Source organism: Phocoena phocoena, chromosome 2 (genome assembly GCF_963924675.1).
Source record: "Phocoena phocoena chromosome 2, mPhoPho1.1, whole genome shotgun sequence".
Lineage (NCBI taxonomy): Eukaryota > Metazoa > Chordata > Mammalia > Artiodactyla > Phocoenidae > Phocoena > Phocoena phocoena.
This window is the reverse complement of record NC_089220.1, coordinates 112,971,734-113,115,912: the sequence shown is the minus strand read 5'-3', so window position 1 is coordinate 113,115,912 and position 144,179 is coordinate 112,971,734. Positions and strand designations below refer to the sequence as shown.

Below are 144,179 nucleotides of genomic sequence, written 5' to 3'. Positions count from 1 at the left end.
CCACGGAGCGGCTGGGCCCGTGAGCCATGGCCGCTGAGCCTGCGTGTCCGGAGCCTGTGCTCCGCAACGGAAGAGGCCACAGCAGTGAGAGGCCCGCGTACCGCAAAAAAAAAAAAAAAAAAAGAAAAGAAAAGAAAACGGACCTCTTTATTTTTCAAATACCCGTGGACTAAGAGTTGGTGCACACACACACCCCTCCCAATGACAAACATTAATTCACAGAATAGCATAGAGTAACTTTAGACCCATAAGGAGAAAAGAAAAACTTGTTTTCCCCTAACTTCCTGTACTTTGCAAGGCTGCCCCCTTGAAATTTTACTTTACATTCTTTTGGGGACCGGCATATGCTTCTATGCTCAACTCTTCCCCCACCCATTCTTCTTTCAAATTGTACTCCCTTAGTCTGGCCCAGAATAAGGAAAGGGGCCTATTGGTCATATACCTTTTAATAGTAGCTTGTGGAGCTTCTCAAAGATCCCCCCTAGAAACTTGGGAAATATTCCTTGTAATATGAGAGGCAGATGAAACTCTTAGATGATGGGGCCCTGCTGCTCCCAATTCCTCTCTGAGTTGGGGGCAAGTGAGGAAGGCATGTGTATATAAGGGAGAAATTCTCCCAGTTATAATAGCAATAAAAAGGGTGATGCCTGACCCGTGCTTACCAATTTTTATAGCATCTCTCAATCCTGACTGCACATTAGAATCACCTGGAGAGCTTTAAAAATACCAATGCCTCACCCATGAACTATTAAATCAGAATCTCTGGGAATGAGGTCTGGGCATCACTGTTTGTCAAAGCCTGTAGGTGATTCTGATGTGCAGCAGGGCTGAGAACCACTGATGTGTAGGGATGGGAAATTATCCCAGCTGGAAAAGGTCACGTTTTGTTGTGCCTGAAATGAATTCTGCAGCCCCAGGCAGCCTTGTTCCATCAGGCTCCTTTCGGCATCCAAGATTCTCGGTGAAATTTTAAATAGAGTGGAGAGTGAGGTATCGGGTTCCTACGATGCAGCTGTTACGGAGGGTCTGGAATGACTGTTATCATCCACCCCAGTGGAAGTTTCCCACCACATACGCAGACTCTTAATGTAAAGAGATGACTGCAGTTACCATACAGCGCCTCATAGAGAGTGGACTCTCAACAAATACAGTACTTGTTGTAATAACTCGTTATTTCAACAGAGCATAAATGGGCAGTTACCCTCTTCTACCACGAGATGGCGACCTACGAAAGATCACTGTAGAACAATGTTTCAACTCTGCCAAAACAGAAAGGGATGAATAGCAGAACCTAGAGATAAAAAACGGAGCATAGGTGTGGGCATATGGGTGTGTGTGTGGGGGCGGGGGGGGGGGGGGCGGAGGGGCGGAGGCTTTTGTTTTTGGTTCTTTATCCTTTTAGATAAGCAGATCAACAAAATTCAAGGTGGTTTAAAAAAAGTGAGAACACAATGGATTCACAGGACTCATCTCCTAAGAGGCTGAGCTCCTTGGTTGACATCTATGTGCTTCGTGGCATCTCGGGAAGGTAGGCCAGGGCTGAGCACTAAGCTACTTTACGTATAAGGTCAGTAAGTGGCCCCAGTTCGGTTGCTCTGCCAATACATCCTCTTCCAGGAAACACGTTTCCCAGTCACCCTGGTCCCTAGATCTCCTCATCCACCCACCTGGGGAGTTTCAGGGAAACAACTAATCTGCGGAAACAGATACAATCAGTTATACATCAATTAATACAACCTCTGGACAAGCACCTTTTAATCAAGCTGGCCTTGGCATCAGGGAAGGTTGGTGGGATTTCTTGTCTACATGCTGGTCCTCGGAGAGGCAGTGGAGTGGCATCTCATGAGCAGTGTTTGATTGATAGGCTGAGATCTAGGTCCTAGTGTCTAAAGAGCATGTATACTCCAGGCGATGGGAGGCTCCACCCTGCCTTGGCTGCGTGCTGCCTCCTGGGACACTGGGCTCCAGGCGATCAATCACTGCTAGAGAGGTAGGGCTCCCTACCTGGCCATCTGCTCCGGCAGTACCCACGCTGTCCATAAAGCCAGTCACTTGACCCTGGAGGGGAGAGGAGGCAGACAGCACACGGGGATGGCCTGCTGGCGACTAAAATCTTTGTACTCCTGGACACTGCTGAAGAGGAAATCGTAAATTCACAGTCTTCAGGGCATCGGGGCCATCCTTTGACACGTCTCTAGAAAGTATCCTGTCCCTTCCCTGCGATGGCTATTCCAGATATTCACCACTACTCTCTAATTCCACCCTTACTTCAACTCCCCTGTCAGATGGCTTTGCCTCCTGGTTCCCAGAGAAAATTGAGGTCGTGCAGCATGAAATTCCTCAACTTCCAGCTTCCCTCCTACGGATGTGTTTATGTCTGCACCCCTGCATCCCCCCACCGACGTCGGAGAGCAGAGGTGTCCGGCTCGTATGGAGACCAGAAGCTCTTCACCTGTGTCCTGATTCCAGAGCCTTCGACCCCTCCCAGGGTTCTCTGGGTCTTTGCTCCACCAACTTTCACGTCTCTCTGTCTTTCTGGCTCTTTCCATGTGCAAGCTCCCCCATCATCAAAAAATGAAACAGAACAAAACAAAACCTGTAGTAGCCCATCCTCCAGCCTGTCTCCGTTCCCTCACACCTAAGTGTTCAGCTTCAGACGGGGGGCAGGTGTAGAGACACAGCGGGGTGAGGGAGGAGGGGAAGCCCCTTCCCCTCTTCTCCCCACCCTACCAGTGGTCTGTTACCACTCAGCAGTGGAGCAGTGAAAGCGGACGCAGGACCCCAGCAGCAGCACTGCTGTACAAGGTGACAGTGACCTTGAGGTTGAGCTGCTGACATCCGAGCTGGCATCAGAGGCTTCCGCAAGCTGCCGAGACTGTGCGCAGTGAGCCCCTGTCCTAGGTTGCCCTGGGCCTCACCTCCCGCCAAATCGTGCCTTCTGTCTCCAAGACCAAGGCCGGAGTGGACACAGGCCAGGCAAGAAGCCTGTCCTGTCTGAGGATCAAATGGAGGCAGGAGCGGCAGCAGAAATAGCACTGAGGGGTGGACATGCTCCGGGCCGAGGTCAGAATGGGCAGCCAATGGGCACGTGCAGCCTGTGGAGGAAACATTGCGAGGGGGGACTTGGACTAACGTTCATGTCACCCTCCATGTTCCAAGAGCAGAGAACCGCCAGGCTCAGAGTCCAGTCTGGGAAGTCTTCCAGACAGGCCTCGGTGTCACGGTCACGCCTCTCCCTCGGGCTGAGTACGGTCCTCTCTTGCAGATGCTGAGCACTGACTCAAAGGCCTCCTGGATGCCGACTCTTCAATCGTCCCAATCATTACAACAAAAACAGCATTGTCTGAGCTCATGCTGTGTGCCCAGCAATATGCTAAATATCCTGCATACCTTATCTCAGTTCATTTAATCATCCCCACCTCCATGAAGTTTCATTATCTGCATCTCACACAAGAGGAAACTAAGACTCGAAGAAGTCATCACCCAAGTTTATGTACGGAACTAGTGAGCGCTGAAGCCAGAATTTGAGCCCCAGTCTGTTGGACTCCATGCCCTCTTGATTCTACGGCCCAAATGGCTGTAACAAGTATGAGTTTGTTCCAACAACTCAGGGGCAAGAAGAGTCGTATGCTAATTGGCGAGGTCTCATTGGCCAGGGTCAGCAAGAGGGCCGATACCAGCCCTGGTCTTAGCCCATTTTCTCTAAAAAACAAGAGGCAAAGCTAATATTGTAAAGCTTTATGGGGAGGGGAGTTAATCCCACGGCTGAGACTGAGAGAAGGAGGAAGTGGGGCAGACGAAGAGCAGAATAAATGCAAAGTGGTCCATTATTGAGCTGGCTGTGGCACCACAGGAATTAAAAGGATGGTTCAGCCATGCTGGATGTTTCCAGGAGACCACATGAAACCACGGCACTGTGGAACGGTCTGTTGGGGAGAAGAGTTAGGACTCTCTCGGTTGCTTCCTCCCTGTTGTGGGTCTCTCTCTGGTCAAAATTCACCCTGTGGGGCATTAACTCTCTTGTACTTACGGGTTGTGTAGCTGGGCCCTCTGGGCAGCTACAGGGCCAAATTCAGTGGGTCCAGGTCAGGGTGGACATGGGTCCGGGGGCTGTTTCAGCTCCTCCCATCACAGAGGACATAATAAAGGTCATGCCCAAACCCAGGGCTCACTCCGCAGTGACTGAGGCAGCCTGCTCTGTTAGGAGGTGGGTGACGGCCTCAGTAGAGCCTCTCCACTGAGCAGGGCCAGGAAAAGAGCTTGGTGGGAGGCCAGTGGGCTCGAGCACATTTGCTTTCCATTTCCTTTAATACTAAGTCCAGGTTCCTTAGCATGGCATCCAAGACCCTCCACGGGGAGGCCTTAGCCGATTTTTCCAAGCTAGCCCACTGCACCTCCATTCACACCCCCATTCAGGGCCACCATCAGCCCATGAATCACCTACATATGAATGAGAAAAAGGTACCTCTCAGGGTGGTCACAGCCCTATGGCTCTGTCTTTGGCTGGCAGAACGACGTTTGAGTGTAAATTAGAAAAGTAAAACACTCTTTTCCTGGTCACAGCTCACCCCAAAGTGTACAGCTGGATTTTAATGTCCCCTTTAGCCACCATGCATGGAGGCTTGGCCAATCACATTAAATCCCAGATGAGGAAACAGACCTACAGAGGCAGAGACCCTTGCCCAGAGTCACAGAGACCCAGACACAGGGCTCAGTTTCCGACCCGAATTCAGCTGCTGCCTCCTACTTCACCCCAAGGCCCAGTGGGCAGCTTTGAGATTACTCCTCCCCCAGCCCACTTAGAAATAATTCTTTTGTGGAATTTCCCAGGTGTGTCTGGCATTGATCCCATGTCTGGCCTGTTCTAGTGCCCACAGCTATGAGAAAAGGGCTGTACCCCAGCTTTCTCTCTCCCCACCCCACCCCATGGCCTCCAGAAAATCAGCCCCTGGGGCCTGTGCTAATGACCTCATGGAGGACTTCCTGTTTTTATATTCTTTCCTCCTCTGCTTGTTTTTTCTACTTTGTTGTTCTTTGATCATTTTTAGTTCTCCTCCCCTAACCCATCCTGCAAAAATGAAACTTTATTTTCTGTGATTATTTTAAATCCATGTTTAACCAAGGAGATGTTATACTTCTCTTTTTTTCCATTTGGGGAATTGGAGTCGAGGGTACTTTCTCCCCACTCTGTTTCTCCCTCCTCATTCCCCATGGTTTATTTCCCAAATGATAGTCTGCAGGTTCCACAGCTGAGGAGAAGCAAATTCAAAAGCTCTGTCTGCAAGTACCATGTGAATTCAGGATTCTGTCTCTAATAGAGATCTCCCCTCTATTGGACGCTATAGTAGGCAGAAAGGACGAGATCTGCCAGCTTCCCCACTGTGATATTCGCAGCTCCAGGAAACAAAAGACAGAGCCCCTGCTTCAAAACCACACGGACTCTCCATTTCTTCCAAGATCAAGTCCAAATTCCTTAGCACGCATCAGAGAGCCTCCAAAGGGTGGGTGGCCCAGGGAAGCTTTCCACCCTAGTTCACTGTTTCTCCATCTGCTTTTCCCTCCCTCCACCCTATTTCTTCTATTCCAGCCACGCTAATCTTCTTATCTTTCCTGGAAACACTGTGATCCTTCCTACCTCCCAACTTTCACACTTGCTGTTCCTCTGCCTGGAATTCTGTTCCCTTTCTTCCTTGGGAACTCTTATTCACCCTTCAAAGCCTAATTCAAATGTCACTTTCTCAAGGCTGCCTTAACCAAGTCCTCCAAGCTGAATTTGTTACCCCTTCCTCTGTGTTCCTTTGGCTCTTTTTTCCTAAGAGTAAATATAAATGTATTATAAGAGTAAATATAAATTTCCATAACTTCATTTATATGCTCTCTTTGGTGGTATTTGATTCATTTGAGCATTGCCTTTTTTATTGTTCTAGTTTCCTCCTCTCCTTCATTGAATTAGTCCTGTGTATTTATTTGCTTATAAGTCTCTGAGATAAACGTTTCTCTTTCTCCTATTCTGTGTGTGCACATGAATGTGTGTGTGTGTGTCTGTAGTATGTATGAACGTTTTGCTAATTATAGTGTTGAAATATGATTTATGCCAAAGGGCCTGTGGGGCAAGGCCCCTGTGGGAAGGTGTGAACTGCAAAGGTTGGTCACTCACAACGTTGAGCTCTCACAGGAGGTTGTGGCCCATTTAATGGGAAGCCAGAACCTGGGGCAGGTGGGAAAAGAAATGCTTGTGTCTTCAGGGCAGTGCTTATCAAGATAGAGCTTGTGAATCAACCATATCAGAATCACCTGGGAACAGAGGTCGGGAGATGGGACTTGTTAAATATTCGGACTCTGGGGCCCAAATTCAAGCTTTTTGAATCCAACTCTCTGGGGGTAGTTCCCAGGAATCTGCATTTTAATAAACTACCGGGCGGTTTTTTTGCACCAGCGTTTGAGAACCACTGACCCGGGTGCTTTGGGAGCTGGGGTTCATGCCACTGAAACTGTGCTTGTCAAGGTCGCTAGTTGTCACACCTCCTGAATGTCCCATCTACTGGCTGCTTTCAGGCCTCTTCATATGCTCCCTGCTGGCTTGGGACTCAGGGGAGCATTGCCTCTTTTTTGAAACTCTTCACTCCCTCACGCTCTGTGACACCCCCCATTCCCTGTTCATATCCTAACTCCTTAATCATTTTTTCCCATACTCCCCACCAGGCTCCTCTTTCTCCAAATGCCCCCTCACTCTTGGGGCCTCTCCCAGGTCCTGACCTCAGCCCTGTCCTTGACATTCCACACCACACCTATGGCTTCCACCACTGCTTGTGGACGCTGATGGTGTCTAAGTTCATGTTTCCAGCACAGATGCTCTCCTTGGCCTCTGTCCTGTACACACACCTCCCTACGGGAGCTTCCACTGGGATGGTCCCAGGCCTCCTAAATTGTGCATTTCTAAAACTTTTCTGTGTATCTTCCTCCTATATTTCCCATCTTTGTGGACACTGAACTGGTCACCTGAGGGTCATCCTACCCCTGACACTTACTAGCTGTGTCACCTTGGACAAGTTACTTATTTTTCTGTGCCTCCTCACCTGAAATATGAACATCATGACAGATCCTGTCTTTCTGGATTGTGAGTATTAGGTGAATTCGTGCATAGAAAGGGCTTAGAATAGTACCTGGCATGGTTCATGTGCTCAATAAACACCGGCTATTAATAATAATAATGATGACACTAATAATGCTTGGTAGTTAACCATCATTTTTATTACCCCGGTCTCCTCACTACCTGCCCACTAGGCAGTCACCTGCCATTTTCTCTCTTTAACACTCTCTTCCTCTGATATCTGCCCCATCTTCCCTATCACCTCCTCTCAGTCTTGGTCAGAGTATCTTCATGTCTTCCCTGGACTTGTCTAAGACTGGTCTCCCACCTGGATTCCTGTCTCCTTTCTCACCTTTGTGACTCCTTGAAGGGCCCATGCCTTGTTCCTCTTTGTGTCTCCCAGCACCTGAGTGTATATTAAGTATTTACAGAATTAATCGGTGAAACGATGGATGGATGGATGGATGGATGGTTGGATGGACAGACAAAATCAATGCATTACATAGAAATCTTTGAAGGGGCAAGATGCCTTATAAATCAAGGTGGCGATGGATAGTCAGGAACTTGGGAAAACAAACTCTAATTAAGGTTGAATCCCCAGAAGGTGCTTCTGAATAGAAAAGGAGCGATGGCTTAGTCAATTATATTAACTTGTCTAGGGAAGCACGTCTCTCAGAAGGAATGGGATCTGCAGAGATGTTGCAAGAGAAATCAATGTCTACAAGTGGCCAGTGTGCCTCCAGTTATTCTCAAGGGAGACAGGCACTGGACCTGAGGGTCTGAGGTTGTCCTACTGCTGGGGAGAGGGCACTGTTGTCAGACGGAGATATTTTATCCGCCTTTCCTGACTCATGTGAAATATTCGCTCTGAACCTTCCCACTTCCTTTCCTCTCATTCCATCCTCTTCGTGGGACTGAGTCTTTTTTACCTTTTTTTTTTTTTTTTTTTTTTGCGGTACACAGGCCTCTCACTGTTGTGGCCTCTCCCATTGTGGAGCACAAGCTCCGGACGCGCAGGCTCAGCGGCCATGGCTCACGGGCCCAGTCGCTCCGCGGCATGTGGGATCTTCCCGGACTGGGGCACAAACCCGTGTCCCCTGCATCGGCAGGCGGACTCTCAACCACTGCGCCACCAGGGAAGCCCGGACTGAGCCTTTTTGATGACTAATTTAGTCTGGGGAGCAGATAAGCTTTGTTGAACCCTTGGAATGTCCTCACATTTTATTTTGCTGTCAGTATCCCATGAATGTGGTTCTTGTAGATCTCTTCCCAAGAGCACAGTCAGCTCCAGATGCACTAGCAGGACTGTGTTTCTGGGCCTGTGAAGCTGATGAAGAGATCTGTGGCCATAATAAAGCCACTTGTGACTGCCCCCGGGAAACCTGGGTCACCAGCTGGAGTCCCACGTTGTGGCTTTCCTTAGTCATAGAACTGTGTTCGCTGGTGATGTCAGTAATATCTGGTTGAGTTCATCACTGTTCCAGGGAGATGTTACCTAATTCATTGGAAAATCCCCTTTCCAATTATCCCACTTAACATTTAACTTTGGTTATTCTGTTCTCGTTATTCATTGATCTCTGATTGATAATATGGAACAAGGATGGCAAATCTAACCAGACGTATTGCCACTATTCCCGCCCATGTTCTCTGCACACATTACTGGAATCTTGGCTTTCTTTTCCGTTAAGTTGTCCTCAAATTCTTCTCAACACAGCCTTCCAGGAAAATACTACGAATCAATAGTTAATAGATGAGATGTAACCTATTTCTCATTCCTAATCTAAAGGTGTCTATATATATTTTTTACTTTTCAACAGATTGCCAACAGATAGTTATCAACAGATAATTTTCAATTATCTGTTACTGTATAACATGCCAACACTAAAATTCAGTGGCTTGAAACTACAGTTATATTTTCTTATGATTCTATGGGTCAGCAACTGGGGCTGAGCTCACCTGGGCAAGCATTCTGCTGACTTTGGCTGCAGACATCTGGTGGCTTGATAGGGAATGGAGGGCCTAAAACGGCCTCGCTCACATGAATGGCAGTTGGAGCTGGCTGATGACTGGCCATGCGTCTCCAGCAGCCTGACACAGGCTACTTCATATGGTGTGCACGTTCTGATGTGTTTTTCGAGCCCCTGTTTGTATCACGTTTGCTAAGGTCCTGTTGGTGCCAAAGCAAATCATGGCGCCAAGCCTAGAGTCAACGTAGAAGAACCTACACAAGGACATGGATTCAGAGAGGAATGATTCACTGGGGGCCATTTCTGTAACCATATACGCCAGACTGGTTGGTACTTCATTGATCAGAAACTTACCGAGTGCCAGATACTGTGCTTGGCACAGAGTATAAAATGACAAAGAAATTGGGAAGCACTTTGAAGACTGGAAAGGCTCTGAGTAGGTGCAAAGAGGGAAGAGTTCAAACTGCTATTTGAATCATGGTGGATGAAATCATCTCTGCACCTGCGTGCGTGTGCATGTCAGAAGGATGAGGAGTGTTGAATTGTTTAGATACTTTCTTCTATTCCCCATTTCGTGTGGTTTTGTGCAGCCTTGGTTCAATGAGTAACTTTATTGTTGTCCATTATGATATGTCCCTTAAAGATTTTCTTCAGACTCTAAAACATTCAAAACAATCACATAAGTGTGTTCTTCATGACCACAAAGAGCTACTTGAGACTTTTTTTTTCCCCCTAGAAACCTGGCCAAGTCCTAGACTGAGGCCCATGCTTGCTAACTCTGATATTTCCTCCCTCCCCACATTCCTGCCACCCACAGCTGCTCCGGTCCAGAGGGAAAGTTCAGAGGCCAAATACTTATGGTCCAAACAGCTCTCCAGCAGTGATGGCAAAGAGACAACTCCACTTACGAAAACAAACAATCATTCCCTCCTTTTATATAGCTCTTGAGCCTTCTTTCCAATGCATGTTCACATCCTTTCTCTCATTAGATCATCCCCAAGACCCTTTGAGGTGGGCAGGGCAGATAACAGATGGGGAAACTGAGACCCAGAGAGGGGAAGTGACTTTCTCAGTGAGTGACAAGGCTGAAAGTATAGCTCCAGCTTCCCAATTCTAGATCTTGGCGTGTCCAGTACTCACACAGCCACGAACTAAGCTGCATGCTCCTTCCAGGTCTCGGAAGTCTGCTTTCAAACCCTGCTGGGGTTTTCTGCTCCACATCTTACAGTTCCACTAATAGCCATTTTAAACTTGCTTTACTTTGTATTCCCATGGAAAGAATGAGGGGAAATGTCAAACATTTCCCTGTGTGCCAGCTTCTAAATCTTTTGTTGCCAGAAGATAGTGGATTCTCTTTGAAGTTCCAATTTCCGGGCCAGAAATGATCCAGCCAGCATCCTCCTGATGGATAAACAGAGGCCTGGAGCCAATCGCTCTGTGAGTACCCACCCTACCTCCTCAAAGCAAAATGTGATACAGGAGAAAATTTTAAATGAACATCAAGAGAAGGCTTGGAGAGGATAAGCCACCACCTAAGAGGAGAAAATTTGAGGAAGTCAAGTGTACAGGCGATAGGAGACAACTTGCCTCCAAGCTGTGAGCAGGCTTCGGGTGCCATGCAGCCCTGCTTTTACAACCCCTCCTTCCCCCTCAGCTCATCTTCCTTGAGACAGCTGGTTTTCTGTATCTCCATCGTGGAGCACAGGAACCCTTCGGAAAGCTGGAACCGGAACAAACATGCTGGTTTTCATAGAGAAGGTCGGGGAGGGTGAGAAATGGTGATGCCACTGCTTCCCACATTCCTTCCTCAGGGCAGACATGGTGATCTTTCTGGTTGAGAATGGGAGGGGCTTAGAGCCCTTTTCAGTATAACCCTTGATTAGGCTGCCATGCTGGATGAAATCTCCCTGCCAACTCTGTAGTCCCCGGTGACCCAAAGGCATTGCAGAAAGGAGGAAGAAGTGGGGAAGTATCCAAGTATGTGTGAGGCAGACATTCCTCGCTCCTAGGGGCCCCCATGTGCTAGGTTTTAAATACAGGGGGCGTGGTCAACTAGAAACGAGAGCTTGTTGCTATAGGAGAGGTGACTGAAGGACTTCGACACCGGCATCAGAACATCAAAGTTTGCCTTGGAGTCTTTCCATGGCATTAGTGCAGGATCAATACTCATCTATAAGATTCAGAAAACACAAAAGATTGTCAGAAGTCACAAAAGGAATGCTCTAAACCATGTTACTAAACACATTTTATCAAATGAGGGAGGAAAACAGCAGAGCAGCTAAAGCAGAAAGGGACACTAGAACTCATCTGGTCTGGTGCCCCTGGTTAATTGATGAAGAAACAGGACCAGAGTAGGAAAGCAACTTCTTCAAAGCCACACAGCACTGGCAGAGCTGGAGCCCAGTCTGCTCACTCCCAGGCTAACCCTCTGTCGACTCACTGCATGCCCTCTCCTTTCTTCTACACCACCCCCGCCCCGCCCCTGTATTCCTCTATTGCCTGACCCAGCACCCCTTCCCTACCCAGCCACCTCCCTCCTCAGTGGGGAAGGTCATTGGTTTACAGATTTAGTCACTAGGTGGCTCAGTTTAAATTGTACCAAGAGGGTGGGGTGGGGGGTAGTGGATGGGATGAATCTTACCCTGCTTTCTAACAAATATGAAAATTTGTTTTTCTGTTCTGAAGCCTTTGAATTGTCCTCCAAATACCTTCAGGGCAGAGATGTTAAGTGAGAAGTATCCACTGTGTAATAGGCAAGGAAATTCCTATAAAACTTCAAAAAACATTTATATCCCAATTCATCCTGCCGGTGGCCAGCAGGAGAGAAAGAAGGTATGGAGATGCAACATCCAAGGAGGTAAATACTGACAGGTCTGATACATGTAGTACACATCCCAAGAGCACCCCAGACCTGGGTCTCAAGGAGATGAGTAACTCCCATAGATGACTCTGAATTCAGAGCATTTGCTTTTACAAGAAGTTGTACTACATTTGTATCCCCCATTTGCACAGCTGGCCCCCATCCTCTGACACGAACTGTCAGAGGAATCTGGCGAGTCCCTTCCTCGTCTCGCACAGTGCAAACAGCCGGTAGTCCTGGGCTCTGGTCCTGGGTTGTCTGTTCTGCCACCCCACCACCTTTTATTCTTTCTGTAGTACTTTTGGCCAGTCTCTGGGTTTCATTTTCCTAACATATGGAAATCAAGAAGCTGCAAGCAATTTGACTTCTGGGAATGGATTACAAAAAAGCATTAAGAATTTATGCAAATATTTAGCTGCATGAATGTTCTTTACAACACTGTTATTAATAGAGAAAAAGTTGGAATAACCTAAGTGTTTAGCAACGGGGGACTGGTTAAATAAACTTAGTACTTCAGGTAATAGAAATGTATGCAGGCATTAAAATGATGTTGAGAAATCTATCTACAACCACAGAAAATGTTAGGTAAAAGACGGGGGGAAAAAAATCACAAAAACAGTATAGACAGGATGAACCCATTTTTGCTTTAAAAAGATACATTTGTGTGTGTGTATATAATTATATTATACATAATACATATAGTACCTTATATATTATATATAGTACAATATATATTTCTTATATATAATAACATATATACAGATATATATTTCCTGAGGAGGGTATTCTAATTATCAAACATGGTGTTCATGGTGTAAAATGCTATACAAATTGTAAAAAGAAATCTTTATTTATCTAGGGGGATACTTTACTTATCTAACATGGTGTTATTGGTGATCGTTCAAAGTAGGTGAGATTATGGGTATTTTACCATTTCTTCTTTTCACTTGTCTCTATTTTCTAACTTTTCTCTAATGAGCAGTGGTGCTTTTGAAAAAGAAAGCAATAAAAAAATTGTATTTTGACAAACAAGGGGGCTTGACTATGATTACTGAACTTCAATCATGCTCAAGAATTCTGTAAAGAAGACCCACTCCCTATAGAACAGTGGTAGGATGGGGAGAGGGCAGGATGCCACACCCTGGCTCAGGGCTGAGGAAGCCACCGCCTCCTTGACTCTGGCCTGTGTGCTCTCCACATAGATATCCTCTCCGCCCAGCTCATGCTTCATCCTGGAGTTACTCATCCCTAGTTTTCCGGCCTTATTTTTTTATTTTTTTGGTGTGGGGGGGGGGGTGCGGTACGCGGGCCTCTCACTGTTGCGGCCTCTCCCGTTGCGGAGCACAGGCTCCGGACGTGCAGGCTCAGCGGCCATGGCTCACGGGCCCAGCTGCTTCGCGGCATGTGGGATCTTCCCGCACCGGGGCACGAACCCGTGTCCCCTGCATCGGCAGGCGGACTCTCTTCCCACCAGGGAAGCCCCACCGGGCTTATTTTGACTTACTCTTCAGATTTTATTTAAAAGGAATCTCTGTTTAACCACAGCAGCCACAGGAAGAATCCTACTAAACCTTCATTGTAACTAAGTTCCAGCAGACGGATGACTTAAATAAGCTACGCTGGGCTCAGAGGAAGCCCCCAAATCCCCAACTGCTGGAGCACTTGTTACTGGTGGGCCTGAGCAGCAGGTGGGCAAACTCCATTTTAAACACACACACACACGCACGCACACACACACACACACACACACACACACACTCGCCCTCTACATCCACAAAACCCAGGCATCAGTTGACGACATGCGCCCTCCTCTGCTTGAATTCCCAGGGTGGACTGGTCACCAGGGCTGGCTCCTGACATGCCCCTGTCCTGACATGCCCAGTGGTTGAAAGGAAGCCCCTGTGGTACCAGGGACCCTTGTAGCCTTGGATCCAAAGTGACAGAGAGCTGTGGGTACACTGTTCCATCTCACAGGGCGCTCTGACATTTTCCCTGCATTCGTCTTGCCTGAACGCTGACTTTCCTTTCTGTTTATCTTTTCCCTCAGGCCCACCCAAGGGGAGCTCTCCTATCCCTCTTCGCGTGCTTTGAGAAATGTACATGGGTTCAACATTCACTTGGCTGGCCCCTTGGGAATGCCTTGATGTGCTGTCGTTTTTCTTTTATGTTTAAGGTCCCCTGGGGTCCTCTTGGCTGTTGTGGGCTGGTTACACTTGGCTCAAGCCTGGACTCCACTGTGTGTGACCAGAGGCAGTGTAGCAGGGTAGGGCTGGTGGGAAATGGGGGTGGGGGCCTTTCCAGATCTTTAAAGATAACGTAATAACATCACGCTTACGAAGAGGACAGAAATATGTTAGAGGAAGCAAGATTGTGAGCCAGATGGATAAAAGCAGCTCCCGCTACCCTGCCCACCAGTGGTGGAAGCTCTGCTGTCCCCAGCCCTGCCATTAAGCAGGCTCCTGTCAGCTTAGCTCTTGACCAGCCCCCCAGCCCCCGGCCTGTGACAACAAAGCTCTCCCTGGGATTTCTTAAGAGTCCTGGGGCTTATTTCCCAGGATTCCTCTGCTCCCTGCACCTTTCTTGCAGTGTGTCTCTGTTTAACCCCATAACAACTCAGAGGCTCACCTCAGCCTCCACTGGTTTCCTAACAGCATCTCTGCACCATCTCCCATGCCTGACCCCCCGGACAGGTGCTCCAGCCCCTCTCCCCGACAGCACACACTCTCTTGCTGACATTTAGGGTCTCCACTCCCTGCTCCCGGCTTTCTTCACTCTATCCCTGGAACAGGCAAATTTTCCCTTTCTCGGCACCAGGTCCTCTTCCTTTAGTTCTCATTCAACTGTGAACCATTTGTCAGGCAGATTGCTCCTCCTCCAGCATCCGTCCAAAGGTGAAGATTTGGGGCTTCCCTGGTGGCGCAGTGGTTGAGAGTCCGCCTGCCGATGCAGGGGACGCGGGTTTGTGCCCCGGTCCAGGAAGATCCCACATGCCGCGGAGTGGCTGGGCCCGCGAGCCAAGGCCGCTGAGCCTGCGCGTCCGGAGCCTGTGCTCCGCAACGGGAGAGGCCACAACAGTGAGAGGCCCGCGTACCGCAAAAAAAAGGAAGGTGAAGATTTGTCTCACCCTTCCCATCCCCCTCCCCCATCCCCTCAATCCGAGGCCCCCAGGGAGCACTTGGTACAGGCTTCTGCTTTATACATAGCACTTTCAATCATAACTAGTTCTCTCTCCTCTGGCTGAGCAGTGAGCTTGGTAAGGGCAAGTACTGGGTCTTTCACATACGTTTCCAGCCCTGCTTATTACCTATTTCTTTAACATGTGTTTGAACAGGTATTGAATGAAGTTGGGCTGGTGACACTGGAGACAAGACTGAGTAATGCCTAATTGTAGGCTGGGTTGTCCATTTTGTGCCTGCCTACCAAGAGGAAAGCCAGAAAAGTGCCTCCTCGGACAGAAGAGAACTGGTCTGAGGTAAGCGGGGTATGGGTGTGGTAGGGCAAGGGAATGCCGTACCATATGTCTCTTCTCAAGGAGGAGAAGCCGACGTCAGCCTTCCCCAGGGGCCTGCTTGATGAGACCCACCCTTATCTTACCCTTTATCATCATTTATCAAGCATCAGCTATGTGCCAGGTCCCATCTCGAGCATAAATGGGGAAACTGAGGCACAAATCATGCCACTTGTCCAAGGTCCCCCAGCTAGTTAGTGGAAGAGCTGGAAGACAAATGTGACTCCCACTGCAGAGCCAGGTGTTTGTGATGAAGGGCAGAACTCCTGTTTCCTGGGTTTTGTCCAGCCTGGAATCTGCTGGGAATCTGACCTCCCAGCAGCTGGAGTCTGCCTGTTCTTTAGAGCAGCAGAGGGAAGGGGCAGAGCACACCCCTACATCTCTGATGGAGTCACCTGTCCAGCTGGCAACTGGCCTCGGCTGACTCTTGCTGGTGGTACATGGGCTGGGCATTCATGTGGACTGGTGAGTCCACCTCCAGTTCTCAGGATAAACAAGCGGCACTGGTTGGCCAAGAAGTTTGGAAGTGCCATTTCCATTCAACAGCACAACCCAGATTTAAGGTTCTGAGACTTACTAAGCAGCCACCCCCTTGGATTTTTCTACTTCCTCCTGTGTCCTTCCTGCCACCTGTAGTCTAAATCTAGAGACAAGCACAGTAGAGCACCTTCTGGCCTGGGTCACTTTGGCAGGCCATTGAGCTGCTGTTGAGCTGTACTCCACCATTTCATCAGGGCCACCGTGGAGGTGGGGCATTGGTGTGGGAGCCCCATGAGAATCATCCTGGGAGGGTCTCCTGCACCATGGGCTGTCTTAAATTATTTTTCTTTGATTATATAAATAATATATAACTTGGAAAATGCAGAAAAATATTAAGAAGAAAATAAATAACAATCGTATTCCCTTCATTAGGAGGTTTCATTGTTAATATTTTGTTTCTTTATATTTGAATCATATTTTTATTCTGATAATAATAAAAGCTTATTGATAAAAAAATAGATGAATATGAGCCAGAAAGAATCCCAGCCTCCAAGAAATACCACTGCTAACATTTTGACTTTTTTTTTGGATATTTTTAATTCATTTTTTTGGTTTACAGAGTTAAAATCATAGCATACAATCAATTTTGTCTCCCACTCTCTCCACTTACCACTTTGGAAAATAAGCAGTCTCCAAGTTTTTATTTCAAACTCTTTAAGACCATTTGTCAACACAATATTTCATTGCTTCAGTAATCTATGACTTAACCATCCCCCTCTTCTGAGGTTGCTTCTAATATTTTACAATTATAAATTATACAACTTGGTGATGAACATCTTTATGCCTGAATGTTTAATGACAGTTATTATAGAATTACTTCCTTAAGATTGCTATCTTAGGATTATAAGATAAAGGGCTATGAATATTTTCAAGCCTGTGATCCTTCATGCAGAAAAGTTTTCCGAAAGACCTAGGTCAATTTATGTGATGTCCTCCCAGAGTGCAGGGGAGTGAACAAGCAGCATTCTGATGTGAGTGAAACCAAGTTCAAAGAAAGAAAGAAAGAAATCGGGCTCCCTGGCAAATTTTAACCTAAAGGAAAAAGTCAGAAAGGGAGAGTGTGAAGTGTTGCCTCTTGCAAAGAGAACAACTTTCACAAAAGGGTTACTGTAGGAACGAGAGCCTCTCGGGACTTTTTGCAGATGCGTTGGGAAAGTCATCTGCTCTTCCTCTGCTCACCATTTTGGGTAACTCCCTTGTCCACTTCTCCTAGGACAGAGGCCTGAGCAGTGGGACCAGCCAGCTCCCCTGCGGACAGACGGCTCTTCCTACCACAGTCACCATCCAAAAGGCAGAAACGTGCCAAAAGGAAGAGACCTGAAAGATTCTTTGGTCCGACCCCTCATTATGTCAGATCAAAGCCTAGAAAAATGATGTGACTTTGCCCAAGAAGTGATTCACAGCTAGTTTGTTGGAAAATCTTGGACTAATACCCAGTTCTCCATCCACTTTTGATGACAAATAAAAGCCAGTGTACTTCAGTACAATCCTGTGTACATAATTCCTTGTACACGTTTCCCTCATTAACTTTTGAGGATGTGTGCAGTTGTCTACGGTGCTTGGAAGGTGCACTTAAAAAATAATCGGAAACAAGTAAGTTTTAAAGTCTGATTGATTGGTATACATTGCTAAGGTGAATGGTTCTCGTGTCTTTGCTAATTTTCTGGATGTTCTTTAAGTTAAGTAACGTGAGGTCTACATCCACCTATGCTCCAGTTCATCTCTGTACTTTCTGCTCTTGAAGTATCATGACCTGTCATGGAGAGAACTGTAGCATGTAGGTATGAGTCTTGTGGCCTTTCTTCTTTTATATACATTGGGACATGTGAAATGGGTTGAACCTCAGATATGCCCTTGCTGTTAAAAACTTAATCATTATTCAAGGATCAATTCAAATCCCATCTCTTTCAGGAAACAAACAAACAAACATCCTTTGACCCACCTAGGCTAATATGTTCATTTTCTTTTCTAAATTTTGGCTGTCTATGCCAGTGGTTTGAACAACCCTATTTGGGTATGATAATTTCCCTTTTTTAACTTCAACAAAATGTTCTCATAACCCGCATGACAATAATTGTTCTTTTAGAACCTATTATAAAAATTCATGATGACTAAAGGATAGCATAGAATCCCAGGCTTTTAAGTAGCTATATATTTCGCCAATCATAACATATATTTGAACAGCAAACATACGCACCTTCTGAGATGTGTCTGAGTCATCTTATATGGATTTTTTTTTTTTTTTTTTTTTTTTGCAGTACGCGGGCCTCACACTGTTGTGGCCTCTCCCGTTGCGGAGCACAGGCTCCGGATGCGCAGGCTCAGTGTCCATGGCTCACAGGCCCAGCCGCTCCGCGGCATGTGGGATCTTTCCGGACCGGGGCACGAACCCATGTCCCCTGCATTGGCAGGCGGACTCTCAACCACTGCGCCACCAGGGAAGCCCATCTTATATGGATTTTTGATGCTCAATTCAACCCATAAATTACAAGGGATTCAAGGTACAAAGTTTGGGAATCACTGGCCTACTACATTTATTTACAATGAATCACAGGCCAAGGGGTATTGCTTGCATTGTCATGTAACTCTTCAGGTTGGACTGTATCCTTCATTTAGACTGAATCCTTCTTGAGGACAAGAGCTTCCTCTTTCATGCCTTTGTACATCCACAGTGCTAATGAACCAATCAGTTAAGGATCATTAATTGAGCACTAATGGTGAACAGGACACTGAACTTGACTCTGTGGGAGATACAAAGCATAAGATCCAGTTCCCACCCTTGAGCTCTCACAGTCTAGTTATAGAGACATGACAAATGTCTCTACAAATGGATTAATGAATTAATGAAATAAGGCTGTGAGAGCAAGGCTTGAGATACATAAAGTAACAATTTAACTGGTAAATTCTATGGGTTATAGGATGAATTATGAAATGAGTTGAACAGATGCTAAATGCTATGACTACAGAAAAGAAGGAAAGTGTGCCAGTGAGCAGGAAAGCATTGTAGAGGAGAGCTTTGAGTGTGAACCTGAAAGATGATTTGGACTTGTCGGCTTTCCTCAGCCCTGGAAGGTGCTCAGAGAATAATTTAATGAATGAATGGGCACAAAAAGCATTTTGGGCCATTTGTTCCTAGATAGATACAAGTGAAACCCTCATTCTTTTAAAGAATAACATTCACTTTGCAACACACAGTAGTCAACTTCTTGAAGGGAGCAGTGGATGAAAAGGAGGGGGGCTTTCCTATTTCCTTCCAGGAGCCTCTGAATCCCATAGTCTCATAGAATGTTGTTGCTGGGGTCCAGAAATCATTTTGTTCAACCTTTCATAGTGGAGAGTATTGAGGCTCCCATGGTGAAGCGACTTGCCCAGGATCATACAACCAGTTAGTAGCAGAGCCGGGACTTGGCATGTGGGAGCTGGACTTCAAGGCTAGTGTACTTTCCACTCTGTCCTGTTACCCCTGGAATTCCCTCCCTTTTACTGAACTTGCCAAAACAACTTGTATAAAATAAGTTTCCCTGAGGCTAACCCTTCCTACCACCTTCTTATTCTAATCACAATGCTAGACAGGCCTTCCTTTTCTTGCTATCCAAACATGCCCTACTTAAAAACTAGAAGCAACTCCTGGACCCCCGCCAATGCTTCAAAGAGACTGTGTATTGGCACCCCCTATGCCAAAACCATCTTATAAAAGACAAACTATTAATTACAAAATCCAAACCATTGCTTTGTGGATTGTGGGGATCTCATGAGTGTCAGTGGGAGATGGGGCTGGTTCTGGAGGGGCCCTCTCCAGTGCCATTAGGTTTCACCCACAATAGAGAGCTGCCTTCTCTAGGATACCACAAACCAATTAGGTTGGGACCCTTCCAGGAAGCTGTCACCATCGGGTGAATATTCAGACAGTCTGGGTGATCTGAAAAGACAGTGGGTGGGCACTGGGATACACAGACATGACTTTTGGTCAAGGATGCCCCAGGCTCAGGAACCTGGAAGGCAAATGCCCTTAAGAAATTACCTCCAGGGGCAGAGTCAAGATGGCAGACTAGATGGACACGAAATTCGCGTCTCCGCACAACTAGGGCACCTACCATGCACTGTTGGGGGACCATGGACACCTAAGGGGACGGGAGGAACCCCCAGCAATCGGGTAGGATGTAGGGCATGGAGGAAAGTGAAGGGGGAGGAGAAGTGGAGGCGGAACAGGACTGGTGCCCCTGAGGGGAGGCTGGGGGAGGGGAAGGGATACCACGCCCACAGGGGGAAGGGGGGGACCATTGGGAGGGCAGAGGATCAAAAGTGAGCATGGCCACCATTTCCCCTGCCCACCTGGGCCCCCGGGGAGCCTGCTGAGATCCCGGGCCTGATCCTCTGCCCACTGAGGCCCCCCTCCAGCCGCCTGGATCCTGAGGGAGTGAGAGGGAGGGAAGGGGGAGCAAAAGTAAATGCCAGACCTACAGGACCGGCACTTCTAAGGGGCAGCTGGGGGAGGGGAGGAATTCCTACATCCAGCAGGACACACCCACGGATAGGGGTCCAGTGGCTTAGTGGGAGACCCTGGGGGAGGTGGGCAGAGGAACGGTAGGGAACGCAGCCAGCGCTTTCCCTGTCCACTTAGGTCCCAACAGGCTCCCGGACCTAATCCTCTGCCCTCAGAGCCTCCCTCCTGCCATGCAGACCCCAAGCCCAGCCCCTACACCCCCACCCAGGGCCCCACCTCTACACTAGGAAACCCCCTCCCTCCAACTGCACTGGCCTGAACCCTACCCACACACCCTCACCCGGAGCCCTACCGCCAAACTCCGGAACTCCACACTCTGTAAGTCCCCCTTTGGATGTGCTGCCTCTCCCCTTCGGTGCAGGTCCTAAGCAGAGGCCCCACCCCACACTTAAACATCACCCCACCACACCCCTCCACTCCACCCCTGCTTAAGTTCCACCCCCACCCCCCCCAACCCGGCCTAAACTCCGCCCACCATAGCCCCAGCACTTCGTGTTTTTTTTTTCTTTTAGGTTGGGGTTCTGTTTTACCTTGTTGTTGATACATTTATATTTTTATTTTTTCTAATAAATCTTTTATTTTTCTAATTTTATTTTATTCTTTACAGTTTGTTCTTGTTCTGATCCTTTTGGCTTGCTCTCCCTCCTTTATTTTTCTCTTTATTCTGTTGTGGTTTTGTTTTACCTTGATGCAGTTGTTTCAGTTATATTTTTATTTTTCCTAATATATTTTTTATCTTTCTAATTTTAATTTAATTTTATTTTGTATTCATGTTATTGAACTGCTCCTTTGTTTCTTTTCTTTTCTTTTTGCCACACCACATGGCTTCTGGGATCTTGGTTCCTAGGCCAGAGGTTGGGCCCAAGCTCCTGTGGTGGGAGCCCCGAGTCCAAACTGCTGGACTAACAGAGAACCTCAAACCCCAGGAAATATTAATCTGTGTGAGGCCTCCTGGAGGTCCTCATCTCAGCACCAAGACCTGGCTCCACCCAACTGTCAGTAAACTCCAGTGCTGGATGCCTCAGGCCAAGCAACCAGTAAGACAGGAATACAGTCCCACCCATCAAAAAAAAAAAAATTGAAACAACAAAAAATATGTTACAGATGAAGGAGGAAGACCAAATAAATGAAGATGAAATAGGCAACCTACCTGAAAAAGAATTCAGAGTAATGATAGTAAAGATGATCCAAAATCTCAGCAACAGAGTGAAGAAAATACAAGAAAAGTTTAACAAGGATCTCAAAGAACTAAAGAGCAAACAAACAGTGATGAACAACACAATAATGAAATTAAAAATACTCTAGAAGGAATCAATAGCAGAATAACTGATAATAACAGAATAACAGATAAGTGAACTGGAAGATAAAATGGTGGAAATAACTGCTGGGGAGCAGAATTAAGAAAAAACACTGAAAAGAATTGAGGACAGTCTCAGAGACTTCTGGGACAAAGTTAAATGCACCAACATTCGAATTATAGCAATCTCAGAAGAAGAAGAGAAAAAGAAAGGATCTGAGAAAATATTTGAAGAGATTATAGTCGAAAACTTCCCTAACATGGGAAAGGAAATAATCAAGTCCAGGAAGCTCAGAGAGTGCCATATAGGGTAAACCCAAAGAGAAACATGTCGAGACACATATTAAACAAATTATCAAAAATTAAATACAAAGAAAAATATTAAAAGCAGCAAGGGAAAAGTAACAAATAACATACAAGGGAATCCCCATAAGGTTAACAGCTGGTCTTTCAGCAGAAACTCTGCAAGCCAGAAGGGAGTGGCAGGACATATTTAAAGCGAAGAAAGGGAAAAACATACAACCAAGATTACTCTACCCAGGAAGGATCTCATTCAGATTCAACGGAGAAATCAAAAGCTTTACAGACAAGCAAAAGCTACAAGAACTCACACCACCAAACCAACTTTACAACAAATGCTAAAGGAGCTTCTCTAAGTGGGAAACACAAGTGATGAAAAAGATCCACAAAAACAAACCTAAATCAATTAAGAAAATGATAATAGGAACATACATATCAATAATCACCTTGAAGGTAAATGGATTAAATGCTCCAACCAAAAGATATAGACTGGCTGAATGGATACAAAAACAGGACCCTTATATATGCTGTCTACAAGAAACCCACTTCAGAGCTAGGGACACATACAGACTGAAAGTGAGGGGATGGAAAAAGATATTCCATGCAAATGGAAATCACAAGAAAGCTGGAGGAGCAATACTCATATAAGATAAAATAGATTCTAAAATAAAGACTGTTACAAGAGATAAGGAAGGATACTACATAATGATCAAGGGATCAATTCAAGAAGAAAACGTAACAATTATAAATATTTATGCACCCAACAGAGGAGCACCTCAATACATAAGGCAAATGCTAACAACCATCCAGTAACACAATAATAATGGGGGACTTTAACATCGCACCTACACCAATAGATCATCCAGACAGAAAATAAATAAGGAAACACAAGCTTTAAATGACACAATAGACCAGATAGACTTAATAGATATTTTTAGGACATGCCACCCAAAAGCAGAAGGATACACTTTCTTCTCAAGTGCACACAGAATGTTCTCCAGAATAGATCACATCTTGGGTCACAAATCAAGCCTTGAAAATTTAAGAAAATTAAAATCACATCAAGCATCTTTTCCAACCACAACGCTATGAGATTAGAAATCAGTTACAAGAAAAAAATGTAAAAAACACAAATACATGGTGGCTAAACAGTGCATTGCTAAATAACCAAGAGATCACTGAAGAAATCAAAGAAGAAATAAAAATATACCTACAAACAAATGACAATGAAAACACAATGATCCAAAACCTATGGGACACAGCAAAAGCAGTTCTAGGAGGGAAGTTCATAGCAATTCAAGCTCACCTCAAGAAACAAGAAAAATCTCAACTAAACAATCTAACCTTACACCTAAAGCAACTAGAAAAAGAAGACCAAAGAAAACCCAAAGTTAGTAGAAGGAAAGAAATCATAAAGATCAGAGCAGAAATAAAAGAAATAGGAATGAAGATAATAGTAGCAAAGATCAATAAACTAAAAGCTGGTTCTTTGAGAAGATAAACAAAATTGTTAAACCTTTAGCCAGACTCATCAAGGAAAAAAGAGAGAGGACTCAAATTAATAAAATTAGAAATGGGGCTTCCCTGGTGGCGCAGTGGTTGAGAGTCCTCCTGCTGATGCAGGGGACACGGGTTCATGCCCTGGTCTGGGAAGATCCCACATGCCACGGAGCGGCTAGGTCCGTGAGCCATGGCCGCTGAGCCTGTGCGTCTGGAGCCTGTCTCCACAATGGGAGAGGCCACAGCAGTGAGAGGCCCGTGTATCGCAAAAAATATAAAATAAAATAAAAAATAAAAATAAATTAAAAAAATAAAATAAAATTAGAAATGCAAAAGGAGAGATTACAACTGAAACCACAGAAATAAAAAAGATCATAAGAGACTACTACAGTCAACTCTATGCCAATAAAATGGACAACCTGGAAGAAATGGACAAATTCTTGGAAAGTGCAACTTTCCAATATTGAACCAGGAAGAATTAGATATTATAAACAGACCAATCACAGATAATGAAATTGAATCTGTAATTTAAAATCTTCCAACAAACAAAAGTCCAAGGCCAGATGGCTTCACAGGTGAATTCTATCAAACATTTGGAGAACAGCTAACACCTATCCTCCTCAAATTCTTCCAAAAAATTGCAAAGGGAGGAACACTCCCAAGCTTGTTCTACAAGGCCACCATCACCCTGATACCAAAAACAAAGATATCACAAAAAAAGAAAATTATAGACCAATATCACTGATGAACATAGACCCAAAAATCCTCAACAAAATACTAGCAAACAGAATCCAACAACACATTAAAAAGATCATACACCATGATCAAGTGGGATTATCCCAGGGATGCAAGGATTCTTCAATATATGCAAAACAATCAATGTGATACACCATATTAACAAATTAAAGAATAAAACCCATATGATCATCTCAAGAGATGCAGAAAAAGTTTTTGACAAAATTCAACACCCATTTATGATAATAGCTCTCCAGAAATTGGGCATAGAGGGAACCTACCTCAAATAATAAAAGCCATATATGACAAACCCACAACAAACATCATTCTCAATGGTGAAAAACTGAACGCATTTCCTCTAAGATCAGCAATAAGACAAGGATGTCCACACTCACCACTATTATTCAGCATAGTATTGGAAGTCCTAGCCACATACATCAGAGAAGAAAAAGAAATAAAAAGAATACAAATTGGAAAAGAAGAAGTAAAACTGTCACTGTTTGCCAATGACATGATACTATACATAGAAAATTCTAAAGATGCCACCAGAAAACTACTAGAACTAATCAATGAATTTGGTAAGGTTGCAGGATACAAAGCTAATGCACAGAAATCTCTTGCATTCTTATACACACACTAACAATGAAAGATCAGAAAGAAAAATTAAGGAAATAATCCCATTTACCACCACAACAAAAAGAATAAAATACCTAGGAATAAACCTACCTAAGGAGACAAAAGACCTGTACTCAAAAAACTATAAAACACTGATGAAAGAAATCAAAGATAACATAAACAAATGGAGATATATACCATGCTCCTGTATTGGAAGAATCAATATTGTGAAAATGACTATACTACCCAAAGCAATCTACAGGTTCAGTGCAATCCCTATCAAATTACAAAGCATTTTTCACAGAACTGGAACAAGAAACGTTACAATTTGTATGGTAACACAAAATATCCCAAATATCCAAAACAAACTTAAGAAAGAAAAACGGAGCTGGAGGAATCAAGATCCCTGACTATATTACAAAGCTACAGTAATCAGGACAATATGGTATTGGCACAAAAACAGAAATATAGATCAATGGAAAGGATAGAAAGCCCAGAGTTAAACCCACACACATATGGTCACCTTACCTTTGATAAAGGAGGCAAGAATATACAATTGAGAAAAGACAGCCTCTTCAATAAGTGGTGCTGGGAAAAATGGCCAGACACATGTAAAATGAAGAAATTGGAACACACCCTAACACCATACACAAAAATAAACTCAAAATGGATTAAAGACCTACATGTAATGCCAGACACTATAAAACTCTTAGAGGAAAACATAGGCAGAACACTCTATGACATAAATCACAGCAAGATCCTTTTTGACCCACCTCCTAAAGTAAGGGAAATAAAAACAAAAATAAACAAATGGGACCTAATGAAACTTAAAAGCTTTTGCACAGCAAAGGAAACCATAAGTAAGATGAAAAGACAACGCTCAGAATGGGAGAAAATATCTGCAAACGAAGCAACTGACAAAGGATTAATCTCCAAAATTTACAAGCAGCTCATGCAGCTCAATCTCAAAAAAACAAACAACCCAATCCAAAAATGGGCGGAAGACCTAAATAGACATTTCTCCAAAGAACACATACAGATGGCCAACAAATACATGAAAAGGGGCTCAACATCACTAATCATTAGAGAAATGCAAATCAAAACCACAATGAGGTATAACCTCACCCCAGTCAGAATGGCCATCATCAAAAAATCTAGAAACAATAAATGCTGGAGAGGGTGTGGTGAAAAGGGAACCCTCCTGCACTGTTGGTGGGAATGTAAATTGATACAGCCACTATGGAGAACAGTATGGAAGTTCCTTAAAAAACTGAAAATAGAACTACCATACGACCCAGCAATCCCATTACTGGGCATATACCTTGAGAAAACCATAATTCAAAAAGAGTCATGTACCACAATGTTCATTGCAGCTCTATTTACAATAGCCAGGACATGGAAGCAATCTAAGTGTCCATCGACAGATGAATGGATAAAGAAGATGTGGCATATATATACAATAGAATATTACTCACATAAAAAGGAATGAAACTGAATTATTTGTAGTGAAGTTGATGGACCTAGAATCTGTCATACAGAGTAAAGTAAGCCAGAAAGAGAAAAACAAATACCATATGCTAACGCGTATATATGGAATTTTAAAAAGTGGTACTGGTAAACCTAGTGGCAGGGCAGGAATAAAGACGCAGGCAGAGGACCCACTTGAGGGCACAGGGGGCAGGGAGGGGGAAGGGGAAGCTGGGGCGAAGTGAGAGTGGCATGGACATATACACACTACCAAATGTAAAATGGATGGCTAGTGGGAAGCAGCTGCATAGCACAAGGAGATCAGCTCGGTGCTTTGTGACCACCTAGAGGGGTGGGATACGGAGGGTGGGAGGGAGGCTCAAGAGGGAGGGGATATGGGGATATATGTATACGTATAGCTGATTCACTTTCTTGTACAGCAGAAACTAACACAACATTATAAAGCATTTATACTCAAATGAAGATGTGAAAAAAAAGAAAGAAACTGCTGCCAACCCCCTGGCCATCTGTGGCCTGAAGTCAAGCTATTGGTTTAGCCTGTTCCATTGTGAAGCAATTAGCAAATTCTTTGCTAAGAGGTCTTGGCCTCTCTTAACTGTGTACTTTTCTTGTTTCAGTGATAACTTTCTTCATTACTATCAAAGTCTCCTGGGCCTTTATACTTTCTCTTTCCTGATCTACCCCAGCAAAGCCTTGTTCTCAGAGCCTTAATTCATTAATCCACTCACTCAATGTATCCATTATGCCTGTTTAGTCGAGTGAAATCACTACTTGAAGGACTATTAGTCCTTCTGATTCTAGTGCTCACTAGCTGTGTGACTTGGGCAAGGCATTTACTTTTCTGGTCCCTCTGGTCTAATCTCCTTACCTATAAAGTGAGGGAGTTGTATGAAATGATCCTCTCTCCTTCTACCTTTGTCATTCAGGGTAGGAGACAGAAACCACATGGTACTAGGAACAGGGGAGGTTTAATATAAAGAATGATTAACTCATAACAGAGAACTAGCAACTCAGGGGTAGAGCAAACTTTGAAGAATACTGGAACAGCAGATACAGGGAGCGGCCTAGGACCTACTCCAGGGCTGAGGCAGAGTACCCAAGGAAGGGACAAATTTGGAGAGTCCCCACTCCCAAGGCTGAGATGAAGCCTTATAGCTGTAACCCAGTGAATGGCACAGAAATTCATTGAGGTATTACAGGCTGGGGCTTGGCAGCACTTGAAAAACTTGTTGAGGAGCTGCCCATGGGAGTGCTGCTGGTCTCACTGGAAAGTCAGCTAAGGTGCTGGTGGAACTCCACAGAAGTGCCTGTAGGGTGCCACGGAAACTGGCTTGAGGTGAGTGTGCCTCCACCAACCCCGCCCCTCTTCCTCTGCTACAGGAAAGCCACAAGAGTAAGAAGAAAAGAAAGCACATCCGAACCAGGAAAGGAAGTCCCTTTTTCCTGCTTTTTAGCAGTATCCCTCCAGAACCCTCTACTGACAAAGCTTAACATCATGCCATCAGGTAAAGCGAAATGTTTACAGCGTCTGGTTTGCTGGGCAATGAAGGGTAGATTTGGAGATGAGAAGCAATAACTCAATAACTGGCGCATCATCATTATGTAATGTGCGATTCTTTGATTTGTTGAATTTTACATTAAAATGTAAGAAATAAATGAAACCATTGTATTGTACCTGGCCTAGACATGATCTTAGCTTATTTTTCTATGCCTTCCTCAATAATTAACGAATTGCTTCAGACTGTAACTTGTCCTGAGTAGGATGACTTTTGACCTTAACACTATAAACGTGACACAATCATGTTTATATATGATTAGATATATGTCTATATTATATATATATAATGGGTAATTAGTTATTACCTATGCCAAGGACAGAGGTGGATGTGAGCTTCCAGGGGAATGAATAGAAGATGTCAAGGCCTTCCATATTCTTCCTAATGACAGCAAATAACTCAGAGGTGAAATAAGATCAAGAGTAAAGTTAATCTCAAACCAGATATCATCAAGAACCAGATGAACAAAGAAACTGTGATAAAAGTTCATAGGAAGGAAAAAGATCCATAGGCTGAAACGGTCAAGGAAGGAAGGATTTGTGATGGCAGCCAGATTTGAGAAGAATGTTGAACCATGGACAGAAGTTGTACATTAAGTGCAAAGGGAATAGTCCAAGATGTGGCTACAGGTGAGAAACAGACTAACGATCCCTCGACCCCAAATTTGCTAGCCTCAGCTTTGAACTGAGCCATTCGGTTGCCAACAGATATGTCATGCATGTAGTACAGACGCCATGGAGATCAGCATGCAGGACCTCTAAGAGTCACTGGATCGCATGTGAGCTCTTTGTGGAAACATCATTATACAGACCTTCCCCATCATGTAGCTAAACCCATGGTTCTCATATCAATGGGTTGAGCATTTGCCAGTACAGAGGATTTACTGCTATAATAATCAACTTCTCTGTACCTTGTTTCATTGAAACACCAAGATATAGAAGCAAATAAATGTCCCAAATAATTGTGATCAACGGTGCAAACACAGCCTTGCTGTGTCCAGCCCCTCAGGTTTATTTGCTCTCTCCTGAGTGAAGATTGGGCAGAGGTGTGGCTCAGAAGTGTTCTGAGTGTTCGACAAGCTGTGCTCTGCGTGAGGATGTCAGAAGGAAAGTGGCTATTGGCTTCTGTCTATATCACTTGCACTTGATATTTACTGACATTTGGCCTCTGTGACCCTAGAGTTTGCTGGCCTAGGTTTCTCCATCCATCCTCTAAAAGCTGCCATTCCTTAGGCTCTGTCCTAGGCTTGGCTTACTCTACACCCTTCCTGGGCCTTCTTATCTATTCCTGTGACTCAGATTACCATTTATATTTGCTGACAACATCTGAGATCTTATCTTTAGCTCCAGACCCGAATAGCCTCCGTGCTACTAGATAAGGATGCAGTATAGGCAACTCTAGCTCAACATATCCCAAGCTGAGCAAACTGTCTTACCTCACAAACTTGTTGCTGCACCTGCTGTGCCCTTTCAATGAAATGTAACATTATTTCACCCGTGTGTGCAAGTGAAAAACCAGGAAGTCATCATTAACTTTCCACTCTTCCACCCACTACATCCAAGTCAGTCATCAAAGGCTATTAATTCTTTCTCCAAAATCTCTTAAATCCACCTCCTGGATTTCACCCCACTCTAGTCCCTGTGCCACAACCTGGTCCACCCACAGCCTTCCTCACCTCAGTGATGACAACTTCTAGTTGCTCCAATTCCTAATTGGCTCTCTCGTCTTTCCTATCAATTCATCAGAAATTTTTATCAGCTTAATCTTCAAAGTATATCCAGAATCTGATCACTTCTCTACTGCTACTACCCTGGTCTGGTCACTACTGCCTCTCACTTGGATTGCTGCAAAGCCCCGATGTGGTTTCCCATGTCCCTCAGAGAAAAGTCTGGAGCCCTTATAATATCCTACTAGGAAGTACATGATGTAGCTTTCCACTCCACCTTGCATCTCTCAGTTCATATCCGTCTCTTGCCCTTTTTCATTCTGTTCCAGCCACGTGGGCACTTCTCACTTTTGGTTCTTTGTCCTTCAGGAACAATGATTAATCTCAAGGAGTCTGAACAATGCCTGGCACTTGAAAGGTACTCAATAAGGGACTTCCGTGGCAGTCCAGTGGTTAAGACTTCACCTTCCAAATGCAGGGGTGCAGTTTCGATCCCTGGTCAGGGAGATAAGATCCCACGTGACTCGCAGCCAAAAAACCAAAACATAAAACAGAAGTGATACTGTAACAAATTCAATAAAGACTTTAAAAATGGTCCACATCAGGGACTTCCCTGGTGGTGCAGTGGTTAAGAATCCGCCTCCAATGCAGGGGACACGGGTTCGAGCCCTGGTCCAGGAAGATCCCACATGCCGCGGAGCAGCTAAGCCTGTGAGCCACAACTACTGACGCCCATGCATCTAGAGCCCAAGCTCCGCAAAGAGAAGCCACCACAGTGAAAAGCCCGCGCTCCGTGACAAAGTGTAGCCCCTGCTCCCCGCAGCTAGAGAAAGTCCGCGCGCAGCAATGAAGACCCAATGCAGCCAAATAAATAAATTTATAAAAAAACAATAGACCACATCAAAAAAATCTTTTAAAAAAGGTAGTATGGAATTAATTAATTTTCTCAATCACAAACTCTCATGTTGCTTAATTTTTCCTGTTTTTAATGATGCTGTTTGCTATTTTAATTGTTTTTTGAAATATGTATTTAACATCTCAATTTTGGACAGTGTTGACTAGATTTTTGTTTAAAGTGGACAAGAGAATGCAGTGCTCCTACAATATCAGGAACATCGGCAAAAAAAAAAATAATAATCTGGGGAACATGTCTGAAAGAAAACTTGATTCCACCCTAGAGTCTTGTTTCAGCCCTGGACTGTAAACCATACTTGTTCTGACATGAACCAGGAATGAAACTGGGAAGACATACTTTTGAAAGTTCACATAACAATCACCCATGACTTTATAAATGCACCACTCTGAGGAATATTCATAGTCTTAAAACTGAAACTAGAAGGTCAATGAATCCTTTGTTTAAGGTGATATTAAGCTAAATCTCTCTGTGTGAATTGTTTTCGTATAGAAAACTCAGTCACATTATCCAGTAAGTCAACACCAACTTCTCAGCACTTACTTGAGGAAGCCGTATAACTACTGCTTTAAGAACATAGGCCTGGAATTACACAGGGATGTTGAAACACAGGAAGTGACCACTCTGAATCTCTATATGTGATTATATCTTATTCACTTCATTATCTCAATATTTTGGAAAAAAGAGAGAAAATATGAACAAAAGACAAACACTGGAACAAGATGGTCTCTTGCACCCATTCCTAACCATAATATCAAAAATACATTAGAATCAGTATTCTTCATGGCTAGAGTTTTCTTTTTAATTCATTCATTTGGCCCATAGGAGAGGGCCTATAATGTCAGACCAATTGAAATTCTGAGATCTCAAAGTTATCGTTGCTAGATATACCCAAGGAAGCATGAGGTCTGGTGGTGCCAGAAGGGCTCTTACTAGTTTTTTTCCAGTGATGTGCTGGAGCTAACCTATAACAGCTGATTTGTAAATTTTAAGGGATTTTTACGAGCTGGTTGAACTCCATGCTAGCTTGAACTCCGAGGTGGGAGTATTTATACCATGGAGACTGGCAATCACTGCCAACCAGGATTCCCCCCACCAGAAAACAATGCCAGCTGTTAAATTACCAATACTACACCACTGGTTCAGTCTTTCAGTCTCTTTGACGGACTTTGCTGAGTCAACAGGGGTTTCTAAATTCCCATTTTTCAGTGTTGGACTTTCTGAAGTATTGTGACTTTCTATAGTGAATCCTATCCATCTACAGGTATAGGTCTTTGATTTCAGTTTTGGTTTTATAGATTTTTTTTTTTCTCTATGGGCAAATTATTAACAAGCATGAATAACTGATTAGGATTTGGTTTTACATTTATTTACAAACTACTTTTGTAATTACATGGCATGATTAGCAATTGCTGACTCTCTGTCCTTCCCATCTCCTGGACAACTTCATGGTCTCTCATACTGACGTAATTTAGCCTTTGTAAACTTCAGATTTATCACTTATAAAACTGAGATAATAATAGTACATGCTGCTCGCTTCGTTGTTGGGAGTATTAAAGAAATAACACATGTAAAGAACTTAGCACAGTGCTTGGTACATGGTAGTATCTCAATAAATTTTAGTTATCATGTAGTAACAGTAGTAGTAGCACTTTGTGCTGTGAGGTACATACACACAATAAGGTAAGATGTGGTATTTTGGTGACAAATATTTTGACCAATCCCTATACGGCTCAGGAACGCAAATTAACCAATATTTGCTGCTTGGCGGTTTAGATATTGGTGGTCCCTGTCTGAGTGGATCCCTTTGCTGGTAGAAAGAGATTAGTTGAGTATTTATCTTCATACTCCCAGAATAGCATTGAGGATCTCTTAGATCAGGAAGATCAAGTTGATATTTTGGAGTTGTAAGACTGAAAGTTATTGGCTATTTCATACTTTCTCCTTTCTCCTGAAACTTCCGAAAGCCCTGTTTCTTCACTGCCCATCTTTCCTTTAACTGATGATCATGATTTATGAGAAAAGAGAAGCAACCCAGTTGAGACCTTCTTCTTTTCTTTCTGCTAAATATACAAACCTATACATATCTGTACCTGTATTTTCTGCCTTCCTTCCTGTTACTACAGATGATGGATTCAAGCTTCTATGTGAGGAATCAGACCCCTTTTTCACCTTCTCAAGGACTTAATCTGTACGAATATCCCCATTCGTCCGTGACGTCCGTCCTTCCCCCTCTACTGGATCCTTCTCCTCCCAGCTTACAAAAATGTTTTAGTAGCTCCCACCTTAAAAACCTTCTGCTGACCTCTTGTCACCCTCCAGCTACTATCCCCATTTCTCTGCTCCCCTTCACACCACATTGATTATAGTCTCCACCCCATTACCTTCCAATCTGTCTCTAACCTACTTTAGCCCAAACTGACGGAAACTGTTTGTCAAGGCTACTAGTACCGTCCATGACGCCAAACCCAATGGTCTCTCATCTGTCTTCATGCTTCTCCAACTTTCAGCGCTACTTGGCAAGGCTGAACTTTGAAAAACCATCCTCTCCTGGCTGCTGCATCACCACCCTCTGGTTTTCTGCCTGCTCTCTAGCCATTCCTTCTTAGTCTCCTCCTCCTTGCCTTCTCCTCCGCTTGTTTTCTAAATGTTGCAGTATCCATGTCTTGGCCTTTGGCCCTCTTCCATAACAGAGCTCATCTAGTCCCACGGCCTTAAAGTCTATTTCTTTGCCCTTGATTCCCAAATCTGTGTCTCCAGCCCCACCTCTCCAATGAGTTTCACTGTTGCTGTTTAGGCTGTCTACTTGATATATCCCCACTTGGACGCCCAGTGGGAAGTTCAAACCAGCATGACCAAAATAAAACTCTTAACTTCCCCTTTGAAACACAGCTCCTGTAGTCATTCCCACTCAGTCAATGGCACCACGATCCACCTAGTTGTCTAAGGTATTATCCTCTCTGTATCCAATCTACTAGCAAGTCAGTCCTATCCCTAGACTATAACCCAATCCTCTTCATACCCTTCTGCTTTCCCTCTTGGTCATTTATGATCAGTTTTTTCTGCAGAAACAGAAAGATCTTTGGGGTATATAAATAAGATCCCAACATCCCCTGCTTAATTAGCTTCCTATTAGAACCTTAACTAGCTTCCTGTTAGAAAACAATCCAAAATCCTTACTTTGACCCACAGGGCTGTGTTGGCCCCAGCCTGCCTCTCCAAACTCATCTTGCTCCTATACTTCCCCCCTTACGCTGCAGTGACGCTGGTCTTCAATGTGCTCCTTCAACTTGCTAAGTTGGACCTCCACTTAGGGCCTGTGCATTTGCTGTTTCCTCTGCCTGTAGTGTTCTGCCTCCACATAGACACTTGGAAGGCTCCCTTCAGTCCTCCAGACTTGAGTTCAAAGTCACTTCTCCAAGAGACCTTCCTTGACCACCCATTCTACAGTAGCCTCTCCTCTCTTGTTCTCTAACACGTGACTCTTTCTGTTTTCCTCACATACCACTATTTGAATTTATCTTGGTCACTTATTTGTGTGTTTACATTTTCTCCTCCCTTCCACCATGCTTGTGAGAATTAAGCTCCATGACAGCAAAGCCCCTCATCTACCTTGTTCCCTTGTTTCCCCTGCACTGCCTCACACATCACCTGTGACTAACCAACAATTGCTGAGTGAATGCATGACCATTCTGGACACTGAACAAGGTATTTCTAAATACTACAAGGGTAAATGTAGGTGAGAAATTGACTGCTACACTGCTCACTGTCCTGTATGTAATGCCACACCCATATGAGAAATGTATTCTAGAATGCAGCATCAGGAAAACTTCTGTGGAGAACTTGCTGTGCCTCTTCCTTTCCCCATATTAGAGCTGTCACTAATGGTTTCCGTTTTTTTTTTTAATGGTTTCCATTTTTGATTTGCCCTGGCTGTTAGGAAGTAGAAAGCCAAATTTCAAACCCAGGACAGCAATAGTGGTTGTTCTAACAGTCCCTTCCTCTGGTTTATTTCCTACTTTTGTTATGGGAAGTATGGTAGTGAGATTTGTTATGTCACCTCCGTTTTTTTTTTTGGAGAGAAGTATGATTTAAATGAAAACATTGAAAGTGTTGACATCTAGTGTTGACTTGGAGCAATGTGATATTGGATGGGAGCTTTCTGGCCATAAGGGTTCAGGTGGTAGTGTGAGCTTTGTTGTTGTTGGGGGTTTGCTGTGATTCATATTTGTGGATTCCCTAAGGTTACTTTAATTAGGACTTACTTGGCTAATCAGGGCCCAACCCTCTGGGTTGTCAGGCTTATTTGTATTTGTTGACTTGACAAGTGTCACTTCAGAGTTATGAGCTGAAAAGCTGCTGCATCTTGAGAGTTTGTTGTTCTCTTCCTGTCACAGGAGTGGAAGAAAGATGCCTTTTAGTTTAGGCTTAAAATGCTATGCCTTGATCTTAGACTAATTCATGAACCACACGCTCCTAAGGTTCAAAGGAGCTGTTCTTAATTGTTGTTTAGGTCTGGGGATGGTTCTGAAGTTTATGGAGCATAACAGGTAATGCTTCTCCCCAGTATGACAAAGTTAAAATGTAACTCTTTTGAAGTCCAGAATGTGTTGGTATTTTAATTGATTAGTTATTTTATATATTTTGCTAGTAGCAATAGCATTCATAAAATAGCAATAGGGAGAGCATACATCAATCCATTATTATTGAACGTTTTGATGCTTGTACTAAATCGATGTTGATGGTGTAAAGAATATATACATGGCTAATTCATGAGGACATCATAGGGGACAAATCTCTTTGAATAAAGTATGCTTTTAAAACAGCCCTCATGGCTTATATGCAAAGTGGAATAATGCCACTGCATACAAGAATTGTACCTTAATTTAAAATTTTCTCTCAAATAAGCATTGTAATTAAGTATTACTGAGAAATTTGATACAAAAATAAATTTTAATTTTTGATAATAATTTAAACACTGGTACAAATAATTTTGAAGAAGGGGCATAGAGGAAAATTTTTTGCAAGCTATTCTTATCCAGGAAGCAAAAGTCTGAGTCTTTTGGTAACCAAATCCAATATACATACATACATACATACAGAAATCCTGTATGACATTGTTTTTTTTTTTTTGCTGTACGCAGGCCTCTCACTGTTGTGGCCTCTCCCGTTGCGGAGCACAGGCTCCGGACGCGCAGGCTCAGTGGCCATGGCTCACGGGCCTAGCTGCTCCACAGCATGTGGGATATTCCCGGACCAGGGCACGAACCCGCGTCCCCTGCATCGGCAGGCGAACTCTCAACCACTGTGCCACAAGGGAAGCCCGACATTGATTTTTAAGATTAATCTGTTGAAATACAAGTTTACCCACACTAATGTGGGTTCAATTTTTTTTATATGAAAGTTAGGACTTACATAAAGATTATTAATTTGTGATTAATTAATTTGTGAAGATATTTTATGAAAGAATTCCATAGTACTTATAAGTAATAAGTATAAATAGTACTTATAAATAATAATATAATATAATCTTGTATGATGTAAAATATAATAATATAATATCTAATGTACATAATAAGCTGTGTTTACATATAACTTTATTAGAACATCTATTTATCCAATATTTTGCCTATGATCTTCTTTTCGGCATAACTTAAACCACTATAGTCAATGATAATTTTAAGTTAACCTACTGTAAGATCACTGTTAAATATGTATCATAAAGTTTGGGGCATTTACCAAGCATATTTGAAAGTGAGATTTACCTTGACTTATTCTGTTTGGAATGTCCTTTCATTAAGATGAGTAGCAAAGATCGGTATGGAGTAACTGAAGGTATACCAGTCACATAATTTACTAGTAATTATTCAGGAGAATTAATAATACCTTGCCAGAATTTTAAAAGACCCCTGGAGATTTGGTAGGAAAAAATTATAAGGAGGACACATAAACTATCATTTAAAATCCATAGAGATTGTCTTTATTTGCCATATTTTCAATTCAAAAGCAAGAAACTTTTCTATTCCACTTCGACAGTGCTGAAGGCTTGAAAGTCTTCTGACTCATTGTTTGTGCATATCCTGGTGTGCTGGCCAAGATAAGAAAAATCCAAGATCTGGAATCCAGGAAAGTTCATTATGGAAGTCAGATGGTTACTGATTCCTGAACCAAATGCTGTGTGTTTATCTGGGTTCCAGGATGAGTAGCCTGTTATAAAAGGAGCAATCAAGAGCTTCTGCCATGAGCACGGAGGGCCGTCAATCTCAAGTGAGGCCAACGGTATTTCTGGAACTTTGTGTAATCAAGACTTGATAACAAAGGTTAATTTTCACGAAATGAAATGGGTTGGATTCTCTGACATTAAAACTGAATTCAGAGAAATAATTGTGGGTATCTCGGCAGCTTTTAGGTGTAAGCTCTATTATGTCAGGGAAATCTGATTTTGTTCCTGACCATGCCCCTCCCTGCTTTTCTTCTCCTTCTTTCAGTACTGAAGCTAATGACACACTTGATGTGTCATAGGTGAATGACAGCCTGTAAATGCCAAGGAGGACAGAGAGTTAGAAGGAAAGCAGCCGTCTTCAGGAGGTAATTGGTAGGCTCAAGATTGCTTATAGCAGAGCACAAAACAACCGTCAGCGGGGGAGATTAAAGAAGTTTCTGTAAGAGGGAAGCAGCTATCTCTTCTTCCCACTTTTCTTCCTCCCACCCTAGTTTTCCAGGATGTAGTCATTGGAGAGCTTACTAGAAATACAGATGGTTTTAAAATTAGTGCCAAAGATCACCTATTTATTTATTTATTTATTTATTTATTTTTTTGTAGTACGCGGGCCTCTCACTGCTGTGGCCTCTCCCGTTGCGGAGCAGAGGCTCCGGATGCGCAGGCTCAGTGGCCATGGCCCACGGGCCCAGCCGCTCCGCGGCATGTGGGATCTTCCCGGACCGGGGCACGAACCCGCGTCCCCTGCATCGGCAGGCGGACTCTCAACCACTGCGCCACCAGGGAAGCCCTCCTATTTATTTTTTTTAAAGCTCTCTTATGCATTGTGTTTTAGTTTTGACTGTGACAACAGAAGAAGGTGTGAAAACAGCCTCAGGTCTTTCATTCCTGGGGCTGCCATATGAGTTGTAGGTGGAGGTGTCTTTCCTCAGGACCCCGTGGCCACATGTGGTTCTGCCACCTATCTGCTTTGGTATCTGGGCTGGCAGAGAATGACTGATGTTCTGGGATCCTCCATGGAATTACTGACTGACTTTGTTGGCTGGGTTCCCTGGGGCTACCAGGACTGGCAGGAAGCTCTGAAAATGAAGAGGGAAGTCGTTGGATATAAAATTCATAACTGAAGATTGTCTGAAGGAGATCTTCCTGCTTGAAAGGGGAACGTTTTAAGTGTAAATTTTTGATTCTGTGTGTCTAATTCATCTTGTCTTTGTCATCTCGTTGCCATTATCATCACATCATTATCGGTGAGCAGCTCCCAACGGTGCTTTCTTATCTGCTATGGCTGGCCCCTGGGGAATCCTTTGTCATCTTGGTGTCCCTTCTCAGTGCACTCACTGAAGCTCCTCCCAACCTTGGGTACCCTCCCTTCATGCAGACTAATTTCCTGATCTTTCCTTCCCTGAATACCACCCACATCTGCTATCTACCATACAGCTCAGTAAGTAGTTGCTCTCCAGTTAAGCGATGTATGTTAGCTTTGTCCCCCAGTCTAGAACACAAGTTCCTTGACAGCCAGGGACAAAGAATAGAGGCGGTGAGGAGACTCACTTTTCCCCTTCTGTATTATTTGAGAATCTTTACATTGTGCCTGTGTAACCTATTAAAATAATTTTTAAAGATGCATTTCCCTTCCGGGTTTCATATCTTATAAAACACAAGAAGCAAAACTAAAAAAAAAATTCATATAGATTCAGCATGGTACCAAATAAATTCCTTCCAGATTTGATAAGTGCCTTTTGCTCTGAAGGGAAGATAAAAATAAATAATAGTGGTAATAGTTAAAAAACAAAACCTGTCTGGCTGACTCCTAATAATAGTGACTTTACTTCATGTGGGGAGCTTCCAGATCAATATAAAAAAGATGTACTGCACATAAAAACCAGTGCTATTTACTTAGCAGCTCTCAAATGGGAATAAGCAGACATCAGCTATCAAGTTTCTAGCCTGGAAAAATCCACAAAGGCCACTGAACACAAGACACCATGGGGACATTGTGCAGACAGTTCATAAAAATAACTTGCCCAAACATTTTTGGAAACTGATGCAAGCTGTACTGTGGCTCTGTCTGCTTCCTTTGCTTTATCCAGTAACAACTGAAAAGAGGCCAGGACTATGAGAACTTAGATGCTACAGGAGATACCCAGTATTCACCACAGGGAAAGTACCAATCCTGTGTTACGTGAATGCACACAACAAACTAGAAATTCACTCTAATAACCAAAAAGAATGCATCAATCTATTCAGAAATATTTACTGAGAACCTAGTATATGCTGATCACTCTAGGGGATTCAAACATATATCAGTTATTCCCTAGTTTTAAGAAGTTTGAAGTCTAGTAGTGAAATGATGCTAGCTCAGAACATATGTATTAGTATCATCTGAGAGGTTCAAGGTAATCATTCTGAGGATGGAGAGATCACTTTCAGTTGAGTGATCAGAGAAGGCTCTACTAGAGAGGTGGGCACTTGGAATGGATGTATGATTTTAAAAAAATTTATTAAAGTATAACACACACAAAAGTGTACATATCGGGGCTTCCCTGGTGGCGCAGCGGTTGAGAGTCCGCCTGCCAATGCAGGAGACACAGGTTCGTGCCCTGGCCCGGGAAGATCCCACATGCCGCGGAGCGGCTGGGCCCGTGAGCCATGGCCGCTGAGCCTGCGCGTCCGGAGCCTGTGCTCCACAACGGGAGAGGCCACAACAGTGAGAGGCCCGTGTACTGCAAAAAAAAAAAAAAAAAAAAAAAAGTGTACATATCATAAAGACTACAGGCTAACTGAATTTTCACAAACTGAACACATTAGTTATGTAACCAGCACACTAGTTATATAATCAGATAGAATAGTGCAATACTCTAGAAACTCCCTTTGAAAATAGTACAATACTCTAGAAGCTCCCTTTGTGCTCTCTTCCATCATTCTTGGGGGGAGTAGGATTTTGTTAGATGAATGTAGACAGAGAGAAAATTACTGGAGGAGGGATCAACATGCATAAAGGTATGGAAATTAAAAGGTAAGACACATGCTTGAGGAATGGGCTGAAGAGTTATTTGCTTGGAGTGTCAGCTGGAGAACAGGGTTGGGTTCATGTTGTTGAGCCTTAAATGCCAAGTAAAGGAGGTAAATTTTATTCATTAGCTGCTGAAGGTTTTTGAGCAAGGGAGGAATATTTTGTAAGATTTTTTGATGGTGGTTGGTAGTTTATTAGTGACAGGAGAGGTGAGACTAGAGATCGGGTGACTGATTGGAAAGCTTCTATAATATCCAGGTATGAGATAATTTTGGATCTGCAGTGGCAGCTGAGGACAGAGGAACTAGCCATCTACAGATACTATGAAGAGCCAACAAAACTGAATGGCTGTGGATCTTGAGGAAGGAGGAGGAGTCAAAGAAAATTTCCTTCCATAGAACTAATCAAGAGAAAATTTATTAATTTTCTCAAGTAGTTCATTGTTACTTACTATTTTGTTAAGGGTTAACACGGTCTTTAAATACTGTCTCTCTAAAAGAGTTCTGAAAACTTTCTTACACTATTTGAATGAAACCTTGAGTTATTCTAAGGAAACTCAAAGAAGCAACTGACCTTTCAGACAAAAAGAGTACTTTGCTAGTCGGAAATGTGGATTGTTTGTCTTTTCAAATTGGTGAATGCTAGAATAAACATTTTGCTGGGAAAAACTGACTCCAAGGAAGACTTTTGAAGATGTCACTGTAACAACAAATTATTGGGTGATGCTCACTTGCCTGTTTACCCATCCTTCCCTTAAATAATTCTCAATAATCCAGATTTCTGGGTAGGATGAATTAATTACACTCTATGCTTTTACCAGTAATGTGTTTCTACAGGAAACAAAAAAATTTTTTGAAGAAAGGACAATATTTTTTTCTTTTACAGCTATTTATATCACTTTGGCCATTTTTAAATTAAAGCTCTCCCCCTCCATTTTCCATCTCTTTCCCTCCAAAGCAGTGGTTTATGGACTCCACAAATAATTATTGAGCACCTGACATGTGCTTTGATTTTTCTATAACATCTTTCAAAGTCTGTTCTTAACTATTTGTGTTTCTGTACAACCAGCACGTTATTCTTTAGAAGATGTTTTTTTTTTCTGTAGTTTCTGATGTGCGTGGTTGTTCCCAGATACTGGGATCTGTGTAGTAAAACATCCTCAGATGTAAGGGAAGTTGCTCTTGAAAGCCGTTGTGTGTGCGGGTGACCAGGAGTGCTTTCTGGGATCAGACGGAAGGAAGGGAACTCCACTTGGGAAAGAGCACGTGGGTGGTAAGAGGAAGGGAGTCCGGGAAGATGAGAGCTGGTGTAGGCTGGACCCCACGCTCTCTCTAGACCTGAGGCTCCATCACCCAGGTAGGCGGGCGCCGATGGTCTGGAGCCTGCCTCTTGCGTCTCTCCAGACCGCTGGCCGCCCACCTCTGCCACTCCCCCATCAGAAGTTCCAAACTTTTTCTCCAGCAGGGAGAGGAAGGGTGTTTTTAAGTTTGAAAGGGAAGTCCCACCCCCTTCCCGGATTCCTATTGGTCGGGGCCGGCCCCATCCCCGCCAGGGTCGCAGGCGGATTGGCTGTGGGAGGGGAGCCGCGCCGCAGGCCCTGGGCCGACCGCCGCCAGGGGCCGACAGCCGCCGGGGGCCCCCAGGTGGCAGGCAGGTGGGGCCCGGACTGCCAGCGCTGCCGCCTCCTCTGAGCGCTTGCAGCCCTCAGACTCTAAGGTTCGCGCGCGGATCAGACACGCCGCGCTCAGCGGGAGAGGGACTGCCACGACTTGGCCATGAAGAGCCTCAAGTCCCGCCTGAGGAGGCAGGACGCGTCCGGCCCCGCGTCGTCCGGCGCCGCCGCCGCTGCCAGCGCGGTGAGTCCCGCGGCCCGTGGGCGCCCCGGACTCCCGGAGCTGCCCTCCCGCGAGCCGCGGAGTCCTCCTCTGCTCGGCTTTGCCTCAGAGCGTCCCGCTGGGTCGTCCCTGGCGACTCCTCCTCCCTCTTCTGGCCAGGGCTCCGCGTCGGCCCGGAGACCCTGCGGACCCTGCCCACCGCCGCCCCCGGGCCTCGACGGATCCCTTTCCTGCCCTTCATCCCGGGGTCTCCCAGCTCCTGGCCTTCGGGATTGGATCGCACCCTCCTCCTCAATTCGGTTTTCGGGGTTGTCCCCCACCCCGGCCCTTCCCCGGCGACCCCAGCCCCTCCCTTCTCCCGGGCTGGCCGCCGTATCCCAAGCGCGCTCTGACCCGGCGCGATTCCACGGGGCCCAGGCGGGCGCCCCGCTGTCCCCGGAGCTGCGGGCCGGGCGGGGGCTTGGCGCCCCGCAGTCCAGGTGGGCAGGGCAGTGGACCTGGCGCCGCCCCGCCCGGACTCCGGACCTTCCGTGGGTGAGCGCTGCCGGGCTGGGTGGAAGTCGTGTTCTGGACGCTGTCGCGAGGTCCCTGGGAAAGTTTGATTTCTGAGTGAGGCAGATGGAATCGAGCGTAGTTGTAAAGACAACGCCCCCAATGGGTGGTGACCCTGGAAGTGAAGGTGGTTGTCCTGTGGGACCGTGTAAGTCTCACCTGTGGGACAGACCCGTGTAGACCTCCATTCGGCGCAGATCTGCAGCCCGGCCTCAGTGTGCACGCTAAGAAGTTCTCAGGGCCTCTCTTAAGTTGGCAGGAGAACAGAAATCTTGAGAAACAGCCTGACTGCAGATGTTGGGATTTAGATAAGTTGGCAAGTTAGAAGAGTTGGCCATATCACCAACATTCTGTATTATTAGAATAAACGTTACTTTAAAAGTCTTGGAAGAGTCAGAAACGTAAACGAGATGTAATGCTCAAAATGCCTGGTTGCCCATTTGGAGTAATTAAAATGGACCTTAATAAGTTTACATAGGTTTTACCCAATGATTATATGCTTTTTATGAGAATACTAATTAATCTGCTTTGGCTTTTGAGTGAATTCAGAACTGCCTTTCTCCCCACCTGACTACTTCTAGGATGATTTTACTTGGACTTAAAGGAAATTGTGGCGAAACTTGGCTCTTTAATTCCCAACTGAAAAAAACAAAGAAAAAAAAAGGGATAGCTTCAGATGGCATGATATTTGATGATTTGATATTGTTTAATAAAGCATGAAATTGTTTAATTAGCCCATAGAAGGAATGATTACTTTCACATTATTTTTTAAAATAAAATAATTGGCAGAAACGTCATTTAGTGATATCAGAGGTCACTATAGGTAGTTGAGTTAAAGATTCAACTTCTTTGTAGTGCAGGTTGTTTTCAGCTTTAAAGATACACTTTTCTAGGATTATTCATAGTATTATACCCGTTTGGTTTGCACAAGGATTCACATCCCATTTCTAGGTTTGTACACCTTAATTTTAGCCTGTTTTCTCTTCTAGAAATGCAGAGTATTTAGTTGTTATTGGTATTATCAGCATGCCAGTTTGCACTTTATGTATTTGGCACATGAAGCGCATCTCTCTGAGCTTAAATCTTCAGCATTTGTTACACTGAGCATTCTGTCATTTTTCTTAAAATAACGGCATAAAAATAAAGAGAAATATATGGTATATAAAAAAATAGAATCTACCTGCTTAGAAAAAGTGAACATCTCTCAGTATTAGTTAAATATTCAAATAAATTTTGTAAAATATTCAAATGAAAATAAATGAGTGTGATGACTAATAAAACCAAACCAAGCATTGATAGAGTACAATACATGTACAAGGGAAATAGATTCCTTCTGCTTTTCAGTCTATAAACCATAATCTCTAATGTCCTATTTGGTCACATGTGTATGTATTGTTATGGCTGAGCATCTGTTTTTAAATCTTTTTGCCTTCAAAAATATTTAAATTTTATTTATTTGCTTTTGAATAGGTAACATAGTACATGGCTTAATATTTAAAAGGAACAAAATTATTTACAGCGAAAAGCCCCTCTCCCACCTGTGTCCTTCAGTTTTTCTGCCTGCCCCCCACCATTCCTCAGAGGCCAATGGTGTTATCAATTGCTTGCATATCCCTCCAGAGAGAGTTTAGCATATACAAGGAAATATTAATACAAGTATTCACCCTTTATAGAAATGGTAACACATTGTACCCGCTGTTCCATATATTTTTTTAAACTCCAGTATTTAGGCCCTTTCAGAGCATCCCCATTCGAATCTTTTGCTATAATAAAAAATGCTATGATGAATAAACCTGTATATATTTCAAGTGGGTGTGTGTGTGTGTATATACTTGTAGGATCAGTTCCTAAAAGTGGGATTGGTGGGTTAAAGGATATGTGCATATGTAATTTTAAAGAATGTTGTTAAATTTCCTCTGTGCATCATGTACCCAATTTGTGAGCAATTATCACTTCCCATGCTTTTCTTTAAAGTTCGCTCAGATTTTTAAGTTTTGCCAGCCTGATAGGTAAATACGGTATCTCAGGATAGTTTGAATTTGTATTTCTTTTATTATGGGTGAAGTTGAGTATCTTTTCATATTTTTAAAATCTCCTTCCATGTTCTTTTCTGTGAACAGTTTACCCTTTCCATTTTTCTATTTGGTTGTTGACTTCTTTCCTATTCATTTGTATGTACTTTATATCAGGGAAATTAACCTTTTATTTTATTTTTTTTAATTAATTAATTTATTTTTGGCTGCATTGGGTCTTTGTTGCTGCACGCCGGCTTTCTCTAGTTGCCGTGAGCGGGGGCTACTCTTTGTTGCAGTGCGTGGGCTTCTCATGTTGCAGAGTACAGGCTCTAGGCGCGCGGGCTTCAGTAGTTGTGGCACGCGAGCTCAGTAGTTGTGGCGCATGGGCTCCAGAGCGCTGGCTCAGTAGTTGTGCACAGGCTTAGTTGCTCCACGGCAAATGGGATCTTCCAGGACCATTGCTCGAACCCGTGTCCCCTGCGTCGGCAGATTCTTAACCACTGCGCCACGAGGGATTTTTTAATACTTTTTAATATGAATGTTTTTTCTTAATTGGTTGTTTGTCGTATGACTTTGTTTATGGTGGCTTTTGCTATGCAGAGTGTAGTTATTTTTGTACAATTAAATGTATCAACCTTTTATTTTGTGACTTTTTAAGTTTATGTTATATCTTGGCCTTTCCACTCTACAATATTAAGCAAAAAAAGAGAAAAATCTCCCTGGTTTCATCTAGTTTTTTGTTTGTTGTTTCATTTTTACATTTAACTCTCTAATCCATATAGAATTTATTCTGGTGTAAGGTAAGAGGTATACATCTTGCTTTCTTCTTTCTCTTCCACTTTCCCCTCGTGTCTACCTATTTTGAATCTTAAAACATTCATTTAATCATCAGGGAAATGATCACGATTTGTACAACTTTGAGAAAAAAATGTTAAAATGTGTATTTCATAAATAGTTTTCTTCATGTATTTATTTAAGCTTATCTGGAGACACATTAGAAATAGACTGAGGTATGTAAATATTTTATGATATTATCATATGTGAAATGTAGCATATTAGCTTAACATGCTAAATTATAATTATATGTTATATAAGGCATTTCAAATATTCTGAGTAGTACCGTTGTTATAAATATGTCCATGAGTTTAGAGTTCACTAAATGGGAGTGTGTTTATACACATATAAATAAATATAATTCACAATTATAAGTTGTGCATAGAATATATTTGAGAGTCCTTTACTAGCTAAATCTGGAGATAGCTGCAGCTTTTGATCATAAAATAAGACAATTTTTGTTGTTAGATTTATTTTTAATTACTAAATTGGAGCTTCGGGTTTCTGAAAGGGATAATTAAATGACTGTAGGGATTTCCTTGGTGGCGCAGTGGTTGAGAATCCTCCTGCCAATGCAGGGGTCACGGGTTCGATCCCTGGTCCGGGAAAATCCTACATGCCGCAGAGCAGCTAAGCCCGAGCACCACAACTACTGAGCCTGTGCTCTAGGGCCTGTGAGCTGCAACTACTGAGCCCGCATACTGCACATACTGAAGCCTGCTTGCTTAGAGCCCGTGCTCTGCAACAAGTGAAGCCACTGCAATGAGAAGCCCGCACACTGCAATGAAGAGTAGCCCCCACTCGCCACAACTAGAGAAAGCCCAAGCGCAGCAGCGGAGACCCAAACGCAGCCAAAAAAAAAAAAAAAGAAGTAAGAGTGGTAATTAAAAAAAAATGACTGTAAATGCTATTTCAGATCTAGTCAATTATATATTCAGTCAGTTATGTGTACAGTTATATGTACAGTGAGAATAAGCTTGTTTTATTTTCACCTAGTTCAGATTAGGAAATTTGAGTAGTAATTAAACTGCAAAGCAGTATTGCAAGGAGACATTTTGGAAGGGGGCTCTACTTTAAATTGTACCTATACTGGTAATCTCTGACCTGGGTGGTTCTTCAGTGATTATTTTCGCTGCCCTTTCTTTAGGCTTCTGTTAAAATGGGGCAATGAATTTTATAAATCAGCAACCAAGTACGTTCTAAAGCATCTTCGTAATGTCTCAGTACCCTGAGAAAATTTCGGTATTTCTAAAAGAATTTAGAGTTACAAATATAACAACTGAAAAATCTTTAAAAAACTTCTTTTGGTTTCCACCAACAGTAGAAGTTTGAGATTATTTAGAAAGCATAAAGGATTAAATATGATTTTAGTTGTGATTTCGAGAATGAAGCATTTGTGTTTTCCACTCAGGGATGTGGGCGTGTTTGAAAGGATGTTATTGTTATTCTTATATTGATGATTTTGTGGTAATGTGAACATTAAGATCACAAATAGTTATGTTTAGTTTAAACACAAGATACTTAATTGAGCGGTGTTTACTCATTTTCATTCAAGATGCCAACCTTTAATTAAAAATGTTTACCTTAATTAAAGCTTTATTCAGACAGTTTCCTAGGGTTACCCCTGCGTTGTATTTCTTGGGGTTCTTGAAGGAAGATCACAATAAAGAAGCCCTCTTTTTATACTTCTGGATTTCAGCCCAGCAGCAGTTTTGCCCAGGTCATCACGCTGACTTTATTTGCTGAACCTTATTATAATACCAGATCAGAAGGGTTGAGTTGCTCTGGTATGTCTTTTAGTACATAATGAGTCCAAGAACTTAAATGATGAGTAGTTAAGCATTTTAATTACTTCTTTTAATAAGAGTGGAGTAATGGTTGTGCATTTATGTATTGTGCATCATACACATTTTTCAAGTTTAAAATCATTAGTTTCAAAATAAGGCAGTTGCCTTGTTTAGTTTGGGAAACATTTATGGCACACATGAGCTAGGCTCAAGACTGAATTAATAATTAGGTCATCTTTGAAGAAATGGATAATTCCAAGTTGGGAGCAGAAAATGTGCAAGATGAGCATGGCATCCTTTGTCACACTAGAAGGCAAAGAAGTTATCAAAGATCAGGACGCGAGAGGGAGCCAACTTGAAGAGGCGACCAGTGATGGGGACTGTTTGATCATCAATAAGGATAATATGGCACTGGACTGAATTCTTTAATAAATCTTTGAGTTCATAATGAAGAACTGATGTGTTCTCTTAAGATCCAGAAAATAAAGAGAAAGAATGAAACTTGGGCTTTTTCTCAGGGTAACCAAATACTCAATAAGGGGAAGTTTCTTTTTTATAACAGGTATTTCACCCCAGCTAATAGATGAAGAAGGGACGATAGAATTAGTATATCACAATTTTACAGCTCCCCATGAATTAATGGATATAGAATCCAGACAGTCATTTATGAGTAGCTACTAATGTCTCAGAAAAAAGACAGTTGGACATAATTTATCTCCTGATGGAAATATTCATTTCTACTAAGTAACAGTCTTGCCAAAAAAGCCAAACCTGAATATGATAGGCCTCTAGAGCTAACCACCATTTTACAGAAAATACAGAGGACAGAGAAACATGGGGATGCAATGAGCAAAATTCTAATCATGGGAAACTCTAGAACAAATGGCCTAGTTTTTTCAAAAATACATTATAAGAAGAAGAAGAAAATGGAGGAGAAATCTAGATATTAAGAGAGATTTAGGAGACATATTAACTAATCACAATGGTAGACTTCATTTGACCCTGATTAAATAATTGTAAAAATAAAAGTTTATAAGACAATTGAGGAAATGTAAATGCCAACTGGATTTGTGTTGATAATATGGAATTATTATTTTAAAAGATTTAAGTGTGACAATGGTAGTAATGGGATTATGTTTATAAAGAGGTCTGTCTTTCAGGGAAACATTTAAAAGTATAGTATTTACAGGTGAAATAATGTGAAGTCTGGAATTTGCTTCAAAATAATCTGTGGGTGGGTGGGAGAAGTAAGTGGGGGGTATAGTTGAAATAGGATTAGTTGTGAGTTAATAATTATTGTAGCTGGTTGGGTAATGATACTACTGTATTTACTTTTGTGATATTATTTTGTATATGTTCTAAAGTTTCTATAATAAGAAAGATCAAGTCATGGCCTTCATGAATTTTAAGAGAGCTAGACATAAAATAACAATACTATAGTATGTTAAGAGCCATAATATATCAATAGGTGTGTATAAATTGCTGTGAGAGCACAGACATGTAGGGTAGGGTCAGGGATAAAGGTAGAAAGGAGAAGCTTGAACCTAGGCCAGACAGTTCGAAGGGCACTGCGGGCAAAAGAGAAGTGAGCACAATGGTGTGGAGCTGTGAAATGATATTGCCTATTGTGGGAGCATCGGGTTTGAAAACAAACTTTGGTGTTTTGGTAAGAGATGGTGCAGATGAGGTATTGACAAGAATTTCAGTGAAAGTAAGGAGTTATAGGGTGACAGCTTGGGGGGATAGTCAGAGGAAGATTTTTCTTTCCTTTTTGTTTTTTACCTTGAATTAAAACTTTGAATTCCTTGACAAGTTTAAACTGTCATTTAGAGAGATCTCTGACTGGAGTTAGTAAAGTTTCATCTTCAGAAATTATCCTGTTAATAACTTAACAAGTTCATTTTCCCTCTTATCCCCTCCCCGCTAGAATTAGCTAAATTAGCCAGCAAAATTTTGTTCTCATTAACCCTGTTTAACTTATGGTTGTAGGCTTGGTGAAGAAATCTAGATCCCAGAATATTAGATTTAAACATAACTCACGTATTCTGTGTTTCACCTCTGTCATATGGAAACCTTTACTGTCCTGTTACAGATTATGCAAGCATTTGTCTAACCTCACATAAGGGATATAACAGATTGTTGAAAATTTCCACCTGCATGAGCTTATCTATGTAAGAGAAGTCAAATTGATTTCTGTAGGCAATGTGCCTACAAATAGATCGTTGAAATGTACTTCCTGAAATTATAAGCAGAATGATAGGCTAATACATGCATATTGCCTTTTCCTAAATCATAAAACAGTTAAAAGCTTTATATAGCTTTTATATAGTTAGAGTAATAGCTCTTCCAGGTTTAAAAATATAGCACAAAACCACAAGAATAAACTCACTTATTTATAGTTATAAAAAGTTTTGTCTGTTGGACTTTTTTTATTCTCAGGAATCCTGAATATTATTGATGTGGACTAATTTATTTCCACATAGTATAGTCTCCAAAATGAAGTGTAAAACACGAACCGATACAGTTGAGTGACTGAAGCTCTGACCTAGGATGGGATTTGATGAACTGTATTTATATAATTGAGTCAGACTGGCAAGTGCCCTTGAGAGAGAGTGGATGCCTGACTGAACCAATGAGGATAAATGGCTGTCTGTTGTTTTTAAAAATCTTTTTTTTCCCCCCATAAAAGTCATACATGCTCATTGTAGAAAACAAAATATAGTTGAAGATAAAGAACAAAACAAGTCAATTGTAATTCTATTCACCAGATTATAAACCACAGGTTAGGCTATTTTTAAAGATCTCATAGTGCCTCTTTGTTATTTAGTCAGCATTTAATTACCTTAATGCCGCAGTAATGATATGTATGTCTTTTTGAATTGTATTTGATTCTAAGAAACTTTGTACTTAAAATTACAAGTAATTTGAAATGACTTGAGCAGATACAAATGTCCCATTAGGAGAACTCAATAAATGCTAGTGAATTTACTTAAATAGAAATAACTTATAAGAAGTCCAAGTGCCAATAGCCAATATTTTTTGAGCATGTATGTCCCAGGCATTGTTCTAAGTGCTCTACATGAACTCACATAATCCTCACAGCAACCCTAAGAAGTGGGTACTATTGCCATCATTTTATAGATGGCAGTTAAATAATTGACTTGCCCAAGGTGCTATCGCTAATAAGTGGAGAGCCAGGTGGCTTGACTCTGGAACCCGTGTCCTTAACCATTGTGAACTGATATAATTTAAAATTTAAAGCTATGGGATTTGTACCTTAAGCCAAAGACCAAAAAAATTGTGGGGTGGGGTGTTTGGGCAAAAGGAAGGCCTTTCATGGTAAGTCTCAAAACCAATTTGTGTCCCATCCAGCAGTGTATAAAATTGTTGCGCTCCACACACCCTTCCAGTAATGGATGCTATTATTTAAAGCATATTTATGAACCAAAAAATTTCTTGCTTTAATCTGTGTTTTTAATTTCTAGGGAGTGTGATGATATTTTTATGCTTATTGGCACTTTCACTTCTTGTTTTAAGAATTGTCTATTCGTGTTATTTGACCATTTTTTCTGTTTATGCCTTGTTCATATTGATCTTTAAGAGCTTTATATCTTTAGTTTTGCTAGTTTTTGGCCTATTGTAGCTTTGAGAGTAGTGTGTCTTTCACTATAGTTGTGTTTCTGTCCTCTCACCTGTATATTTCAAACAGTTTTTGCTTTATGTATTTAATTTTGTGATAATTGATACGTTAAGTTTCCTGGCTACTTTATATTCTTTTAAAGTGTAACTAGTGATTATAAAAATCTGTAATTTGTCCCATTATAACTTTTGTCTTGAATTCTACATTGTTTGATATTGATACTGTCATATTGTATCCCTTTTGCCTTTTGTTGTTGTGTATATTTGTATATTCACCCAGTATATTATCCCATCATCCTTGTTTTTAGCATTAGATGGAGGATGTATGGGTAAAGTAAGTCCTGAGAGTCCAATAGAATTAAAAATTGTTGGTTTACTCTCTGGAGAGGGGTGTGTGTGTGTGCATGCGTGCGTGTGTGTGCGTGTATACATGTGTGTCTAAAAGGGTATATGCTTTTTGGGGTGGGGGGAAATGATATGTTTTTAATATTGACCTAATTGATATGTTGTCAAGGCTTGACATTACCTCTGTAGCAAAGTTTTCCCTTTCAGATGCACAAATATATTTTTAAAAATCTCATTGACTTTTGGTTAATTTTTTTCTTACCAGATTGTGGCATTGTTAAAGGTGATGGGGAAGGACATAAAACAATCATGCTTTCTCAACTAAAAAAGTGAATGTGTAATTTTTCTTCTAGCTGGTTTTTGTTATTCCATGGTTTTCTTATCCACAAGATACTTACCCTGTGCAGAGGTTGGGGTACCATGAAAATGAGTCTACGGTGGGGAAGTCTTTGTGTGTGTGGTTCTAGTGAGGCTGGCATACTCTGATCTTTTCTGCTGTGTACATGAGGAATAGCCCATAAACACTTGCTGATTGACATGTGAGAGGTCTTTTTAATGGGAGATCTACTTTATGATTCACCTCTATTTTTTTTGACTGTTGGATTCTTTTAAAAAATTAACATTATGTATTTTTAAAACGTTATGAAATATAAACAACATTGATGGCAATGGATAAGTAGATAAATGTGGAAAATGGAGTGTTTTCTCAGCCTTAGAAAAGGCACACTGTGGGCCAAAGACTGTCCGTTCATAGCTCTTGAAACTATGCCTGGAGCAGTGTGAAGGGGCAGGTTAGTGTGTTAGTGTTAAAGGGTCAAGGTCTGCAGTCTGGATGACTTGGACTTGAATCTTGCTGCTCCCAGTAACCAGCTTTATGACCTTGGGCAAGTTACTTAAATATATTTGTTTCCTTATTTGGAAAATGGGGTTAATAATTGCAATTAGCTCAATAAATGTTATTTCTTACTATTACTCACTGAAAAAATCTCACCAGAGGTCATCATTTTTATCCTTTATAACCAGATGAATAGCAGTCTTTCCTGATCTTTTTCTTTCCAATTAATACATGCTCTCATAGGCTTTTTAAGAAAATTTATTTTATTTATTTTGGTTTTGGCTGTGTTGGGTCTTTGTTGCTGCGAGTGGGCTTTTCTCTTAATTGTGGTGAGCAGGGGCTACTCTTTCGTTGTGGTGCGTGGGCTTCACGGGCTCTAGAGCGCAGGCTCAGTAGTTGTGGCGCATGGGCTTAGTTGCTCCGCAGCATGTGGGATCTTCGCGGAGCAGGACTTGAACCCGTGTCCCCTGCATGGGCAGGCGGATTCTTAACCACTGCGCCACCAGGGAAGCCCTCTCATAGGCTTTTATATAACCTAGATCTTCAAAAGATCATCTACCCTAGCCTTTTGCCTCGAGGGAGGTAAATGGTATCTCTATTTTTTTTTATTTATTAAAAAAAAAATTTCTTGAGGGCCTAGGCTAAGAAGATGAGGAAGATAAAGAGGCTCAAAATACTATATGGGAGCTCTATAAATGGATAATATAAAGTAATAACTGCTGTGATAGAGGAATGTACAAGGTGCTGATCCAATCTGGGGCTGAGGAGTTGGTGAAGGTTTTTTGCAGGGGGAGCTGCTGCTGCAGCTTTTTTTTTTTAAATTGAGGTGAGATTCATATAACATAAAAGTAATCACTTTAAAGTGAACAATTCAGTGGCATATAGTATATTAACAGTATTGTGTAAGCACCATCTCTGTCTGGTTCCAAAACTTTTATTACTCCAGAAGAAAACGCTGTATGCATTAAGCAGTTGCTTCCCACCTCCCCTGCCCCCTGGCCACCACCAGTCTGCAGGATGAGGCTCTTGATCTGAAACTTAAAAGAAGTGGGTAGGAGTGATCCAGGAAAGAAGAAATTCCTTTCAGAGGGAACAGCAAGAGCAGAGGCATGGAGAGGAGAAATGTCAGAGCTGGAGGAAGGGGCAATTGGATTGTCAGCTTACCTTTTTGCCACCAAAATAATAGGCAAGGGGATTGAAGGGGAGGTAGGCAGGAGGGGAGGTTGGGGTTAAGCCATCTTGGAATGGCTTAAAATATGCTACACTGTAAGTGTTGGACTTTGTCCTGTGTATGCCGAAGTGGCGAATCATATGATCAAAAGTATTTTATTAGATGGATTACTGTGGTCGCTGTGTTCAGGATGGATTTGAGGTGGGCAGATTGTTTATGAGTGTGCTACCGTAGGCAAGGATTAGTGAGGGCCTGAATCATAACAATGCTGGAAGGGATGGAGAAGAGGCATACATCAGAGAAACATGGGTCACCTGAGACCCAGAGAAGTTGTGACTTGCCAGCCACACAGTCAACAGACAAGTGGTCAGAGCCCTTGCCTGCTAGCCTTGAGCGAGTCCCACTAAGTCCCCTGCGCCTGATGCAGTGTGGGGAAGGTACAGTCCCAGACTGGAGGTAATAACTCACAAGGGGGGCGGGGAGAACACTGTCTCCATCTTCCTATGGTAGCAACTTAGCCTCGTTTTAAGGTACACTGATTCATAGTCAATTTGGATGAATAGCTCAAAGTTCTGATGATGTTGTTTGAAAAATACTTTTGAAAGCTTAACTTGCTATGCTAATAATCATTATAAGCACAGGTGAATAAGAACCCTTGATCTAGAGTGTTTTGCCACCTGAGGAAGACGTTATGTGTGCGTTTGATACAGTTGAAGGTATAGCTAGTGTTTTATATTTACAACTGTATGAGCTTCTCATTCCGTGGTATCATTCATAGCTATCAATATACTCTTTCCACTGGTTAATACAAATAGGCAGAATCTCACTTATTTTGCTGGGAACAAGTCTTTGGAATTCTGTTGAGGGACATTCTATCTACTTGTATATTGGCCATTGTATAAATTACAGTTACTCTGAGACTAAAGATTTCACTTCCACTCATATTTCTCAGACCTTTTTTTGGTCTTAACACTTTTATCGTCTGCCCTCATTTTCTTCTTTCGCTCCCAGGAACTGCTATCCAGTCCCCTTGAAGATTGCCCCACCTTGGACCCAGTGTCAGCCTATTGGCAGGCTATTAGTAGTGTTTAGCCCATTAGTAGCTGAGATTTAGAAAGAGCTCTCTTCTCTGTCCAGAGGGGGGCAGTTCCTGAAGGCTAACAAACATTTATGGTCTATTACATTCTACTTTCATTCAACAGATATTGATTTAGCACCTTCTATATGCCAGATTTGGTTCAGTTTGGTTTGGTTCCTTCCTTCCTTTCCCTCCCCTTTCCTTTTTTTTTTTTTTTTTTTTTAGCTAGATTTATGTGGTGGGCATGGGGACTATCTCATACCAAACTCAGCTGGCCGAATCACTCTGAAATGCCTTGCCAGCCTGATCCCAGTGTTGTATCCTTAGTCTTAGTTTTCCATAATGAACCTTGGGTAGAATAGCCAGTCTATGAGCTAGGTTTTCATTTGGCCCATTTACCTCCTCTACTCTTTTTTTTCTTTTTAATTAATTAATTAATTAATTTTTATTTTTGGCTGCGTTGGGTCTTCGTTGCTGCACGCGGGCTTTCTCTAGTTGCGGTGAGGGAGGGCTACTCTTCGTGGTGGTGCCCGGGCTTCTCATTGCGGTGGCTTCTCTTGTTGAGGAGCACAGGCTCTAGGCATGTGGGCTTCAGTAGTTGTGGCACGTGGGCTCAGTAGTTCTGGCGCACAGGCTTAGTTGCTCTGCGACATGTGGGATCTTCCCAGACCAGGGCTCAAACCTGTGTCACCTGCCTTGGCACGCAGATTCTTAACCACTGCACCACCAGGGAAGTCCCCTCCTCTACTCTTTATAGCAAGAATCAACCTAGAGTTTTGTACTATAGAAATTGTCACTGGTTTCAGAGTTCTTTGCTTCTGGTTCACCCAGGCATTATGATTTGGTGCTAACCTTTGTTTCCACATTCATGCTTTGCCTTTTGGTGTAACTAGAAAATTGGCTCCAAAAGGTGACAAGTTTGCAAAAACATGTCTTTTTTTTTTTTTTTAAACTAGGGGAAAGTTCAATTCCTTTTTCAATTTAACTAATTTTTAAATTCATATAATTTTATTTTCTTTACTAAAATAACCTTACACTTTATTTCTTTAACATGTTTAAATTTTTTAGCATTTTAGGATTCGAAAGGATGTTAAAGTTCTCTAGCCCAGTGGCTAGATGACCTTTAAGCTTTTTGACTATATAATCCACAGTTAGAAATACATTTTCTATTGTGACAGAGATGTGGTGGGCACAATTCTAAAAATGGCCTTCCCTGATTTCCCACCTTAATCTCTAGGACTTCGAATTTGATGAGATACTGTGCCCCTGGTTATGTTATATTACATGATAAATGAGATTTTGCAGATGTAATTTAAGGTTACTAACCACTGGAATTCAAGTTAGACAAAAGGGAAAGTATCCAGGTGGACCTATTCTAATCATATGAGAATTAAAAAACAGACTTTTCTCTGGGTTACAGCAGAATTGGAAGGCAGAAAGATTTGAAGGACAGGAGGGACTTGGTATGTTGTAGCTGGCTTGATGGATGGGGCCATGTGAGAAGGAATGCGAGAGGCCTTGAGGAGCTGAGAGAGAGGCTCTGGGCTGACAGCCAGGAAAGAAACAGGGACCCCAGGCCTATAGCTGCAGGGAACGGAATTCTCCCAATAACCTGAATGAGCCTGGAAGTGAATTCTTCCCGGATGAGAACCCAGCCTGGCTGGCACCTTGATTTTGGCCTTGAGAGACCCTAAGCAAAGAACCCGGTCAACCCCACTTGGACTTCTGACCTGTGAACTCATAAATAAGTGTTTTTAAGCCTCTAAGTTTGTAGTAATTTTTACACAGCAGTAGAAAATGCAGGACTGTTTTGCCATAGTCTATACTGCTATATGAAGAAATTCTATGGAAGAAATGAAAATCTTATAAGTGAAAAAAATCAGAATAAAAAATATAGGTACAACCTGATAATAGTCATGTAAAAATTCACATGGGAAAAGAGCAGTGGGGGATATACAAAGATGATCATAGTTATCGATTATGCAATTTTTATTTTCCATTTCTTTGTTACGATTTTAATTTTTGTAATTAAAATATATTTATATTAATATAATTTTAATACACTTATTTATGTAAAACTATGAACTTAATTTTATTTGGGAATTTATTACTGAGAACATGCAAGTTCATAGCCCTGAAAGGCTCTTACTGGCAAGTGTTACACGTGAAAAGCTTCTGAGTGTTTTCCCTTGGCTTAATTATTAAATATATGTAATTAAGATCATTGGTAGAAAGAACCTGTTGGTAATAAACTAAAACCCCTATGTTCCTTAACATTCACCACATCACTAATTTGCTGAGGAAATAGCTTTTGATGTCTTGTGTTGAGAGGAACGCACAGGCCTGCACAGTTTTGGAAATGAGATTCTTTGTAGAGGTCAAGACGTGGCCATTGGAAAGGTAGATTTAACTTCCTTATTTATGGCTTTTAAAATAAAGATGTGAAAGGCCTTGTTCCAAATATTACTTGTTTTCAAGCCACTTGAAGTGATTTAGCCTTAATACGGAGCTTTATTGCAAGGGGTCGTACAAGTTAAGCTCTACTAATCAGAGCTCTTTCTATGCACAATTGAGGAGATGGGACAGCAGTTTTCCTAATTGCTTAGATCTAATTGCATTCCTGCTGTTGAACTGTTCCCATAGTGTGGGAAAGGGTGAGTCACAAGAGGAAGGAACTCCACTTAGGACCCTTGAGAAACACTGCTGGGTGTGGTGGTGTGTTTGGGTGTACTCCTAGGACAAATGAAGTGTCTCGTTTTATGCAGTGAGGTGATCATGTAGGGTTTTTGTTGATTCTAACTTATAAGATAAACTTCCTGTGTCTGCTCTTCGGTAGCCTTGAAGAGGACCATAAGTAGGAAAAGAATAGTATTGCATCATGAAGATGAAACCCTATCCTATATTTATTTTTTGTATGAAACTGCTTTATTAAAACTAACATTGTTAACCACAAGGTATGCTATTGCTTTTCAGCGTTCCTGGGTGATGACATTGATTCAGTTAAATAGCAATAATTGGGAAAAGATGTGGAAAGTGATAACATTTCCATTGAAAGTGTGAATACGCATGCTTAAAAATTATAAACCACTTTTAAACGCAAGGCCAACTTTATAAAGGACAGAGTTTTGGAGCTCCTGGAATGCTTCTTTTTTCCAACCTTCATAACTTCAAAACTTAAGTGTTCCAATTGTATACGTGTGGGTGACTCTTTCTGCTGGGTTCCCTGGTTCCTTGTTTGGTACCGTCAGACTAGAAGGTTAGGCAGGCCCTGTGGTTCTTTGAGGGGTCACAGAGATGATGAGTAAGGTGTAAGTGCCAAGGTTTAGTATAGGACAGGCCTTGGGGTTGCAGAAATCAGGGTGCTGTTTCTGCTGTTAAGTGCAATTCCTGATGGACTGGAGGTGAGAGTAAAACAGCAGGTGCTTGCCTCATGTTTTGGCTCATTGCCTGCCCCTTAGAGTGAGTCCTTCCTTAAATTTGTGCCATAAGCACTTCACTCCCCTTTCCCTGGTCCCAGCCCTGCTCATTGGTGCATCACTGGGTTAGCAAGTTATCCCATTTTCTTTTCTTTTCTCTGAAGGAGAGACTATTATTTTTTCACCCAGAGAATCCAGAAAGTGTCTTTAAATTGGTTCTTGTATATATGACTTCACTTGGCCAGAGCTATCACAGATTTGTACATGAATGTAAGTTAGAGAATATTTAGTTTATGCATCTGAGGCAGTTTGGTTCGTATATAGCATTTTATGAACATAAGTATTGTGAAAACAGAACTAGATCAATAAATATTTCATGACTATGACTGCTAGGTTTTCAATATGCCCAGGGAATGTTCTGATTTGTTGTTTTCTTCCTTCTTTTATTGAGACTTTCTACTCCTGTAATTTATTACGGAGGTTTTCTTGGCGTGTTTCACATTTGTAATCGGTGCTAAAGTCAGAGGTGGAATTGGGAGTTATATTGCCATTGCCTTGAAATGGGAAGAGAGGAGGATTGGACATGAACTATAGTTTTGAGACAGAGTTTTATATTTGGAGGTTGGGAGAGAAACACCACCATTTCTTTTATTTCTATTATTTCTATTTTTATTTGTTATAAAAATATAAATAATAGACCAGTCTGGGGTTTATATATGTACCACACCAAATCCTAGAGCCAGTACTGTTAAGTTTAGTTGAACTTCTGGCAATTAACGTCTTTCATATTGACTTCAAAAATCTGGTCATATTTTTGGTTAAATTAGCAGGAATCTAAGTATTGTCAATGAAGTTTTGAATTTTTAATATGTAAACTGTTAAGAATTTGGTATACACCTTACATGTCCGTAAGTAAAGTTTGCATTTTAGAATCATTTGAACGGCCTTTTAAAGTAAAATTAGGTTATATTGGCAAGAATAAGACCAAATTGTCTTTACCTTAATTCATTCCTCTGTAGCAGTGGTTCGCAACTACAAGTGATTTTTGTTCCCTGAGAGACATTTGCCAATATCTGGAGACCTTTTTGTTATTACAACTTGGGGGCGTACTACTGGCATCTAGTGGGTAGATGCCAGGGATGCTGCTAAACGTCCTGCAATGCATAGGACACACCCTCCAGAACAAAGACTTACCTGGTACAAAATTTGAATAGTGCCAAGGTTGAGAAACCATGCTTTATAGGATTTATAACAAAGTATAGTTTTTATCATCCTTTATATTTTTCATTCCCGTCACCCCCACATCTTAGATGTACCAGCATTTTGAAATAGTGCTCTTGTCATGATATGTGGTAGATTGATTACAAAGTGGCCCCATTCTCTACCCTTCCCTTTATCCATAGGCTTTGCAATGTGACTTTGCCTATTTCCCTGCTTCTTGAATATAGGTTGTACGTGTGCCCTGCTTTGGACAATAGAATGTGTTGGAAATGATGTTGAGCCTAGGTCTCAAAAGGTCTTTCATGCTTCTGTTCTCTCTTGTGAACAAGCCCACGCTTGCCTGGCTAGACTGCTGGTTACCAGTTGCTCCTATTGTCCCAACAGACATCTAGCCAATCACCAGACATGGGAAAGAGGCCATTCTAGACCAGTCATGGGCCATTTGACTGCAGACACATGCATAGCCAAGATTACTCAGTCTCACCCAGCACAGCAGAACTGCCCAGCTGACATGTAGACTCATGAGCAATAATACGTGGTAGCTATTTTAAATCTCTGTGTTTGGTTTTGCAGCAATAGAAAACTGATACATTGTGATACAGTAAGATTTTTGGAGGGAATGGAGTCTGCTTTTTCCTCTTAATTACTAATAATTCTAGGCAGAAGTCTTGTTAAAAAGCCTTGAGATGGGATTGTATTTGCTGCCTTCATAATTCAAAGACAGGGAGGCCATGAAGATTGGAGTGAAGTGAGTGAAGGGGAGAAAGTGGAAGGAAATTTTATCAGTGATCTCTTGGGGGTCCGGATCATATATTAGTAAGGATTTTGGATTGTGTTTGGATCCCAATCTAAAGAGTCCAGTAGGCCAGTTTTTTGTTTGTTTGTTTGCCTTTTACAGAACATCCCACGATTTGGGTTTGCTTGACTTCTTCCTAATAATTACTTTCAGGTTAAATATTTATGGCAAGAATACTAACTACTAGAGGGTTTTAAGCAAAGGAATATTGTCATGTCAAAGGACACGATCTGACTTATGTTTTAAAAAATATTCTGACTGCTGTGTGAAGAGTAGACTGTAGCTTACAAGTAGACAAGGGGGACAAGGGTAGAAGTGGGGAGGCCAATTAGTAGATTAATTTAATAGTCCAGGATGCAGAAACTAAAACAAAAACAACCCCCCAAAACAGAACCATAATAGTTCTTCTTATTGCCATTAATTAATATAAATTAATTTTATTGTAGACCATTTAAAAACTTTCTTCTGCATTTTCCATATACTCTCACTTGAGAAATAATGCAATGTTTAAAAATTGGCCTTTTAAAATAATAAACTCATGGATCTATTTAAAAACTCATCTTTCCCCCAAAACAGTAAGGATAACTCCAGGAGAAAGGTGAACAGGGAATAACAAATTACAAAATATGTGAGGCTGTGTTATATCTATATTACTAGAAAAGTCTAAGCAAATTATTTATTTGTAGGAGTGAACCTCTGAACGTGGCTTGGTTTCTGTTTAAGTACTGTGGCTGATCTTGTTCTTTTATAAAAAATTTCTTACATTTTAAGTAAAAGGCTGTGGTTGAAGTACAAAAGATATTCTTTTAAAAATAACTAACCATCTTATATTTAAAAAAATTATATTGTATACATGTAGATTTAGCAAGTGTTTTTTGTTTTTTGTTTTTGAGGTACGCGGGCCTCTCACTGTTGTGGCCTCTCCCATTGTGGAGCACAGGCTCCAGACGCGCAGGCTCAGCGGCCATGGCTCACGGGCCCAGCCGCTCTGCGGCACGTGGGATCCTTCCGGACCGGGGCACGAACCTGTGTCCCCTGCATCGGCAGGCGGACTCTCAACCACTGCGCCACCAGGGAAGCCCTAGCAAGTGTTTTTAAATATAGAAAAATACTGTGCAAATTTAAAACTGAATAAAACTTATTAGAAAGAATGTAACATAAAGTTTAAGATTTTGACCTCAAGAGAATGCAGTTATTTTTCTCTTCAATGTATATACTTTATATAAGACTTTGGATGAAATGTTCTGCTCTTCTTAATTTGTTCACAATATGGAAGTGGTTCCCAAATAGGGTCCTGCTACACTCAAAAGGGACAGAAAATCTTCCAAGACACTCTCACACTCTGAGCCCTGATAGCCACCTATTCAAATTCGTCTGTCAGCTCAGAACAGTAATGATTTTAAAGCACCACAACTGTTCTAGAACTCAGACTTGCTCATCGTTAAACATCCTTGAAACTCAGAAAAATATGGTAATGGATATGAGCCACCCTCGTACCTCTCACAATGCCTGAGAGTATCACTAGGCAGCATTTGAGAACCAGTGAACTGAAACTCATATTACACACAGTGCCTAGCCCTGCCTTTAGCAAAGTCATGAGCTCTGTCACCATCAGCCAAGAGGTTATAAGCATGAGCATTTATTAACTCCAGTTAGAATAATCGCTGCAATACAAATAACTACAGTCCTCTGTTAAGATGATAATAAAGATATTGAATTTTAACTAAGCTCCATAATTTCTCAAAAACAAAGTATTATTTGAAAGCTGTTGAATATGCCACCATTTTATTAAAATCAATACAAAATATCTTAATTCCAATTGTATAGTGAAATACAATTGTTAGAATAGTTTGCTATAATTTGACTATAAAATAATACTTAAAGTGTACTAATTAATTTGAAAACTACTTATTCATGCCAAATTCAAATTATTCTTCATATACAGCTACTTAACTGATGTAAAATATATGAAAAATTCAAAATTGCTTTTAAGAGTTATTAAATATTTCCAAAACATGAAAACTATAATTAAACTAATTAACCAATTTAGAAATCTGCCAGTTAACTTCCAAACACCAAACTGAGGGTATGTCCCATAAAGGTATCTTCCAGTACAATATTAATATTATAATCCCCAACATTAAATTCTAAAATCAATTCAAAGTACTCAAAATAACAAAAATAGCAAAACTGAAACATTTGTTATTCATTCCTTTTTAAAACATTTCTCTGATTATAGAAAATTGTAAATCTTTAGAAATTATCACTTAGATTGTGAAAAATCTCCATATTTACATATATGTGACATGTCAAGATATCCAAGATACATTATGTGAAAAAAGCAAGTTGGAGGACAGCCTATTAGTATAATCCTAGTTTGGTTAGTGGAGATTTTTATTTTAATTGGAAAAGTATACACCAAATTCTTCATTAAACTCTTAAAAATAGTTTCCTGTGTTTAAGGGGTACAGGAATGTGGGGTTCTCAAAGATATTCCTGGACCACACTTTAAGGGATGGGTTTAGATTTAGAGTGGTGTCATTCTGCATGTTGAATAAACACATGCACCAGGTCATTTTGATGCAGATCGCTTGCCTGCTACATTCTGGCTGAGCTGCCCTGTGGAGTATTTTAGGTGATAGAGGACAAAGGAAGAATACAGCCAGTAAAGGGACCCTACCTTCAAAGAGAAACTGCTCTTCTTTGTTTATTTCAGGACTTCTTTGAAGAAAGTTTCTGAAATTAAAAAGACTTGAAAACCACCATCTGAGATAGCTGTCCATATCAAGTAGAAGTTCTAGGACAGTTTGAGGGTATTCAGTAAATTAAATGTCACTACCTTAATGTATATTTGGAGTTTTTAGTTTCTGAGAACGTTTTCTCAATTATATTCATTTTAGCCAGTTTAATCTGAGCAGGACAGATGAAAAGTGTATTAGAAATGAAAATATTTCTACCATGATGAAGTATTTCAAATAATTTATAAATAGGTGGTCAATATAAATTTATCTGCTCTGTGGACAATAAAGTTCAGAAAAAATATCTATTTAAAATGGAACCAATCAGTTTTATAGTGCTTCATATTATTTCTGTGTGATGCAATGTCAAATAATTTTAAAGTAACCTATTTGTTTTGATTATGTGCATTTTCTAATTGTACAATCGTTTATGTAATAAAGTGAGGAAAAACTATGGATATTGCTCTTTGTTAAATAATATTTTTACAATTTTTAGAAACATAAATATTAATTTTCCTTTTATAGGGTACTCCCCCCGCCCCAAATGCCAGGAAAGAGGAGGGAACCTTTTCCTTTTTATATTGCCTTCTCTATACTGTTGGCTCTTTCTAAAAACCATGGGTATGTATTCAATTCATAATCTAAAAAAGTAAAATTCAGTCCTTAAGCAAAAGCTGCCTGTTTTCCTAACCCTCTTATACCTTAACCACAGCCTTATGCTTAAAATGAAGGTAATTTGGAGTTTAAAGTGGAAGCAAAGGAAGCATGTCTGTGGCTGATAGTGAGAGTGGAAGACATGGATGGACTAGAATTGAACAACGTATATGGCCGAGCATTGGTGGGCAGCTCCTCTCAGTATCTTCTTGAGGTTCCTGGAACAGAAGTGATGCCAGGGCCACCCCTAGCTCCAGACTTTGTAGGGCTCAGCTCAACTATGGTTTTCTGTGAGATTTTTCTTGCAGCTCTTTGTATATCTTTATGATAAATCCCGTTTTTCTTAAGGCAACTCCATGGGTGTTTTATTTCTTGCAAGTAAAGAAGCTTGAATAGAGCAATATTCATTGTTGAAAATTCAGAAAATACAGAAAATATAAAGAATTCAAGTCTTCTTTAATCCCACATTCTGTAGCTGTTAACTCTTTGGTTATTTCCTTCCATTATTTTTCTGAATGTTTATTCCTTAAAATTGTGCCCTTACAACCTAGATTAATGTTTGCATGCCTTTTCAATGTACTGAGCTCTGTGATCTTATTTCTAGCTCAGAAGAAAATTAAAGCCAAGGTAAATGAGAATGATTGGGTATGTACTTTTAAAACCTGAATTTTGGAGAGATTTAGTTTTATTATGAAAAGATCAGCAAAGAGTATGCTTCTAAGCTAGTGAGAAAATCAGTGCCATTCACAGTTTTTTACACTTTCCTCTGTGTTGCTCATGTATTATATGTCTTCTAAAAGTTTGAATTAAAAGTTTTGTTAGGGAAGACCCAATTTCCTGTTGTCAGGAAATACCTTTTGTCACTTTGATAAATTCACATTAGGCTTGTTTAAGCAGAAACTCAATCTTGATTGAATTAGAAGAAGCTGAGGAACACTGAAAGTCCATTGAGGTATTAAGTGTCATCTTATTATTGTGTAATGAGAACTAAGTAGTTGACTAGTGGGCTGGGTACCTCCATCCAGTCTACCCCTATAGTGAAGCAAGTTTATCAGAAGCTTGCCTGGTAAAGGTAGCATCAGAAGAGTGGGAATGAGTCATACCATTCAAATGTTTAAAGCTGTTGTATTTTGATGACTTGGTGTCCCTGTCATCTTCCTTGGATTGTTCCTGCATGGTCAGTACCTGAATTCCTGAAAACCTTCCCTCTTAAATGCACCTCTGCTCTCATTCCAGTATGTTCATAGGTACTTCAGTTGTGCTCTCACTCTTCATTTCTATTTTTTGATTGAATGATAACATAGGAAATTTTTAGATTTTCTGTACATCACAATGCAGCTCCTGGGGATAAAGTAACAATTACTATTTTGCAGTCATAGGATTTGCTAAAATCATCAAATAAAGACAAAAATCTATCTAATACATCTATCAAATAAATTTATCAAATATTCTATCAAATAAGATTTGAGTCTAGGAGATGTGTTGCAAACCTTGTTGCTTTTTTTGGTTGGAGCTTTCCTTGTTTTCTGGCTTTGGTATAAATGAATAGAGGAAAAGCCATTTGGGGCCAAAATTTACTATATACTTGGGAATGCTTACTATTTAAGGAAGGAATTAAATCTATAAAAAGTTCTCACTCTTTAAGGCAATTGGAGGTGTGTGTTGGTTTAAAATAGTACAATATGCATACTTGTGAAAGAAGCCACGAAGCACACCTTTTAGCTGGTTATTGCTAGCTCTACTATTTTGCAACCACAGGTTCCCTTGAAAAGTAAAACTCTGTAGTACAGTGTAAAACACTCAATTTCAGACAAATTTTCAGCTGAATATTTGTTACAAAAGCAAGTCACAGACATTAATTTTTTAAAAAAATTTAAATCAAATAGTGTTAAAGGACTATCATATGTTTAGGTCTCTGTGCTCTTAAAAATTCTTCTCTTTGAAAGGCACAACATTTTCTTTGAGTATATGTGTTAAAGATATTTCTGTATATTATTGTCTATCAGATTTTATGAACAGACTTTATGAGCAGCTTGCCTGAGAAGTAATACAAAGGAAAGTATTCATAATGTTGCTTTATATTTATATGGCTACCTTTGTATGTGAAGTAGTCAGGTTTAGAAAGAATTCTTTGATTTCAGTTATCTGTTAATTTGTTTATTCAGTCACTCAACAGATACTTAAGTGCCTGCTCTATGCAGTCAAGTGGCTAGGTTGTGAGGATATGGAGTGCTACTCCCTGATCTTGAGGAACTTGTAGACAGACAAGGCGGGGAGACAGTATTACAGTGCTAACACGTTTAAATATAAAGCTACAGCACTGTGTAATAAGCTCTGTGAAGGAGAGGTATACCATAATATATATAATAGTGAAGGTCCGACTTGGTCTGGGAAGTCAGAGAAAGTGTCTCTGCAAAAGCTGAGCTGAGATCTAAAAAAATGCGTTATTGTTAAGTATCATAGAGGAAGGAAATGCTGTAATCAGGTACTCTCTGAGGGAACCTGGTACTTTTGAAGAACTTCACTATGAAAAGAGATTAGAGGGCTGGGAGAAGAGTATCCAGCTTCAAGATTACACTTCAGAGGTCAGTAGGGACCAGACTGTGAAGAATCTTAGAGGTCATGTTAAGGATTTGGTTTTGAGAGCAACAGGAAGTTATTAAAAGAGTGTAAATACAGTAAGTTTACATTTTAAAAGTTAATCTCTTTGCATTTGATTGCTGTGTAGTAATTCTTAAGGAGTTACGCTGTGTAACCACAACTCAGCTCCTTGGTGGTGGTGGTGGCAGCATAATACTTAACTGCCACTTATTTTGCACTTGTTCTGTTAACTCTAATCCTTATGACTAATGAGGTGGTTGATATTACCTTCATTTGACAGATGAGGAAACTGAAGCTCCGAAGGCATAAATAATTTGACCAAGGTCGTTAGCAAATAAGTAATCAAGCTGGGAACTCACTGGGAACTTAGTCCCGGATTTTCTCATGCCAAATCCCTGTTGGCTAGTAGGAGCGAGTGCCCTCAACAATAGACCATTGTACTCTTTCTGGCCAAACTGTATGTTCAGACAAGTTCCCAAAGATGTTTATAATAATGATAAATTAGTGCTTCTCTGAGATTGAGTGTTTAAACGAATTGAATAATAATAATAAAAAGCTTCTCTTAGTGTCCAGCAGGGGGAGCCAGAAAGACTGATATTTGAATACACTTTGGAATTCTCCAAGTTAGGAACATTCATTTGTAAGCAATTCTATTGAACGCATATTAAGAATAACCATTTAAATGAAATGTGTGTATTTTGATTTAAAAGTAAATATATATCTAGGTATTGAAAATGAGGAAGAATGTGTAACAAAATATAAAGTTGTTATTATCCCTTAATGATGGTTTTGCTAGGTTGTCTTTGCTGCTTTTGTTTTGAATATGTATTAGTCTTGTATAATTTTTCTACCATGAGTTTGTGTTATATAATTTTAAAAACCTCTTATTTTTTGTTTATATGGGTGAGGTAAGGGCTATTAAATGGTTTATAAAGTGTTTAAAATATTCCTTTAATCTAAAATGCATCACCGATCATTTTAATGCATTATTGATTTACTTGAGAAATCCTTTTCATATCAGCAAGGTAAATTTAGGCCATCACTTAATCTGAATCTTCAAAATTCTGAATTACTGTAGTCTGAATTTAAGAAAATGTATTCAGTAGAAATAAAAGGTGTATTATTTTGGAATCTTGGTTGTCACATTAATAAGAACATCTTAGAGTATAAAAGAAGAAATTCATTATGAATAATATATTTATTTAATAAGATTCAGACTTAGAACTGAGTTCATGGTATCGGCTTTCTCTCGCATCCATTTTGTAGAATTGGTAAAAAGTATAAAACCAAGGTAACCCTTCTATGGAATGATTATTAAATAATCTGTACCCTTTTTTTTTGCCAGCATGGTATAGAAAAAAATTGAAGTTTAGAATTAGATAGTCTTGAATTTGAATTTTTACTGTGTCACTTGGTAGCTATTTAACGTTGGCAAGTCAGTAAACTTCTCTAAGTTTCTCTTTATACGGAAAATGAAGATGATAATAACAGCCTTTTTTGCTTATAGTTGAGGACTACGTGAAGTGTATATGAAGTGCTTATTATTAATAATAAATGTTAATTTATAAGGTTTGCAACCTTATTTTTATTTTTGCCACAACCTCACTTCCAACAACTAAACTGAACTTATTTATCCTTTTAGTAATCTGTATTTACTCATACCCCTAGCTGCTACAGAAACATAGATCCTTCACTAACTGCACTAGTCTATAACCACAGGCATCTTGCACTATATTCAGCTACCAAAATAATAGCTACGCATCGCAAAATCCCTCCCCTTTTTACCTTTTGCTTCATTTGATTTCTGTATTAATCAACTTTGCTACAGCAACAAATAACCCCCAAATTTTGGTGGCTTATAATCACATTACATTAAACATAGACTCTGGGCTGCCTGTGCAGAGGGGCTCTACTCCACATGTTTTCATTCTAAGACCCAGACTGAAGGAGCAGCCTCTGTGTGGACCTGCCATTTACGTGGTACTGAGAACTCAGAGGGCCGGCTGAAACTTGTGGTATCTCTTGAAGCTTTTGTTCAGGTGCGGAGTGCTTCATGACTGCCAAAGCATGTCATGTGGCTAGGCTCAAAGTTAGTGAGGCACAGGGACAAATATTGTTCCCATTGGAGGTATAGGCAAGTTATAAATTAATGGGCAGGGCTGTATAGCCTCTTCCAAGGATGGGCATGGTAAAGAGTGAACAATAATATAATCTACCACAATCTGTCCTCTTGATTACAAATATTAACTTTCTTCCCTTCTGCATACTAGATTTATTTATCCCTTCCTCGAGAAAAATACCCCAAGAATTTCTTTCAGTCCTTAGAGTTTCTACATCATTTCTGTATGTAGATTTTCTTGACCCAGAGACCAGTTATCTTCCATCCTCCATCTCTCCAAGATACAATGTTGGAGCAGGGATAGGCTATCCACAGTAAACCCTCCTGTTAAGAAAGGGGAAGAATAGAGGCACATAGCAATCACACTACAATTGTCCTTGGCAATTGTAAGAATATTCTTGGGTAAATAGAGTGAGGCCTCCTTTTCTTGGCACTAGGGGATGTTCCTTGATTAGGCCCTGGTTTTGGTCCTGTGTGAGGCGCTCTAGTCCGCTGTTTTCCGTGGCCATGGGCTATGCCCTCCGTGAGGTATTTCCTTTAATATACCATGTTCATCCGTATTGGAACAGAGTATTGGAGGGTGTACCCTTCTTAGCTGGGGAATGAGGTAAGTGCTGAGCAGCCTTCCTGGCCTGCTTGTCTACAGAAATTTGGGCACCCAAAGATGGTCTAGAAGAGTAACAGACCCTTAGCTCAGTCTGTGGATTGTTTGGGAAGTTGTCTTTTGTCTTCTTATCTATTTGATTTTAGTCAGATCCACGTGCCATGCGCTAGCTGTATCCTCAGTTCTTTGAGATATGCATTTTTCTCTAGACATCAATACAATTATCTTGAACTGATCAGGCTTCTGTGGGACCACATCCTTAGTCTCTTCCTGTGGGGAGTTCCCCTCCAAGCCATTTTGTTCCACTGAAAGGGTTTACTGGGTGAAAGGAAAACATTTGTTTCCTTTACTCACAACTCACTGAATACTTTTGCACTCCCAAATATGTGTGGGTTTTTCCACACCAAGCAATTCTCCAATTCTCTGTGGGCACCGACTGGGTGTCCTATAAGGTAACTCAATTCTGCCACTACCCAGAATTAACTCAGACCTTACAGGTTAAGGGCTCAGTCCTGCAAGACTGCCCCTCTCCCACTTTAGATGCCAATCACAAGTCCAATCATTTCACCAAGTTGTCTAATATTTTATACCTAACAGTTTTATTTACCACTACACTATGTGGTTTGCCATTACAGTTTCCTTGCTGTCTGCCACCTGGCCTCAACTCCTGGACTCCTGTTTGACCAAACAACTGGCCTCAACGCCTACATCACATACTTATATTATTTTTGGTGGTGGTGGTGATGAAAGTAGCACCCTACTTCTGGTACCAGTTTCTACAGTGTTCAGCTTTGTTGTAGTAATTACCTCCGCATTTCAGTGGTTTCTCAAAATAACAAGCTTATATTTCCTACTGACTTTATGTTGTAGACTGTGAGTCAGCTCTGTAGAAATAGCCTGTGACTCCCCTCCAGAACCAAGGCTGAAGGAACAACCCGCATATGAAATCTCTTGGCAAAGTACTGAAGCAAGAAGGCTGGCCCAAATTTGTGTTGCTGCTTCAAGTTTTTGCTTAGGTGTGATGTACATCACATCTGTTCACATTCTATGTGGCCAAAACATATGACATGGGCAGTCCCCAAATCAATAACCCAGGGACGTCTTATTCTTTCCCTGTGAGATATGCACAAGTCACACATCTACATGTGGCTGTATGTATATAATCATCTTGCAAGGAAGTAGGGGATTGAATAATCCCAAATAATAATACTGTCTACCACAACTTTCTCACATAGTTTTGGATAATGCACAAATATCAGAGTATATCCTTTTTAAAATTTAAGGTCATATTACCTTAATATATTGTATCAATCAGGGTTCTCCAGAGAAATAGAACTAATAGGAGATATCTATATATTTGTATCTCATAGATATCTATAAGAGAGAGATTTATTTCCTTTAAGGAATTGGCTTACATGGGTATGGGGCTGAAAAACCTGAAATGTGTAAGGCAGGCCGGCAGGCTAGGAACTCAGGCAGGATTTCTGTGTTACAGTCATGAGGCAGGATTGCTTCTTCTCTGGGAATTTTTAGATTTTGCTCTTTAGGTCTTCAAGTAATTGGATGAGGCCTACCCCAAATTATCAAGGGTTATCTCCTTTACTTTAGGTCTGCTGATTTCAGATGTGAATCACATCTACAAAATACCTTCATAGCAACACCTAGACTCCTGTTTGACCAAACAACTGGTCATCATAGCAGAGCCAAGTTGTTATATAAAATTTACCCTCATATGTACACAATGCTATTTTGCAGAGAGTAGAGTATGAATACAGAGAGTACTTTCTAATAGGTCTTGTGGTAAGGCAGCAAACAAATTAGCTTGATCACAACTAATAAACTAGATGTATTTTGGCTGAAGATATTTGAGCATCTAAAACAGGGGTTGGCAAACTGTGGCCCACTGCCTGTTTTTTTTTTTTATATATATAAATAAAGCTTTATTGTAACACAGCAATGCTTTTTTTTTTTTTTTTTTTTTTGTATATTATCTGTGGCTGTTTTCATTCTACAGTGGCAGAGTTGAATAGTTACAACAGAGACTGCATGGCTTGCAAGTCCTAAAATACTTACCATGTAGCCCTTTACAGAAAATGTTTGTCAACCCTTAAAGAATACATAGAAATGGTGCTTGCAGTCCTTGCTGTGTTATGGTCCACTCCTAGTTCAGTATTTCCATTCAAGTAGGAATGTATACTTATTAAACATTACAGTAGCAATGTTTTATTGTTGAAAGCCACATATTTTATTAGATTCATAAAATTTAATAATTTCTTAATTGTTTCATTGCACAGACATTCAGAATTTTTAGATCACATGCTGAGTTCAGTTTTTATGGATAAAATATATACGAATGCTGTTAGTTTTTAAATGAATACTTGTGTATCTTTGGGAATGAAGAGAAAGTATTTTTTCTATAAAATTTGATCAACTTCATTTATTACAATTGCAGAATTCATTGTATGTATCTATTTTCCTTCTTTTAAGATGGTTAAAAAGGTATTTCTGTGTCCAGCTCATCACCTTTTTTTAGATCATGGGTTAAAAAAATGTAAACTATTATTTTTTATTTTGATTGCTCTTGTACCTGTAAAATTGAGTTAGAGTACAAGATGTATTTGTTTCCCAACCAAATAGTGAATTGCAGCTTTTGTTAGTAGAGACAGTCTAGGCCCTGGATTCAGACAGTCCTAGGTTTAAATGTTTTAAAACAACAGCTATTTTACTTGCTGCTGACTTCATAGGTCAGCAATTTGCGCTGGGCTCTGCTGCATGGTTGTTCCACTGTTCTTGTCTGGGGTCACTCATGTGGTTGCCAAGTCATCTGGTAGCGCCTATAGTGCTGGGTGGTCTAAGTTGGCCACGCTGATGTGTCTGGCACTTTATGGTAGATTGCATGACTGAGTGGCTGGGCTCTTTCTCCCGTAAGCTCTCTCATGCTCTGGGTCACTAACTTGTTTACGCTGTGTCAGCAGCATCCCAAGAGGGGAAGCTATAAGGTCTCTTGAGACTTAGATTCAAAGTTCTACAGGGTCACTTCTGCCACATTCTAATTGTCAAAATAAGTTACAAGTCCAGCCCAGATTTTCGGGATGAGGAAATAAATGCCATCTTTTGATGGGAATCATGGCAAAGTCATGTAGCAAAGGGTGGGCTTACAGGAGTGAAAGGGATTAATAGTAGCTGCACAGTCCAACACTGTAAATTCCTTAGTTTCTTTATGCCCCATTTGGAAAGTAGAAATAACAATATGACTTAGAGAGTTCTTCTTATAGTGTGACAAGTATTTCTTAAAGAAGTTTGAAACTGAATCTTTATTTTAAATGCTGTTTTTTCTTGTTGTATACCTAAATATCATGAGAGTATTCATTCTTCCTCATTATTAATTTGGTCATGTATTTTTAATATGGGAGAAATATATTAAGACTCACTGGAAGGAAATCCTGCTTAAAAAGCTGTGTGGGAAGAGTTATGCATATGTGTAGAACTATTATTCATTTCATAATTTAAAAAAAGCAGTTAACTTCTAATGTGTTTACAAAAACATATATTTTCTTATAACCCTCTGTTTGTACGTATCTTCATATTTCCCACTTTTAATTTTAAAAATACTGGCTAGTATGGTAAGATTTATTATTAGTTCAATTCTTGAAGGGTCTTTTGAGTTCTAGCAAACATATTTTTGTTTAGCTAATGTTTCTTTGCAAAGCCAAGAAAAAATAGAAAGCCAAAGAAACAAAAATATCTCTTATTTTTCACTGTGGTCAAACCCCATCAGAGGCTCTTTTTTAAGTGTATCTGTTTTGCTTTTTACTTTATCAAGAATAAACATAGAATGCTTCCTCCTGTTTTGAGATATATATATATATATATATATATATATATATATATATATATCAAACATTAGCCAAAATGTTTGTTAAAACTCGTCAGAGGTATTACTCTGTTCATTGGTGTATGTAAGGTGGGGTAGGAGGCATAATAGACCCTTCTCTGTTTTTACGTTTTTATTGAAAAAGTTTCACTCATGACATTTAGGCATTTGAAGAATTCTAATTTGAATTCATTTTTTTTCTAAAATTTTCTAAGGAAAAAGTTTATATTTATTTCTCCCAGATAACCAATTGCTTAACATTTTAAAGGGAATCTTAAACAAACTCTTATTTATCCAGCCTGAGAGCTCTGTTCTTGTATGATATACATTTATAATTTTTTGTGTTTAAGATCTATATATGTATTTACTTTAGAATTTAATGCTGCTTCTGGTGAGGAAGGGTGAAATAAGTAATATTATGAAACAAATGATGCTTATTAAAATTGGAGAGGCAATTTCCTGTCTATTTTAAATAACCTCTTTTGGGTCCCTAGACAGTTCTAATAAAGGAGCAAATACCTGCAATAGTTAGGGGTAGACAGTCTGGTATTTATACAACAGACTAGAATAGAATCAAACCGGGTGGTTAGGAAATCTTATCAAAGCAGTGCTGAGTCTTTTTGACTCCAGTTGTTTAAAGTTTTTTTAGATTTCATAGCACCTTCAGTCCTTAAGATGTTAGATTTATTAAGTAATAATAATAGTTATTATTATTGTTGTCTTTTTTGTGCTTAACATTTTTTTGTAGAGAAATCCAGTAAAGCAGGATTAAGCCTGTTAACATCTTAATCAGAAAAATGATTGATGGGGTATAATTTTCCCTTTCCTCTATTTGTCCCATTGAGTCCTGACTATATAGTACTTTCAGATCACACAGTGGAAGGCTTGAGAGGATAAGATGGGGCCTAATTAAATAAGGATAAGGAAAAATCAGAAAGGGAAGAGAGTCTGGGGTCTGGCAAGAAGACAGTGGATGCGTAGCTTTTGTCTCCCTGGTTTATTTTAACATTCTTTTTTTTTTCCTTTTTCTATTATGTAAGCTCTAATTTGCTGTTATATAAGAAAGAAGAGTAAATAATCTTTGGATTAAATGGAATGGGGGAGATATTTCTGTCACCAATCCAGTGAACTGTAGAACAGCTTTTAATTGTGTAGCCTAATCTTCAAGGAATGTTTATGCTTCATGAGCTTTGCTTTCTGCTGTTTGCTCCATTTTCAGTTGTGGCAGAGCTCGTCTTGGGTTTAGTAACAGGAATGGTGATAATTGTAGGATACCGTGGAAGTCTGTTGTCATTTGTTTCAATTAGATATTTAGGGGTTTGCCTAAATGTATGTGTTGTTTAGCTTTTATTTAGGATTTTTTTCCCCTGGGAGAAGACTTTATTTAGTTGCCTCTATGTTCTTTTTCTTGAAGAGCCTTATCTTGAGGATGTGATTGTGAAATTCTGTTTTTTGGGGTGCTATTTCTCTTTTATGGTGGTTTTTTTTAGTGTAGTTCATTGCAAAGTTTGTTTAGGTTTCCAGGTCTGAGGTGGGTGAGGTACATTATGATATTTATTATGTTAAGATAATTGATTAATCTTATAAACATTTCAAGGCAAGTTAAGACTTAGCTGTATATTGTTCAATATAAGTGCTTGGAAGTGAAAAAAAGTAGCACTTTAGGATGAATTATTTTTTTAGACTTGATTCTAAAGTGGCCAAAAGAACCTTATGAAGAAGAGTTGCTTTAGTTCCTGAATAAGTCCCTTTTGAAAAATTTTGATGACAAAACTGGGGAAACTCACATTTTAGATCTGGTAGTGCCTCCCCCCCACCCCGCCCCTTCATCCCATGATCCCTCTTACTCATTATTAGTCAGCTAAACTGGCCTTCTTTCAACCATGCCAAACTCACTTCATTGCTTGTTCTCTTCTGAAATGTAAATTCTCTCAGGCTGGCTCTTCCTTTTCACTCAGATACCATCTTCAATATCACCTTCTCAGGAGTTTCTGGGTTACCCAACCCAATAATCTATCCCCAGCATTCCATCGCATCTCCTTCCCAATTCTCACCTGATAGTTTTTTTTTTTTTCCTTAGTTGTTTAACCCTATTTTGTTCCTTTAGAACATCAAATTCCATTAGAAGAGAGACTTTGATATGTTTATGGCCTTGATGGTGATGGTGGTTTCACTGGAGTAGACTTATTCTCCAATTCATGGAGTTGTATACATTAAATGTGTACTGCTTTTTACATGTCAGTGATACTTTAATAAAGTAGTTTAAAAAAGGAGAGAGACTTTGGCTGTCTTGCTCACTTCTATATCCCTAGTGCCATGCATGACATGTAGTAGGTGCTTCATTAAAGTTTGCATATGCAAATGTGGGAATTTTTGTCCCTTTTTTTTTTTTTTTTGCTGTAAAGGACATCTAAGTTTATGATGTTTAAATTTTTTAAAGATACTTGCATTTTTACATCAAAGATTTATTTTCAGATGATTTGAGAAATGGAAATAGCTTAATTAGTGGAAAGGACTGGACAAAAAGTCCTAACAATAGGATTCTCTAATCATTCTGCAACTAACTGCAATTGCCTTATACGAAATCCCGTAATCTCCTAGTGACTCAATTTCTGCACGTATAATATGAGAAACACTCTTAGCATTTCATATGATGGGGCTGAGGGAGGTAGTAGGGGTAACACCATTCAGGGATTTGTAGACATCATAAAGGAATTTGTCTGTCTCCTACAAAAACAGAAAACTACTGAAGGATTTTAAGCGAGGTGGGAGAGGGTATTTGGAAGGGAGTGGTGTAGTGGTGGTGGTATGATTAGGTTTTCATTTTGAAAATCACTCTGGCTACAGTGTGGAGAATCCAAGGGAAGGGGCTGGAATGAATATAGACAGACTGTTTAGGAGATTAATGCAGTCATCCTGCGAAGGAATGGTGCTAACTTGAAGTAGGGTAATGTCGATGGACCTGGAGATGAGCTGGTGGATTTGAGTAATAATGGGGAGGTAAAGTCACTGGGATTTGGTGAGTCAGGTGTCAAGACTCATTTCTAGGTTTCTGTCTTGTACAACTAGATGGATCATGGTATCATTTACTGTGTTAGTGAAACTTGGAATAGGATCAGATTTCAGGAGGAAGAACATGTTTATAGTTTGGGACATGGAGGCACTTTTAAGACACTGAAGAAGAATTGTCAAGAAGATATTTGAATACATGGGCCTGGAGATAGAGAAGCCTGGGTTGCAAATGTGTATGGGAGTCATATGTGAATAGATTTTTAAATTGATATATCATGAATATGAAGTGCTTCATAAACCATAAAGGGCTACAGTTGTGTTTAGTTTCCTAATTTGTGGTGCTATTTCAAACCTGGTGATTTCTCTACTCATCTTTTATTTTTATATTATTTTTGATTTTTAGAATAACAAAAAATATTTTACTAAAACATAAGATTTACAGAAGTTTCCAGACAAGCCATACAAAATGGTTACAAGCTTTTTCTTGAAGGGAGGATTCTACACTTGACAGCAAAGTCACAGTGTTATCAGTGAGGGCTGTGATGTTTGTTTAATGTTCCCATTTTGGTTCAAACAATCAAGCTTGTCCATCTACAGCATCTAAATAAAGTTAGACTTGGCTAGAGAGCATATTCTAAAGAACCAGCTAGCTGCTTTTAACCACTGCAATTAGATCATGAAAAAGAGGGGGAAAGGAGCCCATAAAATTAGAATAAAACTAACTTCCCCCTCACCAAAAAAAAATAAAAACACCTATCCCCCTGCAGCTAACCCTGACAAGTACCTTCATTCACAGTGCTTTCTACTTAAACCATGATGGGGGAAACGCGTAAAAGCAGAAAGGGGACATTGCTTTTAAATGTTTCGCAACAATCCAGATGATACTTCTAGCCTCTGCTCATGCTTTACAACAGTGAATCAGGACAAGACATATTTGCTGATGGGCATTTAATCATCAAAGGACTGAAGATGTCTGGGCTTTTATTCTGTAATGTTTCTAAAACTGTGTCCATTAAATGCAAACAAAAAAGTCTTGGCAGAACTGGAGAAGTGATGCACACTTGACGATCGGATTGATTTAAATATTATTCATGGCATATAGCCTAGTCCATGCTCTAGCTGTTTCTATGGCTTGGGCTTCATTGGTCTTCCACTGCTTCGCTACATCATTTGCTAATGGATCATCTGGATTGGGAGCACTTCACAAAGCCTGGATCTGTGCGGATCTACAGTGCTGGGGACCACTGATCTTTCAAAATATCTAAACATATTCTTCCCAAATTGTCTACATTAGGATGATAAATTTTGGTCATGAAACCTACTTTAGAGGCTGCCATTGGATATTCTTCTGGAAGGAATAGTTCAAGTTTAAAAATCCCTTCCTCAAAAGGGGAATCCTGAGACTCAGCAATGACCACATGAAAATAACGGGTGTTGCTCTCATCTGGTTCTGCTTTAATGCCGGGAACTGGTTCTGACAGCAAACGCTGGGTTTCCTTGATAATCCTGAGGGGTAGCCCAGCCATCTTGTCAGATCCAGAGTTCAGCCTCTGGTCTCGTCTCCCTACTCATCTTTTAGTAGATAGTTTAGTCATTTTTTTTCTACACATTTTTTTCTGATTTCCCTCTTTTGAACTACTTCTGTAGCTTACATGTAATTAATGTGGTATTATAGCAGTGTATTATGATTATGTGCATGTTTACATATATATCTGTGTCTTTTTCATATTGTGAGATCAGTTAAAGAAAGTAACTGGGTTTTATTCCTGTGAATTGCCTGAGGCCACGTCTCATGTATGTTTTGTTCCCTATGGTATATCCAGCACCTAACGTGTGGTGTAGCACATATCAAATGATCATGTATATTTGAATGTTGAGTCAAGTATTCATATCCCTTTACACATAGATGCTCAGTAAATTTTTACTGAACAAATATCCCATCTTTTGGCAGTTATTCAGTACTTATTTTATAAACATTATATAAAAGACAAACCTCTTTTGCTGCTTCTCCTTATCTATATTAGGGGTTTTTGATCTTGGGGCTTATGGACTCCATATTTGTAGAGAGGAGATCAATGAAATAATCTGAAAATAAATGTAAAATTTTCTGATTCTGTGCTTATGTATAATTTTTAAAATAAGGTCCATTGCTTTCATCAGATCTTAATGGGGTCTATGACACCAAAATGATGAAGATCTATGAATTAGATACTCTTGTTTAGCATGACTTTTCTTGGTTTTAAGCAGTTTTCTATGAAAGTTTTGTATATTTCCTGTATATTTCTCTTTTGGGTAATGTATCCAAAATTGCCTTGAGTCTAAAACTGGTCTCCATATTAGCTGTGGTCTGTTGAGTCCATCCCTTAAATATGTAAGTACTTTATATGAATTGGCGTATATTTTAAAGTCTACTTGTTTATTTGCATCTATAAAGTTCTTCTCAGGAGACCTTCTATCCTAAATATTGCATAAATGAAACAACTGTTGGACTTATTTATGTTTAAAAAATTTTGATTAAACCTTTTAACAGAGAAGAAATTTGAGCTTAATATACAAAATTTTTAGTAATTTTTTTCTGCATGGTGGAATTATAGGTCATTTATGTTTTTTTTTTTTTTTTTTTTTGTGGTACGCGGGCCTCTCACTGTTGTGGCCTCTCCCGTTGCGGAGCACAGGCTCCGGACGCGCAGGCCCAGCAGCCATGGCTCACGGGCCCAGCCGCTCCGCGGCATGTGGGATCCTCCCGGACCGGGGCACGAACCCGTGTACCCCGCATCGGCAGGCGGACTCCCAACCACTGCGCCACCAGGGAAGCCCCCATTTATGTTTTTATATGTAAAATTAAATATAGATTTTCTACATTGAAGATGAATCACTTTAAAAGTTTTTAAAATATCATTTAATTTCTGAAAAAGTTACAAATTTGCAGTTGATGCTAACATGAGGGAATCACTGTCAGAACTTTTAAGTGATTTCCTTTATGGTGATCTAGAGTTTAAAGCTATCATCCATTTAGCTCCACCTAGTGAAATAACTGCTTTGTGTTATATTTATTCTCTAGAAATAAATAAATAAAATGTTATATTTATTTTCTAGAAATAGCTGTATTTTGACTTTTACCATAAATGTGTTGGCTTGCTGCATTCTGAGTTTGATGAATATCTTCTTTTCAAACCAGTGCAGTACTGAAGTATAGAAATATATTTATTATAATATGTGGTAAACATTAGTGCTTTTTAAAAAAACTTACTGCTTCTTTTTAGAATGGTTTCATTCGATGGCACAGGGCTCATCTTGTAAGTATATGGCTGTGAATGACAATAGCTTCATTTTAATCCAGAGAAGACTGAGTGGGAAGGATATATACTGCATTTCCTGCCATATTAATGAATCAGTGAAGGGTCTTGGTAATAAGCATGTAATATAGTTTAAAAGTTTATACATCAGATTTATTGGACCATGTATCAAAAGTGCATGAAATATACAGAAGTTGAGAGAATAGTTTAGTGTAATGAACCCCAATGAGCCTGTAACTCAGCTTTAACAATTATTAACTGATGGCCAATCTTGTTTCATGTATATCCTCACCCTCTTAATTTTGTTTTTAAAAAGTTTATTAATTGATATGAATCATGCTAATGATATTGTGAGAGATTGCGTTTCTTTTGTTTTATTATTTTTACTTTTAATTGTGGTAAAGAAACACAGTTTACCATCTTAACCATTTTTAAGTGAATCTTTCAGTAGTGTTAAGTATATGCACATTGTTGTGTAAATTATCACCAGAAGGTTTTCATCTTGCAAATCTGAAATGCTATATCCATTAAACAACAACTCCCCATTTTCCTCTTTCCCCAGACCATGGTAACCACCATTCTACATTTTGCTTCTATGAATTTGACTACTTTGGATACCTCATATAAGTGGAATCATACAGTGTTTATCTTTGGGGGGCTGGGATTTATTTCACTTAGCATAATGTCCTAAAGATTCATCTATGGTGTAGCATGTGACAGAATTTCCTTCCTTTTTATGCCTGATTCATATTCCATTGCATGTATATACTGCATTTTGTTTATCCATTCATCTATCAATGGATATTTGGGTTGCTTCCACCTCTTGGCTATTGTGAATTATGCTGCAGTGAACATGGGTGTGCAAATACCTCTTTGAGGCCCTACTTTCAATTCATTCAGATATATACCCAGAAAAGGGATTGCTGGATCATATGGTAGTTCTATTTTTAATTTTTTGAGGAGCCTCCATCTTGTTTTCCATAGCGGTTGCACCATTTTTCATTCCCACGAACAGTGCCCAAGGGTTCCAGTTTCTCCACATCCTTGTCAACACTTACTATTTCTATTTTTTTGATAGTAGCCATCCTAATGGGTGTGAAGTGATATCTCGTTATGATTTTGATTTGCATTTCTCTAATTTAATGATGCTGAGCATCTTTTTATATGCTTGTTGGTCATTTGTATATCATCTTTGGAGAAATGTCCGTTCAAGTCCTTTGCCCATTTTTAATTGGGTTATTTGTTTCTTTATAATTGAGTTACAGTTCTTTACATATTCTGCATATTAAACCTTCATCAGATATATGATTTGGAAATGTTTTCTCCCATTCTTTAGGTTGCCTTTTCACTCTGTTGTTTGTGTCCTTTGATGTACAGAAGTTTTTAAGTTTGATGTAGTCCCATTTGTCTATTTTTGCTTTTGTTGCCTGTGCTTTTGGTGTCATATCTAAGGAATCATTAAATCCAAAGTCATGAAGCTTTTCCCCTATATTTTCTTCTAGGAGTTTTATATTTAGATGTTAAATTTAGGTCTTTAAATTTAGCCTTTAATCATTTTGAATTAATTTTTCTATATGGTGTAAGATAAGGGCCCAACTTCATTCTTTTGCATGTGGATATCCAGTTTCCTCAACACCGTTTGTTGAAGAGACTGTCCTTTCCCCACTGAGTGGTCTTTGCACCCTTGTCAAAGATCATTTGACCACATATGTGAGGGTTTATTTCTAGGTTCTTTATTCTATTTCATTGATCTAAGTATCTGTCTCTATGCCAGTACCATACTGTTTTTTTGTTTTGTTTTGTTTTTTGTTTTTTTTTTGTGGTACACGGGCCTTTCACTGTTGTGGCCTCTCCCGTTGCAGAGCACAGGCTCCGGATGCGCAGGCTCAGCAGCCATGGCTCACGGGCCTAGCTGCTCCGCGGCACGTGGGATCTTCCCAGACCAGGGCACGAACCCGTGTCCCCTGCATTGGCAGGTAGACTCTCAACCACTGCGCCACCAGGGAAGCCCCCCCCATACTGTTTTGATTACTGTAGCTTTGTAATATATTTTGAAATCAGGAAGTGTGAGACCTCCAACTTTGCTTTTCTTTTTCAAGATTATTTGGCTATTTGGTTTCCCCTGAAAGGTAGTATGAATTTTAGGCTGGATATTTCTATTTCTGAAAAAAATGCCTTTGGAATTTTGATAGAGATTGTGTTGAATCTGTGGAGTGCTTCAAGTAGTATTGACATTTAACAATAGTAAGTCTTCCAAGCTGAACACGAACTGTCTTTCTATTATTTGTGTCTTCTCTAATTTCTTTCAGTAATGTTTTGTAGTTTTTGGTATACAGGTCTTTCACTTTCTTGGTTAGGTTTATTTCTAGTTATTGTATTATTTTTTTCAAGTTAGTGTTTTTGTTTTGTTTTTAACATCTTTATTGGAGTATAATTGCTTTACAATGTTGTGTTAGTTTCTGCTGTATAACAAAGTGAATCAGCTATAAGTATACATATATCCCCATTATTGTATTATTTTTGATGCTATTGTAAGTGGAATTGTTTTCTTAATTTTATTTCTGGATTGCTCATTGTTAGTGTATATAGAAGCACAATTAATTATCGCGTGTTGATTTTGTATCCTGTAACTGTGCTGAATTAATTTATTAGTTCTAACAGTTTCTTTTTCTTGTGGAATTTTTAGGGTTTTCTATGTATAACATCATGGCATCTGCAAACAGAGATAATTTTACCTCTTCCTTTCCAATTTGGATACCTTTTATTTCCTTTTCTTGTCTAATTGTTCTGGGTAGGACTTCTAATACTATGTTGAATAAAAATGGTGAGAGTGAGAATCCTTATCTTGTTCCTGGTCTTAGAGGATAAGTGTTTCACCATTGATGTGATGTTAGCTATGTGCTTTTTATATATTACCATTATTATTATTATTTTAAGAAAGATATTGGGGGTAGGAGTTTATTAATTAATTTATTTATTTTTGCTGTGTTGGGTCTTCGTTTCTGTGCAACGGCTTTCTCTAGTTGTGGCAAGCGGGGACCACTCCTCATCACGGTGCACGGGCCTCTCACTATCGCGGCCTCTCTTGTTGCAGAGCACAGGCTCCAGACGCGCAGGCTCAGTAGTTGTGGCTCACGGGCCTAGTTGCTTCGTGGCATGTGGGATCCTCCCAGACCAGGGCTCGAACCTGTGTCTCCTGCATTAGCAGGCAGATTCTCAACCACTGTGCTGCCAAGGAAGCCCCCATATATTACCATATTATGTTGAGGTAATTTCCTTCTATTTCCAGTTTTTTGAGTGTTTTTATCGTGAAAGATTTTAAACCTTATTTAATGATATTTCTACGTTAGTTGAGATGATCATGGACTTTTGTCCTTAAGTCAGTTAATGTGGTGTATTACATTGATCAATTTTCATGTGATGAACTGTCCTTGCATTCCAAGAATAAATCCCACTTAGTCATGGTGTATAATCCTTTTAATATGCTGTTGAATTCAATCTGTCCCCCTGATTATTCTGATTTCTTTTGAAGTAAATACCAGAAACAGGCATTAAGCTGATAAACAGGTAAACATATGATATAAGGGCAGATACTGTTAACTGTTATGAAGATAAGTGAAACAGGGCAGAAAGATAAAGAGTGGCAAGGGTAGAATGGGGCTGGTACTGTTTAGATACAGAGGTTTGAGAAGCCCTCTAACGCAGTGATATTTAAGAAGAACCAGAATGAAGGTGAGGGAAGAACCTTACAGACACAGGGGACAGCAGAGGTGGGAATTTGCTTAGAGCTCTTGGGAAATACCTGGGAAGGCAGGAGCGAGAGTAGGGACAAGAGAGTAAGTCACAGAGGCTGGGGAGGTTCTGGATATCCGCAGAATAGGAGGGCACATAAATCCCATCTCCTGAGCCTTAGCACAGACAGCTCCATATATGGCTTTTATTACACATTACAGATCTCCCCCTGTCTTTTTATTTCCTTTGCCTTTGCTGTCCTATATATAGAAAGAATGTGCTTGCTTTGTTAACCAAAGGACAGGGCCTGAGTTCTATCCCACCCAGGTTTCCTCTGAAGACGGGTGAAATGGAGTGGGTGGAGTCACTGGGTCCAGCCAGAATCCATTGTGATGTCTAATGCGATTTGGGGGAAAAAAAAATCATTGTTTCAAAAATAAAACATGATGGTATATGATCTTATATATTTTATAATTAGAATATGTACCTAATATTTTAAATTTAAATAGTAGGAAATGGATTTCTTGATGAAATTCGTAACAGAACTTTTAACTGGCAGCATGATCTATAGTATAGAGTTACCTCCTTCCTATAAACAGTTGTGTTGGGATGTTTAGCATTCCCATGAAATGATTTCCCAAATCTGCCTTTTTGGAGGAAGTGTAAAGTACTCTCGTGCTACTGTGGGAACTAGAAGGTACAGAACACCCTGGAGCTTGTAGACATTTGTCACCATCCTTGTTAATGTAAGGAATGTTGTGGTACAAGCATGTTAAGCATCATGGAGAATGTGGAGAGGTTGTTTGCTTTGTCCCCAAATGGAGTTTCATTTACAGTCTTGCTCAGTGATTTATGCATTTGTCTCCTCTAGTATTTAATCGTTTTATTTGTTTGTTAAAATCCCTGAATCTAGATAATTTGATTCCACTTATAAAATATTTACTTGTTATATTAGGCAGGGTGCTAAACTTGGAAATTAAGAGTACTGAGTTAAATTTAAAATTTGTTGAAAAGTATTCATCATAATGCAGACTATTTAATGCCTTGGCAGTGCCTCTGGCTCTTCTCATTTAACATGTTAGGAGACAGACTGGCAGCAGTTGTAAGCTGAAACCTGGTTGTATGCAGAATGAGACTGATAGGGGTACAAGGAAAATGGAGAAAATCTGAAAATGTTTCTGTGTGTATGTGTTTCCTTAAATTAAATTGTGACACATTTGCTTAAAATAGAGTTTTATATTCTGTTTATCAAGGTTATTATAACTTCATGATAGAGGATCCTAAGACTGAAACTGGTTTTAAATATTGTTTTGTGGAATAACCAAATTTGTCTCTTAACAATTTTGTTGTGATGTCACGCAAGTTGCTTTGATATAATAAGCATGTTTTACAATGTGTTTGAGTCATTTTTCCCTAGCAGACCTCAAGTTTATTACTCAGAGGAGAAGCATGAATTTACAGTATATTCTTAGCTGCTCTTCTCTATCTATCACTCAGCTGTCAAGGCCTATGGAATCTAAAATAGATCCTGACCAATGGGAGACAGCCTACACACTGCTTACGGGATGATTTGGATGTGGACAGCTTTATCGTGCACAGATGCTGGTCTGTGTTGCAGTGTTGAGGCGGCAGGATGCAGAGTTGAAGTTTTCCAGTGGAGTCTCTGAAAAGGGACAGCTTTGAAAGACAGCTTCTAAAGAATAACAAATAGGAGGAGTTACAGTACCTGATTTGGGGACTGCTCTTACTCAAGTGCTGCACAGCAAGGAAGATAATTTTCAGGCGTTATGAAGGCGGAGAAGGATTCTGAAGACGAGGAAAATATCGTTAGAGATCCAAGCTAAGTGTAGCCCAGCATGAAGACTGCAGAACAGGAAGAGTTGTAACGAGAAGGACCGAGTCACTTGTTAGGCGTTTCTCTGAGGGCTTGCTTTGTGAGCTACAGAGATTTGTAACTTAATGCGAAGTAGTTTGCTGTTAGCAACAAGAAACTAAATCCTGTCTATGATGAACTGTTGGTTTTCGTGTGCTCCTAAGAACAGAGTAGGTATCCCTGTAGTCCAGTGTAACAAGAGTCTTGGCTAGGCTTTTCGAACCGTATTCTTTTAAAATGTACTGTTTTATTAATTTTGGTTTCTTTGTCTATTATATTCTCTCTGCTTTATTTGATTAGCAGATTGGGGTTAGGGATCGAAAACAAAAGTTCTTGTTTCTTTTTCTGTGTTTAAAAAGCATATAATAGAATCTTAATAATTGAGCAGTATTTCTGTTAACTGACAGTGGACCAAAATGGAAAACAATGCTTAGTGGAGTAGAATTGAGAATCACAGGACAATATGAGACTTTAATCTCATTTAATTATCTTTTAAAGAGCCTTACTTTTGGATTTTACAACTGTTTGAGTGTTTTAAATAGCTCCTTTCTCCACCAGGACTTTACCTGGAAATAAAGTTGAGTTGTTCTAACTGCAAGGATAAACTAATCAATTTAGAGCAAGCGTTTGTGTGCTAAACATGACTTAATCCCTTAGGCATTTGAAAACACAAAGCCTACATCTACTACCACTCCCCAATTTAGAGTCAGTAAACTGATTGTTTTGTTTTAAAGCTAAAGAAAGGGGATGCCTAAAATGTAGTTTAGACTTTGAGCCAGTGAGTAGGGCTTAGCCCTACTCATAGTTGGTAGTTTGAACTTTTCAGGTTAGAAAGAAGTGGGTTCATCTCCAAATTTGACTAGAGACAACAATTCTGAAGTCTGTGTAGGTACTTGAATCAGATTTCAGGGATGGGTTAAAATTTTAATGTATTTATCTTTTTTCATATTCAGTTTTTATATATTTCACTTCAAGTATTTAATGAATGCATTGCTTATTTAGCTAGAAAATTGGTTGCTTTCTTTTTTTCTGGTTTAGAGGGGATAGTAAATATAAAATAATCATACTGATCCAGCATTTAGAGGATATGCTTCATTTAAGTGTTTCATTACCCCCTCCACACCCAGAAATTTGTTACGGTATTTGTGGATATAGGAATTGCTTTGTAAGTTAAGTGAAAAATATGTACATCTTTTTTTCTAGAAATGATGCTGGACTTAGCAAAGAATTTAGCAATAAGTTTACTGTATAGAATTTTAAAAGGCTAAAACCTTACTTGTTTAAATAATGTATATTTTAGTGCTGGGTTCTACATTTCTACTTACTAAGAAAAGGTTGAAGTTATTGGCTTCAGAATGTCTTGAATATATTTTCTCCAATCAAAGCTAAAGATAACCTTGATATAATTAAAATATACATCATGTGATACATTCTCCTATTAAAAAAAATTGCCTTTGAGCTTCCTTTTAAATACACATGCACTGTTTTTGTTGAAATAAAAAATCTTTTTTAACAAAAGCAGTATATGTTGAATGTAAAGAAGGAAGAAAATGAAAGTCATCTATGATCCTATAATTTTAGGATTTTTAAGTAGTTAGTACTTTAGAGTCTTTTTTTTTCATTTTATTCTATGTAGAAGTTTCTTTTTATCCTAACATATAAGCATAATGGATTGCTTTTTCTCTTGAGCGTACGTGTGTGTAATTTGTCTCCATAATTATATTTCAAACAGTGCCTTTTAAGCGAGTAGTGGTGGTGGGGTTTTTAAAAGGTGTGCAGAATTCCACTGTGTCTAAGGGTCTTGGGAGATAATCAGAGCCAAATCTGAAAGCGTGAGTTACAGAATAGGAAAAAAAAGAGCACACTGATTTTTGAAGTCATGAGAAATCTCGATTGAGCTTGGCTGCTTGAGTCGTTTAATGTCCCTGGAGTCTTGATTTTTCTCATCTGTTAAGTGAGGATGATAATTCTAGTTTACTTGGGTTGTTCGAGTCATTCATGCCTGGAACAGGGTAGGTGTTCAATCTTTCTCTGCTCTGAAGGCAAAGAAAACAGGGCAGAAAACATGAGAGACATCCTTTTTCTCAAAAGTATAATTAAAATATTTCTTGTACATCAGGTGTTTTGGAAAGGTTCTTTTTGTGACGTTGGAACAGCAGGGACAAGGAAATTTGGGGTGCAGCTGGTAACTGAGTGATGTATTATACATTTCTGCTTTCCCTTCTCTTTTTTTTTCTCCCCTTCTTTGGAAAGTCTTACTAATATATATAGTATGCCATGTTTACATTCTTTTTTTCTTTTTTGTAGCAAGCAGCAGATTGGAACAAATATGATGACCGATTGATGAAAGCAGCAGAAAGGGGAGATGTAGAAAAAGTGTCCTCAATCCTTGCTAAAAAGGGGGTCAATCCAGGCAAACTAGATGTGGAAGGCAGATCTGCGTGAGTATCACGATAATTCCCTAAAGGAAATTTGGGTAGACCCTTGGGATACAAATGAAATTTGTGAATTATAGTTATCAACATTTAATTTAAAAAAACCTTTATCAAAACCCACACTCTAAAATCTTTCAACATCACTTTCAAACAATTTGGACTAATAATTCTTCTCAATATGAAACATTTTCAAGTGAGAGAAAGAATACTAAAATACTACCCAGTGGTCTAATTGTTTGGACGCTGTGGCAAACCATAGCCTGGGTTATTTGGTGCATTTTTATTCGGTGCAATTTTGTTTATAAGCTTTTTTATACTCCTTATCATATTTGATCCTTGCAGTGGCCCTTTGAAAAAGGTAGGAAAAAGTTTACAGAGGTTAAATAACTTGGTCTAGTCTCATTAAAAGTCACACGTCTGGGCTTCCCTCATGACGCAGTGGTTAAGAATCCACCTGCCAAGGCAGGGGACACGGGTTCGAGCCCTGGTCCAGGAAGATCCCACATGCCGCAGAGCAACTATAAGCCCGTGAGCCACAACTACTGAGCCTGCGCTCTGGAGCCCACGAGCCACAACTACTGAGCCTGCATGCTATTACTACTGAAGCCTGCGCACCTAGAGCCCATGCTCCACAACAAGAGAAGCCACTGCAATGAAAAGCCCGCTCGCCACAACTAGAGAAAGCCCACACGCAGCAAGGAAGACCCAATGCAGCCAAAAAAAAAAAAAAAAAAGTCACAGGTCTGTGATGTAAACCCAAGTTTTCTGTCTTGGAAGAGTTCTGTAAATTACACTGCCTTTTCCTCTTAACCCCCAATCCATTTTTATATTTGGGTAATTAATTTAAATGAGAATGTTTCAGGCAGTAGGGAGGCAGAATGACTAGTGTGACTTAGGGAGATACAGGTAGTGATCCTACCCTTTTGCTTTTGTTACTGAGGACTTTACATGCTTATGAACCAGGCATCTTTTCTCTCACCCCTCCCCAGTCTTTATCTTTTCTCTTCCTGTTGAGGATGGGGAGCAGTTGGGTTAAAGGGTAGATCTAGCTTCTGTTACTACCCTCTATAAATATAGCAGTTAAAACCTTATCTGGGAAACCTTCCAAAGTTAGAGGTGAAAAGTCTCGTTTCCTAAAATTCCTCTCCGCCTTATACTTGCGTAAGTTTTTTTTTAGACTATTATAACTGGAAACCAGGTACTAAATATAGAAATGAATATTAAGAAGTGGATAGTTAATGTTTGATGTAGGTCACTACCTTAGAATGCTTAGATATTTAAGTATAGTGAAAATAGCAAAGCATGACTTTAAGTTGTTCATAAGAGCAATAAAGTTTGAGAAGTTCCAGTTTTTTTATACTGTTTCAGTTTTATCAGGTAGGCAATTTGATAGCTACAGAAACTGGTTATTTTGAGTCCTGCTGCTATTTTTGCTAATTTTACACCATTTATAGGGCTCACCGTATAAATAGTGAAAATTTAATATCTAAAACTGACTGTTTTTCTTTTTTTTTTCCCAAAATGCCAAGATGCTAAAAGATAAAAGGATCTTCTTTGGGATGAAAATCTTCAGTGAAACCTAATTTCTTCAGTTCTGTCCGTCCATGCTTTGAATGTTTTGAAAGAATGATTACTTGAGTTTTTGTTCGGGTTTTTTTGATCTAAGGTTCAACTTTGAGGGAAATTATTTGTATTAATGGTCAGAATTATGAAAATCTGGTGTAATTTGATTAACTATGAACTTTAGTTTGTGAAATATTTGAGTAGTATTAGTTTCTGAGGTTTTCACTGTAGGAAGTAGAATTCTTTCTGGGATTCATAGGATAAAATACTTTCCTTTTGTTACTCACACACAAACTGTATTCTTTCTTAATTAAAGCATTTTATATTTAGTCAAGTATAGGGCATATTACAAATACATTTTCTGTAATTATAAAAATAATGTTATTTTGAATGATTTTTTTGGTTTTCAATTTTTGAAATTTAAGACAAAAGTAACATGTCCTTCATGACCTCTATCCAATTTCAAAAATGAAATATTTGAGGCCTAGCCATAGTCACTGCAAGGATCTGTTTTCTTCCTGTTTGCCTCTTTCCTAGGGTGTAGCCCTTTGCCCAGGCAAAATGGGGCAGGTTCACCAAGAAGCTTCACTGCCACTTGGAGAGCCATGGATTCCAATTCCTGTCTCCCCATCCCCTCAGGCTGTCAAAAGTACTGTTCAGCCTCCCAGCTGTTTTCTCTAGAATCAGCAAATGCTCCTAGACAAAAAGTAGCCCCAAATGCCAAGCTCACCTCTCTGGGCCTCTGTCCTTCCCTGCATACTGGCCTAGTAATTTTTCACTGTCTTGTTAGCCTACTGATACCTTCAAGCAGATGCATTATTTTTTATGAAGCTCTTCTAGTTGTCCTCAGAGGTGGGGACTGTCCATATTACCTGGATCTCCTATTATAGAAGTAAAAGTACTTGTCTTGTTTAAAAAACGAAAACTTAAAGTTGATTTTTTAATTGAAAAAGAGTATTTCTATAAAGCAGTTTTCCAAATTTCCTTTGCAACTCTGCATACAATTTAATGATGGATATATCTTCTTTCTGAAGTACATCTACTATTTATAGCACAACAGTATTAATAATGCATTGTAGATTTGCTGTGATTTCTGCCCTTTTAAGTGCATCATCAGTATAATGTTGAGTTATTTTGAAGAAAGAAGTCTTTCAGATTTTGTGAGCTAAGAAATGAAGACAAGCAGACAATAAATGAGATCCCCAAGATTGTTGGAAGACTAAAAACCTTTGCTTGACGGAAATTACCATTCCTCAAAAGATTCTCATGGTGCATTGCATAGTGTAATTCCCCACTTCAGTGTTGCAAAGAGATTGATACCCTCAACCTTATAGCAATTTAAGGAGAACTTATCTGACTTTTAAGAACACTATATTCCTTTTATCAGAAACATCTCTTTCTCTCTAATTCAAACTTTACACAAACCTGGTTTACTTTACTTAGTAGTGCTCAGTCTCTAGTTTGCATTTATATCCCTTATAATACTAATAGAGGCATAACTAGTGTTGTAATATCTGGAAATGAATTTGCTAGCTATCTCCAGATTTTGTCTCTAAGCATTCAGTTATTCAGATATTTGAGGGTGCGTCATCTGTCTGGTACTTTCATTGGTTCTGGGAATATAATAGGAAGCAGAACAGACAAGAATTCCCACTTTCATCTAGTTAGTTGAGTAGGAAAAGATTAATAGACCATAAAGAAAATAAATCTTGAATTTATATATGGTATTAGAAAACGTGTAATTCTATTTAGAATAATGAAGGCCAGGATGGGGAAGCTAGGAGTACTAAGGTTGCAGCGGATGGGGAAATGTAAAATTTTCAAGTGGTATGGTTAGGGAAGACCCCGACAGGGAGTGTGCTGCCAAGTGTGTCTGTATCCAGGCACCTTGCTGAGCCTTTACCTCCTGGCAACTTCACGATGGGTACGGTACTCGTTTAGGACCTGAGTTCAATCTCCTTTGCCAACAAGTCCTACAGTATTTACTTACAATGTCAGTTCTTAATGCACACAAAATATTTCTGTAAATGTTTATTAATTAAGAAAGTATTAGATGATCAAAGAAACAATGGGATATTTTATCATGTATCTTGAGTACTTGATGGCTTAAAGTTATTTCGTGTTCAACTCTGTTTGTGTGAAATTTGAACCAGTCATACAGGTCTCTGAGTAAAAGGAAGAATAATGTGGTAGTACTTCAGGAAGAAGATGATGCCAGATCTTTTGTGGCTTTCAAGTGTAGCTTAGCTTGTTTTGAAGACTTTTCTGTGCCAGGTTTAATATGATAATCCTAAAGAGATGGATAAGTGTTTTGATCTGTCTTTGGCCTGAGCATTCCATCGTAACTTCATTTGTTTTGGCGGTTTCAGTATATTTGAAACTAAGTAAAATAATCTGATAGAAACTTTTCAGTGCATTTATTAAGGTCTAAACACCAGTGCCTTTGTTATTGAAATGATAAACTATAGAGGTAATAATGTAAATTTGGATTAAAATGAGTTTTTCAGTAATATGAGATAGGTTTCTTTTTTCTTGGATTAAACATATAGGTGTTCTAATGTAGCCTTTAAAATGCATGTTCACACGTGTGTGTATGTATGTGTGAGTATTGAATATAAGGTGACATTTATGTAACATTTAAGTTAACCTTGAGTCATTTCCATGGCATAACAAGTATTTTCTTTTTGTTTAGCTTTCATGTTGTAGCCTCAAAGGGGAATCTTGAGTGTTTGAATGCCATCCTCATACATGGAATTGATATTACAACCAGTGACACCGCAGGTACGTTTGCCTCCATAGTCAGTTACAAACAGAGAAGACAAGCATTGTCCACTGCCAATGCTCTAAATCAGAGCTAAATGTGATTTACAAAGAGAAGTCCTTAACTCTCTGTTTCTAATTAACTGAGGTATAGCTCTGGGGGAGAGGGCAAGTACTGAGGATGTAGCAGAAAGGATGACCAAATGGATGAGCAGCTGGAGACCTGAGGTCTAGGGCTGGTCTTGGTAGTGCTACAGGATTCTAAAATCTCAGACTCTGAAGAACCTTTAGGGGCCATTTAGTTTATACTCATATGCTATTCAGTATATGAATTCTCGCTGTCCTGAGGTCATTTGGTTTTTGGTTGGACATTTCTTGTGTTGAGGAACTAACTGTCTCATAATAACAACATCACCAGTAGTGATCATAACAAGAAGAGGTGACACTTATTTAACATAGACTTAGCTACTCTGCTAAGCGCTCTACACGTACTAACTCATTTTATCCTCACATCAAGCCAATGAGGCTGCAAGGCACTGCACTGTTAAGCGACTTACCCGGGGTCTTTCAGTGGATGAGTCGCAGTCAGAGTTTGTGTTTTTAACCATTATGCCTCATGAGGAGACCTGGTCTGTGTTTAACTAGCTATATTTATAAAAATTATTTCTAATAGACAGTTTAAGTCTGTCTCTTACCAGGCCTTCTGCTTAAACTTAGTCATACCTATGTCTGTCTTTTAAAATATTACAGCATAAGTTTGTCTGCACATCACAAGATAGATTTAAAGTCTTTGAATATAGCTATTGCTTTTCTTCAGTGTTTTAGTTTTCTGTTCATCTGGACAATCATTCTCAGTTCTCTGAGACCTGTGGCAGCTTATTTCTCTGCACTTCTACTTTGTTATTCAGTTAAATACGGGAGCTGACATAGAGCAGAGAATGTCCTTAACAACTTTAATTTTTATCCTATGACTCCATGTATGGACAAATAAATACATTACTGTTAACCAACATTGTGTTTGGAAATGGAAGGCAAGCGAGGAGAGAGAGAGAGATCACAAATGAGTTAGTGAGGAAAATCTTTACCTAAAGTTACCTTAATTGAAGATGAAACTCAATTTATTTGCCACCTTTGAATGAACAAAAAGCTCTTATTACTTATATATATATTTTCCACTGATGCAGAAGAATATTTATTTTTAGAAATTTTGGATTAACCATACCATTTCAAATTCATAAGACTATTTATTGTGCTGGTTCCAATTCAAACACGTGTCTTTCTTGTTTTTGTCTGTGTTCTTTCTGCTGTGGACATTTCGGCCTTGTGGCCAATCTAAATGACTTTTGCCCTCCCTCCTTCAGTACAGATGAAGCTCAAATGCTTTCCCAAGCTCAGCAGACGACGTCTTTTCATATACTGCATTCTGGCATACCTTGCTTTACCCATTTTGTCTTTTGTTTTTGCTGTTGTTTAGTCATGTTTTTATTGATGGGTTTAATTATGTTTGTCTTTAGAGTTGTCCTTTCCTGAGAACAAGGACCTTGTCTCATTTGCTGTTATATTGTCTGTTATAATCCAGATGTGGATATTTGATAAAACTTTGATTAAACAATCTTTATGTATTTTATATTAACTCCTTTATTTGCTAGCAATATAAAAGTAGATTGGAAATAACCAGATTTCAAGTTAGTGTGGTTTTGTGGTATTTGTGACCCAGGTCTTGCCAGGTACGCGCCTTTGGTGTAATTCAGGGTGATATGCTTTAGAGGTGATATTTCCATGATTTTTTGCTGTACTATCTCAAGTGGCTGGATTTGGTATTTCCTTAGCCCTGACCTGACATTTTAATGTGGCCAAGTTTCTGTGGCGTTTTGGTAAACACCAGGGACTGTTGCCACTGTGTCTATCCTCACTGTCCACCCCATGCTCTCTCTTACTTCTCATGTAAGCACCAGTTATTCTAGTCACTTTTCAGGATGTGAAATTGTTTCTAGAAAGTTTGTCCATGACCAGTAGCAAATTGAAATTTGAAATTGTTACATCTGACTTATTTGTAGAGGATGTTTAGGAGTGGTTGAATATGTTACCTGTTCAAAGGTCTGGACTCACTGCCTTTTGCTCTAGAACCTGTTAGCTACACAGAAATGTCAGACCCAGCAAAAACGTATTCACCTATCTACATGCATATAAAACTGAATGAGAGTTGAAAGTCAATTTATTCCTTCATCCAGGATGAACAGAACACACGTTACTTTTCTAGCAGAAAGGTCTACTTGTGAAGTACAATTATGTTTGGAGAAGTTTGTGAAGTTAGAGGGAAATTAAGAGCATTAAAGATTGGAAGCTGAAATAGTCTGGTGAAACCCTTGTAGTTTTCACCATCCAAGAAAGATGTTTGTGTAAAGAAGTACGATTTGGAGAAATAGTGTTTGGAGGTAGAATGTTCTCTGCAAATTACCTTTTTCAGTATTCAGAGTTAACCTTCCAGATTATCTGGTGACCTCTTCCCTGCTCCCCTCATCATTTCCTTTAAATTTGCACATTTTAATCACATATTTGAACAAATTGTCTGATTTTCAGAGACAGAATCTCTCTGTAAACTTTGAATTTTAGTTGAAGCATAAAAATTAGTTAGAGAATACCCTTTCTTTGACTCACATCTCTTAACCTTTCTCCATTTTAGTATCCACACTGCCTATTGAGAAATGTTATGTGAAATCGAGTTATCTTTCTCTCCCTCCTATCCCCATTCTTTTTTTTTCTTTCTCTTTCTCTCCCTTCTCTCCTATGGCAATATTTAATTACTTACTCTGTTTCAGGAACTGCTTCAGATATTGGAGATACAGTGGTGAATAAGACAAAATTCTTGCTCTGTAATGAGTTTGTGTGTTTATTTTTTCTTCCCACCTTCATTGTTTTGGTGTGTACATTGTCTCTAATTAAAATATGAAACTGGGTGAGACATCTTAGAAACTTAAAGCATGCCTACAAATGAAGTAGTCTGTCAACTGATTTTGGAAAACTGAAGGACATTTCTAAGGAGAATTCACATGTGAAGAAAATAACCCTTATCATATATTTAAAATTATTTCTTTTCTAGGGAGGAATGCTCTTCACCTGGCTGCAAAGTATGGGCATGCATTGTGTCTACAAAAACTTCTACAGGTAGTAAAAGTGGTTAATACTTTGACTTTATTATTTTGACTGCAAATAACAGATGTGTTTTTGGAACTTGAGATCAAAGAAAATAGTAGGCTAGCTTTGACTATTAGCTTACATAATATTTTTTCCATCATTTGTGAAAGAATGTGAACAATAAAGAGCAAAGACTCTGAGGGAAGTGAATTGCATAACTCAGTGTATTAAAAATAAACAACAAAGACTTGACCTTCCTGTTGACATTAGCTGGAGATTGGAATTTTCTGTCATCTGGTATATGACTTGAGATGAAGTGATACAGCATAGGATCTATATATTTCTGTATAAACATCAGTAACTCAGACTATGTAATAACATCATTAGTTAAGCTTATAATCAGGCAACCACAAAATTCTGTGAACTACTGGGCTAAATTACGTTTTCAGTTGAAAGGTCTAGTCACACATTTCCTTAAACATGTTTGCCACTAAGTTTCACAGCAGAACTCATTTGTTTTTTCTGATTCAATTGTTCAAGTTTTAATTCTTGCTGGAAAAAACCCCCAAACAATAACAGTTTCTATATTTCATGCGATTGTAATGTACCATATGTTTTCCTGTTTACTGGAATACTGTTAAATTTACAGTATAATGTTATTATATTTGTCGCATGTCAAAATATTTATGGCTTGTCTAGTACTCTTTAGAGTTCTTGATAAATGCAATATTTTTAAGATTAAATAACAGCTGTTCATTTGAGTCTCGATATTTAACTTGGAAATAAAACTTTCTTAGGTTACTAAATATCTGTGTTTTAAAACAGTACAGTTGTCCCACTGAACGTGTAGACCTGCAGGGAAGAACTGCACTTCACGATGCAGGTAATAAGCAAAGGTTTCACTTGGACATAAACAAATCTTTGTTAAAATGGCTGGGCGTTTAAATTAATTTCAAAGTTTTAACGTGAATATATTTGTATAATTCATGGAGAAACAGAATGTTATGAATTTTTTATTTATTCAGATTTGAAATTTATTGGATTGTACGGCTTAAAAAGAATCATTCAGCCGATATTTACAGGCCAGGTTGCTAGATACTGAAAGTCCAAAGATGAATAAACCATAATCCTGCTCTCAAGGAGCTGTAAGTACCATGTGTTTGCTTGGGAACTGGTAGGAGAAATGGGAACGAGGAAGACTTCTCTTTCTTAAAAACTATATTTACCTCATTAACATGTCTGAACCTCATTTTCCTCATCTGCAAAATGAAGTTACTAATACTACGGCAGTAGTGGTTATAACTGAATCATGAATAGTACCTGGCACGTAGTAACTTCTTAATTAATGGTGATGGTGCTTGTTTTGATTTAGAGGTGTCAGTGCTGAATTACATATCATTGTAATTTGCTGTATTTTAAAAGAGATTTATATTAGTAATTTCAAAGATTTTATTAATCATACTGTATATCAAAATTTATCTGCATTATTCTTTAGGTGTCTTAAAGAAAATGATTAGAAAAAAGTTAAATATTTAAGGATTTTTGGAATGTAAGATAGTCTGACCCCTGGGCAGACTCCTCTAAGACTGAAATTCCTAGTTAACTAGGTGTTCAAGGAAAAGCAAAACAAAACAAAACCTACTGTTTCCCTTCATGTATATGGAATATCCTTGGTAGATTAGAGGATTAGAGTAGTCTCTGTTAAAAATGTATTATACTTCAAATTTCCTTCAAACTTTTATACTTTTGATTTTCTTCCTTTTAAAAAAAATTTTATGTATTTTTGTGATAGTTTAATCTCTCACACAATGCATTTTTTAAAATTTTGGTATAGAGTGCTATTATTTGCAGAACATTTTTACGTACATTGTCATTTAAACCTCACAATGACTCCTGTGAGTTTCTATAGTTTTATATTTTTATGATAATTTTGTATTACTACTTACATAAACAAAAATAAATAATTAAAAAATAAATAAAAACATAGCCCTTGATTCGTATGTGATATACTTATCAAGCTTGTGTAGTTATGGGTTCATCAAAACAAATTTATAAATTAAACTTAAAATCATAAAAAATTATAATTCATTTCTGTAGCACTAATTTATTGTTTGATGGAAATTTTAAAATGATTTTGCTGCTTAATGAAGTATGGATATGTGTCACATGATATTTCTGTTCTCCTACCACCTTCTCATAGTTGTTTTTTAATCCATCCAACCTTATTAATAATCATGTTTTAAAAATTATTAAAAATGTTATAATTATTAAAAATTAAAAATAATCATGTTTTAAAAATGTTAATAATCATGCTTTAAAAATTATTAAAAATGAAAATTTGAAACATAAAGTTAGACTATCATATTAAAATACCTTATACCCTTCATCCAGCTGAGACAGTTGTCAGCATATGGCTAATCTTGATTCATTTATACCACCACCCATTATTCTCCTCTACTTGGCATATTTTAAATCAAATCCAAGACATCATAAATTTTATCCATAAACAATTCAGCTTTTATCTCTGAAAGATAATGATTCTATTTTGTAACCTAAGTGTAATACCATTATCACACCTAATGCATTTGAAAATGTTTTCAATATCATTTACTCAATGTTCAACTTTTTCTCGTTGTTTTTATTTTTTTTACTGCTTAATTGAGGTATAATTATTATACAAAACTTGTATATAATTATTGTATAATGTAATGTAATAACGTATTGTACATAATTAACAATATGGTATTGCGTACTTTAAAATATATTAAGAGGATAGAGTACTTAGTATTCTCACCAAAAAAAAACCCCCCAAAACAAACCCCAAAAAGCACACAGACACACAAAAGGACACAAGGAAATTTGTGGAGCTGATCCATATATTTAGTACCTTGATTGTGGTGAGGGTATTACAGTGTATGCATTTGTCCAAACTCATCAAAATATGTACAGTAAATATGTGTAATTTTTTGTATATTATAGATTTTATTATCCCTGTTTTTAAAACTGGTACAACTTAACAGATTGAAATTTTAATATTTGTTCAGTCGGTATACAGATGAAGTTAGAATGAAGACCAAGTTGATGTAGTAAAAGAACTCCAATATCAGTTGCTTATAAAAAAAAATGGAGTGGTATAGGTTGGCAGGTGGCTTGAGGTCATTCATGAACTGAATTCTTTCCATCTTGTTGCTCCACTTTCCTCTGGTATCTTCCTCAGCAATGTCATTGCAGCAGGGTTGTAGTCATATCTGCGTTCCAGCTGGCAGGAAAGGGAAGGAGAATAGGAGGAGCGCATGCCCACAGTCTGAGGCCCAGATTTGGAAGTGGTAAATAGCCCTCTACTCATAATCCATCAATAAGAGCAAAGTCAGTTGGTTGTATTTATCTGTAAAGGAGGCCCAGAAATGTAATCTCAAGATAACTAGTCATGGCCGAGCTGCCACACTGTAGAAGAAGGGGAGAACAAATTTTGGTAACAATTGCCACAGTCCAGCCCTCTGGCCTTCCAGATATTCCTGCAGCCCCTACTTCCCACACATAGAACATTATCCCCATCCCAAGGGAGAGGATACGTAACCAATTCAGTCACTGAAGCCACCTCAAAGTCTGGGATTTCTGGGTGACGTGCACTTGTGTATTTTTGGCTCTGAAATGGCTCTTCATGGTCCAACAGTTTGTAAACTCAAAGAAAAGAGATCTGCTCCTCACAATATAGTGATGCAGCGAGAACAGGATAAGTAAAATAAAGACTCCCTTTTGGAAACAGGAGAACTGGGGAATACACAGCAGTCACTATTCAACAGCAGGTTTCAAATACTGCTGAGCAAAACTTGCAAAGGCTTTCAACTGAGATCTTGGAGTAAATTTCTTGGTTAGCTCCTTCAGGTGCCCCCCGGTTTTGTTTCCTAGGAGAAATCCCTTATTGTCATCTGTGGGCCCTAGCTCTGCCTTCTGGGAGGTTCTTGTCCATTATCCTCCAAGATCACAGGTAAACTGGATGTTGGAAAGTATGCTCTCTATATAGGCAGCTTAAGCACAGGAAGAGTTATTAGTTTTAGCTGACTGGGCTTTTGGGTTTTGGGGTAGTGCATTCCCTCAAAACCTTGGTAGGTTTCTGGCCTATTTGTTGCCAGCCACTTCCATATGTCAGGAACCATTTATTTTCTGGACATAAAGTTCTTAACCCTCCTTTATTTCTTGTTTTTATTTCTGGACTTATGATTCTCTACCTCATTTTATTTTATTTTTTTAACCAAAATTTAGAAAATTTATTTATAAAATGTTCAATACTGTGTAGAACATTAGGTTAATTTACAGAGTTTTTTTTAAAATTAGTTTCAGGTGTACAATGAAGTGAATCACTTATACATATACACATACCTACTCCTTTTTTAGATTCTTTTTCCATATAGGCCATTACAGAGTATTGAATAGAGTTCCCTGTGCTATACAGTAGGTCCTTATTAGTTATCTAGTTTATATATAGTAGTGTGTTATGTCAATCCCAATCTCCCAATTTATCCCCCCCAACCCCGTCCCCTGGTAACCATAAGTTTGTTTTCTACATCCGTGACTCTACTTCTGTTTTGTAAATAAGTTCATTTGTTCATTTTAATACTGCCACCTCAAAGTCATCTGAAATAATAGTCTTGGATGGGAATGTAGTATCCTCAATCTGATCTTTATTCCAGGACTGGATCTGGTTTTTTTGTTTTTGTTTTCATTTTTCCTTATTGGGCTGTCTTTGAGAAAAGTTGTGACCAACAATAGTTTTATATCTTGCTGTTTGGTATAGAGAAACAATTGGCTTCTCTATACCTGTGAGGTCCCAAATATCTAGAAACTATTCCCTTCCATCTGTGTTCATAACTAATTCTTGCTTGACCTCATCTCTTTCTTGTTGACCTCATCTCTTTCTTACTAAAAGCAGTAAGCAGCCGCCAATATGCCCTAAAATTTGGGCTCTTTTCTATTGCTTCACCTAGAAAGGCTCCATAGTCACACAGTGTACCTTGTAAATTAGCACAGATGATAGATCTATCAAATGTTTTGCCACAGTATGAGAAAAGTCACAAGGTTTCTAGCCTGAAATATGTTTACTGACCACCTAGTACCCAACCACTAAACCAGTGCTGTATAATTTAGGTATCTGTTAACAACAGCACCTGACTCCTGATAGCAATTTTTGTCTTGGTTAGAGATAAGATTATACTGCTAAAAAAAAAAAAAAAGGTTATACTGCTATGACAAAATAAAATAACATTTGCTTTAAAAACACACACACACACACACACACACACACACAGAGAATTTATTTCTTTCATGTCACAGCCCTAAAGAGCAGATTGGCTTGTACCTCTGCTTCATATAGTCATTCAGGGACCCAGATTTCTTCTATTTTGCAGTTCTACCATTGCCTGGGGGTGTTGTCCTCATCTTTAAGGCTGAAGCTGATAATAGGTACCTGTTATCCTGCTAGCAGGAAGGAGAAAGATTACGGAAGAATGTATAACCACTTTTTAAAGCCCTAGACTCAGGAGGTAGCACATGTCCCTCATGTCAGACTCCATTGGCATGATCTAACTCATGTGGTCATGCCTTCATGCAAAGGAGACTGGGAACTCTGGTCTAGGTGAGCCACCCTGTGCCCAACACAGTTTTATTACCATGGAACAAGGATGAACGGCTGGCATTCTCCATCATCGCACCTTTAATACTGACTTGATTTGTTCAGTATAGTATAACTCTGGAATTTTTTATGCTTTACATTTTTTCCTTCTTATTTTTAATTGGGCCTGAATGGTTGTTATTTTATAATTTCTGAATTAATGTATTCAGTTTCAATTTATCTTTTTTTTAAGATTGATTATATATTTTATATAAAAGACTTTCTGGATTAAAGACATCAGAAATGAAAAATTGACTTGATTTTTTAATGTATGTTTGGTTTTACTTTATTGAATTGCACCAAAAAAAAAAAAAGAACACTGACTTAGTACTTTTTTGTGCAAATAAACTAATATCAACTTATAAAACTTTTATAAAAACTCGTGGGAAGTATAAACACAATCGTACTTTATGAATTTGACCACTTTTTTCCTGATATGAACTCTAGTGTTGATCAGAGAAGAGGCATCATGTGATTTTATAATATAATTTTTAGCAAAATGACCCTGCTTTTGCATCAAGGGCAGACATTGCAGTTTCTGTTTTGAAAAGGAAATATGAATTGTATGAATCATACTTTATTTACTGAGGGTCTTCTATAAAGAAAAAAAGTATATGATTCTTTTTAAAAAACTGTACTAACACTTCAAGGATTCAGTAAGTTATAGCCATACTTTAAAATATACTATAAATAGAAAGTTTAAGTGTGATTTTCATTATCAGTGGTTACCCTTAGCACAGCAGTATATTCTTGTCCTCTGCAAGAGTGACAGTGTTCCTTGGTCCTAATAAATTATACAAAATTTACAAAATGGTCTTGTCTAATCCATTTTCAGATAGAAAAATCAATGCTTATAATGCTAAACTGAGAGTGAAGGATGTGAAGTTTAGTACTTCAGGGACTGAAGAATTTAGGCCTTATACGGGTCTAGCAAAACACCACGTGCTACCAACAGATGTTCACCATTTATCATTTTCCTTTGTTCCTCAAAGCTATGGCAGACTGTCCTTCTAGCATACAGCTGCTCTGCGACCACGGGGCCTCAGTGAATACCAGAGATGTAGTAAGTCAGTTTATGTTTATTCTCATTTCAACTCATGTATTCTGACTTTCATGTTTTGGGAGACTCGTTGTCTGAATGCTGTCTTATTTTTCTTGTTGCTTAGGATGGGCGGACGCCACTTGTTCTGGCTACTCAGATGTGTAGGCCAACAATATGTCAACTGCTGATAGATAGAGGGGCGGATATTAATTCCAGAGACAAACAAAACAGGTAATTCTTTTATCACGGCTCCCCAGACACCAGCTCGATGCACAGTGATCCTGAAGCTCTGCTGCTGTGACTTGGCCTTTCTATCCCCTGTGGTTCTCCCTTCCTTGGAATTAGCACTCACTTCTTATTACTCTTCAGAGTTGGCTGAAGAAGGAGGGAGAGGGAAATGGGGGATGATGACAGGGTAAACTCGAAATACAGGCAGTGATTATGGCCTGTGTTCAGGTCAAAGAACTGAAGAAAAGAGTAATTATATCCTAGTTATTTTGAGCTTATAAAATAATCTTTAATGAAATGGGCTCAAATAAGGAAGAAGAATAAAAAAATGACATTTACAGTCTCTACATCTTCATTAGTGAATCTTTTGAGAGTAAGGGAGTGCTTGCGTGTCCTGGAGCTTGACATGTTTCAGTGTAGATTTTCTCAAGGTGTTTTCTCTCCTTTCTGCTGGGCACAATGCCACCTCCTTCTTTGAAACTGAGTTCATTTCTGTACCCCAATACAGATTTCATTAATTTATCTCTGCACCTGTATTTGATGTTATTTTAGTTGGTGTGCACTAACAATTTCTATCTGTAATTCTCTCTGTCCTCTTTTCTGGGTCTAGTGTATCATGCTGCTTGCTATATTATAATTCTGATGTTTATAGTCACGGAGTTTCTGACAACAAAGTATCTGAAATACATCCCTTCCACCAGTTGAAGCATTACCGTAATTTATGACAAGTTTCTGAGATTGTATAGATGATTACTGGTAAAATTGTTGGTTTCTTTTCAGTTACTTTTATTCTTCTAAACACGTATTCTGTTGTTTGTAGTTCACTGGAAGTAGATAAGTATAATTAGTCTTTGGATGTCAGATTTTATAGCTCTCATTGTTTTCATTGTTCAGGCATCTCAAAGGAGGAAATTCTTAAGCAATTAAATCATTAATGTGATTTTTAAGAAAGTGGCTTTTTTTATATTACTTTGTTTTTGTGATACTATGATCTGGCTCCAAGCATGATTTGATTGAAATTTGATTGAAAAATAAATTTTAGGATCAGAAAGGGGTGATCTGGCTGATCCACGTATACATATTTTTCCAAGTATACATATTGTTCCAAGTATGTTTGTCTGTGTTATTTCATTGGAACTTCACAAAAAAACCAGTGCGATAGGGCAATGTGTATTATATTTAGACTACATATCAAATGGTTTTACAGGTAAATTAAAATCTGTTTCTGACACTCTGTATTCAAGTTTCTTTTCTTTCTTCCTGTCTTACCTATAACATTTTTTCCCTTATAACAAAAAATTTGTTAATGCCTGTTTAATGTAAAACTGCATTCCAGCAACTACCGGGGAGTATAAAAGAGGAATAGAACAGACATCAAATAAAGGCAAAAACCAGTTTCCGTATGAAATTCAATATTCACAATTGAAGACAGAGTCATATATAGGATAAGTCACTTCATTTCATTAAGTGTTGGTTGCCTCAGCAGTAAAAATAGAGAATTTCTAGAGTACTTCTAAATTTCCATGATGATTTAATTGTTGCATTATTATGATCTGCCAATCATACTGTTAAATGTTTGAGTGCTGACGATTCTATCATGGCAGAATAAACCAGTGGTCCATGATAATGGGGTTAATCAAAGAAGGTGTATTTGAGGGCTTCCCTGGTGACGCAGTGGTTGAGAGTCCGCCTGCCGATGCAGGGGACAAGGGTTCGTGGCCCAGTCCGGGAGGATCCCACATGCCGCGGAGCGACTGGGCCCCTGAGCCATGGCCGCTGAGCCTGCACGTCCGGAGCCTGTGCTCCGCAACGGGAGAGGCCACAACGGTGAGAGGCCCGCGTACAACAACAAAAAAAGAAGATTTATTTGAGAAGGCAAATTTTAAAATTAAGTGTGAAAATGTGAAGGAGATGTGTAGGAGAAGAAAGGCTCTTCTAAAGAGAGAAATCAGGAACAGGAATCTGATTCTTGTTTTGGAATAGAAGGGATTCATTGGTGACGTTTGCATGATGTGGTTCAGTTCACAAAGTGATTTATTTATTTTATTTTTTTCAGTAACTGATAGTGTATTTATAAAATGAAAACCTCTCTAACAAAATACACTTTTCACTGGGAAAATCAATAAAACAGACAAATGGATCTACACAAAGTAAAAATTAACTTTGGTAGATTTGAGTGTAGGACAGTCCATAACAAGCTTATTTGCCCTTACTCCCCCAGAGCTGATCATCTTTCAAGTTAAGATTTTTAAAATATTTTTAAATTGAGATTATTATATTGACATTTGTTTCTCATTCCACATCTTCAGCCAAGCTCTGAGCACTTACAGTTCTCTAATTGTTGGGAGCTTAGTCAGAAGCATCTGGAACACTGGTGGTGGAAGAGTTTGCTGCAACACTTGCAGTAACTGCTGTGGCCGTCCACACACAGCAATTGCATTTGTCAGACGGTCAACACCCTTCTCATATTCACCTTGAGCTAGTAACTCTTGCAAGCTGTATTTCTTCAAGGAAGAATTTCTGAACGGCTTCAGCATCTTTAAGGTTAGGTAACTTGGAAAGTCCATTTCTCTCCTTGGCAGGCTTCTGTTTCTTTCTTCGTTCTCGCAGCCTGTTCTTGAAGTTAGGATCACTCCATCTCTTGGGGTCAAGGTAAATGCAGTACCCAATGAAAAGGGCCCCGCACACACTGGCGGAGATGGCGCTGTTCCGACCCTCCATCTTCTCTCCAACGAGGAGTGGGGTTGGCGGCAGCAGGGCCCACGATGAAGCCCTTGGCCGAGAACCCTTGGAAAGGACTGTGCCACTCTGTCCTGCCACCCACCACGAGGGATGCGGAAAGGCCTGCAAAGTGATTTAAATAGCTTGGGTTTATCATTGTAGGTTTTGCACAGATAAGGTGACAGTATCAGTTGTGGAAGATCTTTGTGGCAATTAACTTGTAGTACATAGAAGGACTGGAATAAAGGAGGTTAATTTGGTAGTAGAAGTAACAAATGTGTGTAGGTAGATGTAAAATGTTAGCTCTGCAAACTAAGACACAAAACAAATGTTTTTTATAAATGCAATGGAGTTAAAATATAAGATAAAAATATGAAGTCAAATCTGTGTCTATAACAACGTGGCTTTTTAAAGTAATATCTGTTCTTTAAGAAGGGGACCTCTGAAAGAGATTTCTGAAATATTTTTTTTTGATCCTTCTCAAGGTCTTTTATTCTTCCATCTTGCCTTCTAGGACTGCTCTCATGCTAGGTTGCGAGTATGGTTGCAAAGATGCAGTAGAAGTCTTAATCAGAAATGGTGCTGATGTAACCTTGCTGGATGCCCTTGGCCATGATAGTTCTTACTATGCAAGAATTGGTGACAATCTGGACATTCTAACCTTACTGAAGACTGCATCAGAAAATACCAGCAAAGGTACCAGCAGTTTTCTGTCACTAGAAAAGTGCTAGTTAATAAAGAGCAGCTTTTAAAGATTTAGGTGGTAGAGCTACAGTTCGTAAGAGGCAAAACACTCCTTACAATAAGCAGTATTGGTTCATCTCCCTCTCTGCCCCAGCTGTGTGGTTTTACATTATAGTCACTTGTTTTGAGGCAGTGTGTGTTACATTTATTGTCCAGTTTATCCAGTCAACCCTACTCTACTGTGGAGTAATTTAAGAACTGAAAAGAAAGAGCCAAATAAAGTGTTTTGCTAATATATATTTTTTGATGAGGAGGGGTGAAGTGCTTAAGCTCTTGTACTTAAAAAGTTTTAAAGAAAGAATCATTGTTTAAACATGTATTTAAAATATTCAAGTAAGATTTATTGAATACTTGTGCCAAGTATTTTCGTATGCTTATTAAAGAGAAATTGGAAAGCACAGCAAGTAAAATCAACCACTCATTCTACCACTGAGGAGCCTCTACTAACATTTTGAGGAATATCTTTCCAGTCTTCTCTCTATGCATAAAATTGAGATCACCTGTAGTAAGCTGTAGATTACTTTTTGTGTAATATAGTTCGAAGACTTTTGCCTCATAAATAAATATTTTTTCTACAGTATGATTTTTATTGATACATAAAATTCCATCTAAGTTTAATTTAATTAAGCAGTTTTCTATAGGCGTCATTTAAGTTGTTTATACAGTTTTTACTAGTATAAATAACCATTTAGTGACTGTCATGCATAAATATTTTAGCATATTTTGATTATACCCTTAGGATAACTTCCTAGAAATTGAATTAAGAGGTTTCAGGTTATGCACATTTTTTTAAGCTTTTAATATATATCGAAAAGTTGCCTTCTAATTTAGGATGTTTTAACTTTTGTATTTTTCACCTGTCTCCCCTCCCTGGCATTAAATATCATCTACAGGGATGTTGTCATAGGAAAAAAAAAATACTTTGCCAATTAGATAGGCAAAAGTGATATTTCATTGTTGTTTTAACTGTAAGGTCGTAAACTTCAAAAGAAACTTAAAAATTTATTTCTTTAATATTGACTTAATTACATAATTGGTGAATGCAAATCTACCCAAGTTAACCTGCCGTTTCACTGTTCCTCTTTCTCCTCCCTTTCCCTCTCTTTAAATCTTCAGGGAGAGAAGTTTGGAAGAAAGGACCATCTTTACAACAGGTTAAAAAATTATGTATATTGTGCAGTTTAAGTAGTGTTGAGTAAACCTGGGTAATGGTTATATATAACGGTTTTGAGTTTAAATGCATGCCGTTCTCTCTTCCCAGTTAATCATGCCCATGTAGAGTCTAGGTCATGAGATCCTGAGGCTTTATCCAGGCACTGTCACTCAGCTTGAGACAATGGGTCTTAATTACAATGAATGTATCCAATGGGAAATAAGTAGACTCCTGATTGCTGGTCTTGAACATCCAGCCTTTTCAAGTATGGAATATTGCACCTTGTTGAGTTTCTTTGATGATGAATATTAGCTTGGTAGACCCTAGACAGTTTTCTCCTATTCTCCCTTAGTAACAGAGTCGAATATCCCCTGATGTGAGAAAATTCTTCCAAGCAATAAGAAATGAAGAAAACAGAATTCAAAACTGATGATATATGTGATTTCAATGCCACTGTTAACATTTTGATTTCTTTTTCTTTTTTTGCTGTATTTAATTTAATGAGGATTTGACTTAAAAAAAAAACACAATACGTGAAATAATTCATACCTTGCACTAAGTTTATTATCAAATCACTATTTAACCCTGGTTTTGTGTCTCAGTCTCAGTAGATGTCTAATCATTTCCCCTGATCTCTTCGAGTTAAAGTGTGTGGGGTTGCTTTGCGCACTCTTAAACCATCTCACCCAAAGCTAGTGTAGGCAGCTCTCCTCTTCTGCTGACTGTCCCCTTCCAGGCTTTCAGCTTTTCTCTAATGAGAGGGACCTGAGCACTTCCAAACCCTGAAGAGAAGTAATCAGGTACCTTCTGAACCATCCTGTCATCATTCTGTATCATTTCTGTAGCTCGCACCTAAATTTGAAAGCTGTATGAAAGCATGCTTCCTTTTCAGTCCATCACAATTAAGTAATACGTCCCTGCATGGGTCATATCTGCTGTCACTTTTCTTTCCCATCTGGAGCAGCTGTTTCAGCCTTTTCTCCCATTCCTCAGATAACCTAAGTGGGTGTAGAGGGAAATAAAATGTGCCCTCTTATATCAATACCAGGCATCTCACACATATTAAGAGAAAAACTATTTCTGAAATATACATGTATTTAAAAGAAAGAATTATTGAATATTAATATGGGAATGGTATCTAAATGAATAGGAATTATCTGAATGAATTCATGGAGTTAATATTCTGCTAAGAACAGTAAAACTCATTTGTTTCAGTTGTTAATTAAATACATTTAAAAATATCTGCTGTAAATAGGATTTGTTTGTGTACTAAGGGACATATAATCCTTGTTATCAAGAAGCCTACAGTATAGTTTAAAAAAATAAGATGTATTCAGTTACTTACTATATGCCCATTACTGTTCTAAGTGCTGGGGATATCAGCGTTCAAATTCCCTGCCCTCATGGAGCTCCCAGCCCAGTGAGAGAGATGAACAGTAACCAGATGGGTATTTAGCACCATGGCAGATGCTTTGAAGACAAGCAGAACAGGATTAGGGAACGAAGAGGGAGAGGGCGGGAAGCTATTTTAGATGGTGTGGTCAGGAAGTGACTGACATTCTAGCAGAGGTCTGAAGGAAGTGAGGAGGGAGCCAGCGGCTCTGTGGGTGAAGCCTCAAGGGCAGAGGGAAGGGCAAGTACCAAGCCCCTGATGAAGGAGCATGTTTAACATGCCCGTGGGGCAGTAGAGGGGCAGAGTGACAGGAACCAGAGACCAGAAGGGAAGGCAGGGGCTGAAAGTGGTACGTATGATGAGACTGGTCAGATTCCACATCAAGAACGGCCCTTTGGTAGAAGGAATGAGGCTAGACATGTAGTTTGGGCCAAATCGTGGATACAGAGCATCGTCTTAATGGGAACTTGTTCCTCGAATTCTAAATCCAAGCTCATTAGTATGATAGTTTAAACACATGAGTCAACAAATAATGTGGAACATAAAATTATCTTGGAAAATTAAAGCATTCACGTTTTGTTTCTTTAGCTCTCAAAAAGGAAGAAATACCTTTCTAAATTATTGTGTAGATTTAAGGATCAATTTGGGCAAAAAAGTTATTTTATCTCTTGTTTAGTGATTGTATTGTGCTTTTATTAAAGCAAATCTCTAAGCTGGAATAAAGTTTCAAAGCAGTAAGTGTACAAAAACAGATCATGTACCCAACCAAGTCATTTAGAAATCTTTTATATAGCTTTAGTCAGTAGATTGTCTATCTCTTTTTTATCACACCCTTTGATATTTTATCTCATCAGTACTCAAAGAAGTAATTTCCATATTTTCTCTCAACATTAATGTAACTCCCCCCCCCCGCCTCCTCTTTTTAAACACCAAATTCTTCTTTGGGGAATGGTAGCTGATGCTTTATAGTACAACGTGAGTTTTGCCTCTAGTACAAATTCTCCTTTTTAAAATTTGGTGACTTTGGTTAAAATAAATACTTAGCAGTAGGGGTTTTAAATTCTGTTATTTTTTTAGTATTTAAAAAATAGATTATACTTGATTTATTTAAAACCTATATCCTTAAAGATGCTTTCCATTTGGAGTTTTAAGTGGAAACACTGCCACCTTGTGTTTTGTACAGCAAAATTTAAACTTGGATAAACTGAAAATCACTAATTGGGTGTATTGCCTATTGAGGAAAATGTACTTTTCTATATTCTCATACTTGCTAACCTGTGTTTTCTTATGTTTTACCAAAGCGAAATTTGACGCAGATGCTAGATGAAGTAAATATGAAATCAGATCAGAGGGAGCATCAAAACATTCAGGTAAAAAGAAAAAAAAAATTGGTATCTTCCTTTGCAAAGAATTCCAGCATTGTTTGTAGTGGGGTTGGGGAAAAGAAAGGAAGCAAAAATGCGGGGGAAATGAGTAGGGGATGGAAGGGCAGCTTGTTATGTTTTGTGATTCTACTTTCTTGCCAAATTCCTTCTAAAAGAATTAACTTTTGATATGAATGTTTGAGTCAGTATTATCTTACAAGAAGTATTGTTTTAATATATATTAGGAAGTAAATAATTTAATAACTTTCTGTAAGTTTTTGTTGATTTAAATATGTTTGGGGCCATAAAGCATAAATTTGTATTCCTTTTAGAAAATTAATTATAGTGATAAAAATGATGGTTATCAATGTAAATAAACAAAATCTGAACTTTTTCTTAAAGTATTTTTTATTTTGATTAAGAAAAATAATTTCGGTAACCACATAGCACTTTTTACCTTTTATGTTCGTCAAAGTGTTCAAAAAATAATTATTATTTGGATTGTGTTGGAAAAAGAGCCATAATTAAATGGTTTATTTTATGACTGAAATACCATTAAAATATAAATTGAATAGCCTTTTCCATATGATAAAACAAAAGCATTTTATTTGGGTTTTCATAGTTTACTATGTAGTGTTAAGAAAGTGAACTGTAGCCTTCAATTGGAGGCTTAAATGTTTTATCAGAGCACTGAAGTATTGATATTCTTATGCTTTGTTAAACTCATAAATTTGAGAGGTGTTTGGCAAAAGTTAAAATGACATATTCTTCTGCTATTTTCTATTTCCAGATGATGCTTTTATTTCTTATTTATTAGAATCATGATGGTTTGCTGTCTTTGTATATAGTTGTATTTATTAGTAATCATAGGACTATAATTTTCTGCGTTATTTCTCATGTATAGATTTTAAATGATTTGAATGTCATTGGAATTATTGTATCTTTATACTTAAAGCTGTTTTATATATGTATATATCTGTTTATGATAGTGAACTGCTTTTAGAAATTTCTTCTGTAAGAATTGCTCCTTTAAAGTTGGTCTGGCACCTGTTATCTTTGCTATTTAAGGATCTGGAGATTGAAAATGAAGATCTGAAAGAGAGGTTGAGAAAAATTCAGCAGGAACAGAGAATATTATTGGATAAAGTAAATGGTTTACAACTACAGCTGAATGAGGTAAATAATCTGCGTCATACCAGAAAAATCCAGAACTGTTTTACTACGAGTCATTATCATCGGTTACAAATTGTTAATGACGGCCCATCACAGCAAGTCATGGTGCCAGGTGCTAAAGGAGGTAAAATCAGGTCATTGCCCTGTGGAAAGTCATATCTTATTAGGACCTTTACATGAAACAAGGTCGGATCTAAGAACAGAGAACACTGTTGGTCTGTGGTGATGACAAAGGACTGAACTGTGATTGGAGTTGTGGGATTAGAGAGGAAGAAGTAGACAGAAGACATGAGGAGGAAGAGCAGGTAAGAGTTTTAAGTAACTGATGGGGTCTCAGAAGAATCGAAAGTGCTTCTGAACCTGGTTAGTGAGAAGCATGAATGACAACGTAGAGCACAGAAGTAGTAGCACATAGGCATTTTCTTCTCACAGCCTCATCCCCAATCTTAATGACATGCACCAGTCTTTTTAAAAGATATTTGCTAAGCTCATGCTTTTTAACATAAACTTTCAAGAGTGAAAATACATTTCTTCTTCTTTTTAAATTTAGGAAGTAATGGTTGCTGATGATCTGGAAAGTGAGGTAGGATGATAAGTTTTACTTTAAAGCTGTAAATTGTTGTGTAAATTGAAGATAACATTGCAGTAGAGGTTTAAATCCTGAACTGACATGGAGACAGAATTCTCTTTTTGGTTATTGCTCAAAGGAAAAAACAAAACCTATGTGTGACTGTAAAATTATGTTTTGAGTATAGTGGCATGGGTTATTGTAGGCATTTTCTTGTTACTGAAATGAGCCTCTGAATGGCTCATTTTCTATGAAACTTTTCACGAAAAGATATAAAATTCTAAGCATTATAGAGAAAACGATAAGATTTAAAACCACAGAAATTTGAATTTTTCATAATATTGTTTGTGTATATCGTATATTATTAGTATAGTTCTACAAATTTTGAACTCTACTAGTAGTTAAAAGTTGACCAGGTCAGGGCTTCCCTGGTGGCGCAGTGGTTAAGAATCCACCTGCCAATGCAGGGGACACGGGTTCAATCCCTGGCCTGGGAAGATCCCACGTGCCACGGGGCAACTAAGCCCGTGCACCACAACTACTGAGCCTATGCTCTAGAGCCTGCGAGCCACAACTACTGAAGCCTGTGCACCTAGAGCCCGTGCTCCGCAACAAGAGAAGCCACCACAATGAGAAGCTTGCACACCGCAAGGAAGAGTAGCCCCCGCTCGCCGCAGCTAGAGAAAGCTCACGCATGGCAACAAAGACCCAACACAGCCAAAAAAAAAAAAAAAAAGTTCCGTTTAAAAAAAAAAAAAAATTGACCAGGTTAGAGAATTCATTCACTATAGTCCTCAAAGTAATTCTAATTCACATTTTCTAAAACACGTTTTTAACACAATTTCAAGCCCAGGGTGATTTTGCTCTGTATTTATTTCTTTCCATTTCAGAAAGAAAAGCTGAAGTCCCTTTTGGCAGCTAAAGAAAAGCAACATGAAGAAAGCCTAAGAACTGTTGAGGCTCTGAAAAATAGATTCAAGTATTTTGAGGTATAGAAAGCTTCAATAAATTATTTCATGTAACTCATAATGGGCAGTGGTAAAGGGCTTGAAGTCAGGCTTGAATTTGAATTTTATCACTCTCTTCTTTATAGTGTGACCTCGGGCAATTTATTTAAAGTCTCTGCGCTTTGTGTTGCTTTGGCAAAATTGGGGTGATTGTCCTTTTTTCCACAGAGTTGTTTTAAAGGTTAAATGAGATCATTGAAATTGACTAAACTGACATTTAGTTCAGTTCCAGTTTCTCTTCCCCAGCCTCCCTCTTTGTCATCTTTACCTTTTCAAGACATACTTTTACCTGTAAAATTACAATGATTATGACGGTGTTAATAAAAAGCATCATTTAAGTGAAAAGCAGTAATCCCAGGATTATCTCAGAAAGGACCTTGTGCATATATGGATTTGTTTGGTGAGAGTAGTGTGTTAATAAGGCTCAGATCATATACTTATCTTTTGTTGACTCAATTAGCTCTTAGTTTTTCCAAGACTATGTTTTGTTTTGTTTTGTTTTGCTTTTTTTGCGGTATGTGGGCCTCTCACTGTTGTGGCCTCTCCCGTTGCGGAGCACAGGCTCCGGACGCGCAGGCTCAGCAGCCATGGCTCACGGGCCCAGCCGCTCCGCGGCATGTGGGATCTTCCCGGACCGGGGCACGAACCCGTGTCCCCTGCATCGGCAGGTGGGTTCTCAACCACTGCGCCACCAGGGAAGCCCCCAAGACTATGTTTTCTTTAAACTTTTAATCAAAATACAATATACGTTAAAAAGAACATGTTAAAGTGAATAAGTTGAAGAATTTTCACAAATCTAACATCCCAGATCAGGAAACACCACATAACTAGTACCCAGAAGCCTCCTCACGCTTGCTCCTTGCACCAAGGGTGACCACTCTCCAGACTTTTAACTGCATAGATTTGTTCTGCAAGGCCAAAATATATATTTTATAAATGTTGTTCATCATTGGGGTCACTGAAGAGAGTGGCTGATTCAATGTGAGTCTTTTATCTTTATTGTGGAATATAACTCCAAAGTACATAACAAAAATACATTTTTTGTGTGTAAGTTTAAAAATATGGGCGTAGCTATGAAAAAGAATGTAAAGACATGGATGTATCTCAAGACGTAATGTTGCATGAAAGAAATCAGACACAAAGAGCACATACTGCCTGACTCCTTTTCTGTGAAGTGCAGAACTAGACAAAGCTAATCTATGCTAATACAGGTCAGAATAGAGGCCACCCTTTGGTGGCCGGTTACTGACCAGGACGGGGCATGAAGAAACTTCTGGGCGTGCTAGACAGGTTCTATATCTTGATCTGAGTTGTAATTACACAAAGTATACATATGCAAAACTTCATTGCACTGTATTACTTGTGTACTTTATTGCAGGTGAGTTATGCCTTGATACATTAAAAAAAAAACAACCAAAAACCTGTGTTTATATTTATAGACTGAATTCTGAAATTATTTAGAAACAGTTTTATAAGCTAAAGAACAGTCTAGTATAGGGCCTTCTATCTCTTTTCACATTTGAAGACTTTCTTTAAGGTTAGTAGTGAAACTAGTGATAGCTAACAAGTTCATGACCCCCAACCATGTGCCAGAAATTGCTTTGTGCACTTTACATGCATTTAATAAACACATCAGCTTGGTATGGTATGTTTTCATTTTATCTCCACTTCATAAGTGAAGAGACTGAGGCAAAAGCAGTTTACCCGTGCGGGGTTTTATAAATAAGAGTAAGTGTCAGAGCCAGAACCTGAACTCAGGCATTTTGTGCCCCTAACTACAATACTAGTTTTACACTCAGCTGGAGAAAATACAGAAGTGTATGTGGGCCTTTGAAGTATTCATCTAAGTTTGACACCTATAATTGGGTACTGTTTTTGTGTTATTTTTCTCCTAAGAGTAGACTCCCATGTCTTAAGAATAGATGGTTTTCTGTAGCTTCAGACAAGTCTGTAACTTTGAATGAGGTTATTATAAACTATAGGAAAATACTTACTGTTTCTTATAAAACAACATATATTTATTTCAGAAAAATTAAAAAATATAGTTAAACTAAAAGTAGAAAATAAACACACCTATAAGCCCAGCACTCTTAGCACCTGACATCCTTTCAGACCTTTGTTTGTACAAAACTTGTGTTATGTACATGAATTCAACAGGTAGTCTTATTATTTATCCTGTTTTGTAAGTTTTTGCACTCAATATAATGGGGGCATTTTCCCCAGTCAGATGAATTTTTATACTAGAAATTATTTATAACCTTCAAAAAAAAAATTACAGGGTCCACTTTATATGTGACGCAGTATTTATGAGAGCAGTCCTTAAAAACTGAGGAATCATAATTTATAAATATTGAATATCCACTACTATATCATCTCACATACTTAAAAGTCTTCATAAACTGCCAACAGAATTGCTGTGTTATGTGTAATACTTAATATGTAGGCATTTTCCTTATAGAGCAGGTTTGGGAAAACATGGATATTTTAGAACAAGGCTAATTTTATGTTGTAACTCATGCATTTGTTTTCATTTGAGTCATCAAGTCAAGGTAATGAACCCAAACTAAGTTTTTTGAACTCCTTATGTGCCTTGGCCTCCCCTTACCCATTCATGTATAAGCCCATTTACTACCTATTACAGACTCTAGTATTAAATATTACTTAGAACAAAGAGCTAACCTAAGTTTACAGATATTTTTCCATACCCTTGGGGCAATAAGTATTAATGGGACATTAATTTAGTTACGGAACTGTGGGCCGTTTTTATCATGGTCACCTATCAGAGTCTGACACATAGCTATTAGTACTAATATAGACAGATACACAAACATGAAGTACATCTGCATACCTTTACTCTCAAAAGTATAGTATTTTAATTTACGTTAGGTTCTTTGTGTCTAGCTTACTTGGGATGAGCAATCTAAATATACTTTAACTCAGAGTATCTAAAATTTCTCTATTCTCCTTTTCCTAACTGATGTATTGATGGATTTATTATGAACTATATGTAGCTCTTTGCCTCAGTTTCATTTCCTGCTCTCTGTCTCCTTTTACCTTCAAAGGTAATTGGTGTTCCATAAATTCTGAAAGAGGGGGTTAGGCTAATGTTTCACAGGCGATGAGGTAGGGTTCGTGCTCCCCAAAGGTGGTAAAGTAAATTGGTTTATAGAGGTGAATGTGGCATTTCCTTCCTTTGAAGTAAAGAAACAGCAGAGAGTATGCATTCAAGGTTGTTTCATTTCATTTGGAGATTGTTTTTTTATTTTTTTCTTTTGAGCAGTCAAGTTTTTCCTTGAAATACTTGGCTGCTTTTATTAAAATGCTGAGTGAAGTAGTTTATTCCCAACTGATCTCTCTAACTGTGTTCTGCCTTTCTGTGAGTTCGAGTAGAATAATACCCAGGAGAAACAAGGAGTGTTGAAAATGTGGTTTTAATGACTGGATCATTTAGAGCTAAAATAGATACAGAATTTAACAAAATGAAGTAGTATTCACCTAAAATGTTTTAATGTATCCTTCTGATTTCAGAGCAATCATTTAGGATCGGGAAGTCATTTCAGTAAGTATAAAAGTATAGATTATCATTACAGTTCAAGCAAAAAAAAGAATGTTTATGCCTCTTTATTTCGTCTAACTGTATATGATATTCCTGCTGCAAAACTTCATCCAACTACTTGTGTGTTATACCTCAACATGGACCTAGGAAGAGATTAAAATGACTCCTGTAGTCTCTAACATAAAATCTGGTAATCACTGAGGTTCTGATTTTCCTTAGGACCTAGATTTTTAAATTGTATATTGTACGCATTACCAAATTTGCCTCGTTGCATGTTAGACATTTATCTTGTGATATTTGGTGCCTGCTTTTTATGGAAAGAGATGTAAACATAGTTTTCTGACTTGGAGAAATCTTTGGATATAGTCTCAATGCAGGTAAGCATTTTAAAATTAGATGTTCCATAAATATTTATTATTTTAAGACTATACATAATTTTCGCTTTTGTTTATTCTCCATTTTTAAACAGTTTCTCTAGAAAAATCTAATTTTTTGCTTCTTGTTGAATATTAAATTATCCGTTAGCTAACTACAATCGAAATATTTATCCTATAAATTGCAAAGAACACCATTTTTATTTTGACTAATATACATATTTCATAATAATCGTTTAACTTATTTAGTCTAACAATTTTACATAATTCAAAAAACTAACTTAGTGGGACTTCCCTGGTGGTCCAGTGGTTAAGAATCTGCCTTCCAATGCAGGGGATGTGGGTTCGATCCCTGGTTGGGGAACTAAGATCCCACACGCCGTGGGGCAACTAAGCCCGCGCACTGCAACTACTGAGCCCACGCACCTCAACTAGAGAGCTCACGTGCTGCAAACTACAGAGCCCACGCTCTCTGGAGCCCATACGCCGCAACTACTGAGCCCGTACGCTGCAACTACTGCAGTGAAGAGCCCGCGTGCCACAACTAAGACCTGACACAGCCAAAAATAAATAAATAAAATATAAAAACCAACTTAGTATCTATTCAAAAGAATATACATACTTTCCTTATGTATATAGGAATAATAAGGAAAAATATGGATATTTTAGAACAAGGATAATTTTATGTTGTAACTCATGCTTCTTTTTTACTTGAATAATAAAGGAGATAATAACACCAAATTAATGCTTAGCCTTCTTTGATATGGATATTTAAGATATCATTTATTTGGACTTATTTAGGAAAAGAAGATATGCTTCTTAAACAAGGTCAAATGTACATGACAGACTCACAGGTAATATTTTATTTTAAAATATACTTATAAAAATAATTGTGCCTTTTTTAAAAGAGGAAAAGAGCATTGTATATTTATCATCTATATGTACATTGAATAAGGTTTTCATTATCAAAGAAAAGTTGGCCTTGTGGTCTTGAGTTTAATAAAAGCAGATATTGCTGTGTCTAGTGCCCTCTAGAGTATTTTTGGTGACAGTGACTTAAATAAGAGATTTGAATTACAATTTCATTGTCTTTGACAGTAGCCCTCTACTCTTTAACAGCAGTTGGTCACCTCTTCATATTTGCCCATTAAAGGGGGAGACGGGTATGAATAATTCAAAAGGCATTTGTCTTGACTTTTAAATGTATTGTTCCTTGCATTCAAATATATATTCTATATTTTGGAAATTCACCACAAAACAAAGCTTCCAAGGCAGAGTGTTATCTGATTTTCTTACTTGTTTAACTGCTCCTCACTTTTAGTTTCCAGTAAATACAAGGTTTGCATTTTTAGTACCTTCTATGAACTGCAGAACTGATAAATATTTGGTCTTTTAAAGGTTTTTTTACATACTTTCTTCTGTAGAAGAGTGAATTAGCCTATATGATGTCTAAGATCACTCTAAGCTGGAAACTTCTAAGATTGTAAGTTGAGAGACTGGTTGTCAATCAACTGAATAATATTTAAGAACATAAGATAAATATTTGATTGTAATAAAATAAGTATGGAAGTTGTGAAGCTGTGTAAGTAGTTTGTTGGTAGATGATAGTAGTCTTAGTCTAAAGATAACCGGTAAGTTGAAAGATAATTAGAAGCAGACTGAGGCTGAGAAATGATTCCATGTTGTTAATTTTCTTCTTCATCCATGGGAAGGCAGTGTGGATTGAAATGAACAACAGTAAAACCTGCCTATTAAAACAGTGGGTTGTACTCATAGCACATGGCTTTTTTACTCATAGCACATGACTTTAAAAGAGCCCTTACTGTAATAGGGTGGCTGGGGAAAAATAGAAATAGTTAATCTTTCATGGTTATATGTTCTGATACTTATGAAATATTTCAATGAGAACTTAAATTGTACTTCTTTTTGTTAGCATCTAATAGAGGAAACAAGATGTCAATCCAATTTTGTAGTAAGATCGTATGCTAAGTTCTAATTTATCTTTCTTTTTGAGAGAAGAAAACGTGTTTGTATTTTGTGAGTTGCTTGACATCGTTCTCTTGACAATTCTTATACTAGCTAGGATTATTTTGGTAGTATTTTTATAATTTAAACAACAGTACACTGGAGTTAACATTGAGGGAACTTAGAAGTCAGTATATGTTACTAGAAAATAATATTCTATGGAATTATTTGCAGATTTAAAATTGTGAAAGCCTTGTTTTTACTCAAGGGTTCTGATGACTTTCTTCAGAATTTGAAGTTCTAAGCACATTATGTGCCATAAAACTTAGAAATAGTAAATGTATGTTGATAAAGTTGATATTCATGTGTGGATAGGTATTACCAGTGGTAAGTTTGGTAAGTAAGTTTGGTAAATAAGTAAGTGTCTTCTTTAGGCTTTTGGAATTGATATTTTATTTTATTATTATTATTTTTGCAGTGTACTTCCACAGGTATGCCAGCCCATATGCAAAGCAGATCTATGTTAAGACCACTAGAGCTGGCCTTACCTAATCAAACCTCATATTCAGAAAATGAAATTTTAAAGAAAGAATTAGAAGCAATGAGAACTTTCTGTGATTCTGCAAAACAAGACAGACTCAAGCTCCAAAACGAACTGGCTCACAAGGTGGCAGAGTGCAAAGCCTTAGCATTGGAATGTGAAAGGGTCAAAGAGGATTCAGATGAGCAGATAAAGCAACTAGAAGACGCCTTGAAAGATGTTCAGAAGAGAATGTATGAGTCAGAAGGTAAAGTGAAACAAATGCAGACACATTTTCTTGCCCTGAAAGAGCACCTAACAAGTGACGCAGCTACTGGGAACCACAGACTGACAGAGGAACTGAAGGATCAGTTGAAAGACATGAAAGTGAAATATGAAGGTGCGTCTGCAGAAGTGGGGAAATTAAGAAACCAAATCAAACAAAATGAGATGTTAGTCGAAGAGTTTAAGAGGGATGAAGGCAAGCTAATGGAAGAGACTAAGCGACTGCAGAAGGAATTGAGCATGTGTGAACTGGAGCGAGAGAAGAGAGAGAGAAAGGTCACCGAGATGGAAGGCCAGTTAAAGGACTTGTCATCCAAGCTGGCCCTTTCCATTCCAGCAGAGAAATTTGAAAACATGAAGAGCTTGTTGTCAAATGAAGTAAACGAGAAGGCAAAAAAATTAATAGAGATGGAAAGGGAATATGAAAGATCACTTAGCGAAATTAGACCGTTAAAGAGAGAACTCGAGAATTTGAAGGCCAAACTGGCTCAGCAGGTCAAGCCGGAAGAACATGAGCAGCTGAAGAGCAGATTAGAGCAAAAGTCAGGAGAACTTGGGAAGAGAATCAGTGAGTTAACGTCGAAAAATCAGACACTACAAAAGGAGATCGAAAAGGTCTATCTGGATAATAAGCTCCTCAACCAACAAGTGCATAACTTAACGACTGAAATGAAAAATCATTACGTCCCTTTAAAAGTAAGTGAAGAAATGAAAAAGTCACGTGATGTAATTGTTGATGATTTGAATAAAAAGCTTTCAGATGTGACACACAAATATACAGAAAAGAAGTTGGAAATGGAGAAATTGCTGATGGAAAATGCCAGTTTAAGTAAGAACGTTAGCCGCCTGGAAACTGTGTTCATACCTCCAGAGAAACACGAAAAAGAGACAATGGCCCTGAAATCTAATATCGTTGAACTTAAGAAGCAGCTATCTGAACTTGATAAAAAATGTGGTAACGACCAAGAGAAAATATATTCGCTCACATCTGAAAACACTGACTTGAAAAAGATAATGATTAATCAGTATGTGCCAATGAAAACCCATGAAGAGATTAAAACTGCTTTGAGTAGCACATTGGATAAAACCAGCAGAGAATTAGTAGACGTGAAGAAGAAGTGTGAAGATATAAATCAAGAATTTGTGAAAATAAAAGATGAGAATGAAATATTAAAAAGAAACCTGGAGAACACTCAGAACCAAGTAAAAGCTGAGTACATAAGCCTAAGAGAGCACGAGGAAAAGATGAGTGCTGTGAGGAAGAGCATGAAGAAGGTCCAGGACAACAGTGCCGAAATATTGGCTAACTACAAAAAAGGCCAGGAGGAGATTGTAACACTGCATGCCGAGATCGAGGCCCAGAAAAGGGAACTTGACACAATACAAGAATGCATCAAGCTAAAATATGCCCCAATTATCAGCTTTGAAGAGTGTGAGAGAAAATTTAAAGCTACTGAGAAAGAACTAAAAGAACAGTTATCCGAGCAGACACAAAAGTATCACATCAGCGAAGAAGAGGCCAAGAAGTGCAAGCAAGAAAACGACAAGTTAAAGAAGGAGATCCTCACTCTTCAGAAGGATCTAAAGGATAAAAATGTTCTTGTTGAGAATTCTCATGAAATGGAAAGAGCATTAAGCAGAAAAACAGAAGAGCTGAACAGACAGTTAAAAGACCTGTTGCAGAAATACACAGAGGTAAAGAACGAGAAAGAGAAGCTGGCAGAGGAAAATGCCAAGCAGACCTCTGAGATGCTTGCAGCACAAACTCTTTTGCAGAAACAGCATGTTCCACTGGAACAGGTTGAGGCCCTGAAGAAGTCTCTTAATGGCACAATTGAGATGCTTAAGGAAGAACTGAAGAGTAAGCAAAGGTGTTATGAGAAAGAGCAGCAGACAGTGACCCAACTGCGGCAGATGCTGGAGAATCAGAAGAACTCCTCTGTGCCCCTGGCAGAGCATTTGCAGATTAAGGAAGCATTTGAGAAAGAAGTTGGAATCATAAAAGCTAGCTTGAGAGAAAAGGAAGAAGAGAGCCAAAACAAAACCAAAGAGGTCTCCAAACTCCAGTCTGAGATTCAGAATACGAAACAAGCATTAAAAAAATTAGAGACTAGGGAGGTGGTTGATTTGTCTAAATATAAAGCAACGAAAAGTGATTTGGAGACACAGATTTCCAACTTAAATGAAAAATTGGCCAATCTGAATAGGAAGTATGAGGAAGTATGTGAGGAGGTTTTGCATGCCAAAAAGAAGGAACTGTCTGCAAAAGATGAGAAGGAATTGCTCCATTTCAGCATTGAGCAAGAAATCAAGGATCAGCAGGAACGATGCGATAAGTCCTTAACAACAATCACAGAGTTACAGAGAAGAATACAGGAATCCGCCAAACAGATCGAAGCTAAAGATAATAAGGTAATAATAATACTTTAGGTAAGCATGGCTTGGTGTTGGAAACCCCAGAGCAGAACTGCCAGAATAGAATAGGACTCTTTACCGTAGCACTCCACAAGACAAGTTTACAAAAGCATTAACAAAGTGACCATTAAATGCCACCTTTTTAGTTTGGCTACGAGTATGCAAAAAAAAAAAAAAAAAAAAAGATTTGGAGTTGACAAAAAGGTAAAGTCACACAAACAAAAATCAAAAGCAGTTTTCCTTTTGTTTCCTCAGCTGGTACAGCCAAGAATTGAGGTAAGGTGGGGAAACTCAAGATTCATTTGCCTCAAAAATGAATGGTCAAAACCCAGTGGGTTTTAAGGTACCTAAAGAATGGTGAGGGAGAGGAGGAAAAAATACTGTGTTTCTGGGCTATGAGAAACTAAGGATGCTGCAGAGCTCACCAGACTTGATCTTGGCACTCACCCATACCAGTAAATTGAGCCCTCCAACTCATTGTACATCCTTTCCCCGTATCTTCCTACAGACAGAATATCTTGCCCCTCCTTTCTACCTACTTAAATCCTCTACATTCCTTAATGCCCACTTCATCACTTAACCCTCCTTCCTAAAGCCTTCATCGGCCAATCTAGCCTACAGTAAACTGTTCCTCTTCCAAAATGCCTGTTGTATTTTGGTTTTGCCATCCATTTACAACATATATATTACCGTGTCAGAATGATGTGGTTGGGACTTCCCTGGTGGTCCAGTGGTTAACACTCCACGCTCCCAATGCAGGGGGCCTGGGTTCAATCCCTGGTCAGGGATCTAGATCCCACATGCCACAACTAAAGATCCCACCCGTGTGCCACAACTAAGACCTGGCACTGCCAAATAAATAAATATTTTAAAAAAAAATGATGTGGTTAGTCTGTCCAACTAGTTTTTTTTGCAGTACGCGGGCCTCTCACTGTTGTGGCCTCTCCTGTTGCGGAGCACAGGCTCTGGACGCACAGGCTCAGTGGCCATGGCTCACGGGCCCAGCCGCTCCGCGGCATGTGGGATCTTCCCGGACCGGGGCACGAACCCGTGTCCTCTGCATCAGCAGGCGGACTCTCAACCACTGCGCCACCAGGGAAGCCCTTTCCAACTAGTTTTTAAGAGCAGGTTCATAACTTATGTTTCCATCTTATCATTCATTCTCATGGTACAATTTACAGAATAGGTGCTCAATAATATTTTCAGTACTGGTAGTTGAATAAAGTATGTACTATGAAGATGAGAAATCATGGAGATTGAGTTCAGTTTTACCCATTCAACAAATAATTATTAAATGCCTTCTACCCGCAAGGTACTATGCTTAATGCTGGGGATATAGTGACAAGTGAAAGCAGACACAGCCCCAGCCCTCCTCAGTGGACAGGTACAAGTACTGACTTTCTGACATGTCTGCTCATATGACCCAGAATTTTAGCGCTCTCAGCTTGTTTGGAAGTCAGTTATGAATATAATGTATAATTATAATAGCAAGTTATTAATATCTACTTACAATTGTCACTATTTATTAAGCATATACTACATACCAAACATGTATTTATGATTTCATTTAATTTTCTTAACTATGAAAGGTTTTCCCCTTACTGAGAGGAAATTATATATTATACACACTGTTGATAACAATCTTGACAGCGTTCATTCCTCAACTTTCTGGTATATAAAGATAAATTTTGTGTCTCAAGGAATGAGTTCTGTGTAAAGATGTTCATTGTAAGTGAATAAGTGACTAATACATGTTTCTCCCACAACTCCTTTGTTTTTTTATAAGATAACTGAACTGCTCAGCGATGTGGAAAGACTAAAACAAGCACTCAGTGGCCTCTCCCAGCTCACCTGTGCGAGCAGGAGTCCCAGTAAGAGGCAGAGTCAGCTGATTGGCAGTCTGCAGCACCAGGTCAAGTCCCTGCAGCAGCAGCTGGCGGTGAGTAACCGGGGCCTGCAGGGCTTCGTGCTGATCTGTGCAGGGTCTCGTTTGTTTGTTCGTAAAATCTCATTTAGAAACCAGATTGATCTTTGGCTATGTTCAGATCCAAGAATGTAATCATTTTTGCTAATAGTTCCTTATACTAATGATATAATATCATTTTTTGTGTGCTTACTGTATACCAGGCACTACACAAAACATTTTACATACTTGATATTTAAACTTGATCTTCACAATCCTACAAGGTTTTATCCCCCCCTATTTAATTCTTAAGGAAACAAAGATGAAAATATGCCTGGGGTCATACAGCTAGGATTTAATCCTGGGACTTGTTGACTCCAAATCTGATAGCTTTCCAACTGTAGCACACTCTCTAAAATATTGGTCCACTAAACTGAAGGAAGTTTTTTCAATAGTCTTTTATCCTTATGAATGAAGGTAGGCATTCCTATGGTTTTATACATTATATCCTTACATATTAAAAGAAAACATCTGTGTATATATATTCATATAGATACCTATATGGATATGTATCTCCTTTATATATTAAAAGAAAGCATCTGGATTAAGAAGCTGAAGTTGGGATCTCAGTTCTAAGCCCTGCCAGTTAAAAGAGAGTGACATGGAACATTCCTCTTAACCCTTGGCTTCCTCATCCATAAAAATAGGATAATATGAACTGATTATTTGTTTGCTTTTTTAATTGGATGAGCTATGGGGCTAAGTAAAACATAGCCCAACCAAATGTAAATTGTTGGGTAATATTTTCCTATTCTATAGAAGTTTGTCATGAGTTATTTTTGAATAGAAGAAAGTTATTTTTTAAAGTGTTCATTTTATGACACCGTTGCCCTACAGATTAATGATGACGTATTACTGATTTGGATCTTATTGAAAGGATATGGTAGTCTCTTCAGTATTCAGAAATATGTTTATTATGTTCATGGCACTATGCTAAGTACTGTCAGGGATAAAGAGAGTGTACAGTTCCTGTCCCCAAGGAGTTCTGGGCAGTTAGGCAAAATATAGATCCATGAAAAGTAAAATAACGAGACAAAAAATATCAAATATAGAACTAAGAATATGATCCCAGATTCTAAGTGATATGAATTCCCAGGAAGGAAAGATTACTGATGTGGTGGGAGCTGGTTTCAAAGAGGAAGGGAGTACCTGGCCGGAACTTGTAGATAGATGGTGTTCGGGTAGGTGGAAGGAAAATAGAGACTTTCCCTGGCAAAGGAAATAGTGTGAAGGAAGGCATGGAGGTGGAATCAAGTGGCATGCCCCAGGGGTAGTAAAAGGCTGCTCAGCCTGGCTAGGCATGGGAGCTGTGTTTGAGGTCAAGTTGTAGAGACTGTTGAGAATCAAGCTGATGAGTTTGATTTCTCTCTTATATCTAATGAGGTGTCACCCAAGGTTTTTGAGTCAAAAGTGATGCGAGGAAAGAGCTACCTCAGTCTTGGAAGCATGAAAAGGAATAAAGTCTAGAGACAGGGGATGAGATGGGAAGTTTTTGCAATAATCCAAAGCATAAGTTGATAAGTATTTGGGTAATTCATGGCATTAGATATGAACTCAGGCAATAATTTTCATGTTACCTAGGGTAAGTGCATTGCTTTCACTGTGAATGTTCCCACACATTCTTTAGAAAAGTTTATACTATTGTTATGCAATGGAATTTTGCATCTGGTGGGTCCAAGGTGGTTTGTTATAAGAAGTAGCAGGAGCACTTTAATAATACTACCGTGTAGGGCTTCCCTGGTGGCGCAGTGGTTGAGAGTCCGCCTGCCGATGCAGGGGACACGGGATCGTGCCCCGGTCCGGGAAGATCCCACATGCCGCGGAGCGGCTGGGCCCGTGAGCCATGGCCACTGAGCCTGCGCGTCCGGAGCCTGTGCTCCGCAACGGGAGAGGCCACAATAGTGAGAGGCCCGCGTACCGCAAAAAAAGAAAAAAAAAAAAATAATAATACTACCGTGTAGAAGCATCAAGCCTGAGGACAGCATTGTCACAAGCCTTCATGTGGTTGAAAACGTGAATGCTGATATTCTGATCTGTCCATCTTTCCACACTTGTAGGATGCTGACAGACAGCACCAAGAAGTAATTGCAATTTATCGGACACACCTTCTTAGTGCTGCACAGGTAAAGAAGAACTACTCCTTTGGCTAGGATATTGTTTCAGAGAAAATAATTTTTTATTTTCCAGTAAATTTATGTGAAAGTCATTGATGTTTAAAGTAGTTGAACCCCCATATGCTTATTTTAAAATTGTTTCTTTTAATCATGGCTTGCATTATCTCCCAGAGAAATTTACAAAGCTGTATGGCAACACAGCATCTTAAATTTAGTGTTGTCTCCATCTGCTTGTCATTCATTTTATAGACAGTTTGGCAACATGTGATGGCAGCACACGTTAATGGTATTGCTAGCTGGAGATGATGCCTTGACATCCACACATGTCTTTTAGCTAAAAGAGGAGAGTAGGAAGGACTTCATTGTTTCTTGGTAGCTCAGGAGTGTTTCTTTGAAAGGTAGAGAATACCAAAAAAGTGCAAAAATGACAAGTAAAATGTGCACAGAATTTTAATAATTTAAGAAAAAAATGGTTCTGCTAGAATATCAATAATATTTATTTGTTGAGCCTTAATCTCAGTGAAGCAGAAGACTACGAATTGCCCTCTTTGGGGGGTGTAATGAGGAAGCTATTAAAAAAAATCACACTAAGAAACATGTTTAACATATGAAGGATTTTATATTTAATGCTCTGTAGAAACCCTGTGATCAGCATCTCCAAAATTCTCAGATTCTGGGGGGAAGACAATCGAGACAATGTTAGAATGGCAAGTGAGATGTAATAGAAATTGTTTAGGATTTGAAGTGTCCACACTGAAAAAAAAAAAAGGTGCTGAGAGAAAACTTCAGAGAAGATCATTTAAAAAAAAAAGAAAGAAAAAACTAGGTTAAATAATAAAAAGGAAAAGATTTTGTGATATCAAATTCTTGAAATAAAAGAGCCTGCCTTTTCTATAGGAGATGAGGGGGAAACCAATGTAAAAGAATGAATGATATGATAAAGCATCTTTGGCTACTTTCTTTTTAGTAGATAGACGATAAGCTGGGGTTTGAAAGTATATTATTATTGCAATTATTCAAGACTATTGACGGGCGGCAGAATGGGGAGTTCTTTGGAGGGAAAACAGTAGAAAAGTGTAGAAGATCTGTGTTAGTGAGGGTGAGGAACTCACTTGGCTCTGATACTGGCCAAGGGGGGAACAGCATACTCTTGCTGAAAGACCGCAAACTGACAAGGCTTTCAACTTTTTTTCATGTATGCTTCTGAAATTCAAAATTATTTTCCACTGACTCCTAATGAAACATAACAAAAGCAATTGGCATCTGAAATAGTCTTGCCTTCTGGCATCATAAAGTTAACTAAGAAATTCAGTTTAGTCAACTATGGCTAATGTTTGGAATTTAAACATCCTGCTGTTATAGAAACAGATTTTGGAAGCAAAACTTTTTATATTAATAGGAACTGTTATGCTGAAACCCATTCAAGTGCTCAAGCAAAGAAAAAGGGAAGGGGGGGTGTTTTAAGCCCACCATACTGACTTGCATTTAATCAACCTCTTGCCGTCTTTTTAACTTTAAAGTGTCTCTTTCTAAATTTAAGCGGATAACATTCATGTAAAAAGGTCTCAACCTAACCAGTAAAGGAGGAAATGCAAATAAACAAGGAGGTACCATTTTTCAATTCTGGGATGGGCAAATTTTAAACAAGATGATAGTCTGTAGCATTGGCCAGGGCATTGTGGGAAATGGGCATTTATACCCTGCTGGTGGGAGTGTAAATCGTTATTATCTCTCTACAGGGATATTTGTCATACTTAGCACAATTTAAAAATTGAGTCTGCTTTTTTGGCCTAGCAATTTCTTCCCTAGGAATCTGCCCATAAAGATTGGAAACCCCATAAGTGCCCATCATTAAGAGGATGAATAAAGAAATTATGATACATCCATACAGTGGAATATTACACGACAATTTAAAATAATTAAGGCAGGGAATTCCCTGGCGGTCCAGTGGTTAAGACTCGGACTTTCACTGCCGTGGACCTGGGTTCGATCCCTGGTTGGGGAACTAGGATCCCACAAGCCGCGCGGTGTGGCCAATCAATCGATAAAATAATCAAGGCAATAACTAGGTGAAAGGGCAAGTTGCAAAATAATATATATGATCCTATTTATGTAAAAAAGATAAATATGGGTATTTTTCATTCGTTACTTTTCTAATTAAAAAAATAAAACTCAGCAGAAGCAAAAAAAAATTTCCTTGTAGTTTACTTTGCTCATCTGTAACTTACGCTACCCCTATCATCTGAGCCATTATGTAAAAAAAAGAAAGAGGTTTGTCCGTCTCTTCTCTGACAATAGATGTTAAGAGCAACTGATGTGCACTACTTTTAAACTGATTTTCTCTATTTCTATGATAGAGCTCTACTCTGTTTTCCAATAAAACCTTTAGAATATCACCACGATGGTGAGGATTTAGCATTTGGTGAATCACAACCAACAAGGTTCTATTATAAAGCCCTTGTCTTTAGAATTTGTGTGTAAATGAAGATGACATAAAATATTTCTCCCCTTTCTTCTTTCTCCCAAGGGTCACATGGATGAAGATGTGCAGGCGGCCTTACTCCAGATCATACAGATGCGGCAAGGGCTTGTGTGCTAGCATCAGCACCCACCAGCCGATGGTGGCTTTCCCTGCTGGTGCTGAGCATTCTGTGTGCAACTCCATGGCCTTTCTGGACCTCACTTTCCCTCAGCTTTCCCTGCTGGTGCTAGTATAATTAAAATAAAGTATATTTTGATCCATTAGTAGGTTTTTAACTTAGACAAATACGTTACTGAGTTTTTCAATATCAGTTCAAATCTTATATTCTTTATATGTTAATTTTACAATTAGATAAACAACATAACACTTTGCCTTGGATTGGCTACTTATTTTTAATTGATTGAGTACTCAATAAAACATGAGTCATCTGAGTGGGTCCATATGAAGAGGGATTAGGCTGAAATAATTATTAAAGTTTTCTTCCAGAGAAATTAATTGGGTTGGTAGCAACTTTTAAGTGGATCAAGAGATCTTTCAGATGTTCAGTCGAGCCATGAGACCTAATGCAGTTTCAAGGAATGCATGGTAACTTGGCTGGCCAAGTTCCATTTTTATTAAAGTAACTTAATGAGTGCTTTTGACTTCTTTTGGAGGTACAGATTTTTTTTCTCTCTACACTAGTAAGTTTTATGCCTTTTAAAATAAACTTCTTTTCACAAATGGTTTGCGGTGCTAAATTACATTTAGGCTAAGAACAGGCAAGGGTGGAATATATCAGGAATTTATAATAAAATTTCCTCATAATCTCCGCAACGGTATCTTAATTTTCACTTGTAATGACTTTTCTTTTTACAGTATGACGAGAACTATGATAAATGGTATACTGGATTTTTCAAAGTGTCAAAAATGTTAGCCTTTTTTTAGTAATTACTCTGACATTTGCTACTGTAGTAGCAAAGCACTCATTATATATGCATCCTCCAAATGTTTTGTACTTATTTATAGGAAAATTGCACTAATGAGATTAATAATGTGAAATGCAATTTTTTTGCAAAATTAGCATTAGAAAATTGAATTTAGAAGACAGATCTTTAAGGTTTTAGACAAAAGTGCAATAACATTGTAAACTGTAAGAATATAGATAGCAAGAAAATAATGAAATTGGGCATGTTTATAGTAAATATTATAACCAACCATTTTTATTAACTACATCTCATTAAGGAAAGTTTATATGTTTTGTTATTTTATTAATATTTTATTTACAATTCAGATTGAAAATGACTAATTTGACTGTTAGCAAATAAACTAAACAAGTGAATCATTGCAGCCAAGCTTTTTAAATTGCAAAATGTGCCTTAGCAATAATCTTTGAGCATCCTGAACCAGATTTTTGATCCCATTTTTGTGTAATAACAAGGACGAAGGACCATCAAAATATCAATAACTTATTCCACCAAAGAGTAAGCCATTGTGTTTCTTCAGTATAGAAACAGAAGCGAAAAGTCAGCAACGGATTTCTTTTGAATTCTTTAGGTAGGTATATACAATAAACAATGTTTGGATTCTTTAATTTTTATATTTAATGTTGTCCTTCAGCATGAGCTCTGTGTCATGAGTTTTAGGTCACCTATTGAAGCTCTAGAGTAGAGAAGTTCTTAACTGAATACTTACATTTCAGTGTTATATTTTCCTTATTAGGGGTGGGAAGGGAACCCCTATATGGGTTTATATATGTTTTATTTTGTCTTCAACCATCAATAAAATGTTTTCTGTGAAATATTGTTTTGAACATCTTGTAAGAGATTTACACGGTAAACCAGTCCATTTGCTATTTTTGGAGAATTTGGGGGAGAGAATGATAGAATGCAAAGTATAGATGATGACACCCATTTTCAGTTAGCTATGTAGAATGCAATATCAAGTAACCTTGAATTAATCCCATTTTCTCATTCACTCACCTTTGGGTCAAAGGCAGAGCTTGCGTGTGCAACACTGAAGGCGAAAGCTTCTTAGATAGTTAACAAATGGAACATGCACAATGGGTGATGCTGGTTTCTTTGCTATTCTGTACTCAGGAAGACTATGAAGTCTGAACTTAGGCCAAGAGGAAAATCAGTTGTCTAAGATGTGAGTGCTGTCTGAAAGAATCACTGAATTCCTTTTGGAGCGCAGTCCTTTGTTGAAAGCTTTATTACTATTGGTTGCTTGGTTTTTTTTTCTTATCATTCCCGCTTCATCAGAAAATCTCATTCCTTTTGATAGAGGGTCAGTGTTATAAAGAACTATTAAAATAAAATCAAATATTAATGCAATGAACATGACTCTAATCACTAGCTACACCTGTGCTATTCTAAAATTCCAGATGAATTTAGCTTAATCTTTCTTATAGCTCGTTTTTTATTTAAACCTTTCCTCTTGACCCTAACCAACATTACACAGTTTAAATTTTTCTATTATTCTAAATGCATCAGATAATCGCTGCTTTAAAAATCTTGTAGCTTTAGAACATGAGCACTTTTCTCCCCCAGTGTTATCCAGTTTTCTCCTAACAAGGACCTAAATATTGTTCTCATACACGAGCTTCTTATCTACTGAGAACGTGGTTCATGTTTTCAGTCCACTTGTTTCAAAGAAGAAAAGGGAAGAGTTTCAAATTAATTTTTGGTGTCCATGATGACTAGATACATCAGTGCCTGCTTACGCTAATGCCAAGTGGGAAGTAGTAGTGGTTACAAGCTTCTTTTGACATCTGCTTCACCATGGTGGAAGAAAACTGCTTCTTGATGCCTCTTTATTTTCCTCATCACTGGATTCTGCAACCTTGTGGTGGTCCTTTTTCGTCTTACAAGTTCTGTGCATCAAAGTCATGGCAGTACCTCTGGCACCAAAATAAGGATTGAAAGAGAATTGCCTGCGATAATCATGCAAGATGTGGTTGCACATGTCTGGCAGGGGAAGAAGAGCCTGGACCTTATTCCTGGCTGCTGAATGTTGTGAATAAATTTCAGAGAGGAAAACAACAATTATTATGAGTCATTTTCAGAAAGAGAAAAAAAGCAAATGGCACCATAAAATATATCGTGCACAAAATGGAAAATGGAAAATACATATTTCAGCTCCCATTTCATTCAGTGATGTCTCCAACTAAACTGGATTTAAGACCTTGTTGTTGGAAATTAAATTCTTCCCTGTGCTTTGGTCTTGGCTGTTTGAAACAAGACTGTCTATACTAGCCTCTCCAGGTAAATACTAACCTGCTTCTTAACGTGGCTTCTGTTTCTTACAGTATATATGGACCTTTGGCTCATGAGAGTCGTGAATGTAGAGATTTAAAGAAAAAAATAAAGAAGAAACTGCAGCAAAGATGGCATTCCAATAAGGCTCCCTGGGCAGTGAGAGCGCTTGTATTTAGCATAATAGAGCATGTGGCATCATTTATGCGTTCGAGGGCATTTTCATTATCTGTGCCTGCATGAGCAAACATTGATGATGAATGAATTCAACCAAAAAGAGAAGGTTACAAAAATGTCATATGTAAATTTTAAAAAGCCAAGATTTGTGAGGGTTGCTTCTCCAGTTATAAGTGTGTGTGTATATACACATACGTACATCACGTGCATATATATATATATAGTGAAATAATAGAAGAGACATCGATAAAAACAATGCCTTTTATAATTGATATTTGGCGTCAAGTTTACTTAATGAGCCCAATTTTTATATGTTAAACAGGTTTGCAATTTCTTTTTCAAGATAACAGAATATTCCGAATTCAGGAAAGAGTTTAGAGAGGTTATTGCCTTCTTAATAATTTAGAGCTTCTATTGCTCTGCCAAGTCAGCAGATTAACATTTAATAGAAGAAAATTATATATCTGTAATTCAGTCATGGCTATAAGATCAGATGGATTTTACATTAAGTGAAAATGATGTCGAGCATTTAAGGACCATTAAACTACAGGACTCTTTGATTGGGTTTTAAGGCCTCCGAGCCCAGGTCCTGCCGTGAAGAGTATTTATTTTTACATGTACAGAACACACTAAGGATGGGAAGAGGGCATACATTTTAAAAGAATATAGGCCATGAAAAAGTGTGATTTTCCACATTGTGAACAGCTACCATTCAGATTCAATCTTTTTAAATAATAATTAGTTTTATGCATCATTAAGTAGCTTTCTTACAGGCTGGAAGAATATGGTGAAGTCCACTTTAAAAGTGGTACCTGCAGGAAATCCAAGTAGCTGGGTACCCTCTGTTGACATTTCACTTTGAGGAACCCCATTTCTAATAGTTTCCAGGTAGCTCAACATTGTAAAGAATTTAAGTTTGAAAATGCCTTCTCCAGTGGTCCTTAAGGACTATGAAAACAAAAGACCTAGAGAGAAGTGACTTCTAATAAGCATCTACCTTTTTCTAGTGATGCCCACATTGTCAAGGAAGGACTGGAATTTGACTCTTGAGAAGAACCACTTACCTACGGGGAGAAATTCTGCACCATCCAAAAGTCTGCACCATCCCTTTCATTAAGTGCGTATAACACTTGACATTGTTGCAGTTAAATCATGACAAGCGATATCTTAAATAATATAAACTATTCTTACTATTTGCATCGTACCTCCTGTCCCATTCCCACCTCCAAAAACTGGGGAAGAATTTTATGTAGGAGTTTAAGAACAAATAGACTCAGGGAGGATGGAGGAAAGGAGTTAATGTAATTTGTAACTTTTTTCCCTACAATGTCCAAACAAATTTTGTGATTTTCTTTCTTGCTATTCTAGGATTTTTTTAATTGCCTTCAACTAAAGTGGCACCTTATGGGCTGTTTCAGAAATTCTCTTTAGGATTTAAAAATGAAGCCGATTCATATTCAGAGTCTTCCTGCTAAAATCTGTTAAGCCAAAATAAAAATGACTGCTACTTAAAATTTTTCCCCTCTTTGTTGTTGCTACAAAGATTGTCTCACAGGAGTTGCAAGTTCCCACTTATGCACAATTAAAAACTCTTCTTTGTACAAATGGAGGGAGATGAACAATCACAGGGATGCCAGCACAAGTCCTAAGGATTGAAGTGTATACGCCTCAATCAAATAAAGAGGGGCTGCTCTCTTGAGCTTGGAGGCTTGTTTTGTGAAAGTGAATTTTTCCAGTTGGCCTTAATCCCTAAGCAGTATAGCTCCTTTAAAGCCATCTTTATTCATTCACACCAATTGACACTTTCAGAAATTCCCCCAGCTACTGTTCATCTAAGTCTAAATATATCTGTTAGAGTCGAATGCATTTAAGAGGATTTGCAATCTGTGATTATCCAGGATACTATTCATTGTCAATATTTTTGGTGTGCCATAGCCAATCTTGTTATTATAATGTACATAGCCACTTAACTGCAGCAAAGCCTGAATACATCACAGCAACTGGAGTAACCTGAGGAGGGCTTGTCTCCAGCTCTGTGCTACCATTCTGGCACAGCTTGTTGTGTGGTTATGAACATCAGAAAGAATCCCTTGATATTCTCTTGCTCTCCTTCCAGACCCTTTTGGGCAATCTCACCCTCTGTGTTCTCTAAGTGGAGAGCAGTTACCAGGACAACAGAGAATTTGAGAAAGATTTAATTGTGATCTGGTGTCTAACCAGAATAAGGAACCAGTGCCTTGAATTTACATTTTAGGTTCCCAAGGAAATGTCAATATGCATATTTATTATTTTTGCCCTACCTCATTACAAAAAAGATTTTAAGGTGGTTCGCAATTTTCTTCTTAATATGGGTGAGGGAAAGGGGAATGGTAAATACTAAAAGGATAGGAAAAGCAAGCAACAGCTTGGGATCCAGAAAACATGCCATGAATATCGTAATATTCTGCTTACTTTTCTGGAACTGGCCTCAATTTGACTCTACTTTCTACCAGCCAATGCAAAGAAGTGAACATCACATATGTGAGGCACAGCATCCATCAGGAAGAGCACAGTTATTCTGGTTGTGAAGCCGGCCAGCCTTTCCCCCATGGGTCCAGCACATCATTTCAAACCGGAGTAAAAACTCCCTTTGGGGCACATGCCATGAGATAAACAGGGTGCATCTTCCTAAGTGCTTCCATCGGACTTGATGGTAAGAAACATAAGCTATTTTGTAAATAACTTTTAAATTTTGGAATAATGCAGTGACTAATGTGCAGTGACTAAGAGTAAGAATAGTCCACATTTTGGGTCTATTTGGGTCCACGAGGAAGAATTCACTTTTTTCTTTCACCTTATTTCTTTTTATTGTAGTACAGTTGATTTACAATCGTGTGTTAGTTTCAGGTGAATAACATAGTGATTCAGTATTTTTGCAGATTATATTCCTTTATAGATTATTACATGATATTGGGTATAATTCCCTGTGCTATACAGTAAATCCTTGTTGCTTATCTATTTAATACATAGTAGTTTGTATCTGTTAATCCCACACCCCTAATTTTTCCCCCGCTTTGGTAACCACAAGTTTGTTTTCTGTGTCTGTAAGTCTGTTTCTCTTTTGTATATAGATTCATTTGTATTATTTTCTAGATTCCACGTATAAGTGATATCGAATAGTATTTGTCTTTCTCTGTTTGACCTATTTCACTAAGCATAATATTCTCACTAAGCATACTGTATATGTGTGTCTGTGTATACACACACACACACACACACACACACACGCACACACACACACACACACACACCACACCTTAAAGTAGTCCAATCATCTGTTGGACACTTGGGTTCCTTCCATGTCTTGACTATTGTAAATAGTGCTATTATGAACATTGGGGTGCATGTATCTTTTTGAATTAGAGTTTTCATCTTTTCTGGATATATGCCCAGGAGTGGGATTGCTGGATCATATGGTAGCTCTATTTTTAGTTTTTTAAAGGATCTCCATAATGTTTTCCATAGGGGCTGCACCAATTTACATTCCCACCAACAATGTAGGAGGGTTCCCTTTTCTCCACACCCTCTCTAACATTTGTTATTTGTAAACTCTTTGATGATGGCCATTCTGACAGGTGGCTCTCACCTTAGTCTTGGTTAACAGATATTTCAAACAAATTTCTAAAGTAGATGTCTGTCTCTGGTATTTTTTGCCTTCCTTTCTGCTCTCTTTGTGCATTCATTACCTGTGTCCCTTCAGGCCTCCTATGCACTCACCCTAAATCCTCCATTTTTTCACCCCCTTATACAGGCCTACCATAGACTCCTATTTTCCTTAATCTCCCTCACCTCTATTCCAAGATAGGAAATGGTGGAGCTTTCTGAGGCAGGGATTAAAAAAGCAGTATGACCAAATGAATTCATTTGTAAATTACTGATAACATGTTAACTACTGTAAGTGAATTTTTACTGTGAAAAGGTATGTTTAACCTCCAATAATGTATTAATTAGCAGATAATCATAGAGATAATAATAAAATTAAGGGGTAAAGTCCTATTTTAAGGAAGAGGAAGATAATTTGCCACATGTGGAGGCATCACGGCTGCCTGAGTTGTGCTCACCCCATCACAATTCCCTTTAAAGTACTTCTGCTTTTCAGATTCCTACCTCCCTCTATATTTTTGATGAAAATCTCTAAAAGGCATTATGTAGTAGCCAATTACTGTTCTCTTGACCACCGGCATATGAACCACTTTTCTATGTCTAGGGGATTCTCTGCCTTATGAGTCTTCATGAGATGAAGAGACACCCGCCCACTACAGAGGCTGAAAATGCCAAGTGTTTGCTTTTCCCTGGTGTCCTGGGATGCAGGCACATGACCCGGGACAGGTCATTTTGCCTTGATTTTGACTAGGGGACTAAGTGACAGTGAGAGGCAGAGGTGGCACTGGTCTGTCTTTCTGGTTGCAGGGACAGTTGGGTTTGCTCCAAGATCAAGTTCCTGGTGCAGAGGTAGAAGTGGCCCAAAGATTAGCATCTAATGCTTGATGGGACAACTGCTGTTTTCTCCTCAGACAGACTTTGGAGTGTGATTTGGAAGACTTTTCTGTCCTCTCAGGCCTGAGCCTGGTTTTCCACCTTCTCTATAATTCATTGAGCTACCCAGTGCATTGTTTTATTATTATTTTAAAAAAATTTTAATCCAGTTTTAAGTAAATCCCCTATTTACTTAAAACAGCCAGAATTGGGTTTTATTGCTTGCGATTAAGAACCAGGGCTGATTTTTAAAAAAATTTCCCCTTATTTCCAAAGCAAAGTATATTCAATTTGAAAACTTTTAGAAAATGCAGACGGAAAAAAGAAAAAAATGATTCATCCCTCCAACCCCCTCCAAACCTAGATATAACCATAGTTAATGCTCGGTTGTGTCTTTTTCAGGACTCTTGTATGTGTCCATTCCAAGGAAGACTATCCTGTAAAGCAATAACAGTACAGGATTTGGGGGCTACTTCCTTCTCTGTCCAGGGAATCCAATAAATAGGCTTCCTGCCCTTGTCTTAAGAGCCTGAGGTTAAGAGTGGTTGATTGAATTGGACTTTGTGGGCAAGAATTTCTTTTAATCCTTTAATTTAAGATTACATTTAAATTACAATTAAATTTAAGAATCACCTACAAAAGGATGTTAATTCTTTGCCAAATAGGTTGCAATTTTTTTCCTTCTCATTTTATTTTTCCCTTTAACTTTGTTTTTTTTCTCTCATTCACCAGTTTAAATTTTGTATTCAAATTTGTCAATCTTTTGTGGTTTCTGGCATTGATATATCATACCTTAAACATTCTTTCTGAACATATGGATCTATATTTTATCTAGTTCTTTAATTATATTGTTTATATTACATATTCCATTTGGAACTTTTTTAATGCTATCACATGAGGTACAGATTCACTTTAAGTATTATCCATATTTCTATCCAGTTTGTCTAATTAATTCAATTATCTTTTTTTCTTCAATGCAATAATATTTTTTTCCACTCAAAAATGTATTAAATTCCCATTTGGGTCTATTTTTTTAATCTTCGTTATGTTCCATTGGCCTACCTATCTCTTAGCTCCACTTCAAAAGTCTGTATATTCTCTCAAGTTCCAAATCTTCCTGCAATTACTCTTGAAAAAATAAAAGATAATATTGGATAGATAGGCAGGGATTTAGGGGAACCTATTAATTAGGAATTGCCATTATGGAAAACTCTGTTCTTTAATGTGGGCAGGGAATGGGATGCTCTGGTTAATATAGCATTTTGGTAAAGAAGCAAGTGTATTGAAATAATTTGGCTGGCCTTTGAGAATTCATAGGGCCTGTTAAGACCTGATTGTATCCCAGGATCACCAGCAACATCACAAATACTAATTATCATTATGCTCCAGATGCGCTGATGTGCTCATTAACAGAGCCTGAGCAGAATACTGGATCCAGCAGAGCTGACTGTATTTGCTTTTGGAATGCTGTGAGTGAAGTGAGTGTTAGGGTCCTTGGAGACAGATGGCAAGCCCATCAGTTTGCTATGTGAGTTACCACATCTGTACTAAGCTGATGAGTGGACTTTGTGAGCTAGAACTATTACAGAATGGGAACTAAGACAATGGTAAACAGTTGGTCAGTAATCCATGGAGCCATTTCCCAGGGGAGGGAAAATGTTCTTTCTATCCTACTAGGCTCCAGATAGCTTTCTGGCAGGGGATCCAAGAGAACCCACTTGGCTTTTGACAGCACACCACAGAATACCACTTCTTATGCGCAGGTCTTAGAAGGATAATCTGTAAAAGTTCCCCACATTGGTAAGATTGGTTGTATTGGAGGAAAGCCAATGAAGACCCACGCATAGACTGATAAATGAGGGAACTGGGGCATTTGTACTGCAGTGCTTCCCCACCTTTCCCCATAAGGGCGTTCTTCTATCCCAGCCATACTGGGCCGATGTCATTGCCCTCATGGTCCTAGGCTTGCCTGCCTCCTTGCTTTGCCCATCTTATTCCCACCTCTTAAAATGATCTCTCACTCCATTTCTTCCCATTATAATTCACCCAGTTCTTCAGGGAATAACTCAAATCCTACTTCCATGAAGCCTTCCAGGAATTGCCTTTTGGAAGAGCTTTTCCTTTTATTCTGAACTCAGAGAAGTTCATCAAACATTTCTTGAGTACTTGCCAGAAAGGCACTGCCCTAGTGTTGGGGAGTATATTAGTTTCCTAGGGCTGCTGTAACAAGTTACCATAAGCAGTGGCTTAAAACAACAGGTATTTATCCTCTCACAGTTCTGGAAGCCAGAAGTTCAGAATCAGTTTTATTGGTCTTTATCTCCTAAACCATTTATAAGCTACTGGACAGTAGAGGTGCTCAAAAAACTCTCTCCAGCAGTGGCTGCCCCAGCCCAGAGTCTTCCACTTGAATAAGTGAATGTATGAATAAAATAGAAAATTAAAATAACCTAGAGAAAAAGAGATGAGTGAACAAATAACTGTACTTCAAAAATATATTTGCCTTTGCTTACCACATAACCCATTTATATAACATTTCCAAAATGACAAAATTATAGCAATGGGAGCAAATCAGTGGTTGCCAGGCGTTGGGCATAGTGGATTATATAACATTTTCAAAATGACAAAATTATAGCGATGGAGAACACATTGGCAGTCGCCAGGGGTTAGGGCTAGTGGAGGGAGGGGAGTGAGTGTGGCTATAAAGGGATAGACGAAGGAGATCTTTGGTGATGGAATGCTTCTGTATCTTGACTGCAGTGAAGGTTACAGAGTTACACGAATGTGATGAACACGTGAACATGACCTAGAATTTTACACACATATTGCACTGATCAAATTCCTGGTTTTGATGCTTTACTATATTTATGTGAAGTGTAACCATTGGAGGAAACTAGGTAAATGAAAATCAAGAGCTCTCTAATATCTTTAAAATTTTCAGTGACTCTATAATTATTTAAAATTTTAAAATGGTAAAAATAAATTCACCTTGTTCCTCGGAAAAATAAGAAATATATGTGGCAAAGTAAAAGTAGTTACATTAGGAAATTGAGGGTTAAGCAAAAGGTGGGGGTAATGTCCTCATATCATAACTGAACTTGGGCTGCAAAGTCGGCTTATGAGCTTCCTAAAGTCCAAAGAAAAGCATCGATCTGTTAGGGTTTTCTGTGTTTTCCCCTGAGCTACACCTTCTTTAATCTAGAGGAAAGCACCTTTAGAACCTGAGTGAATCAAAGAGTTTTTCTGTTCTTTTGTGTTACAGTGAAAACATTGAGCAGCGCCCCATATCCTTTCTCTTCTGCATTTGGATGGGGGTGTATTCTAGAGCTTGGTCTGCCCAGTTTACGCCTTGGCTGTGATGGTCAGCAGGAAAAGCCAGGGCGCATGATGGACAAATGAGCACAGTAGAATTTCCAAAGTGCGAAGTCTGCTGAGATCCTTCTAAAATGCACTGTGTAGGAGAAGAGGTTAATGTCTTGAGGGGAGAAATTAGCTTTAAATCAAGTGAGGGGTGTCTTTTAGAAATTAGTGGGCTCAGCTGGAAGTTGGGACTTGCCTTTCTATAGAAAGTGTTTTCGTCTTACTGGATGCTCTGTATGTGTATATATATAATCACATTAGATATTATATGTGGGCCCTCCTGGGATGTATTTAATGATGAGAATTTATGAAGTTTTGTGAAATGTACAGATATAAGCAAAATTTCGCTCTGGCTCCTGAGTATGCCCTTGATTATTGGCTGTGACTGCAGATAAGTAACTTAACCTTAGTATCTAGACCTGAATTGAAAGAGAGATGCTTTGATTATTGCAAAAGTACTTCTTGGCACAGAAGTTTTATGAAATTCTACTTCTAGGATGATTGTTGGTTTGTCTTGGCACTTGGACCAATTATGTTCTTACTGCTTTCTCTGAACTATGAACTTCAGAGTTGTTTTTTCTGACACTAAGTTTGGTTGTGTTGTATGTGTGCTTGCATGCATGTCTACAAACCCCTCACCACGGGTGTTAAGGAGTCAGTCCTTGCTTATGTATATTAACAGAGAGGAAAAAATACAGGGGAGAATCGAGCCACGTTGGTTATAAGAGCCCCCCTCCAGCCTCTACAATGGTGGCTAGGAGACAAGCCATATGACAGGAGAGATTAAAGGCAGAGAATTCAAAGAGCTCACCAAAGAAGTAGCAAGTTGATGCTGGAAGCAGACTTATTCAAAAAGGATTCCAGAATTGCTCAAAATGGCTCATCATTTCATTTCAACCCACCACGTGCACAGAACTCTGTTAGCGAGTGGCCCTACTTCCTGTGTCATTAGTCCAAAAGTTAGAATGAGACTCTGCTACTTCCCCTTAGAAATTATTTATGTTATGTCAACCAAGGGTTTTAGTTACAAGAACAGTTGTCTGGTTTAAGAAGAAAGGTAATTTATTGAAAAAAGTATTAGGAAGCTCATGGAATCACTGGAAAGATGGAAAGACAAAATTTGAAGGCTGTGTAGCCAAACCATGTTGCAGAATTGGTTCAGTGGAGAAGCCACTGTTACTATTCCTCAGAGCCAGATCCCAGGCAGGTTTGCATCCTAGCTGCCCCTAATTGTGCTAATTGTGAGGGAGGCTGAGTAAGTGAGTTTGGGGCATCATCAGCACCACGTCATACTAAGACGCATGCAGGGAGAGTTTCCCAATTATAGAAATGGTTTCAAATTCTGGGAAGCCAAAAGTCAAACCAACAAAATCCAAATATCCACTAACTTCCCTCTGGTGTCCAATACTGTAAAACACTGTTGCAAAGTTGTGAGTAAATTCCCCCCAAATTCAACTCTTGTAAAATGTGGAATGTATGAACGTGAAATAAACTAAATAACTGGGTGAGACAGCAGAACTAGCCGGATGGCAGTTCTGAGAGTCCCAGTGCTTGATTCAATTGGGGCCAAGTCCCAGCTGCCATATGGTGCCGTTTGGGGCAGCTGTCAGCTCCAGCTTAAGTATCAAGAGAATGATTCTGGATTCTGCAGCAGGCAGGGATTCCAGAACAGTTACAGTGATTCTGAAGCTCTCCTACTTAGCTGGTTCTCATCTCATTGTCCTGACCTGGGGAGAAAACCAGTGATGCAGGAGTACACTGTCCATCTCTCTACTCTACTGTACAGGGTTGCCTGCTCTTCTCCTGCTTAGCTTCATCCTCCTTCCATATTCTTCACGCCTGCTGCAGAAGTAGAAGATAACAAATTAAGCCTGCCTCTTTTTGAGAACAGAGCTGGGCAGAGGACTGAGGCAATCACCACTTGTCTATATCCAGGTTTGCATTAAGAGGTGGTGTGTTATGGGATTTTACCATATCAGTAATATTCCTTCTTTCCACATTTTTGCTTCAAAAACAAAATACAACAAAATAAAACTTCCTCTATCCTAACCCTCATATAATAAAAAAAAATGCATTCATCCATTTCTCAAGGGGAGTCAACCCAGTGTCTCATGAGAACTGTAACCAGTTCCAAGCCCAAGTCCAGGGTCTCTGAGGATGTCTTCCTCTTCTAGCTTTGTCACAATTTTGTGATCCGACCAAGAAACTAAACTGTACAGTTAACTACTCCCAAGAGTCAGGGGTAATGATAGGAAAGACAAGAAAAATGATTGAAAACTCAAAAATGTATAAATGGAATGGAAGAAAATATGGATAGATGCTCAAGTCTTAGTTTTTGCAAGTAGGCCCAAGGCCAGAATTGGTGTTTGTGACTTTCCCTCGCCTGCAACATTTAAGATTCCCTTTGCCTTCAGCCAGAACCTCAGCTGGATTATTTAACCAGGAAAGGTGACCGAAACCTTCATTTCTGAGGGGTCTGAGCCCTTGATGACTCAGACTAGGGAGCCCTTCCTTGATGAATTTTCTAGGGAGTCACTTCTCAGTGGTGTGCTAGATCTATCTTGTACTGGCTACTGAGAGTAGGTTAATCAACTTTCAGCAATGTTTTGGGCCACTTGTTACACAGAAGCCATTATTAAAAATTAAATTATATAAACTCACGGTTAAATAAATTATATTAAAAACAATGTGATAAATACCCCAAGCTCATCACTTTCTAATTATTTTGCTACCATCCATCCTTTTGCGATTATTTCTGTCTTTTGTATGTATGGTAGGAAAACCCTATAATGGTGTGCTACTGTTCATTTTACCCTAACTGCATGTTCATCATGCAGTAATGTCATATTGATAGCTTGAAACTGGCCACAGTAGGAGTTTTTAAGGAAATGGGAAAATACTACAATTCGGTGTCACCGATTCTAGTTTTCACTCGTTTTTACCACTGATCACTGCAGTGTCAAGAGAAGTCCCAGGGGATCTTCTAGGGTGCATCTATTCTTTTCTCTTCCTGAATTACGTACTAGCTATGTTACAACACCACAGTAGTATGAGGAGGTGAAATACCCAAGTCTTTGAAACCTTTGTTTTTGTCTCCTGACTGAAACATTCTTCTCTCAAGATTAGAATCTGTAAACCAACAGAGCACAGAATTATAGGGATGGGAAGCAGAAATTTTGTGAGTCCTTCGTTCTGAAAGTGACAAGCAAGCACCTCCACATCCACGGCTTGGTTCCTGGCCCTGTGTACTGGTTGCTGGTTCAAGGAATATATCATGTGCTGTAGATCAATACACTAACCTCAAAGGTGTTGTCTCTCCAGTGGCGCTATAACTTGAGTTTTCCATAGGTGATTACACCATTCTATAAAGCCAGTTGCCCCTGAGTGATTTGGTACATGGTAAAAGCTTTGAATAAGGTCTATCAACCAACTTCCTAATTTTGCAGAAAAATGGGTTCCTTAGGAGCCAGGTGGTCTTTGATGCCAAGTCTGTGTAGAAGGTTGTGCTGGCGGAAGTGTGATGGGCGTGCTAAACCAATCCAAACGCGTTTCAGTGAGGACAAAACACCACCCTCTCCATAGAGTGCTGTATGAAGCCTGGGTCAGTCACTGCTGGCCAGCTGAGCCCATGAGATCAAGAACATAGGGATCAGACCTTTTCAGTCTTTCTTTCAGCTGGTCATTGCTCTTGGAAGGAACCACCCACCGCATAGTCCTTGAATTCTCAGGCTTTTCGTACTGTTCTCTGATGATGGCTCCCCATGGTCTTCAGTTTGAAATCTAAGTTCCTTAGTATGGTTGTTCTTATTTGGAGCCCCGCCTACCTCTCCAGCTTCACATCTCACCCACCCTTTTTTGCAGCACCTCAGCCCCAGCCAGACTAAGCTACTTGCCGTGTTGAATGCTTTCGTCTCCAACCCCCATCCCAAGCCGCTCCGCCTCCCCTGCTTTTGCACTTGTCCGCCAGACACATCCTTTCACGTGTCCTCTGCGTTGGCCCTTTAAGACTTTCCTCTCTTGCTCCCTCTCCCCAAGGGAAATGGATCCTTAAGCACTCGTGACCCACCCCTGCAGACCCATCTACCCAACAGGCCTAGAGGACGGAAACGTGAGTTGAATGAGTAACAGGCAAGTGTCTGTTGGAGCTGCCCTGACTTATTTGAGTGCAAACAGTGCAGTGACAGCAGCAGAGCATCCCGGGGCTGATGGGAAGGCAGGGTGGGGCCTGTGGCCAGGGAGAGTGGAGGGCACTTCCTCCCCCCACTTCATGAGCCTGGATACTGCCTCGCTGTGCCATGGTCCAGCAGCAGTGAAAAGCTGGTCTCGGGGCCTGGCCAGGACCCACCTCAGGGAGCTACCACACACCTCACGTAGTCTTTGAAGGCCTCTCAGTAACTCCACGGAGCAAGGTGCACAATGAAGGTTCACGTGTAAACCCAGAGCTCACACCTCCTACTGCTGGTGTGGGTGTTCAGTCTCTCCACTGTCACTTAAGAAGAGTGCGTAATGAGTTTGTGTGGGTAGCAATGAAGTCTTGGAGGCATAAGGGATCCCATCTTTTCTTGAACATGAACAGTCACTGCCAGTTCATTTCACTGGAGGACAGCTCCTGTTACAAAACCTTTTCCTTATTTTAACGAAATCTGTCTTCCCAAGACATCCCCCTGGTGATCCTGAGCCTAAGAACAGTCTATAAAGGTGACTAGAAAATGGCATTACCTTTCTTTTTTTTTTTTGACACCCACATTCCATTACTGATTCTTATGGGGCTTATTACCAAGTAAAGCCTCTAGGACTGTTTTCAGATGCAATTAAATCAGGCCTCATAGTGTTATTATGCAGACAGCTGAGAACAAATAAGTAAGGAACTTTACAATTAAACCTATTAACTGTTGTCATGTTGGTTTAGGCCTGGCCTTTCCCCATTGGCCCAGCATTGTAGGAATTAAGCTAGAGTACCAGAGATGTTGCGAGTGGGCAGGAGATGGCAGGAGAGAGCCAGGAACGACCACCGCTGTGGCCTCCAGGACCGTGAGGCTGTGGAGGCCTAGATGCTAGCTGGTGGGGGGAAAACAGGGAACTGGGGCAGAACTGGCCCCTGGGTTGAGGAGCAGGGGGAGGGGTGAGGATGCACGTAAACCCAGAGCAAGGTAACCAGAAGAGGAGAGTTTGCAGGTACTGAGAGAGGTGGGCTAAAGGGGGGAAGCAGAATCACGTGCCTGCGGAAGGACTCCTGAGCCCCACGTGGGACACACAGACTTAGGGATCACCAGAGCCGGCCCCCAGACACAACAACAACCGAAAGGGGCAGCGAGAGGGAAATGGGCAAATAAATCATGTAACCCACATGTGACGGAATATTCTGCCCTGATTAAAAAGGATGTTTCCAAAGAGTTTTAATGACAGAAAGATGTTTTTCAGTTGAAGCTTAAATCCTCCTGTGGATACCAATTATGTAGTAAAGATCTGCGGCGTGTGTGTATGTATCCTATATATATGTATGAATGAATAAATATTCTGAACATCCTTCTGTATCGAGAGAGAGAAATCAGTCAAAAAGTTAACATTGCTTATAGTTTCCCAATCTGCCTCAGAGAGCATATGCTACTTTTTAAATTAGAAATTACAGTAAATGTTATCAGAATCTCCAGTTTCCAAGAATTGGGGCACAATGAATAGAGTACAGTGATAGGATCCTTGCTTAACACCTGGAATTCTGAACCTGTTGCTCTTAAGGCAGGCATCCATTAGCTATTTACCAAACACTTAGCATGGGCCAGCCACTCTTGGCACGCATGGATACAAAGGTGAAGAAACCCCTATTGTGTTGTTAGCTGCAACTATGATAAATAGTATCATAAATTCTTACACAACACACAGTAAGGGTTAAGGAGCAGACTTTATTGGGAGAAACACACAAAGTAACGATCAGCAATAAGAGACATGAGGTCCCCATCTTTTCAGCATCCCATGGAGAGGCATGCTGGGCTTGTTAGTCCGATGGAGGGACACTAGAGGAGTGGTCCAGGAAAGCAGTCACCTTTCACCTGGGGACCTGGGGACCTGTGGGAGCTTCAGGCAGGACAGACACTCTTGCTGGAGCAAAGGAGCTTCTGATCCCATAGGAAGCTGAGAAGAGGAGGCCCCAAAAACCATAGCCCCATAGCCAGCTACTGGGGTCATTTTCACGTGATCCTCCTTGTACCCCCAGGCACTGTCCTTGTTCTTACAAAGCTCACAGCATGCCAGGAAGACAGATGACAGATGTGTATCCAGAAAACCATAGTCCACTGGTAGTTTTAGGTCTTAACCACCATAGAGCTGCCCAGATTCTGCCATGGCCCATCATTTGAGCCTGCCAAGATTTGTTTGAATTGAGTCATCCCAAATTTGCTGTTCCTCACAGCTTTGTGTCATCAGCACAGTGACAGACATGTTCTCAATGTCTTCATCCCAATGGCCCAAGG

At 39.2% G+C, this 144,179-nt stretch overlaps 2 protein-coding genes and 1 pseudogene across 4 annotated transcripts; 1 reads left to right on the top strand and 2 right to left on the bottom strand.

Annotated features, from left to right (window-relative positions):
• Nucleotides 1-41,547: 41,547 nt before the first annotated feature.
• UACA (uveal autoantigen with coiled-coil domains and ankyrin repeats) lies at nucleotides 41,548-126,688 on the top strand. Of its 3 annotated transcripts, none has more exons than XM_065871080.1 (19): nucleotides 41,548-41,628; nucleotides 86,107-86,240; nucleotides 90,490-90,578; nucleotides 93,658-93,722; nucleotides 94,518-94,575; nucleotides 100,353-100,423; nucleotides 100,527-100,633; nucleotides 103,866-104,047; nucleotides 105,212-105,249; nucleotides 107,943-108,011; nucleotides 109,074-109,181; nucleotides 109,729-109,761; nucleotides 110,637-110,735; nucleotides 114,282-114,324; nucleotides 115,491-115,537; nucleotides 117,127-119,865; nucleotides 121,655-121,807; nucleotides 123,889-123,954; nucleotides 126,473-126,544. In XM_065871080.1, the coding sequence occupies exons 1-19, from the start codon at nucleotides 41,548-41,550 to the stop codon at nucleotides 126,542-126,544; spliced, it is 4,254 nt and encodes a 1,417-aa protein (XP_065727152.1). The 3 variants fall into 3 exon arrangements, with proteins under 3 accessions (XP_065727152.1, XP_065727154.1, XP_065727153.1); XM_065871082.1 differs by lacking the exon at nucleotides 41,548-41,628 and adding an exon at nucleotides 83,542-83,969 and having other exon boundaries at nucleotides 114,282-114,312; nucleotides 115,485-115,537; nucleotides 126,473-126,688; XM_065871081.1 differs by lacking the exon at nucleotides 41,548-41,628 and adding an exon at nucleotides 83,931-83,969.
• LOC136119101 (ubiquitin-conjugating enzyme E2 N-like) lies at nucleotides 75,977-76,424 on the bottom strand. The gene is given in 2 exon segments (XM_065872522.1): nucleotides 75,977-76,115; nucleotides 76,117-76,424. Coding segments are annotated over 2 exon segments (447 nt in total).
• LOC136119313 (mitochondrial import receptor subunit TOM20 homolog) lies at nucleotides 102,923-103,351 on the bottom strand (annotated as a pseudogene).
• Nucleotides 126,689-144,179: the final 17,491 nt, after the last annotated feature.

Bases quoted from the DNA above. Each gene is read 5' to 3' on its own strand.
- UACA (XM_065871080.1), top strand. From the start codon at position 41,548: ATGAAGAGCCTCAAGTCCCGCCTGAGGAGGCAGGACGCGTCCGGCCCC. The intron at 100,634-103,865 runs GTAATTCTTTTA...CTTGCCTTCTAG, and splicing joins TCCAGAGACAAACAAAACAG to GACTGCTCTCATGCTAGGTT. The intron at 110,736-114,281 runs GTATAGAAAGCT...TTCTGATTTCAG, and splicing joins ATAGATTCAAGTATTTTGAG to AGCAATCATTTAGGATCGGG.